At 33.1% G+C, this 141,467-nt stretch overlaps 1 protein-coding gene across 1 annotated transcript; it reads right to left on the reverse strand.

Annotated features, from left to right (window-relative positions):
* Window positions 1-16,436: 16,436 nt before the first annotated feature.
* LOC126884288 (prostaglandin reductase 1-like) lies at window positions 16,437-101,118 on the reverse strand. Its single transcript, XM_050650222.1, has 6 exons — window positions 100,905-101,118; window positions 74,691-74,796; window positions 66,951-67,130; window positions 46,729-47,002; window positions 39,599-39,704; window positions 16,437-16,685 (listed from the first exon to the last, which is right to left on the reverse strand). The coding sequence occupies exons 1-6, from the start codon at window positions 101,008-101,010 to the stop codon at window positions 16,456-16,458; spliced, it is 1,002 nt and encodes a 333-aa protein (XP_050506179.1). The 5' UTR covers window positions 101,011-101,118; the 3' UTR covers window positions 16,437-16,455.
* Window positions 101,119-141,467: the final 40,349 nt, after the last annotated feature.

Genomic DNA, 141,467 nt, shown 5'->3' on the forward strand with positions numbered 1-141,467 from the left:
GAAGCTATTACAGGAATTATTGGGCTTGAGAAACGGTTTTCCCCGTAGAAAATAGATTTGGTCATTATTATGAAGCCTATAACTTAAAATTTGAATTTGCCCGGATATGACGTATACACCGTTAGATTTGTCTAGAGTCCTTCTACAAACTCTCAGTTATTGGCGCAATTAGTAGGTTGAAATTTTGAGTAATTGTCGAAAAACCAAAATTTTCAAAGTATAGTTTTTCAGTTTTTCGGCTATACTGAGATGTGTGTACGTCTGATCCTGACGGCTTAGACACCAATGGAAAGCTTAACTCAACGCTATTGATACGGTGTATTTACAGTTCTCCTGTCTCTTCTTAATCCGAAGATATATGCCCCCAAAAAATATGCCGCTTTGTACCTACCAAGTCCTCTAGCTGGCTTATGGGTGGTCAAAAGTCACAAACTACACCGGTTCAAACACAGAAAACAATTCAAATCGGCTTAACTTTTATACACACATACATACTTATACAATATACACAAACATTTCCCCTTTTTTAAATAAAAATTGAGTCATATTTCTGAGCTCGGTAACTTTTGAATGGTATAACCGATTTCCAAAATTAGACATTCGTTGGAAAGGTAATGATCAGTAATATTAGAAGGTCGGACTAAAATTTTTGTTTTGTAAAAGTTTTTGGGAGTTTTGGGGACGAGAACGAAAAACAGACCCTAATTAGAAAGGGCCGTAAAATCCACACCCTTAGAGCAAAATGGATGGTTGACATATGAATGGGTGAGTCGTTTCCTGAACTTTAAGATGGGACTAGGCCCATCTTTCAAATCAGTCAGATTTAGAAAATCGAAAATTTCGTGTATAGTGTCGCGTGTAGGGGGGTGTTGGTGTGCGCCACTGGCGAGAACTGCAGTTCTCTGGTAATAAATTGTAATAAAACCAATATTCCACAATGTATAAAAACGTTAATTTTAATTCAAAATTTCGAGCTAAACATTTAGTCATACAAATTTTAGTCTAGAGCGGACAAACTTTTAGTCATACAAATATTCTAGCTACAATTTTATAAAAATATTCGTAGATTAAATTATATAGATTAGTAATAAAAGAAAATCCACCCCACTTGCGTCCTTTATTTCTGCGTCTCTGATTATAGTTAAATAAAATTTCTCGCCAATGTCTCTTTAAGGACCGTACCATCAAGAAAGATCCAATCTAAATGTTGAATTTGACGATATTTTGAGACTCTACAGGCGATAGGCTTTTATGGAATAATCAACGAGTCTCGGGGTGGCTTTATATATAACATTTTGATGCGCAACCCCATAAAAAGCAAATGGTTTATGGGCAATTTGTTACAAGCAGTTCTAATAACATTAAAGTTATCTCTGAAATGAGAAGATAGCTCTAATGACAACAGATATTTGGATTGCAATGTTGATGGCTACAAAGAAGAGACAAAATTGTGCAAATTAAATTTAAGAGCGGAATGTAAAGGGAAATTTGACCTTATTTTGTTATATTAAGGGTTCAAGATTGTTAAATTAATTTCAAAAGTGGTAAATATTGATAGTTCTAGTACATATAATCAAACATAAATAATTTTTATAGACAGGTACATATCGGTCTCTAGAAATGTAGTATAGTGCGGCAGATTCGTGCAAATATAAGAATTGTGTATTTAATGATAGAAGCCAGAATTTGGGCCACATACACCACACATATAAAGGTTCAAATTTAGATATGAGGCCATCTCACATTTTACCTTTTACAAAAATGTCGAGCATTCAAAATGGCGACGATACATATGTTACTAATAGCACGATAACTTTAAGTCCGACTTCAACCAAATTTGGTGGGTTCTTTTTTTGATGTATAAGATCAAGTTCCTGAACCGGAAAAATCGGTTTACCAGAAGTTCAGTTTTTTCTGATTTTTTATGTAAAAATATGTTGTTTTATTTTTAATTCTTTTACCCTGTATATATTAATTTTTCAAAAAGATAATCGGCATTGAAAAGAGCGCAAAAATATTTTTTAGGAAATATTTTGAACTTTTTAGTTATGTTAATTGTTACCGTGTAATAAATGCATAACTTATCTTCACATGTACCTGATGTGCGGCAGATTCGTGCAAATATTATAAGAATTATTGTGCATTTAATGGTAGAAGCATATAATTTGGACCACATATACTACACATACACAGGTTCAAATTTAGATATGAGGCCATCTCAGATTTTGCCTTTTACAAAAAGGGCGGGAATTCAAAATGGCAACTATACAGGGTGTAACAAAAATACAGGTCATAAATTTAATCGCGTATTCTGGGACCAAAAATAGTTCGATTGAACCTAACTTACCTTAGTACAAATGTGCACGGAAAAAAAGTTACAGCCCTTTGAATTTACAAAATGAAAATCGATTTTTTCCAATATATCGAAAACTTTTAGTGATTTTTTATTAAAAATGGACATGTGGTATTGTTATGGCAGTATTATTTTACGAAAAAATTATAATGAAATTTGGACACCCCATAAAAATTTTAAGGGGGTTTGTTTCCTTTAAACCCCCCCAAACTTTTGTTTATGTTTCAATTTAATTATTATTGTAGCGCCATTAGTTAAACACAAGTTTTTAAAAACTTTTTTGTCTCTTAGTACTTTTTCCGAAAGTCAGTTTTTATCGAGATATTTGAATATTTGTCAAATCCACCTCACCGAATGATTGCCGGTATAAGCAATCCCCCACTTACTGACCAACGGCTTCGGGCGGATGAGTTGGTAAGTGGTAGGGCACTCTTTTGTCCTAGGGTCAAGAAATTGGCCCTAAAGGCGGATGAACCAATGAAGTGGTCAACGGCATAAGGATACGGAAGGGAACGGAAAACCACTGTATTAAAGGTCTAAAATGGCATTCCTAGACAATCATAATGGCATTTGAGAAAGCCCAAAGACACCTTACTGATCATGGAAGTCGGAAACCAAGATCCGGCAGGAGAGGTACACTTGAAGAATATGAGGCCTCTCAGGTCGTCAGCAAACGAAACCCTCATAATCAGAAGGAAACCAAGAAAACCATTGGTTCAGAAAAAATAGAAAAAGGAAGAACCCTAAGACTGGCCACATGGAACGTGAAGAGTTTGTATCAACCAGGTAAGCTCGATAACCTAACAGCTGAAATGGATCGCCTTAAGATAAATATACTCGGTATCAGCGACGTTCAATGGCCCGATTCAGGAAAACTAACCACAAACAACGGTATAATGTATTATGTTGGTAACAATGATCCAAGACATCGATATGGAGTTGCCATACTTGTAGACAAAGAGACAAATAAATCTGTCGTTGGTTTTACCCCCTACTCAGAAAGATTGATGATGATTCAGTTACAAACATTCTCTAAAAAGATAAACGTTGTCCAAATATATGCACCTACTGCCGACAAAGATGAGGTCGAGATAGAAAGGTTCTACATGCAATTGAACGAAATCATAAGATCCACAAAAAAAGATGACATATTGTTGGTGATGGGAGATTTCAACGCCAAGATTGGAAAAGGAAAAGTGGATGGATGTGTGGGAGAATTTGGCTTGGGAGAAAGAAATGAAAGGGGGGACAGACTTGTCGAATTCTGCCAAAGCGAGGAGATGGTAGTAATGAATACCTTATTTAAATTACCTAAAAGAAGACTTTATACCTGGATATCACCGGCGGATTCGGAAGATCACATTGTAAGGAACCAGATAGATTACATTTTAATCAAATCCAGATATAAAAACACTATAAAGTCTGTGAGAACATACCCCGGAGCTGACATAAATTCAGATCATAATCCATTAGTAGGCGTAATGAAGATAAAACTGAAAAAGATCCAAAAACAAACAAATATACAACGATTTGATGTCTCAAATATAAAAGAAGAACCTGTACGTCAGAGGCTAAAAGCAGAAATAAATGATAACTTAAAGAAAATCAAACAAGAAGTGATAAAGACAACAGATGTAAATGACAAATGGAACGTAATACAAGAAACGTTAGTAGAGACAGGAAAGAAGATATTATCCACAAAAATAATAAAAAAACAGAGATGGATGACTTCAGAAATCCTAGAGCTAATGGAGGAAAGAAGGAAACATAAAGGCAGGAGTAAGGCAAAATACAAGGAAATCCAGAGATTAATAAGAAAGAAAATAAAAGAGGCCAAATCCACCTGGCTGGCAAATCAATGTAGTGAAATAGAAGAATATTCTAAAAAGTATGATAGCTTTAACATGCACAAGAAAATTAAGGAAATCACAAATACACAGCGAAAAAAGAGAGATGGCCTTCTTAAAGATATAAATGGAAAAATTATTATAGAAGTCAAAGAGAAATTAAAAAAGTGGAAGACATACATAACAGATCTGTTTGAGGATAATAGACAAGAACCGGAAGAAATCGACAGCGAAACGGGACCAGAGATTATAATGGAGGAAATCGAACAAGCAATACGAAACGCAAAAAACGGAAAAACTGTAGGTCCAGACGAAATACCTGCGGAATTACTGAAATGTCTAGACGATGAAACTCTACCGGTACTACTGGATCTGTTTAATGAAGTATATAAAACCGGAAAAATCCCTCAGAAATGGTTGGTGTCCACCTTTGTAACAATACCAAAAACAATATACGCCAAAGATTGTTCGGACTACAGGACAATATCACTAATAAGCCATACCCTCAAAATATTTCTAAAGGTGATTCATGGAAGATTATACAGAAAGCTAGAATATGATATGGATGATACCCAATTTGGGTTCCGCAAAGGACTTGGAACAAGAGAGGCATTGTTTGCGTTTAATGTCCTCTCTCAAAGATGCTTAGATATGAACCTGGATATTTACTCCTGTTTCATCGACTTCGAAAAAGCGTTCGACAGGGTCCGACATGAAAAACTAATAGAATTATTGAAAAACAGAGATATAGACAGACGAGATTTACGAATTATCATCAATCTGTATTGGAATCAAAAGGCCAATATAAAGATAGAAGAGCAGGAGTCCGAGAATATTGATATAAAGAGAGGAGTAAGACAGGGTTGTGTTCTGTCGCCGCTACTGTTTAACCTGTACAGTGAAGCCATATTTCAGGAAGCGATAGCGGAGCTAAGTGATGGAATCTCTATAAACGGAACAATAGTAAATAACATAAGATTCGCTGATGACACCGTTATAATGGCAGATACCCTGGAATCACTACAAGAATTGCTAAATAGAATTAACGATTATTGCATTCGATACGGACTAAAAATAAACAAGAAAAAAACTAAATTTATGATTGTCTCAAAAACAGAACATGGAAATGAAAGGTTAATGATAGAGCAAACCCAAATAGAAAAAGTTAAGACATACAAATATCTGGGAACCTGGGTTGATGACAAAAATGACCAAAGCAAAGAAATTAAAGTCCGAATTGAAACTGCAAGGCAAGCATTTATAAAAATGAAGACACTGCTTACAAACAAAGACCTTCAGTTGCCTCTCAGATTGAGGGCTCTAAGATGCTACATATTTTCTATATTGCTATACGGAATGGAAGCTTGGACATTGAAGAGACAACACATAAGAAGAATAGAAGCGTTCGAAATGTGGTGTTACAGAAGAATATTGAAAATTCAGTGGGTTCAAAGGATTACCAATGTTGAAGTGCTACGACGTTTAAATAAGGAGTTAGAAATTATGAAAAGTATAAAAACTAGAAAACTGGAATATTTGGGTCACATTACCAGAGGAGAAAAATATGAGTTGCTGAGAATTATTATGCAAGGAAGGATCCAAGGAAGAAGAGGCATAGGAAGAAGACGCATCTCCTGGCTGAGGAACCTTAGAGAATGGTTTAACTGTAGTTCATTACAACTATTCAGAGCAGCAGCCAACAAAGTGACCATAGCCATTATGATATCCAACCTCCGATAGGAGAGGGAACTTTAAGAAGAAGAATCCACCACATATTTGTATATGGTAAAGTACGATTATGGAGACTTGGTAATAATATGAAAATTTATTTATGATTTACATTTTTAGGTATATTTTGAACCATATTAAAAAACAAGCCACATCTCGATAAAAGATGCTTTATCAAAAAAATACAGAGACAAAAAAGTTTTAAAAACACTGTGTTTAACTAATGGTACCACAGTAATAGTTTAATTGGAACGTATACAAACATTTGGGGGGTTTAAAGGAACAAAACCCTCATAAAATTTTTATGTAAACATATTAAAAAGAAGCCGCAACTCGATAAAAACTGCCTTATCGAAAAAATAATAAGAGGCAAAAAAGTTTTAAAAATATTTAATTTAACTAATGGCACCAGAATAATAATTTATTTGAAACGGACACAAAAGTTTGGGGGGGGGGGGTTTAAGGGAACAAAACCCCCATAAAATTTTTATGGGGTGCACAAATTTCACTATAATTTCTCTTTAAGATATTCTTGCCATAAGAATGCCACATGTCCATTTTCAACAAAAAATCTCTAATAGTTTTCGACAGATTCGAAAAAGTCTGTTTTCATTTTGTAACTTCAAAGGGCTGTAACTTTTTGTGTGTGCATATTTGTACTAAGGTAAGTTAGGTTCATTCGAACTATTTTTGGTTCCAGAATATGTAGTTTAATTTATGACCTGTATTTTTGTTACACCTTTTACATATGTGACTAATAGCACGATAACTTTTAAACGAGAAGTCAGATTTCAACAAAATTTGGTACATAGGTTGTTTTTTTATGTATAAGATCGAACTCTTGAACCGGAAGAATAGGTTTACCAGAAGTTGTGTTTTTTCTTATTTTTTTGTAAAAACATATTGTTTATTTTTTCAATTTTATGTTTATTTTTTCCCCCTGATTTATCAATTTTTGAAAAAGGTAATACCGGCGTTGAAAAGAGCGTAAAAATATTAGCGTAAAAATATTTTTTAGGAAATATTTTAAACCCTTTAGTAATATTAATTATACCATTTAATAAATGCATAACGTATCTTCACATGTAGTTACCTATGTGCGGCAGATTCGTGTAAATAATAATATAAGAATTATTATGCATTTAATGATAGAAGCATATAATTTGGACCACACATGCTACACATACAAATATTCAAATTTAGATAGGACCCATCTCATATTTTTTCTTTTACAAAAATGGCGGCATTCAAAATTAATCTGCCGCCCATAGGTACATGTGAACATACGTTATGCATTTATTAAATTGTTATTAACATAACTAAAAAGTTCAAAACATTTCCTAAAAAAAATTTTTACACTCTTTTCAATTGCGGTACTACCTTTTTGAAAAATTTATATATACAGGGTGAAAGAAAAGAAAAAGAGACAACATATTTTTACATAAAAAAAAACAGTAAAAGCACAACTTCTGGTAAACCGATTCTTCCGGTTCAAGACCTCGATCTTATACATTAAAAAAGGAACCTATATACCAAATATGGTTAAAATCTGACGTCTCGTTCAAAAGTTATCGTGCTGTTAGTCACATCTGTATAGTCGTCATTTTGAATGCCAGCCATTTTTGTAAAAGGAAAAAAACTGAGATGGCCTCATATCTAAGTTTGAACCTTTATATGTGTCGTATATGTCTTCCAAATTATATGCTGCTACCATTAAATGCACAATAATTCTTATACTATTTGCGCGAATCTGCCGCACATAGGTACATGTGAAGATACGTTATGCATTTATTAAATGGTAATTAACATAACTAAAAAGTTCAAAACATTTCCAAAAAAATATTTTTATGCTCTTTTCAATGGAGGTATTAACTTTTTGAAAAATTAATACATACAGGATGAAAGAATGGAAAAAACAACATATTTTTACATAAAAACCAGAAGCAATACAACTTCTGGTAAACCGATTCTTCCGGTTTAACACCTCGATCTTATTCATCAAAAAAGGATCCTATATACCAAAGGTTGCAATCTGACGTCTCGTTAAAAAGTTATCGTGCTATTAGTCACATCTGTATAGTCGTCATTTTGAATGCCAGCCATTTTTGTAAAAGGAAAAAAACTGAGATGGCCTCATATCTAAGTTTAAATCTTTATATGTGTCGTATATGTGTTCCAAATTATATGCTGCTACCATTAAATGCACAATAATTCTTATACTATTTGCGCGAATCTGCCGCACATAGGTACATGTGAAGATACGTTATGCATTTATTAAATGGTAATTAACATAACTAAAAAGTTCAAAACATTTCCAAAAAAATATTTTTATGCTCTTTTCAATGGAGGTATTAACTTTTTGAAAAATTAATACACACAGGATGAAAGAATTGAAAAAAAAACAACATATTTTTACATAAAAACCAGAAAAAATACGACTTCTGGTAAACCGATTCTTCCGGTTCAACACCTCGATCTTATTCATCAAAAAAGGATCCTATATACCAAAGGTTGCAATCTGACGTCTCGTTCAAAAGTTATCGTGCTATTAGTCAAATATGTATAGTCGCCATTTTGAATGCCCGTCATTTTTGTAAAAGGCAAAATCTGAGATGACCTCATATCTAAATTTGAACCTTTATATGTGTAGTATATGTGGTCCAAATTATATACTTCTATCATTAAATACACAATTGTTTCACATATCGGCTGCACTACTATTACGTGTTCCTTATTTATTATTAGTTAACGTTTATATTTTTGAATTTAAAACTTGATTGTTGTTTTTAAGTTTTTTCTCTCTTTTCTTCTAGTTCCATGACAGTTATCGATCGCTGGATATCATGTTAGCTACCATATTTGCAGTCGTGACTTTATTGACAGCAACTCTGAATAATGATGTAGTCGATTTTCCATATCATTGCCATAGATTTTTCAGACATGATGCTCTTCTTCTACCAGGACCACGTTTACCTTGGATTTTTCCCTGAATGATCAGATGTAAAATATTTTTCAGGGTGTCTCATAATGTGACCTAAGTATTCCAGTTCGCGAAGTTTCAGTTATTTTAGTTATTTTAAATAACAAATAATTGTTTTATTCACTGATAATGTGATGCAATTTAAATATAATACATTTCCTTCTTCCTCCTTTTTATGGTGCCCTATTTAATTAATGAATCTTGGCCATTCTATCTATCTAATCAGCCCTAAACATCCATCCTTGGATATAGGCCTCCTCTTCCTTCTTCCATGCCTCTCTATCTTGGGCAATTTGCATCCATTTTAACACAGTGTGTTTCTTCAGGTCATCTGACCATCGCATCTGTGACTTTCCCCTTTTTCGTTTGTGGTTCCATGGTCTCCAATGTATTACCATCTTAGTCCATCTTTCATCCTTCTCCCGTAGGGTGTGTCCGGCGAACTTCCATTTAAGCTTTGCTACTTGGGTAGAGACATCTTTCACTTTTGTTTTGTTACGGATCCATTCGTTTCTTTTCCTGTCTGATAATTTAATGTTCAGCATTTGTCTTTCCATGGCTCTTTCTGTCTTTGCTATTTTTTCCATATTCTCTTTTGTAAATGTCCATGTCTGAGAGCCATATATTAAAACAGGGAGTATACATTGATTGAAGACTTTTGTTTTTAGGTATTGCGGGTATTTTCTGTTCTTTAGAATATAAGACAGTTTTCCGAATGATGCCCAGGCCAACCTTATTCTTCTCTTTATTTCTTCGGTCTGATTTTCTCTATTTAATCTAGTGATTTGTCCTAGATATATATATTCTTTTACTTGTTCTATTCTTGTTTGTGCCACTGTAATTACTAGTTCTTCTTGTTGATTGTTCATGGTTTTTGTTTTACTGTAATTCATCTTCAGTCCTATCTTTGTCGATTCTCTATCTAGTTCTTCCATCATTCTTTGTAATTCTTCACTTCTTTCTGCTATTAATACAATATCATCAGCATATCGTAAGTGATTCAGATATTGCCCGTTTATGTTTATACCCAAACCATCCCAGTGCAGTTGTTTGAACACATCTTCTAGCGCTTGGTTGAATAGCTTGGGCGAGATAGTATCTCCTTGTCTTACTCCTCGGTTTATTTTAATAGGCTCCGTTTGTTTCATTAGCTTGATAGTTGTTGTTGCCTTATCATATATATTTGTAATTAAGTCGGTATATCTGTAGTCTATTCTGCTGTTTTGTAGGGAATTCTTTACTGCCCAGTGTTCCACACTATTAAATGCTTTCTCGAAGTCAATAAATGCCATATATAGCGGGATATGATATACGTTAGCTTTTTCGATTAATATCTTCATCGTTAAAAGGTGGTCACTTGTACTGAAGCTTTTTCTAAATCCGGCTTGTTCTCTTGCCTGGTATCCATCTAATTTAGTTGTTAATCTGTTTGTTAATATATTGGTTAATAGTTTGTTGTACATCACATTTAGTAAAGTTATGGGTCTGTAATTCTTTAGATCCTTTTTATCTCCTTTCTTAAATAGTAACAATGTTACTGCTTCGTTCCAAGTGTTGGGTATTTGTTTTGTCATTAATATTTTATTCATAAGTGTGTACAATACTTCTCTAGTTGTTTTCCCACCATTTTTTAGCATTTCTACAGTTATCCCGTCTTTTCCTGGCGATTTATTATTCTTCATCTCCTTGAGTGCTCTTTTTATCTCATTCTTACTGATTTCTGGTTGTAAGTCGGAATTGACATTTTTTATTTTTATTTGTAATTGCTTAAGGATTTCTTGTGTTGGTTTCTGTTTTGTATTGTAGAGGTTTTTATAATATTCTTGTGTTATTTGTATAATTTTTTCTATATTATTGGTCTCTATGCCTTCTTTGTTCTTTATACTATTAATCTGTATGCTTCCAAGCTGTGGTTTTAAGCACTTCATATTTTTATTTTGTTCAATGGTTTTTTCTATTTTTTCTTCCTGTACTCTCCTTTGACTTTCCTTGATGTTCCTTCTGATAGCTTTGTTTACCTCTTTGTAATCTACTGTGTTTCTCTTATCTTGTTCTATTATTGGTTTTCTTTTGCTCATGAGGTTTTTTGTTTCCTGGGATATATAGTTTTCCTTTTTTATTCTTGTTTGTGCTACCTCTTTTCCCGCCTTTGCTAATGTATCGGTTAATAGCTGATTTATTTCATCGATATTTTTGTCTTGGCCATTACTTTGGTAAAATTACTCCTATGCTTTGCTGTTCTTGTTAATTGTTCATAAATTAAACCTGTGAAATGTCAATAAATTTGGGATTCGAGAGAGTTTTTCCTCCAGACTACGTGTTTTGCTTAAATTTTGCATCTTATTACGAGTTGGGAGAGAAAATATATCTGATTTTTTAAGTGTCCAAGGTATGATATTTTCTGGACTTTGATGTAGTAAAATAGTCTTCTTTCTTTTTTCTATTTGGCCACACCAAATTAGAGGTTTTAAAATTTTAATATGACATATTTAATGTTAAGAAAGTTTAAAAAAAAAATAGAAAAATGTTTAAGACCGTTACAGTAACTCTTCAGGAACCATCTTCTGCCAATCATGATCACTATCTCGACAACCCTTTCTGGAACTTGGTCTATTTCAGGATTTTTTCCCATTCTGATATTGTCTTATATTTCTATCTGTCTATCTTTTCATTTCGTGGCACTTGTTTTGCATTATATTGTTTGGTATTTCTACTCTTTTCATTTTTACACATGGTCCAGCCCATCTATCTAAATGAATTTCATGATATCCGCAACCTGATATATTTTACATATCTAGTTTATGTATCTTCGTCAAACATTTTCTTTTGTGTCGCTATACTAGGGCGGTCCGATAAGTACTTAGCCTTCAAAAGAAAAACGGAAATTTTGGGAAAGTGGTGATTTACTTCTGAATGTAGTCTCCTTTTAGCTCGATACACTTACCCAGCGATGCTCCAACTTTTTTAACTCGTTTGAAAAATACGCCTTTCGAGCTCTGCAAAGTAGGCTATGGCGGCGACAGGGGGGCAAATGCCCCCTGACCCTATCAAATGACGCCCCTGGGCGGCGATCAACTCCTCATTCGACTTTCTGTCTAGAGAGTAGCTTTGTCAAGTTTGAAACGAAAAAGAAGTCATACGGGTAAAATCTGGAGAATATGTTGGATGAGACAGCAGTTCGTAGCCTAGTTCGACCAGTTTGTTCATGACGACGGCAGAGGTGCAAGCCGGTGCGTTGGAAGATCATTTTTTCCTCCCCAATAGGGAACTTGCACATTTTTTTTTATTACATAATAATGTTCAGTTTTGTATAAAAATGAGATTTCCAAAATTTCACGCTTCAAAAACTCATAATAAATTAGAAGTACAAATTTAAAGTCTTCTTTATTTTGGAATAGTTCAAACGACCCGTAACGTTACAGAGTTTAACTATGTGGTTCCGTTTATGGTTACATTTACGTATATTCTTATTCTTCTTCTCTTTTAGTTTATTGGCCAGCTCGTCGTCGAGGAATAAAGGAAAAATATTTATATTCTAATGACATTTATCGTATGTCGTTGTAATAATATATACCAGTTTGTTGAGATTGGAGTTCAATACAGTTGTTGAAGGTAAGGAAAGAAGGTTTACTACTGAAAATAAAACCATTTTGTAAAAGTACAAATTTTCTATAAATAGTTCAAATAATCAAAAACACTTTTAACGTCACATACCTGTATTCTTTACTGACGTTTATAATGTCTAATTTAAAATTATATATACAATTGGTGTAGAATGTAAACCTACAACCTCGTGACGTCACGACGCTTTTTGGGGTGGCTGGTATAAGTTGAATTTTTAGTCGTCTTTAGGGGCCAAACGAAAGACAAACAAAACTTTTTTACCTTTGATACAGGTTCTAAATTATGTTCTGTTGTGATTTATACCATTTTTTCGAATTTAAAATTTTATGCAAGTTCCCTATTGGGGCTGTTTTTTCTGCAATTCGGCGTTAAAATCAGCCCAATAATGTGGCAGAGTAAATTCCTGTAATCGTTTTGCCTTTTTCCAGGAATCCAGATTTAAGGCAGTGGGCACCCTGGGCAGAATTAGTGTCGGGCCCTATCTTCTATCATTGTTGTTATAACTATGGTATACAGCCAACTAAATACAGGGTTTTCCCTTTTAGAAATTAAAAAAATGTTGATCTACATTTATAAATATATTTTTAAATAATAAAAAATACAAGAACTGTATCTTGTGACAGTACAATATTAAAAATAAACATAGTAATATGTATGGTTAAAGTCCGTATACTTTTCGAGATTTTTTAATTGAAAATTCCTTGATTATATCGGGCATGTCTAGTTGCTTTAAGACATCGTGTTCAATGCTTATTATAGAGCGATGGTTTAAACGCTCCTGCTCCTGGCCCATCATAGACCAAGGTCGATTTTTAATTAACTTAAGTTTTGAGAATGTGAGAATGATCTCTCTCCAATGCAATTAGTTAGCATCAGAACTAACTATAAACAAAGTATCACCTCAACGTTTAGAAACGCATCTTTCACATTTTTTTCTTTTAGCAGTCGGTACATTTGAAGTTCTTCACTTATATTTGATTAGTCGATTTCCTCGTTGAATGAATTGAAACATTCTACAAATTGTACCAGTTCGACACCTAGGTTTTCATCTAAATCATTGCTATAAAAACGTCAGTAAGCTTCAGTGAGTTTCACCTTCATTGGGAATTAAATTTTCCAAATGATGTGAAAACCCAAGATTGGACTGAATGGATTCATATACAGAAAGAATGACTTAAAGAAGAACTGAACTGATCTATAATAGTAAAAATTTGAGTTCTAAATTTTGCTGATGTTGTCATTAAGTCTTTGGAGATGTTTCATAATTCAGTGAAGTCAGTCGAATATTCATTAAAAGAATATAAATTAATGAAGTGATCGTGCCGCCGACTCGTGCTGTGTGTCCTCTCTGAGATTTTAAAATATTGCAAATATTCCTGTTTCTAGTAAACATATTCGATTATACAAACATTTGCATCGCTACGGGTTTTATATTGTTGCCCATCGCCTTCTGAAATTTTAGATAAGGCTCCTTTAATCTGATTATAACTTTTAACTAGTTCTTTTGCTGCATCACATCTAGATGACCATCTAAGTGTATTTACTTTTAGGAACAATAATATTACTGCCACGGTCGGCGTTGCTCTCGCTTAAAGATGCTGATTTTAAATATTTGATTAACAAGTTGTATTTATATTATGTAGAAGAGGTGAAAAATACCTAGAGTTCGTATAGTTCTTCTAAGAAATCAAGGAATGGTATGGCAGCAGGACAACACTCAGCTGCAGGTTTTGCAACTAAATTTAGAGAGTGGGCGGCACAAGAATTCACAACAACTAGATATTATGTTCTCTCATTTTAGCCTGACAACCATTGTATTTCCCACTTATACTGACGCGTTGTCTTAGGACTTTCCTCTGCAGTCTTTCAAATCGATATCATGTGTTTGCAAGAATGTCGTTAGAGAATTAAATATACCTTCTGCTTTATGACGGTGATTTGACAAAAATATGAGAGACCTTTCACCAGGAGTAAAACCTCCCATGTAACGAAATATCACAGTTAATTGATTGACAATATATTCTATGTGAATAATGTGCTGATTGTTTACGTTTGCAGCTATGTGGGGGCCCCGGGCAGCTGCCCAGCGTGCCCCCCTTAAATCCGGCCCTGAAGTGGATATAAATCACACCTTGTGAATCCCAGAAAATGGTGGCCATCACCTTTTTGGCCGATAGGACTGCCTTCACCTCCTTCAGAGCACGTTGCGGCGGAGCTACGCCCACTGTGTCGACTGTTACTTGGTCTCTGGTGAGTATCGATGGATCCATGTTTCGTCGACGGTTATTAAGCAACGTAATCCGTAAGTACCTATTTATTTTTTAACTAACTATTTTAGTAAACCACTACTAAGGGCGATGCCACATTATGCGTTTTGACCGGATGCGTTTCCACCGCATCCAGTCAAAACGCATAGTGTGACAGGTCGGTCCGGTTGCGTTGGAAACGGATGCGTTTTGAGACATCGGTACGAGCTTACAACTGCACGAGACTAAACGCATAGTGTGACAGGTCGGTCCGGTAGCGTTGGAAACGGATGCGTCTCCACCGCATCCGATCAAAACGCATAATGTGGCATCGCCCTAAGGTAGCCACTTGAGAACACTTTGACCTTTGACCCCTGACGACATGCCTTGACACACAAATAAACGTCAAAACATGACAGGGTAGTAGCTGAACTACATATTTACGGTAAAACTTTGTCTACTTGCCAACAGGTGGCACTACTACTGTTAATTTTCGAGATAACTGTTTAACTTTTTTTTTTTTTAATTTCGTAATTATTACCACTGACAGTAGGTATCAATGGTGTGCTGTGTGACAGGAAAATTCCAATGAAGTTGAAGGGAAAATTCTATAAAACAGCCATAAGGCCGGCTATGATGTACGGAACAGAATGTTGGGCAGTGAAAAAAAAAAAAGAGGAATAACGAATGCATGTGGCGGAAATGAGAATTCTTAGATGGATGAGTGGAGTGACAAAAAAGGATAACATTAAAAATGAGTATATAGGGGAAATCTAGGTGCGGCACCAATTGATACCAAAATGAGAGAGCATAGGTTGAGATGGTTTGGTCATGTTCAACGTCGAGACGTTAATCACCCAATACGAAGAATTTCTGAAGTGCAGATTCCTGGAAGGAGTAGGAAAGGAAGATCAAAAAAGACGTGGGGGAGACGATTAGGCAGGACATGTTGGTAAAGGGGATTAATATTGATATGACATAAGATAGAATTGTGTGCATAAATGCAATTAGGGACACATCGACGTACGATTCACTTTATCTTTTGATTTACTTATTTGAAAATTAATCATGACGCATGGGAAAAGATAAAATGGAACAACTATAATATTTGCCTAATTAAGCCATGGTAATATTTATTGGCAATGAATATTCGCCTCTTCACTTCCTCTGCCCGTTGTTGTCAGACGTAATTAGAGATCATATTATGATCTCTTATATATATGATAATACTTCATATAATACGTTCATATTATGATAATACTTATTAAGTATTGTACGGCACTATTCAAATTTTATCGACCACTTCGTATCCAACAATATTTTCAGTGTGTATGGTTAATTTGATAGTAATTATCTTTGTCTTGGTTCCAATAATTTTTAATCTATATCTTTGCTGATTTTCTTTTGTATGTTAAACATCAAACGTAGGTGGTCTAGAATTATTGCTCCATGTTTCATATCATTGGTAACTCAGCCAGTGTTGAAATGATTCACACATTTCAAAACGGGGTAGATAACTTTATTTATTGGAATTACTATTTCTCAAAAGATTTAAAAATACAATTCACATTTCAAATGTAATACCACAATTATATTGAATTTGCTTTTTAAAGGCCTTAAATAGTAATCCTTACATATCTCAAATAAATGAAAACATAAATAATTAACTATATTTTATTATACTTTTACAATGGCTTTTCCGGTGTTTTCTCCTTTCAACATGCCAGTGAAAGCTTTGAACATATTTTCGAAACCTTCAGTGACAGTCTCATGGTATTTGACTTTACCCTGTTTGATCCATTCCAAATTTTGTTTAATACCTTCCATCCATCGGTTTTCCCATCGCCATACGACGAATCCTTTCATTATAAGTTGTTTAAATGCAATTGAAGGTTGGACAACCGGAGCTAAAATACAACATATGTCATCAAAAAGTAAAATTAATATAAAAATACATAATAGTATTTGTGTTTTCTGACAGAATTCCCCTGCCCGAACATGTTCGAACCATAAAAATTGAATTAACAAATGTTTAATTTGAATAAACTAAAACAACATAGCCCTTATACAGTATGTCCCTGTAAGTTGTATCCATATGGAAAACTTTTTTATTATTAATTTTTCGAAAAAAAATTTTTCTTCATAAAAAGCTCTGCATGGTCCAAAACCTAAGATTTAACCATCAAATATCAAATTTTTTGAATATTATACGAGGTATGTCAAAAAGTTTGAATTTCACTCAAGAGTAAAGTATCTGTATTTTTCACAATATTGAAAATTGCTATTATGAAAAGTTGTTTGGAATTAAAAACTATATTTTAATATGCAATTACATCCTTCTAAGTGAAAAAATTTTTTTTTTGAAAATTATGGATAACACATTATTTTCAGTTATTTCAATTCTGATAACTCTTTTATTATTAATTTTACGAAAAAAAGTGATTCTTAATAAAAAGTTCTGGATGGTCTAAAACCTAAAATACAACCATCTAATATCAAATTTTATCAATTTTATACGAGGTATGATCAAAAAAGATAAATTTAGATCAAAAGTACCTTTATAGTTCAGAATATTTCAATTAGAAGGATGTAATTACATACTGAAACATGTTTTTTAATTCTAAATAACTTTTCATAATAGCAATTTTCAATATTGTGAAAAATAAAGCTACTTTACTCTTGAGTGAAATTCAGACTTTTTGACATACCTCGTATAATATTCAAAAAATTTGATATTTGATGGTTAAACCTTAGGTTTTGGACCATGCAGAGCTTTTTATGAAGAATAATTTTTTTAGTAAAATTAATAATAAACAAGGGTGCCGGAGCCGTTAGTACTCATCCGCTATGAGAGAAATTTTTTGGAAAATACGAAAATATACATTATTTTAAGCTATTTTCAAAAAAAAAAATTGCGGATTATCCATTAGTTTAAATAATAAAAGACTTTGAAAATTGGATTTTATACACTTTTTTAGACCGCCATATTGATAATTACATGTGACGTTGCTGGATGTTGCCAAATCTATAAAAAAGTTTTACAAGTAACAAATATAGACGCATTTTTAACATTTTAAGTGGGAAAATGGACCTAACCTAACCAAACCTGGACCGTACGGGCATCGGTACAGGAGGGATTTTTTTCGATTTATCTTTGAAATTTAGGGATTTCAAAGTATAATTTTTATATTTATTACTAGTGCCACCTACTATGTAGTTAATTTATTTATTAATTATATTTATTAATAATAAAATTATTTTTTTCATTTTAATTGTGGCTTATTTCCCATATAAATAATTAATCATAAAAATGCCACAAGGAAATAGCTTCAGAACAATACTATGTAGTAATTAAAAAATTCAAATTTAACAATACAGTTTTCTTCAACTTTGTTGGCGTTTAATGTTGTGTTACAAATTGACAGCTGACAATGACATTTTCTTCTTTTTTTTGTTAATATTGACAGCTGACAATGACATTTTCTTCTTTTTTTTTGTTAGGACACAGCTGACAAATGGTAATGGCAGTTTCTTCGTTTTCTGTTGACATTGACAGCTGACAAATGGAAATGACAGTTTTTCTTTTTTTTGTTGACGTCGACAGCTGACAGTGACATTTTCTTCTTTTTTTGTTGACATTGACAGCTGACAATGACAGTTTTTTTTTGTTGACATTGACAGCTGACAAAGGGTAATGACAGTTTCTTCTTTCTACTTTTTTGTTGACATTGACAGTTTCTCCTTTTTTTGTTGACATTGACAGCTGACAATGACAGTTTTTTTTTGTTGACATTAACAGCTGACAATGACATTTTCTTCTTTTTTTGTTGACATTGGCAGCTGACAAATGGTAGCCGGTAATGGCAGTTTCTTCTTTTTTTTGTTGACATTGACAGCTGACAGTGACATTTTCTATTTTTTTTGTTGACATTGACAGCTGACAAGGACAGGTTTTTTTGTTGACATTGACAGCTGACAAATGGTAATGACAGTTTCTTCTTTTTTGTTGACATTGACAGTTGACAGTGACATTTTCTACTTTTTTTGTTGACATTGACAGCTGACAATGACAGTTTTTTTTGTTGACATTGACAGCTGACAATGACATTTTCTTCATTTTTTGTTGACATTGACAGCTGACTAATGGTAATGGCAGTTTCTTCGTTTTTTGTTGACATTGACAGCTGACAAATGGTAATGACAGTTTCTTCTTTTTTTGTTGACATTGACAGCTGATAATGACATTTTCTTCTTTTTTGTTGTTATTGACAGCTGACAATGACATTTTCTTCTTTTTTGTTGAGATTGACAGCTGACAATGACAATTTCTTCTTTTTTTGTTAACATTGACAGATGACAATGTCAATTTCTTCTTGTTTCTGTTCTCTCATACACGGAATAGTAAACAATTATATGTTTATAATATTAAAATAATTAAAATCAGCTAATCATTTTCGTCACAACAAAATGCCATCATCAGAGCTTCGTCTCATAGACATAAAAACCACATAGAAGATTGGGCATTTTACAGTCCGAGAAGACAACCTATTGTAATCAAAATTTATTCTAATCAAAGCTTAATCTAAACAAAACTTAATCTAACCTAACATGAACAAAACTAATTAAGATGAAACATAATAGTGGGTGTACTTCTCCTACGGAGGAATACACATAGACATCCTACGAACGTCTGTAGGTAACAATACATAGACCCCAGGTCTGGGGTCGTGCAGACCCCAGATTCTGGATCCTTGAAATACTTGCTGTGATCCACAGTTTTGTGAATGTAGCCACAGTTTTTCAAATTGGAATAACCTTTCCACTGGTCAGTCCAAATCTCACTACCTTCCCGGACGTGTTTTTTTTATAATTCCCACTAATACCTCGCCTGTTCTATTCTCTACATATGTAACATACCCCCTTTATTAATTAAAAAACAAATTTTCAAATTTCAAAGATATTTTGATTTAAAAATGAATAACCATTTTCAATTTCGTTGCAAAACGAAAATACAGCCGAACCATATTCCAGTCCAATCAGAGAGTGCTGCAAGCACCTCTACCGGTTTCGAAACTTATTAGTCTCTCATCAGGAGGCACATATGCTGCTCTCCCTGATCCAACCAAAACAAACCCCAGCGTGCAGTCCCGAATTGCAACGAACGAAATGGCATAGATGCCCTAGCGGCAACTGCTAGCAAAAGACTAAGTTTTCACTCTAATGGCATATAACATATCCCACCAGAATGAAAACAATTTATTTAAATTACATCAATATTTGAAACAGAAAACCCTACGATAAAAATTGGCAACCTAGCACAGTCGCTGTCGAATGTCGATCTAAATGTCATAAACATTTTGTGATTTTGTGTTTGTGAACTTGATTGCAAAAATGTTGACAGAGAGAATTTAAAATTTTGTTGGATTATAATATTTTCAATATAATCCAGTATTCTAATAAAAAATAATGAACTATACCGCACTAATATGGATTAATAAGGTATAAATAAAAGGTCAGTACCTACAAATATAAAATATACACTTCTATTTATTTGATATATACACAAAATTTATTTACATGAACTTCAAAACACCGCTCTCTATATACAATATTCTAAGTTCCTTAACGGAAGAATCAGTCAATGTAATTATGCGTTTTCTTGCAATTAACCAAATAAGCTTATAAACTGCAATGCGTTTTCTAGCAATTAACAAAATAAGCTTACAAATTGCAAGGCTCAACTGTTTATATGTATCCGTGTTATATTATGTTGCTATTTGTCATTTAATTTATGATTTAATTTTTAATCATACTTAACCTGACCCAATTAATCTCATTTAATTATAATCATCACACCTCATCAAAAGCTTCCTTACAAGAACATAGTCAGCGATTTTGGTATGGCTTAGAGCCAGACTACGTCAAGATCGCTTATAAATCGTGCTGGTAATCGCCTTGCAGCGAAACCAAAAACAAAAAAGAAGAAGAAGTACACTTCTATTTGGTGAAAATATGTCTGAAATTAGTAAGGTTATGTATGGAAAAAACCAATTTTCAAAGTTGATTTTTATTTAAATGAATGGGTAATCCGCAAATTTTTTTTGGGAAAATAGCTTAAAACAATGTATATTTTCATATTTTCCAAAAAATTTTTCCCGATGCGAAATAGTACTAACGGCTCCGGCACCCACAACTGATTCATATACTGCATAGAATCGATCATATTCCAGAGGATAATGAAGAGCCGAAGAGCGACCGATTTTGCGTAGCAGAGCGTTTTCTCTTTTGAAAGATCTTGAAAAAGAAACAGAAGATTTTGTGGATCCCACTACTGTTCCTGCTCAGCTTAGTATGATACAGCAGTCATGTTTTGATGGAAATATGAGTGCGTCGACAAGTATTTCTGTAGCACCCACTCGTGGACAAATACCCATATCTGGAGTTCCAACACCCATATCTGGTAATTTTCAATTTTTCATCCTATCTTGCCGAATAAGTGGGATTGTAAGTTTTCGGGTAATAAGAAAGGTTTATCAATAAATGCATTTTTAGAACGTGTGGAAGAACTTAGAATAGCGCGTCATGTATCTAAACAAGTTCTTTTAGAATCTGGTATTGGTTTGTTTACAGATAAAGCTTATCAATTTTATTAAGCATATCGCAATGAAGTAAGTACGTGGGACGAGTTCGTCTCTTTATTAAAAGAAGAATATATTCCTCCTTATTTTATTGAAAAGCTCTTAGAAGAAATCTGCAAGAGAACTCAAGGTCCAGATAAGTCAATTGGTGTTTATATTGTTATTATGTTAGGTTATTTTGGTGGACCAACTTGACCAATCTCTGAAGAAGCTAAACTTCAAATTTTGCTTAGGAATATTCTGTCATTTTATGAAACCCAACTGGCCTTGGTAGACGTCACTTCTATCTCTCAAATGCGTTCTTTAGGTAGGAAATTAGAGGTAAGAAAAGCAGCAGTAGAAAATTTCGTTCCTTCTTCCACAAAATGTAGCAGTTTCGAACCTGATTTGGCATAAGCAGAGGTAGTTTATAAGGTGGATTTATGTTCAGTATCTGCTGGTTGTGACGGTTCTTCATCTGTAACCCAGCCGAATCAATTAGTTTGCTATAGGTGTAATTTACCAGGACATTATGCCAGAGGATGTACGATTAAAGTTGAGAACTTTTGCTATAGATGTAAGAAAGCTGGTGTAACTGTCATAACTTGCCCTAATTGTAGTAAAAAGGGAAACCGGTTAATAATTTTAAGATTTTATTAGATTTTGTGTTAGAGCATGCTGTAGGTGATGAACGTCCTTATGTTAGTGTAGAAGTCTTAGGTAAGTCTCTTTTAGGATTATTGGATTCAGGAGCATCGAGGACTATTATAGGTAGTAAAGGATTATCTGTTATTAGAGATTTAGGTCTTTCTGTAGATAGTAGTCGTAGAATAACTTGTGTAGTAGCTAATGGAACCCGTTGTGAATCTGTTGGGGTAGTAGAGCTACCAATCAAGTTGAAAGATAGGTTTAGTTTAATCGAAGCCCTTGTTATTCCTGATGTACCTCATTTATTAATACTTGGTGTAGAATTTTGGTGTGGAATGGGTATAGTTCCCGATCTTAGGCAAAGTGGTTTGGTCATTCACTAATGAACCGATAATTGTTAATGCTGTGAGTCAAGTGAGTAGTCAAAGTGTTTTGAGTCCTTTGGAGAAGTCCCGTCTTCAAGCTGTGCTTGATAGAAATATATATTTACTAGGTAAGGAGCTTGATTGTGCAAAAACCACTGAGCATGTAATTGTAACAACTGGTGCTCCTATCCAGCAGCGTTATTATAGGGTAAACCCAGTAGACCAAAAACATATAGATAACGAGTTAGACGAAATGTTGTGACTTGGAATTGTGGAGGCATCAAAAAGTCCTTGGTCTTCCCCAATATTATTGATTAAAAAGAAAGATGGTGGATAGTTATCCATTGCCACTTATATCGGATATCCTTGCCAAATTGCGTGATGCTAAATATATTTCTAGTATGGATGTAAAGTCGGCTTACTGGCAAGTAAAAGTGGCTGATGACTCGAAACAGTACACTTCTTTCACTGTTCCAAATAGAGGACTGTTTCAGTTTCTTCGCATGCTGTTTGGACTACACAATGTCCCGGCTACGTGGCAAAGATTGATAGACAACATATTAGGTCATGATTTGGAACCCTATGTGTTCGTGTATCTAGACGACATTGTGACAGTAACTCAAACATTTGAGGATCATCTAAGAATATTGGATAAAGTGTTCAAACGTCTTAGGGAAGCAGGCATCACTATTGGTGTTGAGAAGTGTCAGTTTTGTAGACCTGAGTTGAAGTATCTGGGGTATTTTGTCGATAGAAATGGTCTACATGTTGATCCTGACAAAGTTAAAGCCATGCTTGATCTTCCTGTTCCTTGTAATGTATCAGAAATACGTAGGGTTATCGGCACGTTCTCTTGGTATAGACGTTTTATTCCGGATTTTTCTTCTGTTTTGGCTCCGATAACTGCTCTTCTCAGAAATAATTCTAAAGTTCAATGGACAGATAATTGTGATCGATCGTTTAAAAAGATTAAGGAATGTTTAGTTCGCGCCCCTATTTTAAGTTGTCCGGATTATGGGAAGCCTTTTGTTGTACAGACAGATGCCTCTGGTTTTGGAATAGGCGCTTACCTTACTCAACTTCATCCTGATGGCGAACGAGTGATTGCTTATTTCAGTCGCTCACTTACAAGACAGGAGCGAAATTATTCCACGACTGAAAGAGAGTGTCTTGCGGTATTATGGGCAATTGAGAAATTGAGACCTTATTTGGAAGGCGTTTCTTTTACAGTGATTACAGATCACTACAGTTTATTGTGGCTTCAGAATTTACAAAGTTTGAAAGGTCGTTTGGCTCGCTGGTCGGTACGGCTACAGCAATATGATTTCAAGGTATTGAATCGCAAGGGTAAATATTTGGTGGTTCCGGACGCATTAAGTAGATCTGTTCCGGTAATTGATGTTGTGGGTTTACAGGACAATGTTATCGAACCCGTGGATAATTTATTTGAATAAATGGAAGGTAGCAGCGGGAGATGATAGTTGGTACATGACGATGATAGGTAGGGTAGAACGGGATCCTCGTCAACTAAGTAGATGGAGAGTAACATCTGATTTATTGTGGAAACACACACCTTCTGCCTACTCTGAATTAGAACCTGCGTCGGATTCATGGAGATTAGTAGTACCAAAGAAATATCGAATGGAAGTTATGCCCAATTGTCATGAACCTGCCACCTCGGGACATTTTGGTTTATATAAGACTTGTGCTAGAGTTAGTGAAAAGTATTATTGGCCTAAGATGAGGTCAGATATTGTTAAGTATGTTGGTCGTTGCAGAGTGTGTATCCAACATAAAGTATCTCAAAAGCCTCCTTGTGATAAGATGGTGTCACATTCAGAAGCTCACAGGCCATGGGAACTTATCTCTGTGGATTTTCCGGGTCCCTTCCCAAGCTCGACTAGTGGAAATAGTTTTTTGTTGGTAGTGACAGATTATCTTAGTATATTTTGCCTTTTATCTCCGTTGAGGTCTTCCAAAGCTAGTAAGTTGGTTGAGAAATTAGAGCACGAAGTATTTCTTATATTTGGTGTCCCCAAAACAATTATTTGTGATAATGGCTCGCAGTTACATGGTAAGGAGTTTTCTAAATTGGTTGATAAGTATAAATGTAAGATTAAGTTTACTGCTAATTACAACTCTAGGGAGAATCCCACTAAACGCAAAACCCAGTTATTAAGACCATGATTGCCATGTATGTGTCGGATAATCATCGGACTTGGGATGCACATATTAGTGAGCTCAGTTGTGCTAATCGTACGGGAAAACATAAAGGAACTAAGCTTACTCCATATTTTATCAACTTTGGTCGAAACATGATGTTAAGTGGTGAAGACTATACAAATAAAGAACTACTTGCTGTGGAAGATGGTATACAGTTGGGTGACAGTAGCCGCAATGAATACTTTAAAAGGATGTTCGCAGATGTTAGAGAGCATTTAGAAGTAGCTGGCTGAAAAAGTTGTAATAGGTACAATCTTAGGAAGCGAGATGTGGAGTATCTGTCAAACCAGCTAGTGTGGCGTCGTAATTTTGTTTTATCAGAAGCTAGCCAGTATTTTCCTAAAAAGTTGGCACCGAAGTTTGTTGGGCCTTACTATCTTAAAAAAAGAATCTCACCATGGACTTAGGGTCAAGGGGACAATAGGAGCTTAGGGATGCTAATTATAAATTTTCAGGTGTCTGGAACCTTAGAGACTTGAAACCAGAACCAGGTGACGACGAGAAGTAAGTTACAGTTGAGTCCGCGACTCTTTACCCGTGCGTCATTAATACCTGGCGAGATAAAACACATACTTTTTATCTAGCATCATTCTCTTCCACGCATCAAACTCATGACAAACCAGCTGCCGTTTGTTATTAAGTAAAAACACATGTTATTTTTATGAACCATCTAGACTCAGTGCATTGAAAAGAGATAGGTACAAAAAAAGACGATTCGGTATGTTTTCATATTTTAAGCACAATTTGTTTGACGTTTCTGCTTTGTTTACTTTTGTGGCTGTCAGTCAATAGAATTTTTTGCGGTTTTTGTCGAATTTTTGCGTTTTGAAGTTGCTTTATATTACACAAACAGTTGTTTTCACAACTAATTTTATATTGGGCTTTGAAATTTTAAGGTAAATAATTATATTTTGGCAATTAATATTTAAAATATACAAAGCTAACTTCATTCACACAGTAAAGAAATGATTGTGTTTAGATTTCCGTCAAAGTGAATAAATTAACAAAAATAAAATATATTATTGAATTTTTTATAAATTGTTTATTTATTTATTAATCAATAATAATAAAAGAATTGATTAAGCTACTTCAAATGTAGCTGTAATTCTGCATAAAAATTTTGAAGCAAAACTTACATTTGACATTCTATATATTTGATAACGTCAAATTTTATAATAAAACCCGTAATAGGAACAGTAGCCACTTTCTGTCAGTTGTTGTTGCTTAAATGCTTATTTCGTATGCTTTAAATGATGACGCACGGGTAAAGACTCGCGGACTCAACTGTATACAGGTGCAAGAGAGATTTTCGGGGAAAACCTCTTGTAGAAAGGGGGGAGTTGTTACGTTTTAAAAATTCAATCATCTATATATTATTTTCATTAATAAGATTATTCTACTTTCCCATATCGTTTCCCACATTTCTCCTATTTCCTTAAATAAATATGCCAATAGATAGCAGACGTTGAATTTGGCAAGGGTTGTCATGGATACGTTACGGTACGTCACCTTGACAGTCGTCAATTCTAAAATTGGGGTGCTACTTGGAACATAAGTTTTCAGGCAATTGATCTCGGATATGTCACCCTCATTGGGGATATCGGCCTGAACTTTTGTTAATTGAACTTCGCATATTGTAGTGTTGCTGTAGGTACATTTTGTCTAGTTGTTAAGTTCACACTGTATAATACGAAACCTATTTCCAAGGCACCATTTTAGATAGATGCCGTGACGATTCCTGAAGCCATTCTAAAGGAAAAGAACATCAGGTATATCTAATTCGATTTCTTAAGCACTGCAATACGTGCATTGTTGATTTTCGAGCTTTTTATTTATGAGTGTCTCTGAGAGTTGTTATTTTTTTTTTATTGCATTTATTAGGCCTTAAACCATATAATAGATAGGGGTAGAGTTATTGGTGGCAAATACTCTGTTGTGTAAAGTAGAAGAGTGTATATTTGTATCTGTACCCCCTTGAAAACCCTTCTGGCCAAAGGTTAGTATAAGATCTTCTATTGTTTTCTTATTTATTAGTTGATATAGAATTTGAATCGTTGCTCTGACGTCATTTTGAAGAAATCTACAATAATTTACTGTTTTAATTTTTTTTTTCTTATTTGACATTGATACTAAAATAGTGATACTAAAATGAATTATTTCTCTGACGTCATTTTCAGTCAGTTTTTAGTTTTTATTTTAATTAATTTATTAGTTGCTGTAGTAGTAGACGTCATTTTGACAGTTTAGGTTAACTTAAACTGTCAAAGTTAAATACAAAGTTTAACACCTTAAACTTAAATACAAGGAGATATTCTAATACTATTTTTCTCTTTTTAGGTTCTCCATTTACTTTCAATTTCTTCTTGCAATTTTTAGTTTCGTTGTGTTTGCAATTGTTTGATCACGTAGTTAATTCGTTACTGGTTACTCTTTTTATTGGATACATCGCTGGATACCTCACCACAGATTTAGGATAAGGATTTTTTGAATTTTTTTATGCGTTCATGTTCATTAGGCTTTATTAATTTTAGTTTATTTGTGAGTAGCACCTAGTGCGTTTTCGGTTTGTTATACTGGTTTGTGTTTTACAGCGGTTCCGCCTGAGCTCACGCGACACTTTAAGTTTCGGTTAATTTTGAGGGCTGAAGCCCTATTTGCTTCGTCGCAACTAGTTACTTGGTAGGTTATCGTTGTGGTTGTTCAATATTGTTATGTTTTCTTCAGTTTATTCTATTATTAATTATTTCATATTTATTTACAGACTTAATTTATTGTTTTTTTATTTATTTATTATTAATAGATAATTTTTACGTGAGGTATCGTCTAATTTCATTTGTTCCATACACCACATGATTGCTACTGAAACAATTTGGTAGGTTTGGAGTTGCACAGTTGCAGTCTCCTTTAAGGTTGAAAGAGAAGTCTCAACGAACCCCGCCATCTCCACTTGAGTATAGCGGGCTACGCCTTTGTTTTCATCCGACAGCCGGTGTAGTAAGCATGCACTGTTATCTTTAATGGCAATTACGGTTCATTCTCTTTAATTCTTGACTAAACTGGAAAGGTGGCGCCACTAAAGACTTTTCCAAATGCGCATGTCATCGCATCTGCTGAAACTGCAACAGCGTTGCCACATTTAGTAGATTTCTACTTTTTTGGTAGATTTTTGATATTGTTTAAAAAATTCTAGTATATAGGCAATATTTTTTAGTAAATTTTTGGTATATTTCAACATTTTGTTACGACTGACATAAAATTTGATTTTTATAGTATTTACCCCATTCCTAAATTAGTTTTCAGACATTTTGTTATAATTTCCCAATGTCATTACCGAAAATAAGATTCAGGACGTAGATGATGAATTTAAAAGCCGCGTCTCACCATCAAATAATTTGATCAAACAGTTTGAGCAAACTCCGGAAGTACGTCAAAGTGAAGGCCGCGTCCCACCATCAAATAAGTTGATCAAACTGGTTTGAGCAAACTGAAAGTGACAGTTAGTGACGTCACATCCTGAGTGTTCATTGTGGATAATAATGAAAAATTTTAATTTTAAATAAAGTACAAACAAGTTAGACAACTCAATACAAAAAATTTGATCAAACTAGACTGATAGTGAGAGCACAGATTTTTAGAATTTCAAAAAAACTGCAATTGTGACGTCACTTTGACGTACTTCCGGAGTTTGCTCAAACTGTTTGATCAAATTATTTGATGGTGAGACGCGGCCTTGACGTCACAATTGCAGTTTTTTTGAAATTCTCAAAATCTGTGCTCTTACTATCAAGGCCGCGTCCCACCATCAAATAATTTGATCAAACTGGTTTGAGCAAACTGAAAGTGACAGTTAGTGACGTCACATCCTGAGTGTTCATTGTGGATAATAATGAAAAATTTAAATTTTAAATAAAGTACAAACAAGTTAGACAACTCAATACAAAAAATTTGATCAAACTAGACTGATAGTGAGAGCACAGATTTTTAGAATTTCAAAAAAACTGCAATTGTGACGTCACTTTGACGTACTTCCGGAGTTTGCTCAAACTGTTGGATCAAATTATTTGATGGTGAGACTAGTTTGAGTCTAGTTCAGTCTAGTTTGATCAAATTTTTTGAATTGAGTTGTCTAACTTGTTTGTACTTTATTTAAAATTAAAATTTTTCATTATTATCCACAATGAACACTCAGGATGTGACGTCACTAACTGTCACTTTCAGTTTGCTCAAACCAGTTTGATCAAATTATTTGATGGTGGGACGCGGCCTTTACAGAGAAATGAAACTGGATTCTGGTGCAGTTTCAACAAACTTGCAGATTTCAAGTAGCAGTGCAAGCAGTATATCAGGTGTTATTGAAGAGTTATGGCATTCGGTGAGCCTATTAGAAGCTAACGATGGAAAACTAAAATATCTTAGCATATGTAACTTTGCAAAACAAAAAATGTTGTGTTTACGTGTTTCCAATGTAAAATGCGAAAGAATTGTGTGAAGAATTTGATCCCGACATGCAGAAATCAGTGGATGACAAAATATTATATACAAATAATAAATATGAAACTGACAAAAATTAATTATAGTTTTTTCCCAATTAAAATCTAAAAAAGTTTGGTTTTTTTACAAATATTCATATTATATTAATTTCTAGTTAGTCAGCTGTTGTTTTTATTATAAAAAGTCCTAAATTATATACAAATACGTTAATAAAGTTTTATAGTATATTTTAGTTTTTGATTTAGTAGATTTTAGCTAAACTTACAGACTTACAGTAGATTTTCTAAATAAAATGTGGCAACGCTGTGAAGAAATGTCATTTTATTTTGTCTTGTCAATGGCATCTGATGACTTCGTTGTTTGTTTACATACGTGTTTGGATTTATTTTATTGAATAGTTTTTTTAGTTTGTTTGCAAATGTTTGCAAATCAATGGTGTTTAAATGCTGTGTACCAAACAGGACTGAGAAGTAAGGAATATTCTTTTGGGTTACTTTGCATCCATGTAATTTAAAAATTTTGTGTTTATTTCGGCGCTGCCTAATGTCAGGATTGATGTGTTTATAAACTCGGCAATGTTACAAAAAGATACTGGAAATATTTTAATTTTATTATGAGCTTTAATTTTGGTACTTTCCTGTAAATTGTGCCGTTAATTTTTTAAATAAATATTTTAATTTTTGAATTTTGTTTTTCTACCTTTCGTATTGTATGAACTATATTTATAATTGCAGTAAAAGACTCCATAATGTAATGCAAATTACAAAAAATAATCGCTATTGTAAGAAGCAAATGTCGATTATTTTTATAATTTGCATTATGTTATAGAATCTTGTTTTACTACAATAATTAGCAACAAAGCTTATTTGAACGTTTAAAATTCCCGCCATTGTCGATCTAGTTCATGACTAAACCGGACAGAGGGCGCTGTATACATTGCAATTTTAGGTATTAAAGAGTTGCCTATCTATTCTACTTATTTATACCTTATCTATGGTAGTAAGGTAGCGTCCGTGCACGAGCGGCGAGGCGTTGCACATTTACTTATTATAATAATCCTGTTATTATCTTACAAAAGTGCGCCGACTTTAATTTTTTTAACGAAAGTAATTATTGTGATTCAAGGACTTTCAATTGACACGGACAATCCTAATATACTAAAGAATAAAGTAGAAAGTTTCATAGACAAAGAAATGGGAGTTAAAGTAAGGGTAAACGATGCAAGAAAGCTGGGAGGCACAACATGTCTAGTAGAGTTGGATAATAAATACGAAAAGTCAAAAGTAATGCAAAATAAAATGAAGCTTAACCAGCTAAGGGACAAAATATATGTAAATGATGATCTAACAAAAGACGAAAGGGAAATACAAGCCAAAATTAGAATAATGGCTAGAGAGCAGTGAAACAAAGGAAAAATCACAAAAATAGGGTACCAGAGATTAATAGTAAACAATGAACTATGGAAATGGAACAAGGAAAGCGGGCAATTGGAAAAAATAAAAGAAGACATCTCAAAAAACTAAAATTAGATGCAGACGAAAATGAATCAACAAAGACGACACCGCAAGGAACACGGACACAAAAAAAGGAAATCAAAAAACAAATTAATAAAATAACAGAAGAAATGGTAAAAGCAGCAACTTGGAATATAAGAGGATCCTATCAGGAAGGAAAGCTGAAGCATTTAATAAACGAAGTTAAGAAATGTAAGTTGGATCTAGTAGCTCTACAAGAGACTAAACAATTTGGGCAGGGTAGCCAGGAAATAGACGACTATATATTTTTCAATAGCGAAGGCACTAACAGACTGCTGGGTACAGGTTTTATAATAAGTAAAAAATTGAAAGAATTTGTTTCAGACTTTAAAGCAATTTCGGACAGGATGTGCACTCTCAGATTAAAAGGTAAATACCAAAAAATAACATTTGTTAATATACATGTACCCTCGGAGGAAAAAGAAATGGATCTGAGAGAGCAATTTTAGAGCAAATTAGATGAAGTATATGAGGCTATACCCAGGTATGATATGAAAATCATTCTAGGAGACGCTAATGCCAAAATAGACAGAGAAGAAATATTAATGCCCACTATAGGCAAGCACAGGTTACATCCAGAGACTAACGAAAATGGATATTTCCTGGTAGATTTTGCCAAAGAAAAGGGACTTATAATAAAAAGTACGTACCATCAACGAAAGGACATTTATAAAGGAACATGGAAATCTCCAGAAGGCCGTACAGTCAACCAGATCGACCATGTTTTAATTGAGAAAAACGAAGAACACTGCATAACAAAGGTGATAACATATAGAGGACCTGATATGGACTCAGACCACTATTTGGTCGGAATATGGATGAAACAATTAGTACCAACTCTTCGAAACAAAAAGAGATTAAAATACGAAAGAAACAAACCAATCAGATTACAGACAGAATGTGAGCAAACGTTGTATGGACAAATTATTAACAGCAAATTAGAGAGCATAGTGGAGGAAATGAATGTAGAATGCATGTGGGGAACATTAAAAGATGTAATTAAAGAAGCAGCAAATATTTCCAGCACCATTGACAACACAAAGAAAAAACAAAAAGAATGGTTTGATGAAGAATGTGAACAATCATTGGAAGAACGGGCCAAGCTACGATTAAAAATGATAACTCAAGGAACAAGAGAAGCGCAGCAAAATTACACTAAACAAAGAAATAGAACCAAAATAATACTACGAGAAAAAAAAAGGAAACATTATGAAGCTAAACTGAAAAATATAGAGGAAAGCTACAAAAATAATTAAATAAGGAACCTGTGCCAAGAAATAAAAAATGAGAAACGAGGGAACCAACCGAAAACTGTATATTATAAAGACAAAAATGGAGAAATGATTATTGGTGAACCAGAGATATTAGAACGCTGGAATCAGTACTTTGATGAGCTCCTAAATGGACCTGAAAAGACAGACGATAATAACGAGGAAACAGAGGATCTAGTAAATGAAATACAAAATCAACAGGGTGAAGAGCAGGCTCCGACTATAAGCGAAATTCAGAATATCATCGATAAATTAAAAATGAACAAAAGCCCAGGAAGCGACGGCATAACGGCTGAAATGATTAAATTTGGAGGAAATCAGTTAGTAGAGAAAATCCATAAACTAATTAATAATATATGGGAACAAGAAATACTACCTGAGGAATGGACAGAAGCAATACTGTGTCTTATTCACAAAAAAGGAGATATGGCTGATTGTCAGAATTATCAAGGCATAGCGCTACTAAACATAACGTATAAAATATTTGCTATGCATATTAAAAACAGATTAACAACGAAGGTTGATAAAAGCATAGGAGAATTTCAAAGTGGGTTCAGAAAAGGCAGAAGTACTGTGGATCAGGTCTTCACACTACGGGAAATACAGGCTGAAAATTACGAATGTAATAAAGACACCATGGTTCTTTTCATTGACTTTAAACAGGCTTTCGATCGAGTGAAAAGAAGCGAGTTATTTACAGCATTGCAAGACATGGACGTTTCTCCAAAGTTTATTAGAATTATAAAATTAACTCTCCAAAAACAATGAATAAAGTCAAGATAAACAATACTATAACAGAAAGCTTTGAGGTCAAATAAGGAGTGCGGCAGGGTGATACATTATCGTCTATAATGTTTAGCATATTACTAGAAAAGGTTATACAGGAAGCAAACGTTAATAGAACAAGTCTGATCTACCACAAAAAACATCAGTGCTTGGCATTCGCAGACGATTTGGTAATCTTGGCTAGGAGCAAAATAGAACTTATAGAAACAGTCATGAAATTCGAGGAGAGGGCAGCAACCAAAGGATTGTATATAAATGAAGCAAAAACAAAATATATGAAATGGACAAATAAGCAATTCGTTCGGGGGCAATACATAACAATGACAACAGCGAAGGGAACACAGTATAAATTCGAAGAAGTTGAGAGATTTGAGTACTTAGGAACTGTCTTCACAAGAGATCCTAACTGTGAAGAAAAAATACAAAAGAGAATTATGTCGGGCAACCGCGCTATATTTGCTCTTAATGGGTTGTTAAGAAGTAAAAATATATCACGAAGAGCAAAACTAAGAACTTACAAGACCATAATAAGGCCGAGAGTAACGTATGCTTCTGAAACATGGGCCACAACAAAAAAGCATCAAGAGTTGTTATTAGTTTGGGAAAGGAAAATACTGCGCAAAATCTTCGGTGGGAAAAACTTAAATGGACAATGGGTAAGAAGAACAAATAAGGAACTAACTGAGCTCTATCAAGATCCTAACATACTAGCAGTAATTAAGGCGCAAAGACTTAGATGATTGGACCATGTGCAGAGGATGATTCCATCTAGAATTCCCAGAATGGTACTATCTAGTGCATTGGCAGGGAAAAGACGAAGAGGAAGACCGAGGTCACGATGGAGTAATAGAGTTAGAGAAGATATGAGAAGAATTAACGTAAGGAACTGGGAAAGAAAAGCGACTGACAAAAGGGAGTCGAAAAGAATAGTACAACAAGCCATGGGCCTACTAGACTCGTAGTGCTTACATATTATTAATTATTAAAAAAAGATACAAAAATAACAAATAGAAGAAGAAAGACCAAATAGACAATAATGTAAATTGAAAATTGACGTTAAAGACCGGGCGTCGTGAATATCCATTTTCCTTCGCAGTGGCGTAGCTGAAGATTTGGGGGCCTCCCCGCGACAATTTTTGTGGGCCCCCGTATTATAAACATAACAACTAATAAAAGTATAATTACTAAAATATGTATAAATGGCAATCTTTGGCATTTCTTTCATAAGTATTCATAAGTTAGTGTTCATAGATTTTTTGGGAATAGACATAAAAACCTATTATACATGTGTTTTAATCCGACAAACGTATTAAGTAAGTTGTTGCAATATTATATCTTTTACATTGAAAACATTAACTTCAAAACTCTTTTGTTACAATTTATTTTTTCGTCGCAGCTTAGCTCATCGTAACATTTTTTATACGTTTTATCCGTTTATTTTTAAATTCCGGTATAATACCCAACTATTCTGCTATTCCTGCTGCTTTTGCTAAAGTTTCGGAAAACGAATTTCTCATTTCTCGAACATTATCACCAGTTTTTCCAAAAAGTTGAAAGGCGACCTTTAACTCTGCCGTTTCAGATTGCAAAAGTTTTGATGTTAGATTAATAAAGTTAAGTATCTTAGATTAAATGGTAATGTTAACGATAAATTCAAAATTATTCATAAATACGCTGTAATAATGCATAGCTTCTATTTTTTCATCGTTTTTTTAGATAGCAATGAAATTTTCGTTAAAGATTTATTACTTGTCGGAAAGCTCGACGCAAAGCCATTACAGCGTCATGTCTGGATGGGCACAGGGTTTCACAGAACTTTTTAAGTGTTGGCAAACGCGATGAATCCACATATTACATCCCATCTTTTAATACTTGCACTAAGAAATACATAATATTTTAATTATATCCTAAAAAAACAACTCCTGGACACCAGCAACGGCATCATTCAACACTAGGTTCAGATTATGGGATGCACAATGATCATATTGAAAGCTGTTTTTCAATGTCAGAAGCTTGCCCCATCATACCCTTTTCCTCTGCAGTTGTGTACGGAAAGGTGCTTTGATTGTATAAATTTTAGAATTTCATTTACAAGACCTTCTGCACTTTGGTCTAATATGCGAATAAATCTTAAAAAACTTTCAACAACTTCTGCTTTGGAAGGTAAATTAATTATTTTCATCGCAGGTTATTTTTACATATTGGAAAATAAATCTAAGCTGATCGTGTTTCGAAATATCTTGAGTAGTATCAAGAATTATTGAACAAAAACAACTTTTTTAACTCAATTAAGTAATCAATCCGTTTTCAGTTTCTTGAGCTAGCAAATTTATAACTTCGTTTTGTATTTGGGGGCTCAAGTAATTTGTTTTTTTTTTTTGTATTTTGCTCAAGTAAGTTATTGTTCTTATCGATTAATTTAGCTAAAACAGAATCATATTTAGCTAGTGAACGAACCGCCGACAAAAAATTGCCTTTTTGGGATTCACTTTCATCTAAACTACCAACATGTCCACGAAATGCTAAATTGCACCCGGAAAGAGTAAGAATTACGTCGATTGCCCGTTTCATTACTTCCTTCGAAATTCCCTATTTTGATGCTTATTAGAAAAATATGTTTTGGTCCCCAATTTAAAGAAAGTAGAAGTATTAAGATTGATGGCTTAAAGGGGCCCCTCCTACCGTCGCCCCCCCCCGCCTTGCGGGCCTGTCAGCTACGCCACTGTTCCTTGGTTAGTAACGACAATACCCGGCCTTCAACGACAATATACAAGCTATTGGCCAATTTTGTAAAAAAATATCTTAAAATTAGGGTTTTCATCAATAACCGGTCAATAACGACAGTGGCCAGAAGCAAATGACAAATAATGATAAATAAATAAAATTATCCATGTTGTATTATTTTTAATTTAAAACAACTTTTGAACCACCTTTGCATTGGCAACGCTTGTTTGTAACCTTGACTCCCTAAAATGCTATTTTCCGCCGCAGACTTATTCGCCCCCCCTTTTTTTACTGAATCAGTTATATTTTCCAATCAAAATGAAAACTGAACCAGGCAACCAGGTACCTTGGAGACCATCGCCGACTTGAAATTCGTGCTCAGCGACCCCCAAAACCCTCGACTACCCAGGCAACCAAATAACGTTTCCAAAACATTGAAAAAACGTCATAATTATCACCAAACCACGTCAGTTTATCACGTTTTTTCGACGTCGAAAGTCACGTGAATATGTCCCACCATAACTGACGTCATTTTTATCACATTTTAGATACGTGATATCAAAATCGTAGTTTTTATGTCGCTTTTTTAGATTATTTTTCATTTTATGTTTATAAAAATACACAATAATAATTATTCCTATGGACATTGTTGGTATTGCAATTTTTCATTTAACTGTTTTAAATTTAGCTTATAGGCTAAAAGTAAAACCAAGAAACACTTTATAAAATGCATAGAATTACAATCAAATTAAAATACCCTCAATGCAACCTTATATAATTTTCACTTTTTATATAGGTAGATATACTTACTGTGTCAAAACTGAAACAGCATCATATAAACTAATAAATAATTTATTAACAAATTATCCAGCATAATCGTGAACAACACATAATAATTAGTTCATTAACAGAAAATAAACACCAAAACACCAAGTCTTATTTTGCCCCACAAAGCATGTCAATTGTCAATGCACAAAGCACATAAACAATAAATGAAGTTTGGAGTCAATGTCAAATGTCAATATACAACATTATCAGGGTTGCCAGGTCAGTTTTTACTTTTTCAGTAGTTTTGCTTTAAAAAATCAGTAGAAATCAATATTCTTTTTAGGCCATGTAAATACCTGTGTTATCGGTCACCTGTCAAAATCGGCCACTTGTACTAACGGCCAGTTTCAAAATTCTCCAAACCAATTATATGAAGATTCTCTTATTTAAATAATCCAATAATACCATTCTTCTTCTTAACGGGCCCTATCAAGTCCCCTTGACGTTGGCGATTAACATGGAGAAACTGTCTCTGTCTCGAGCTATTCTAAATAGGTGTTCTGCTTTCTTTATTCCTGTCCACTCCCGGATATTCTTCAACCAAGAGGCCTGCTTTCTAGCAATTCCTCTGCGTCCTTCGATTTTACCCATCATAATAAGTTGAAGAATATTATATCGGTCTCCCCTTATTACGTGTCCAAAATAGGCCATAGGTCACAATAATTATGACGTATTTACGGCCATCTTTATAATACGGACGCGGCCAAATAATCTCGTATTTTTAAAGCCAATTTCATAGAAATTTACCTGTTAATAACGGCCAACATATTATTGTGTTTGCATTTTATCAATCAAAAGCAAAATAAAAATTAAATTAAATTTTTTTTAATAACGCGGGCACATAAATTTGATAGACCCTGTATATTGAGCTGTTTTAAAATTTATTAGAATTTAGTTAGGATGTAAATAGATTTCTCTTTTAACGAGCTTTCCGCGGAACCATTAAAGACTTTTGTGAATAATTAAAGTGAAAAGAACTATGTATTTAGATTTAAAATGGAAAAAAAATGTTTACTGTATAGGTAATTATCAATATTTCTCGAAATTGATAATTGAAAAGAAAGTTGGAATTTTAATATCTTCATTTCAATACGAGTATATGTGGGAGAGTTTCTCCGAAAGTAATTAGGTTTGTCGGAACAAATTTGAGGGTGACTGTTGTTTATCAAATGGAAAAGTCAATGTTTTGATTCTTGGAATGTGGAAGGGGAAAAGATGGATTGGATGATTGAGAGAGATTGAAGAATTATTCACTATGTTGTTGGCAGCGAGAAGAAGCGGTTTTGGACGTGTTAAGTGGAGTAGATAGTTAGCATATATCAGTGGCTGGTTGATAGTGGAGAATAGTGTTGAAAAGTGGAACGAGCGACAGATCAAATCGAGACGAAATACCTCTTTGATTCTGTAGTATTGTGAGAAGGAGAGCAGAGAATTTTTGGAATTTTGTTTGAATCGAGAACGTGTCAAAGAAACACGCTTTGTTGGAGAATTAGTGCTGGTATGCTGACAGTTTTGAAGCTGGACAACGGAGAGAGGCTTTGATGAGTAGCGCCTTTAACATAATCAACGAGGGAGAGCTGTTTGTGGTCACGAGAAGACATCCGAGTGAGGGAAGCAAAAGGTCAGTCAATTTATGTAAAAGAGATTTTTATGTTCGGGAAATAAATTTTTGAGTAAAAAAGCATATGAATTAAAGTTCCAATATTTCAAAATATAAATAGTAAATATAGGTCACCTTGCGAAGACATAAATTTGTTTGGTTTAGTTTGTTTTACCAAAGTCATCGGGAACAAACTGATAAATTGTTATTTTGTAAAGATAATAATTTTAAGTGGTATAAATTTCATTCGGACATCTGTGTCCACAGGTTTTTTAGATTCGATAGTTTTCAGAGTATTAATTTGATAAATAAAAGACAATCCTGTATTTTTATTTTAATAGTTTGCTTTATTTCTTTTCCCTATTTTATCCCGATTAGGATCAACTCAGAGATACTGAACCCACGAGAGAAGATAAATATAACGTAAGATAATTTGTTTTTTTTTATATATTAAAAGGCACCCTGAGATTTTTTATTCAATTTTGATATATGATTTGCGACAATTAAATGATTAATTAAATAAATAATAATCAATATAAAATTGATAAGAAGCAGATCACAACAATATGTTGATAGATTTCCGTAGTTTTTCAGTAGGTCAGTAATTGGAGTTAAAATCAGTAGCTCTACTGAAAAAACTCTACTGAAAAAACCCTGAACATGATAAGCATTAACTCTTTAAACTCCTCCCATTTTTGTGGCGTGAGACTTGTGTTGTCTGAAATGAAAACGTAATTTTAAAGGTATTTTAACGTCATTAATCTTACGTATTTAAAATCACCTACAAAAGACGTTTATACGACGTAATGTTGAAGCACGTGTATATATTCAACCAAAAACTGACGTTTGCTCGACGTTATTGACGTCATTTGGTTACCTGGGTTATAGTTATTGACTGATTTTGAATGACTTTAACATAAAACTTCAAGCGACGTGTTCCACCCTGGGCACCTTGTACCTTGGACACCATTGCCGACATGAAATCCGTGTTCAGCCGCCCCCAAAACCATCGAGTATAAAAATTGAACTTGAAAGAATTGTTGGTACTACTGAGAGGTTTGGGCTGGAGGGAACTGGTTGAATATGCAAGGGATTCATGGAAGTACAGATAAAATCTAGTGTTGGAATATAACTATTGGCCTAATGACATTTTCTTTTTCTTCTTCTTCTTCGTATATTGTGCCTCTTTACCAGTTCTTAACCGATTTTGAGCATGTATTCATCACATTATAATAGGTATAATAGGTAAAATTTAATCTATATTTTGTTTACTGCAGTTAATACTTATCAATTTAATTAGTGACCTTTTCTTCGTTATTAAATCTTAATTAATATTTAATTGAATTATGTTATATATTTATTTTAGTACCTAATACTATATAAAATTTCATTATGTATTTTGGTGCCTGGTATAAGCTTATCCCAGCTAGGGAATTTCACTGGAAACTATAGTTATCATTTTTTTTCATATTCATTAGTTATATTTTTTGTTAGTTATTGATAATTTTATTGCTATTTATAGAAAAAAATTTTGATTTTTATTTTGGTCAACCGACCAATGGTCAGGGGAAATGTTTTATTAGGAGTGCTATTACTTTAAGCATTACTGTATTTAAAAGCAATAAATATTTCCCGAATCTAATAAATCAATTAAACAGTGATTCCTATTTCGCATATTATTTATAAAAAATAAAAAATGAAGAGTAAAAATAAATTAAATTATTAAATTTACCAAGTGATCTTGTAGTATCGTTGTAGCTAGAAATTGACCCACATACTGAGATTCTACCATACGAATTCATTTGATGTATTACTTCTGAACTAATTTCTCTACCAACCTAAAATATTATTGTATTTTTATTAAACAGAGATGAAAAATTCTAAAACTAGATGTTAGACTGTACAGTTGGTGTATTGAATGGCTCGCTCTTTGATATTAGAGACTTAGGTTGATTTATAGATTGTTTGATTATTTTTATCCTGATGATCCAAATTTATGAATATGGTTTTTAAGAAGATATAACTTCTTCCTTTTACAAAAGTTATTATAATTATTTATTTTGCTCAACAGGCCATGTAGGCCCTGGGCGTGAAATACACAATTACTTTTATTATTTTTTTTACTATATACAATATACAATATTAATTTGTCTATTAAAAATAAATTATATTTATAAATATATACATATACAGGGTGTTTCATTAATAATTGTCCATATAGTAACTGGAGAAACCTGATCACAAAATACGAAGATTTAACCGAAAACACTTAAATAAAATGTGGTTCCTTACTGAGTTACAGGGTGTTTAATCTAAAAATTTAAAAATTATTTTTGCTCAGAATTTTAAAACTATTCGACGTATCCTTTTCATACTTGGCAGAAAGTGCAACTACTAGACACTCTATGAAATTATGATAAACAAACGTTTCTAACTACTACCAGAGGTGTACGACAGGGGATGGTGAATGGTTGGCCCTTCTCAAATTCTACGCCACTGGAGAAATTACTATTTTATTGCCATTTTTAGATTCTACAATACTTTCTACGTAAATAATGTACTCTTCATTGGTAACGATAAAGTCATTAGTTTTCGAGATATTTGAAGTTAAATATGAAACGGCACAGTTATTTTGATTAATTTATGATATGATTCATATGATTAAAATATAAAAATTATTTGTACCCAGAACTTTAAAACTATTTGGCATATCCTTCTCATACTTGTCAGAAAGTGTAGATACTGTACACCCTACTAAATTAAGATAAATAAACGTTTCTAGCTACTACCAGAGGCGTACGACAGGGGATAGTGGCTGGTTGACACTTCCCAAATTCTACGCCACTGACGAAATTGTTACTTTAGTGTAATTTTTTGATTTTGCAATAGTTTTTATGTAAATAATGTACTCTTCAGTCGTAACGATAAAATGATTAGTTTTCGAGATATTTGAAATTAAAAATAAAGCGACACAATACACTGATCAAAATAACCGTGTCATTTCATTTATAACTTCAAATATCTCGAAAACTAATGACTTTATCGTTACGAATGAAGAGTACATTATTTTCCTGGCAAGTATTGGAGAATCCAAAAATTGAACTAAAATAGCAATTTTGCCAGTGGCGTAGAATTTGGAAAGGGTCAACCATTCAATTTCAAAACGTTTGTTTAACATAATTTAGTAGATTGTATAGTACGTATACTTCCTTCCAAGTATGAAAAGGATACGTCGAATAGTTTTAAATTGCTGAGCAAAAATAATTTTTAAATTTTTAGGTAAAACACCCTGTAGCTCAGTAAGAAACCACATTTTATTTAAGTGTTTTAGGTTAAATCTTCGTATTTTGTGCTAAAGTTTCTCCAGTTACTATATGGACAATTATTAATGAAACACCCTGTATAGCTCTCATCTTATAGTTCATGGCACATTCTTGTGTTACAATTTATCTTGCGCTCTTCTTACCACTTCTCTCCATTCTCTTCTGTCTAATACCTTGTTTCTCCAGTTATATATTTTTAATTCACGTAAATCTGCTTGGACGCTGTCAAACCATCTTTTACGGGGTGGTCCTTTCCTTTTTTACTGACTGGTTTCCTGTTCAATGTCATCCTGGTCATTCTGTGATTTTCCAAACTTTGCACATGTCCCAGCCATCTCATTCTATGCGCCTTTATTATTGCCGTGAATTTTGGTTCCGTATACAGCTCTTCCAACTCTTTATCTGTCCTTATTCTCCATCCCATTTGTGTATTTAAGTATGCCTCCGTAAATTGATCGGAGAATTTTCCTCTCCCAGCTTTCTTCATCTGCCTTTCTCAAAACCCATAATTCAGCTCCATATACAACTGTAGCTCTAATCACTGTCTTGTAAATTCTTTCTTTTGTATTTCTTGAAACAAACTTAGACTTCATTAGGGATTTCAGCATTCCTTATTTGTGGTTGCCTTTTGTAATTCTGGATTCTATTTCTTTATCTTCATGTCCATTTTCCTTTACTTTCACACCAAGTTACCCAAGTAGCACCGAACGGGTTTATTAAGTCTTTTAAGGATGCTTTAAAACTGTAGAATAAAACTAAAATTAAAACCATTTGGTTTTTAAGTAAACCTTAAGGTTGCAATGAAACCGCTTTCAGCATAAAAGGGCCCACTCTGAAAGAGGTCAATAAAACCAAAAATAAAAACCTTTTTAAAACTTTGTTTTCTTAAGCAACTGGTTTTAACGCTGCTGTGAAGGTGCTTTTAAAACCATGTTAAAAGACAAGTGCAGAGAGTTTGATAGCAAACTTAAAAAGGTTTTTAAATGGAGACTTTCAAAGTCAATTTACCATATTAAATGATTCTTTAAACCCATATATTCCATATAGGCCAACACATTTTTACATGTGTTATGATAGGTAGATACGTATTTGTAACCATAAAATAATAAAAAGTAATTGGTTATTTCTGACTTTCAAGGTAGAAAAACACTTGCGCACCCAACTTTATTGATAATGTTAAAAAAAAAAACAGGTCTAAATAACTCACGCCCCCTAAAATTTTTGACTTTTGGCGATTAAAAAATAAAATAAATTAAATCCGAAAAATATTAATTTGTTTATAATTTTTATGTAAGCCTTATATTGTAATCTATCATGGCTTTCAGCATCTACAGAAAGCAATATGGCCGAAATCCAAAAAAACTATTTCGGCTATCGACAAAGAATTGTTAAGATCAAATGGTTTTATTTTATACCTTTCCAAGAGTATGTATATATCCTACATAAAAGCAAGGTTACTTTGGAATTAAAACCGTTTAGTTTTAATGCTGATGTCAATAATTCCACTCGGTTTTAATGTGAATCTAACCTAAAATCGAGGTGTCGTAGTGCTGTGTGTGTTGTATTTTTCTTTTAAAATGACCAGTTCGTTTATATTTTAAGTACTTGCGACTTATTTCTTCCATACTAACTGTACATCCACTTCTGTTTCGCTCTAAAACAAATAGCCGACCATTTTGGATATGAAAGAAGAGGGGACGACTTTAGTTTTATTGTTTCTAACAAGAAGCATAGTTTAGTATTTACGGTAACCAAATTGATTCAGTTAAGTGCGTTTGGTTTTATTATAGCCTACTAATTGCTTTTATTAAAGCAACTTTAAAGAAAACTAAAAAAATATTTTTAAGGCATATGTTTTACTGACATAATAGTCTTGAGATCAAGTAGTTTTAATAATAGGTTTTATTAGTCATATTAGGAGAATCTTTAAAACTGCAATAAAACTAAAAGTTAACAAACTAGTATCTAATAAAACCAAACAGTCCGGAAGTTTTTCATAAAACTGATTAGTTTTAAAGTGAACTGAGAATAAACCATTTTAAAATTACAATAAGAAAATTATCTATTAAAATTAATTAGTCTTATTTGATACTCTTATTATATACCTACTTTAAAACTAGCGACAAATGCTTAACAGTTTTAAAGTTCTGGCAGTATATCTACAAGGTAACTTTAAAACCATTATCTTTTTATTTACCACAATAAAACCTTTATAAACCTTAAATAAAACTAAAATGTGTTTATTGTGCTACTTGGGTTGGTAAACTCTTTCACTCTGTCAAAACTGTATAAGTAATATTTCTCCCCTTGTATTTTAATAAAGTCTTCAATGTCTTGCTGTGTATCCCCCATTACCATGTACTTAGTTTTCTTTTCATTTATCTTTAGGCCAAACCTATTTGCTTCCTTTTCTATCTTTTTCACAATTCTTTTCAATTTTTTCTTTGATTTTGCTAATATTGTTAGATCATCCTCGAAAGCTATACATTGACGTTCATTTTTAAATATGGGTTCTTCCATTTCTATGCTGCAATTACCCATTATTACTTCAAGAACAAGATTGAATAACGTCACCTTGCCTGAGTCCTTGTTAGATTTCGAAGTCCTCTGAGACGTCTTTCCACACTACTTCACTATTCCTTTTTGTCAACGTCATTTCAATCAAGCTTATTAATTTTTTGGGAATTTTTAATTCTTTAAGAGCACGGTACATTTATTTTCTATTTATACTATCATACGCCTGCTTGAAATCTATGAACAGCGCATACAGGGTAGTTGTTTACTCATAGCAATTTGCTTTTAATTCTTTTAGCGTGAAAATCTGGTCTGTTACCGAACGGTTGGGTCGAAAGCCTGCCTGGTACTCCCCCACAGCATCCTCCATGAATTCGTTCAGCCTTCCACGTAGCATTGTGCTAATATCTTATACCCTGTCTCTAGGACTGCTACTCCCCTATAATTTTCACATGTTTGTTTATCTCCTTTTTTATATATGGGGCAGATTCTAGCCAGCCTCCAGTAATTTGGTATTTTTTCCTCTTCCAATATCTTTTTCACCAGTCCATATAGTTGCTCGTAAAGTTGTTCACCCCTGCCTTTAACATTTCAACTGTTATTTCTGTTGCTCCTGGACTTTTGTTGTTTTTAAGTTGGCTGATTATATTCATTACCTCTTGTTTTGTTGGCGTCTCCACTATCGTATCGTTTTCATCCATGTTCTGTATTATGTCCATCTCCTCATCTTCAACATTATTTAATAGCTCTTCGAAATAATTTTTCCACCTTTCTAGCACCTGCGCTGTTTCATTAGGTTTGTTCGTAGAACGATCAGCAACCGTTGCCAACCATCAGACGCATGCGCGTTCGTAGTCTACGAACGCTAACTGTTAACTGCGCAACGCTAACTGTTCACTGCGCATGCGTTTGATGGTTGGCAACGGTTGCTGATCGATTGGATCGTACTGCGAACAAACCTATTTATTAGTAATCCTTCTTCATTCTTAATATAGATGCTTCGGCTTTGATATCTTTTGTCCATTCTTTTAACCTCTTGGTTTAAATTTTTCGTTTTAGTTTGAAATTTTTCTTCAATTTTGTTTAGCTTATTTTATTTGGATATTCTCTTCTTTCTCCTACATTGTCTTTTTATTTCCTTTCTTGCGCCCCTATACACATTTCCGTTATTCCCTATTTTTTAATAACATTATTTGTCTAGCTCTCCTCACTGCTTCCGCTGCTTTTTCATATTCTTCATCATACCAGTAATTTACTTTGCCTTTTATCACTGTACTGTTTAGAACTGCCTCATTTGCCTTCCTTATTGATGCTTTTATTTTCTCCCATCTTTCTTCGATTTCCATGTCTTGTGCGCATGTTGCCAGTTCTATTTCTATTTTTTCTTTATATTTATTTTTTACTTCTTCACTTTTCAATAGGGTCGAATTGTATTTTCTCTTACCTGCCGTTCTTTTCCTTAATTATACTTCTAGAATTATAATTTGTAGTAATATTTTTAATAGTTGCTCATAGTTTATCCCATATTATTTATTAGGTATGTGGAGATTAGACGAGGTATGCGATAGGGGTGTGTCCTATGACACACACAAAAAGAATGTGTGTGTACTTTGTACGCACCTAAGAAGTTATAATTCTATTATATGATTTCTTAAAAATAAATATACTTCAAACAGTTTGTTTTAATTTTTTTAAACATCAAACTAATTTTGTGCTTACCGCTTTTAAAAAAATAAAAAAAAGTATAGGATTGCTCCGAATTCGAACTCAAGACCTCTCGATCTCTGGCCGAATGCTATACCAAATACGCTCCGAGGACTGTGTCTGTATCGGTTCGGACGTACCTAATGACAATTCACGGTAACAAACAGACAAGGTGAAGTATAATAAATATGTAATAAAATATTTTAATAATACTCATCTTACTCCTGAGGAAGACAAATCCAAAGACACAAAAATTATAATAAATATATTTACTAAAAACACTAATACATTCTTTTCACACCTTTTCTTGCACTGATATATTTATATACTTCGTCTAATTTACTAACCATTGCACGTCATCCGCGTCATAGCCTGTGACGTCGCATGATACCAACACGAAATATTTGGCAGTAGGTGTGTTCTTTTTTAGAATCATTTTGCCGAGTACACTGGAATTACAGCCATTAGACATATTTTATTATATAGGCGTAGAAATAATATTTGAAGATTTCTATTAATGTTAACCTAAAGAAATACACAATAATAAGTTTCATTTAATTTGTATAAATGGATTATAAAGCGTTTTGTTGAAGCACATTTGTTCGGAACACACTGTAACTGTAATCGAACGAAGGTGACATTTTAGAATAAATTGGTAACATTTATTTGACAGTTGCGGTGATGACACTTCATATTTGTTTAGATTCTTTAAGTATCTGTTGTATTATATTTACTCTTTTTATTATTTACTTTACTATAAAAAGATCCTCTACTATAAAAATATAAATTTCACCTAATTTTATCACGACTTGGAAAAATTGAGGTATCCGACAACTTTTTTAGTTGTTATTGTAGACATATACAAAGAAACCTGCCGGCTTCATGCCAAGAATTCGGAGCCGTTTTTTAATAATTATTAACAATGCAGTGCAAAAACGCTTGCAATGTAAATCTTAAATGATTATAACTTAATTCTTGTTCTCTATTTCTTAAGTTTTTATTTATTTACATTGAATATTAATTTGATTTGTTGTATAATCCACGTTTACAACTATTATGTGATCTATTTGACTTAAAATGGATTCAGGATTTTTTTATACTTTGGCAACTATGTCTTATGTACATAACTTGAAAGATTTAGAAATTAACGCCATACTGTCTGTGTGCGCATGTGCGCAGTATTATGAAATTTTACTCTCAGTCGCGCCTTAAGAAGGATAACTTCAAAAATTACCTAAGAAACAAATGATTTGTGATTTTTTCAACTAACCTTGTAGTCAATAATTAATAAGTACACACCCAGGTGCATGATAATACTTACATTGTCAAAATAACAGTCAATGCCCTTTGGAGCAGCTTTCTTCAATTCCTCCGGTATGTTGGCGGTTTTATAATTGATGAAATGGTCGAATCCAAGTTCTTCTGTCAACCATTTTCCTTTTTCATCTGACCCTGCAATTCCTATAACTGTGCATCCTTTAATTTTTGCAATTTGTCCGACATGGCTGCCAACAGCTCCCGCAGCACCGGAAACGACAACGGTTTCACCCTCTTTTGGTTGACACAATTCAAGTAAACCAAAATATGACGAGTTTCTAAAAACAAAAATAGTTTTAATCAGTACCAATATAACTAGCACTTAGTAATAGTTGTAAATAAAAAAAAATGAATTAAGTAAAAATTAATTTATGTCAACAGCCCACCACCGATCACAGTTGTTGTTTTGTATCTTATATTTTGTCTTAATATTTTCTTATATCCATTAGTAATAATAATTGTCCTTCACATTACATTTAGAACATTTGTACTTTGGTAATGGTGTTTTCGGGCCGCTGATCACAGTTTAAAGAAGCAGGAGAAAAAAAAGAAGATTATCAAGCTTCTTGACATGTGACGTGCGCGCATCACTGGTTTTTTTTCTGTGCGTGACTGACCACAAGTAATTCCAAATAGTTTTATAAAAATTATTAGAAAGTGTTTAAAATACCAAAAAAGGCATCAGAGAATAATTATGTATCCCGAAAGAGACGGAAATATGAAAAGTTGCAACAGAAACTGATAAAGTTAAGGTATTTATATGATATTGTTGGGTTTTATCCAAAAAGACCAAGGTGTTTATAAGATATTTTTGAATTATTTTATGTTAGATAAATTAAATTATGTGTGAATAGATCGAACTATAAATATTTAGTATTTACGAAATGACAATTTTAATCAAATTCAAAAGTGGAGTCCTTTTTTGTTGTTATCAATATATTTCTCTGTTGTCATAGTTACATCTCGCCACCTTTCCTATTTTCGAAATACTCAAAACACAACAGAGATGTAACAGGCGCTATCTTGCCACACTGCACTGGTTTTCCTATTAATGTTTATTTTGTATCAAAATGTCCGACAGACATGATATTATGCAATAATTTATATTATATGTGTCAATAAGGGTACCTTAGGGTAGCCCAAAGTAATGCAGACTAAATTATTAGGGGCTTAACAGCAAAAGTAGAGCAGGGAGTACTTTTTAGTAGCCCAAAAAGTCTTTATCATTATTTGACCTGCTTCTATTTCTCCGAGGTTCTCTATAGTAGCCCAAAAGTTTAAATAGAATAAAATAAAGGGTTTAACAATAAAATTAGAGCATGGGGTGCTTTTAAGTAGCCCAAAAAATTTTTGTGATTATTTGACTTGCTTCTATTTTTCAGAGGTACTCTACAGTGGTCCAGAAGTAACAAGCAAGTTTACTTGCACTAAATCATTTGTTTGGTTTTGTCTTCAAACAATAAAACTAGAGCAGAGGTACTTTTTAGTAGCCTAGACAATCTTTATGATCATTTGATCTACTTCTATTTCTCAGAGGTACTTTACAGTAGCCCAGAAGTTTAGAATACAATAGAGTTATATTTATTTTACGACTTTTGTAAATTCTACTTCGATTTAAGGTTACAAGCAAGTTTAATTACACTAAGTTTTTTGTTTGGTTTGTCTTCAAACAATAAAACTACAGCAGAGGGTAATTTTTACTAGCCCAGACAATCTTTATGATTATTTAATCTGCTTCTATTTCTCCGAGGTACTTTAATGTAACCCAGAAGTTTAGAATACAATAAAATATATTTATTTAACTACTTTTTGCACATTTTGCCTTAATTTCATATTACGAGGGTAGTAAGTTTACTAATTACACTACATTTTTTTTGGTTTGTCCTCAAACTATAACACTAGAAGAGGGTCCTTTTTAGTAGCCCAGAAAATCTTTATTTTGAGCTGCTCCTATTTCACAGAGTTACTTATAGTAGCCCAGAAGTTTAGAATAGAATAGAATATATTTAACTACTTTTTGCACATTCTACCTTGATTTTTATCATCTACCTTGATATTACAAAGTTAGTAAGTGTACTTAAAATAAATTTTTGTTTGGTTTGGTCAAAAATATTAAACAAAGATACAAAATCATCCGAGGCTACAAAAATTACCATCAAGCTGAAAATTGGCAGGATTGTTAAAAAAAACCATCATAAATGAAATCTAAAAAGTCCTCATAAATCCGACCCGTGCTAAAAATTTTACGCGGGGTCAAAGGGCACCAAATATGGTTTTTAGCGATTTTCAGCGAAACGGTAAGTTTTATCGTAAAATTAGTTCTAACAAAAAATGTAGACTAGATAAGTGTCTATAAAAAATGCCTTATTACTTTTTTGCTGAGAGCCACCGTTTTTGAGATGTAACGATTCAAAAAGTGGTAATCGTCATAATATGCGCACACGTTCCCACACCACTTTTGAGGTAGTGTACTTAGCGCGTTTTTTTAACGTGGTTTCCCCAGTAGGCATATTCCACGGATCTGTTATGATTCTGTTTAATTTAAAGCTACTTAATTATTGATATTGGCAAGGGTTAAAAATGATAAAAGTTATATAAAGCGGTATAAATTAAAAAAAAGGGAAATTTATCAAACTGGTTCATAATTTTCTAATACTTTTGCTTCCCTTCTTCTTCTTTTCATTGTTCTTCTTCCTCTTCTTCATCTTCTAGTTCTTCTTCTTCTTGTTCTTCTTCTTCTTCTTCTTGTTCATCCTGGGTGCAAGTAAATTGTCCCAATAATGACACATCGCATGGCTCCTCGATAGAAATCCACGACCGGTTTTGACAATTAGTGCATGCTACCGAAAAAAACAGTCCAACTTTTTTGCAACCACATTTAGCGGTACATCCCTTTTTACAATTGCAAAAAATTGTGTTCAGGAGTTTTACCGGCGCAGGGGGGAGTAAAGCTTGAATTTGTTCTAATGAACTGTCGACTAATTTCCATCCCCAGTCTTTTGGATCTAGCTGATAACCAAGTCACACTTGAACTTGGTAATATATCCGAAAAAGATGTTGATGAGCAGCCGCTGAGTTTGGAGGAAGACAAGATAACTGCACTTGTTTTTTGTTTCGAGTACTTTTAAAAAAACATGCATATCGAAACTTATCTAAGCAGGTAGTTTTCTTAGACGCTCCATACATAGAGAGAAGAAAGCTAATTCTGTTGGAAATAACTTCTTGTGGAGTTGAATTATTTTTTTTTAAACTTCAGCACATTCAATAAATCTTGTTTTTCACACATTTTAAAAACAGTCGTTTTACCCCTCCTGAAAAATGCAGATGTCGTATCACAGCCAGTTATTGCGTGTAAAAATAGTATGTGATTTTGACATTTTGCAAAAGTAGATAAACTTTTTGATGAATATATTTCCGATTGGTGTTGAGCTTTTCCAGGTTTAAAAAAAGATAGTTTTTTCGATTGGAGTTCTACCAGTGAGTAATACGAGCAAGTCTACATCTTCACATACAACAATAGTTGTATTTGTTAAATTGAATTGCTCTATAGCTGTTTCAATTATCATTACGTCAGCATCATTATTAGCTTGTTTTACCGATATATTTTTAGCAATAAACTTATCTTTCAGCATTGAAATGAACCGAGATTTGTTGTGAGTATTTGCAAGAAATTTCTGTTGAGTGGTAGATACTGTCATAGATTGATAAAATAAAATATTAGAAGATGAAGATGTTGCTGAAGTTCTACGACGTTCTTCTGCAGTTTAAATATTTCTCGTAAAATCATTGTAGCCATCAAATAAAATTGTCTTTCATTATTATGTTCAAACCCTTCTGTGAAAAGGATAGGTAGGGTGATTAGATTACCCGACGAACGTGTTTATTCCGACAAAACCCATCTTTACAAATTGAACTAAGGCGCATAAATAAAAAGAATTATTATAAGTTAATACTTTGTCATATCAATTTACTATTTTTGTTGGTATTAAGCCGTAAAATTCAAATAATTATTATTATTTTCGCGTTACATTCACTTTGTAAAGATTTTTTTGTTGGCATTGTAATATAATACAGCTTATACATTGCATCCCTCGGTAGACCGCAAGCTGTATAGTAGAAACATTATCATATTTATAATCTTATATTATTATGTGTAATATAAGTTAAGTTGACCGATAAAATATTATGTTTACTTGTATTACAGCTTCATTGATGTATATACCTGGTGTACTAATACATATAGGTATTATGACGATTAGAAGTCTTTCAACTCTTTAAATCGTTGTATCTCAAAAACAGTGGCTCTTAGGAAAAAAACTATAAAGATATTTTTTATAGATCATTATCTAACCTACATTTTTTTTAGAACTAATTTTACGATAAAACTTACCGTTTCGCTGAAAATCGCTAAAAACCTTATTTGGTGACCTTTGAGCCCGCGTAAATTTTTTAGCACGGGTCGGATTTATGAGGACTTTTTAGATTTCATTTGTGATGGTATTCTAAACAATCCTGCCAATTTTCAGCTTGATGGTAGTTATTGTAGCCTCACTCCTGTTTTTGAGTCTAACTAGACCGGTCTATTACTAAGTCATTTCTATTACGAAGCCACAAAAAACGACTGTTTATCCAAAGACTGTACCACCCAAGCTGCTGTTTCCACTCAGCATCCATCAATTTCAGAATCTAGCAACTTTAAACAGCAGCGTTTAAACTTCAATCTAACATTGAGCAGACCAAGATTTGGACAAAGTCAGTACTCAAATCACCCTCAACTAGCATCGATATACAAACAATCGAACAGACATCAGTACCAAAACCAAATGAGAACAACCAGGATGTCATACTAAAGGTAAATAAAAAATTAATAGGGTAATATGGCTAACTGTATTAAAACCTGGAAAGAGAATACTTCAAACAAAAAAGTTTTAAGTTGGGTCTAAGGTTTTAATATTTTATTTAAAACAACGCCCTCTGAAGAGAGAGCACCAAATGTTCTCATAGACCCAAACTGGTCGTATGACTTATAAAAAAAATTACTTGAAAAGGGAGCTATTTCTCCTTCTTCACATACAAAGGACAGTTTTTTTTTCGTAGTTTTTTTGCCCAAAAAGGACGGAAATCATGGATTTTGTTTTGAATTTAAAACAAATAAATTGCTTTATAGAAGCCAGCTTTAAGAGAAATTACAGGCAAATGTAAAAACAGAAGAATAAGTAAACTTGTTAATGACAATGGAGAGATAATCGTGGACAAAGAGAGTATCAATAATACCTGGAAAATGACATACGAAATTTATTTTTTGATGAGAGGGAGAACCAGTCCCCAATACCTACGGAAACAGGACCACCTATACTAGTGGCAGAAATAAAAGCAGCCATAATATCACTAAAAGAAGGTAGAGCTCCAGGACTAGACGGAGTACAATCTGAATTTCTTAAACTTCTTGATGATGAATCTTTACGAATACTATGTAAAATCTTCAATAATATATATATATATATATATATATATATATATATATATATATATATATGACACAGGCAATCAACAATAGTGCAGTCACTGAAGGTTTTCACCTCCGATTTCGTTGAACCTCCATCGATTTTTTTGAAAATTGGTCAGTATTTAGAAGATACGTCCAGAAACAAAAGTAACATGGTGCCAACTTGCGCTTTTATGCCACCACTTCTCGAGGGTGAAAACTATTTAATTAAAAATATCCCCAGAAATCGGTAGAGGGACAAATTCTAACTAAAATTTGTTATATAAAGTTATTCAAACAAATCAATAGTTTTTGAGTTATTATGGATCAAAGATTTTGATTTTTCGTGAAAAAATGCATGTTTTCAAGCGGTTCAAAAATGAAACTAATAAAAAATTGAATAAACTCTTATTTGAAAAACCTTTTAATCTTAATTCAAAGTAGGTTATAGGTAATTGAATGTATACTGTTTTTCGGCGAGTACTCAAACCTAGGTATTCAAGCTTACATAACTGAAAAACGATGCATTTTATGAAATATATATATTTAACATCTTTTCAAGCATGCAGAAATACCTATCAAAGAAGCTATAGAAGAAGTCGATATCATCAAAATTAAGCAAGTTATGATGAAAATAAAAGGACCCTTTCGAATTTTTTAGGAAAAAGTGAAAACTAAAACAAACGTGATTTCCACAAAAATTAATATTATAGTAATCCCCATAAAAATTTCTTTATTTTAATAAAAGTAATGACCCTAAAAATTTTGACCGTTATTTTGAAAAAAAAAATAATTTAAAAAATCAAAATTTTTGACTCCAAAAATATTCGATGCACGTAAAAAATTATACAGAATAAAATTCTTTTTAGCGGAGCCTTTACTGTTTTTTTATTTTTGTATGATAAAAAATAACCGAGATAGAAACGTTTAAAGCCTAAATTTTACTGCGTAAACCATGAAACAAGGACCCTATTACCCTTTGTCTTTTAAAAAATAAGGGATTTAGAAGATTAAATTTAATACGGTGTTATATCTCTTACAATTATTATCTTTGAAATGGTTGCCAGATAAACCTGATATCATAAAAATCAACGAAGTTATTGTTACAAAACCAATAGCATTTTTTTGAAAAAATGTTTGTAGCATAGGTCATAGGTTTTGTATGTATACAGGGTGCGGGGAGTCCCATTACACATTTGTAGTGAGTGATAAAAGAATTATTTAGGCAAGATTGTGGCGTAGATAGGATCAGAATTTTAAAAATATTTCCTAATATACAGGGTCACCTGTATTGAAAGGGTGAAACAAACTTATTTTGTTTAATGGAACACCTTGTATATTTTTTCATTTTTGGAGTCTGCTCAAAGTTTTTTTTCTTAAAATAATTGGTTTTGAAATGTTATACAAAACAGTTTAAAATATAATTACCTTTTTTTTTTATTAATTTCATAGCAATATTCACGCTCTTTATAATTGTAGCGATTTGACAACAAAAAATCTATTTATTTTCAAATAAGCCCTTTAAACTAATGAAACACCTTCCCCATCCTTTTTGTCAAATCCTAAAAAGCTATATTTCCAACCGACATTTCCTATTTAAGGAGGATAATGAATACACAAGCGTAAGACCAATAAAAGCCGGTGTACCACAAGGAAGTGTCATGGGACCAATATGCTACTTGCTCTACACTGCTGACCTACCAACAAGTAACAGAACAACGTGTGCAACTTTTGCTGATGACACTGCTGTACTAGCCTCTCACCATGATCCAATCACAGCATCCAGAACCCTTTAAAAATACCTTAATAATATCCAAATATGGCTTAAAAAATGGAAGATAAAGGAGAATGAGAGTAAATCCACCCATGTTACATTCACCATGAAAAAACAAACACGTCCATCTGTAACTTTGAATGAAACACAACTCCCACAAACCGATACTGTAAAGTACCTAGGAATCCACCTTGATAGGAGATTAACTTGGCAAAAGAAAATTGTCACAAATACTCTGGGCTAATTAGTAAAATCCAAAGAAAAGTTATTTACCAGCAATTTTATTGCTGGAATCGAATCTTATTATTGTATGTATTATTAATATAGATATGCAAATTCCGCAGATAGTGTGCTACTTTTTTATAAACAAAATGGCGCCCGAGAATCGTGTTTTTTTTCAATTTTTGCTCTATAACTCCAAAGATTTTAAAGTTAGACGAAAAACACCCAAATAAAAATTCACTGCAATTAAATTCTCCATAGAGACGTCTTTTTTCCGATTTACTTCGACGAAAACTTTCCCCGGAAAAAGCGGGTTTTTCCAACAAAATCTTTAATTTTCAACTAAACTTTTAGATAAGTAGTTGTTAATCAATAATTAAATAACTTGGTAACGTAAAAGCCCTTTTAGTATATATTATAATTCCAGAAGTATATGGAAATTGAATGAACAGTTTAGCAACAATTAAAATGTTAATTAAAAATTTTTCGGTCGCTATAATAACGACAATAATTGCGATGCATAAGAATAACTATGATTTTTTCATAAAAAGACACTATACCTACCTAATGTACTTTACAGAATTGAAATTGAACTATTTAAGCGGCCTCAGGAATATTTTAAAATTATAAACAATTTTTTGGTTTATAAACAAATAGAATATCTCGGGAAATATTAAACTAAATTAAACTGAAAAAGGTATTCGAAAGACAGCGGCAGGACGCTTCTTTTAAAAGAAAAAACGTTTAATTATGACGAGTGGTTCCTGAGATACAACCGGTCAAAGTTGACCAGAATTTACGGCAAAGATATAAACAATAGGATCATAATTTTCAAACCATCACCTTTTTATTTTTGTAATGTTTCTCCACACCAATTTTCATATCTTTAAAATCCTCATAACATATATTATTATAATAAAAACTATCGATAATACGTGTGAAAATTGTCAAAAATAGCAAAATTCCAATCAAAAATTAGGTTGGAGAAAATGTAACCCTCAAAGTTCAAAATCGGTATACGGTAACAAAATGCATTTTCTCGGCTTCCCATGGAGCAATTTCCTTCATTCTTTTTTTGTTCCCTAATAACTCGAGTAGAGCCATCGAACTAACATATTATTAAATGTCAAACTTGCTTTTGTTTTGTTAGAATAGATTAATTTATTTATAAGAACAGAAAATTACATATTTTTTCCAGTTGTAGGCTTTTTTTTAGATAAACTTACTACAAGTGTACCTTTTAAAGTTAAAAACATAAATATTCTCATTTGAAAGCTGTATAATTATTTAAACAATTTTTATTTAAACAAATTAAAATTTTGTGTTATAATAAAAAATTTAATTTATTATAACAAACCAAAAGCAAGTTTGACATTTAATAATGCGTTAGTTCGATGGCTCTACTCGAGTTACTTGGAAACAAAAAAGAATGAAGGAAATTGCTCCGTGGGAAGCCGAGAAAATGCATTTTTTTAACGTATACCGATTTTGAACTTTGAGGGTTACATTTTCTCCAATCTAATTTTTGATTGGAATTTTGCTATTTTTGGCAATTTTCACACGTATTATCGATAGTTTTTATTATAATAATATATGTTATGAGGATTTTAAAGATATGAAAATTGGTGAGGAGAAAGAGGACAAAAATAAAAAGGTGATGGTTTGAAAATTATGATCCTATTGTTTATATCTTTGCCGTAAATTTCGGTCAAATTTGACCGGTTGTATCTCAGGAACCACTCGTCATAATTAAACATTTTTTCTTTTAAAAGAAGCGTCCTGCCGCTGCCTTTCGAATACCGTTTTCACAATTTAATTTAGTTTCATATTTCCCGAGATATTCTATGTTTATAATTTTAAAATATCCCCGAGGCCGCTTAAATAGTCCAATTTCAATTCTGTAAAGTACATTAGATAGGTACAGTGTATTTTTATGAAAAAATCATAGTTATTTTTATGTATCATAATTATTGTCGTTATTATAGCGACCGTAAATTTTTAATTAAAATTTCAATTGTTGCTAAACTGTTAATTAAATTTCCATCGGCTTCTGGAATTATAATTTATACGGAAAGGGCTTTTACGTTACCAAGTTATTTAATTATTAATTAACAACTACTTATCTAAAAGTTTAGTTGAAAATTAAAGATTTTGTTGGAAAAACCCGCTTTTTCCGGGGAAAGTTTTCGTCGAAGTAAATCGGAAAAAACACGTTTCTATGCAAAATTTAATTGCGGTGAATTTTTATTTGAGTGTTTTTGGTCTAAAGTTAAAATCTTTGGAGTTATAGAGCAAAAACTGAAAAAACACGATTTTCGGGTGCCATTTTGTTTATAAAAAAAGTAGCACACTATATTTATAATTTTTAAAACATTAATTGTCATTAATGTCACTGAATGTATTTTTTCATAGCAACGAATACGGGCATCTGACGTAATATACTTGACGACGGGAAATTATCAGTACTAATTGCACAAGAGCTCTAAAATTACTGAATTTTTCCCGAGTGACACTTTGACAGTTTTAATTTCACGAGCCGAAGGCGAGTGAAATTATGTCAAAGTGTCACGAGGACAAAAATAAAACTGTTAAAAACCAAAATTTTATTGTAATTTATTTATGTAAGTACAAATTAGTACAATTAAACACACAGTTGTTATAAATATTTTACGGTTGAAAGTCATCACTTTTATAATTTTTTAAACATTAATTGTCATTAATGTAACTGAATGTATTATTTCATAGCAAAAAGGTCATCTGACGTAATATACTTGACGACGGGAAATTATCAAAAATTATCGATTTAATTTAGATTTCTGTAGCTTTCTATTGGTCAGAATCTCCTATGAATGAAATAATCAGTAGTAATTGCACACGAGCTCTAAAATTCTATATTAATTTTAGAGATCGAGTGCAATTTGTTGCGATTATTTCATGAATAAAACTGTTCAACAACAAAATTTTATTGTAATTTATTTATATAAGTACAAATTAGTACCTACAATTAAACACACAGTTGTTATAAATATTAATTTGACGGTTGAAAGTCATCACTTTTATAATTTTTAAAACATTAATTGTCATTAATGTCACTGAATGTATTGTTTCACAGCAACGAAGGGCATCTGACGTAATATACTTGACGACGGGAAATTATCAAAAATTATTGATTTAATTTAGATTTATGTAGCTTTCTATTGGTCAGAATCTCCTATGAATGAAATAATCAGTAGTAATTGCACAAGCGCTCTAAAATTATTGAATTTTTCCGGAGTGTCACTTTGACAGTTTTAATTTCCGGAGCAGAAGGCGAGTGAAATTATTTCGAAGTGTCACGAGGGCAAAAATTCAATATTAATTTTAGAGATCGAGTGCAATTTGTTGCGATTATTTCATGAATAAAACTGTTTCTAAACCAAAAGGTTATTGTAATTTATTTCGGTGCCGCCCAAAATCCCGACAGCCAAAATCCCAAAAGCCAAAATCCCGACGGCCAAAACACCGACACGCCAGAATCCCGACACGCAACAATCCTCGCATAAGTAAAAAATTCGACTTTTGCTTAATACTTTTGATACAAAATACTTTTGTTTAGTAACAAAAAATAAAAAACAGATGTCCATAAACAAAAAACAAGAAATAAATGTAATTATATGTTAAAAAGAAACTTATCAAACCTGTCGGGATTCTGGCATGTCGAGATTTTGGCCTGTCGGGATTCTGGCGTGTCGGGATTTTGGCCGTCGAGATTTTGGGGTAAACCAAATTTATTTATGTAAGTACAAATTAGTACAATTAAACACACAGTTGTTATAAATATATTACGGTTGAAAGTCATCACTTTTATAATTTGTAAAACATTAATTGTCATTAATGTCACTGAATGTATTTTTTCGTAGCAACGAAGGGCATCTGACGTAATATACTTGACGACGGAAAATTATCAAAAATTATTGATTTAATTTAGATTTCTGTAGCTTTCTATTGGTCAGAATCTCTTATGAATGAAATAATCAATTTAATTTAGATATCTGTAGCTCTCTATTGTTCAGAATCTCCTATGAATGAAATAATCATACAAATCGATGGAGATTGAACGAAATCGGAGGTCGTAGCTCAAATCCACCTTCAGTGACTGCACTACAACGTCGGTTCACAGGTTTTCATTTCGGCAAAAAACAAGTTGTCAGAAGAATTCGACTATAATTTCCAGCAAAAAATACAATATTTATTTGTCATTACTTTATTTCAGTTTTGACAGCGACTTGCGAATTGGCAGTGGAAACATCACATAAAGTATAAACTTTTAATAAAAATTAATGTGAATTACTTCCAGAAGAAATAAAGGAGTCAATTGATATTGTATACGTGATATTTCTTTAGGGTGTAATAGAAAAGTATTTCACAGTTAACGATACAATAACTTTTGAAGTCTAATAAAAAAAACAACGCCTGAAACACTGTAGACGACAACGCCTGCAACTATACGCTCTGAGCTTCGCTGGTGGCGCTCCTAGCGGTTACTAATTCAACTTTCACGGGTAATTTTTAAATCTATTATTTAATTGTTATCGCTTAATATTTACAACGCTAAAAAGTAATTAAATTGTAATAGATTTTTTTAAGATTTTGATAATCATTTTGACGTTCTATTGACGAAATTTTAATTTCTTACTTCGGATACTTTCACAATTATCGTGTAGATGGCGCCAAGATTAATAGATTAATTTATAATTACATATTACAGAACATTAAAAAAACGTAAATTCAGTACTTAAAACGTAAGTATATTTAAGGTAAAAATATATACCACAGCTTTGATCAACTAATATTTTTTATAAAATTAATGTTTTTAATTTTAATTTTAAATTAATCACTTTGGCATTTATGTCAAATTTCCGGTAAACGTTTACAGACTTGCCACTACTGGCGCTCGCGAATTTGTAAATATCCCCTCTACGTACGGGCTCACAGCGTATAGACTAATAAGTCTTACAAGCCAAACCTTATAGATATTCCTACGAAGTATAAATAATACATAGAATAAGGAACAAATGTGGAAAATATCAACGCAGATTGGTTTTAAAAACTGGTTGAGAACTGGATAAGCAGTTTTGTACTGAATGTGTTGCTACAGAAACGCACATATGCCTTTGTCGTTTTTATTAGTTATTTATGAAAATGCATTCAGTCAAGTACAACATAACAAGTTAGAAAGAAAAATAAAGACGAGTCGAGAGTGATAGAAAAATTATACAGACGTCAAGCAACATCCATTCTAATTAATGAAAAGTTGACAGAGCAAAGTATGATCTTAAAAGGATTTTTTACTGTCCCCACTTTTGTTTGTTCTATAATTTGATAAAATCTTTTAGCAAACTCTCCATATGGCTTAGAATATCATGTAAAAATCTCCAATGGTATAAACGTCGCATGTTTATTCTTCTTCAAATAAATATTTTATTCTATACTAAATTTAAAATCAAGATGCAGTAGAAATAAACAAACCAAGACACGTTAAGTGCTACTAGGAGCAATCCCGGATCATAATTTACAATGTATTGTTATGCTGTACTTTATCTCTTTTATTACATTGATTAGCAAATTCTTAATTTAATTAATCACTCAATTAATTTAATACCTGCCTATGTAAGCAAAACCAAATTCAAATTAAATTTTCAAATAAACTTTATTCTCAGGGCTAATTTTGTATTCTATCCAATACCTTTATTTCGTGGCTTCCAGTAATTCTAGTTGCTTACTCCTTCCAGGATAAGACAGGGAAATTAAACACATTCAATATCATATAAATGTAATCTATTATTTATTTATCCAATATGCCGTATAGATAAGATTTAACAAAAATACTAAAATCTATATTTGTTGCAACAATTTCTTACTTAATAAATCAAGTTTTAAATCTGATGTCTCCTTGTTTTAACAGAAAAGAATTTTAACAGAAAAGAAAAGAATTATTTAAAAAAATTTCATTCATTGATACTAAATTTAATAACATTTACTTTTTTTTTAATTGATTACTTTAAGTTAGAATGACTAACTGAGTTATAGAACTGTTCAATACAAAAAAAAATAGCATATATGGTGTGGATAAAAACAAAATCTCTCAGTTTCAACAAATGATTTGACTAACCTTTCTGTTTCTTCACTCCTTCTTCTCCCAGATTGCGTCGTCCTTGATTCTTCCTCACGTACTCTTGGGATGTTGCGACAAAGTCCCTCTCGTCTAAACTGATTCAAAAACAAACAAACCCAGGACTCGCTCGAATTCTCCTCAGTTTCTCCTTCCTCGATATCTTGTACAAATAGATACCAATCATCTACTCGTTCTAGACAGAACAAAGCAATCTTCCTCGGACACAGGAAAATTTTACTTCTCAACCGGTCAACCATTTCGTTTCAAATTGATTCTGCTCGCAAAGGCCGATTTCACCACTTTACACTGACTTCTCTCTTTTCAAAAACTGGACTGCCCTCTCCCAATATTAATCATACAGTGACTTTCTCTCTCAAATTCAGACTCCACATTCTCATCCCTTCCATCGATCTTTTTCTACCCAAAACGTTCATACTTTCCTTTCCTAAGAAACCAACGTAATTTGTATCAAACTTTCCACTTTGTTAAAATTTTAGGAGACATCAAATTAATATCGTTTTTTCACAGAACTAAACAAAAGGCTTCTAGAGCATTCTAAACTCAATAAAATGTGTTTACATTTTAAATCTTCTACGAATTGTATACAAAAATCCTATTGATGCACTTTCCAATTTTTTTTTTGACCCATTGTCTGTAAATCCTTTTCAAAAAACCCATTAACGAAAACCACATTAACGATTTCAGCTTCCTCGAAAAGCACTGTTTATTAACTAAATTAGACTCTATACAATTTTTTTTCATATACAGGGTGAAGAAAATCTCTGATCTCGTGATCTTTGATATAACTTTATTTTCTGAATTTTTCCAAAAAAACAATTCTACAACAAATCCCCGCCTTTTGAATTCGATAAAATTCTTTGCATCTGCAACCGATTTTCTCGAGGCAAACAATTTTCCGGTATACCTATTTCATTTTCCTAATTTATTTCCTATTTCCTACCTTAAACTATTTTCTATGTGTCCTTCCTTCCGTTACTCATGATATTTGTACACATCGTGAAAATTACATATCCTTCTGATCTTTTCCGAATTTTCCTCTTCTATTTCCTTCATTCTCTTTTTCTTCCAAACACCATGAGCCTGTTTTTGGGGCAACTTTATGTTCTTCATTTCTGAAATTTTCATAGTCTCTTAAATTCAAATGCATCTCCTTTTCTTTTCTTTCTCTTTCATTTGTTAATCTCATTTTTTCTTCGTCTTCTGGGCTCAACTCTTCTTTTGAGGAATCCCATGTTTCATTTTCTCTTGTTACTCCCAAATTTTCTTTTTCTGGACTCAACTCTTCTTTTGAGGAGTCCCGGGTTTCATTTTATTTTATTTTCTTGTCCGTTTATTTGTGCCCACTGAGTTCACCCTAGGCATTTTGTAAATTAAATTGGTTAAATTAATTTCTTCTATTAATTTTCTGTTGACTAGTGTTAATTCCGAGCCAGTATCTATCATTATTTCAATTGGTTTCTCGTTGATAAAGCCATCCACAAATTTTAAATTTATTCCATTTCTTTTTTCATTGTTTCCTGCCAGTTTTATAAATTCTTTCGGGTGACAAAAAATTCCTGTTTGGTTCTTTGTTTCTAGTGAGCGCCTTCGTGAAAAGACGCCGCTTGCTCCTCATTGTTTATATTTTCGTCGTAGTGTCTCTCTTCGTCATATTCTTCTGTCTGGGTATTATTTACCTCTCTTCTATTGTCTCTTGGTCTGTCGGATCTGTTTCGGTTTTCTCGATATCCCTGTTCATTTTGCCTACCATTACTTCTGTTTTCTTGATTTGTGCGTGTGGTGTTTCTATTCTGGTTTTCTCGATTTCTGTCCTCATTCCATTGCCTATTTCTTTGTTCATAATTTCCTCTTCCGTTGTCTCTATTTTCGTTTTCCCTCCTGGGATTAAAATCTCGTCTTGTATAGTCCCTCCTATAATTTTGTCTTCTATCTCTGTAATCCTGTGTTTCTTGGTGTCTGTAATCTTCTTGACTTTCTTTCTCTTAGACGCGATTCTCTTATTTGAAGGAATTGGCACAAACTATCTATGTCTTTGTAATTTTGCAAGGTGATATGGTCTTCTAGCGTTTCTTCAAAATGTCTTGCAATCAGTTCGACTAATTATTGTATATTTGTAATGCATATGTTCTTTCTGAGATACCCATCCTATCATTGTATTTCCCATTTTGTAATTCCTTGTAGATTTCAAATTGTTGGACTTTTCCCCAGAAATAATTTAAAAATTTTTGTTAAAACTGTTGCCAACTGTCAAATTCTTCCTCCTTGCTGTCAAACCATAGACCTGCGTCATACTTAAGATGGTTTCTGATCGTTTCTTTAGCTGTTTCAAAATTTCCGATGTGTTGTACTTTCTTTTTCAGGCTATTTATGAAGGGCACTGAGTGTAATCTTCTTACATCCCTGCCAAACCGTATTTTCACGTCATCTTTACTATGGATAAACATTTCTCTTCTCTCTCCGACATTTTGTTGAGTCTTGATTTCCGCAATTTATCTTTCATTTTGCTTAACTTTTTCTTCTATCTCTCGCTTGTCTTCTTGTAACGCGTTTTCAAATTTGATTTCCAAATTCTCTAGTTCCTTTTTCTGGCAATTTGTTAACTCCTTCATTTTATTTTGAATTTTCTTTTCTTGTTCCTTCATTTAGTTCTTCATCATTGTCAAACATCCTTTTATTTCCTCTTCATACTTTTCTATGCGTTATTCTATTTTCTTGTTGTTCTCTTTTATTGCTTGTTTTGTTTCCTCCTGATTTTCTTGCATTTTCTGTTGTGCTTCTTCCATAATTCTTTTTGTTTCACGTTGATTTTCATCCATTTTATCCGTTTTCCTTTTCGTTTCATCCATTTTCTTTAATGCTCCTTTCATAGCTTGTTTTGTTTCTTCCTAATTTTTATCCATTGTTCTTTTTGCCTCATCCATTTTTTGTGATTCTGACAATTCCTTTTTTCCTGTTGCCATGATTGTTGTGTCTAAAATGTCTTCTTGTTCTAAATGTTCTTCTTGTTCTAAATGTTCTTCTTGATCTGAGTGCTCCTCTTTTTCCAAATGTTCTACTTCTTTTTTGTTTTCTTTGCTTTGTTTTCTTTTCCCATACATTTCCTTTCACGAAATACTATCCCCGCCAAATAGGAAACTTTAAAATACCGCCTGGAATACCGGTATTAAATTTTTATTTTAAATACATTACTTAAAAATGAAAGTTACTGATTCACCGGTAGTTAGTGGGTTATCGAAGAATTACCTGCGCGCCAGAGTTACGAGTTGGCCTGTAATTAGGATGGGGGATTAAAATAGTTACGAATTCACCAAGACCCCTGAAATTTACCTTTAAGAGGGTTGCTGTGATTGCGCGCAACGGAAGGATTAAGGCAGGTAAACAAAACGGTATATTGTGATTGCGCGCAGCGGTATATATCAGCAGCTCTAATACCCGAAAGTTAGGTTTGGACCGAAGGGTTAGGTCTTCCTCCTTTGAAAATTGTACTGTATAATATATAATATATATAATATATTAATTTTTTAATTAATTATGTGCAATTAAATAGCTTACATTTACAAAAAAAATTAAAAATATTAATTATGAAAGAAAATTAAAATATGTAACAAATTTGATAGAGAAATTTAAAAATAAAGAAATATCCAGAATTGAATTTGTTAAAACTATATGTTATAAGGCATGTTCAAATTAAATGTCTAATGTACATTATTTAATACAATAAATATTAATTATAAAAGAAACACTATTTAGTTTTTTCATCACAACTATTTCAATGTAGTATTCACTTGTTATTATCTTAATTTTTTTAAATTAGTAAAATTTTCGTTCAAAACGAATAAGAAGTAAATAAAACTTCCGTTTACTATAATTTACGACTTGCGCGCAATCACAGCATACCTTTTTAAAGACGTGCGCGCAATTGCACCATTGGCTTAGACACCCTGTTGAGAACCCTGACCGCTGCGCGCAATTGCAATCTGCCCCGAACAATACATACTGTTTCAAATATTCAAAGATAAAGCGATTACAAAAATTGCAAATCGGTATTCTTCAATATACATTATACAATAACTCACACACAGCCAACGGAATTGACAATGAGAGGTACCTTGAAAACAATAAAGCTCTATTCTTATGGGGCAGAGAATAGATAATCAATATATATGATTTATATAGGTATAATATAAAGAATCCACTACACCAAAATGTTGATATCCAAACAACCTACACTGTTTCAAAGCGTTTTAAAAGTGAAATAATTGTGGAATATTTAGTTCAGTCTTTGTAAATGGAATTTTGTTTCGACATGCCGCGATGGGGCCCTTGCATGTCGGGGGCCCCGTATAATTGATACGGCGGTAGCTACGCCCTTGGTTCTCCATATTCTAAATGACCAGCACCGAGAGTTTTTCCCACCCATTGCAACCGAAGTGAAGGTATTAGGTTACTAGCGTCATCCGACAATTGAAAGATGAAGTAGTTTTCAATCCTAATAGCAAAATTAATAATATTAAAAATATTAAAAACATTACTAAAAATTTTTAAATTGAAAACTTATTGGTGCACTTTCCTGGTGACAACTCCAAGGCTTTTACAATTTGCAAGCACATGGAAACTGCAGTGAAGACAAAGGGAAGAAATTCTACACTATGCAATTCACATTCCCCGTTTGCCGCTTGGTAAAGTTCCAACGGAAAATGCACCTGGTTACTCTACGGAGTAATACGACTATAAAATAAAAATGTATACCATTTTTATTCAGTTGCAATGCGAAGGCAAAACAATCTTACTTTTCAATTAGAATACGGAGCGCAGTCCAGTCCTCTGAATCCCGATTTTCGGCTCTTATTGGAGCCTCATCGGAGAGAAAGTAGGCACTGTTCCCCATATCCTAAATGACCAGCACCGAGAGTTTTTCCCACCCATTGCAACCGAAGTGAAGGTATTAGGTGACTAGCGTCATCTGGCAATTGAAAGATGAAGTAGTTTTTAATCCTAATAGCAAAATTATTAATATTAAAAATATTAAAACCATCACTAAAAGATTTTTAAATTGAAAACTTATTGGTACAATTTCCTGGTTACACCTCCAAGGCTTCTACAATTTGCAAGCACATGGAAACTGCAGTGAAGACAAAGGGAAGGAATTCTATACTATGCAATCCACATCCCCCGCCTGCCGCTTGGTAAAGTTCCAACGGAAAATGCACCTGGTTACTCTACGGAGTAATACGACTATAAAATAAAAATGTATACCATTTGTATTCAGTTGTTGCAATGCGAAGGCAAAACAATCTTACTTTTCAATTAGAATACGGAGCGCAGTCCAGTCCTCTGAATCGCGATTTTCGGCTCTTATTGGATCCTAATCGGAGAGAACGTAGGCACTGTTCTCCATATCCTAAATGACCAGCACCGAGAGTTTTTCCCACCCATTGCGAAGGTATAAGGTGACTAGCGTCATCTGGTAATTGAAAGATCAAGTAGTTTTCAATCCTAATAGCAAAATTAATAATATTGAAAATATTACAAACATTACTAAAAGATTTTTAAATTGAAAACTTAGTGCCTACGTTCTCTCCGATGAGGCTCCAATAAGAGCCAAATATCGCGATTTAGAGAACTGGACTGCGCTCCGTATTCTAATTGAAAAGTTAAATTGTTCTGCCTTCGCATTGCAACTGAATAAAACTGGTATACATTTTAATTTTATAGTCGTATTAGTCCGTAGAGTAACCAGGTGCATTTTCCGTTGTAACTTTACCAAGCGGCAGACGGGGGATGTGGATTGCATAGTGTAGAATTCCTTCCCTATGTCTTCACTGCAGCATCCATGTGATTGCAAATTGTAGAAGCCTTGGAGGTGTCACCAGGAAAGTGTACCAATAAGTTTTCAATTTAAAAATCTTTTAGTAATGTTTTTAACATTTTCAATATTATTAATTTTGCTATTAGGATTGAAAACTACTTCATCTTTCAATTGCCAGATGACGCTAGTCACCTAATACCTTCACTTCACTTCACTGCAATGGGTGGGAAAAACTCTCGGTGCTGGTCATTTAGGATATGGAGAACAGTGCCTACGTTCTCTCCGATGAGGCTCCAATTAGAGCCGAAAATCGCGATTCAGAGGACTGGACTGCGCTCCGTATTCTAATTGAAAAGTAAGATTGTTTTGCGTTCGCATTGCAACCGAATAAAAATGATATACATTTTTATTTTATAGTCGTATTACTCCGTAGAGTAACCAGGTGCATTTTCCGTTGGAACTTTACCAAGCGGCAGACGGGGGATGTGAATTGCATAGTGTAGAATTCCTTCCCTTTGTCTTCACTGTAGCAATCATGTGCTGGCAAATTGTAGAAGCCTTGGAGGTGTCCCCAGGAAAGTGTACCAATAATTTTTCAATTTAAAAATCTTTTAGTAATGCGTTTAATATTTTCAATATCATTAATTTTGCTATTAGGATTGAAAACTACTTCATCTTTTAATTTTTTTATTTATTTACCTTTGATCTAATACAAATGTCGCTGCATTATATACTAGCCTTAATCAAACCCATTTACTTACCCTGGCATTCCAAGAACTCCAAGAGCAAGTGATATTGGCAGCTCTCCAAAATCTGGGATCAAAAATGGAGGAAATGATTTACCAACCCGTTCACCAGCTGAAACTGTGTGAGTTTGCCAACCAAAATAGCCCACAATGTATTTACCTGGAGGAAACTTTGGATTTTTGCTTTCCACGATTCTGAAACATAAAATAATGATTATAAGCTATAAACCAACCTTATCTTTAGAGCAAAAACTTAATAGCACCGCTATAGCGATCCGCTTCAATTACTATTTTTGCTAATTTTAATTTTAATAATTTTTTTCACATCGAAATAATATGGGCCATATAAAAGTCACAGTTAATATACAAACCAGATGCTAAGAAGGACATGGTTTTACGAAACGAAATGCATCCCTAACCATATGTTTTTGGTGTGTTCAGCGTAACAAACTGAATTCCCCATAAATTAATTATCATATCAGACCATTACATCAACAACTCACTTTAGACATGCAATCGTTTTAAAACTGCAGAAATGTTTCTGTTTTTATACGCTAGATCTAAATAATTTATTGTCCATCTGGTCAGAGAGTAGAAACACAAACAGATTAGCATCTGTGGCTTTCTTAACAATCTCTTCACAGCATGCGAACAACACGGACACCCGTCTCTCGCTAACAATCGACCCTCTTCCGAGACCTAAGCAAAACACCTTTTTGTTACCAAAATAAATAAATATTTTACTGTTCGTCGTTAACTTATTTTTATTATTTTTTAATTAATTCCGTCAACTGACACCTACCGGAATATTGGTGACCCCGAGATCATTTAAAACGCCGCGAACAATTAACAAATTAGTGCTAATAATATACTTTTGCCGGTTTTTTAAATACAGTGAGCATCGAAAATGACGGACAGTACCAGTGCAAACAACAGTGCTTCAGGATAACAGTGCTTCAGTTGATCGGATTTCAGTGAAAATCCCACGCTATTACCAGGGGCGTACGACAGGGGACATAAATGGTTGACCCTTCCCAAATTCTACGTCACTGGTGAAATTGCCATTTTAGCACAATTTTTAGATTCTCCAATACTCTTTATGCAAATAACATCCTCTTCACTCGTAACGATAAAGTCATTAGTTATCGAGATATTTGAAGTTAAACATGTAACGGCACAGTTATTTAGCTATTTTGATTAATGTATTTTGCGGCTTAATTTTCAGTTTCAAATTTCATAAAAACTAATAATTTTATCGTTAAGAATGATTAATATATTCTTTATTCTTAACGATAAAATCATTAGCTTTCGAGATATTTGAAAATAAAAATTAAGCGGCACAAAACATTAATCAAAATATCTGTGCCGTTACATATTTAGCTTCAAATATCTCGAAAACTAATGCCTTTATCGGTACGAGTGAAGAGCATGTTATTTACATAGAGAGTATAGGAGAATCTAAAAATTGTGCTAAAATGACAATTTCGCCAGTAACGTAGAATTTGGGAAGGGTCAACCATTTGCTTTCCCCTGTCGTACGCCTTTGGCAATAGCCGGAAACCTGTATTTAACATAACTTCATAGGGTGTATAGTACCTACACTTTCTACCAAGTATGAAAAGGATACGCCAAATAGTTTTAAAATACTGAGTAAAAACAATTTTTAAATTTTTAAATAAAACACCCTATAACTCAATAAGGTACCATATTTTATTGAAGTGATTTTGGTTAAATCTTAATATTTTGAAATCTATAATCGGTAACTAAGAGGTTGGATATTCTTAATGAAACCCTTCTAGAAGCAAAACTATATCTTTTACTATAAGGAAAAAAAGAAGAAAAAAAAACGACAAAAAAATTTGTTCATTAGTGAAAAATTCCCAGAAACCCGATTATCGGAACAGAATTTCAAAATGTTTAATCCCCCTGACGTTATTAAAAACACTAGTTAGGACAATCTTCAAATGCCATTTTAGAGGGGAGTTAAATTGAAATTTGAATTTATCAATACATTTATCAAAAACATACATAAAAGTAAAAGTAGTGAGATTTTACACAGATTTATATTATTTTGGTAACAACCGCGTTTTTGCAATTAAAAATATTAGACCAGTAAGGATCTGTGAAAAAACGTCTAGTTTTGGATGTGAGAGGTGGCATTCGGATTTTTGCAGATAAAGTTAGGTGACACCTTTAGTAATAATAATTGACTTATGCTCCTTCTCAAATATGCCCGGAACATTAATAAAAGAATTAAAATATTTAAAAATTTCGAAAAACATCGATTTTTTCCGCTTTCTTTGCTTATAACTTTAAAACGATTCGTTTTGGAACAAAGTCGTAGAGAAATAAAATAAAGATAATTGAATTTTGTATAATATACGACTGGTAAAAAAGTCTTAATGTATTACCTTTTCTGCAATATAGCAATAAATACAAAATAAGGGGGCAAAATACGCCTGTTGTTATTCAATGTTTTTTAACCATTTTGCTGGCACATAGAACCTTAGTAATTCACTTAGGAAATTCTTTGTGACATACTTAAACCGTGTACCAAATTTCATTAAAATCGACCTAATAGATTTTGCATAATAAATTTGCAATCTAAATGTTTTTAAAAAAGTTCAAATTTTAAAAAATCTTTCTGAACAAAAAGTAGACCATTTAGAAGTTGTCTAATTTTTTTACATATAAAGAGGTGCTCTACCTATCTAATACACTTTACAGAATTAAAATTGGATTATTTAAGGGGCCTCAGCAATGTTTTAAAATTATAAAAAAAAATTTGGCTTATAAACAAATAGCTTGGTTTAATAATAAAAAAAATAATTTTTAGCAATACAAATAATTAAAACCGGTATAATTTGACTTAAACTTTCAAATGCTGTCAGCAGAATTGCTATTTTATTTTGCTAGTCAAAAGTTATTCGCGTTAAAAAATTGCAATTTTTCGATTTTTTGACAGTTCCACCGCGTTTATCTCGAAAACTATGCATTCTACGAAAAAACTTGTAAGAATATTTTTTGCTTAGAATTACCCAAAAAATACAAAAAAAATGTTTTGTTTTGCGAAAATCGATGTTATGTAATTCCTCAAGTTCTTTGTTTATAACAATCTTATCGACAACCGGATCAACTGTTACCCAAAAAATTCGTGTTCTACGGGTCAAAATACATACAAAACTTGGGTAATCCCATCTAAATAAAGGAGCCCGTAGCACCCCCTCCTGGCCACAGCACTAATTTGTTTATAAGTCAAAAAATTGTTTATAACTTTAAAACACTACTGAGGCTGCTTAAATAATCCGATTTCCATTCTGTAAAGTGCGTTAGATAGGTGGAGTGCTTCTTTATATGTAAAAAAATTGACAAAACTTTGTATGTTCTAGTTTTTGTTGTGCAAGATTTTAAAAAATTTTAATTTTTTAAAAAATGTTTAGATTGCAAAATTATTATTCAAGTCAATTTTAATGAAATTTGGTGTACGGTTTTAGCACATTACAAAAATTTTCTAAGCGAATTAGGAAAGTTCCAAGTGTAACCTAAGTGATGGAAAATCATTGAATAAGGACAGGCTTGTTTTGCCCCCTTATTTTATATTTATTGCTATTTTGCAGCAAGGGTGGTAAATTAAGACATTTTTAACCAATCGCATCTGATAGAAAATTTAATTATTTTTGTTTTATTCCTATACGACTTTGTTCCAAAATGAATCGTTTTAAAGTCATAAGCAAAAAAATTAGAAAAAAAAACGGAATTTTTTGAAATTTTTAAATATTTTATTTTTTTTATTAATGTTCCGGGCATATTTGAGAAGGAGCATAAATCAATTATTATTAACGAAGTTATCACCTAAGTTTATCCGCAAAAATCTGAATTCCACCTCTCACATCCACCTAAAAACAGGTCCTTACTGGTCTATATACTAACATTTAATAAACAAATTAAATATCTCATAAATTATTAAATATTTTTTAACCAATTTTCTTGCTCCATACTGGTAACATAGCGCAACTTATCCTATTAAATAAAATAATTCATAGTGCTTATTTAAAACGCAAATAATATTTATTTGCAAATTTGATTTTTAAATTTTATATATAATTATTTAAATAAATAGGGGGTAAACAAATTACCTCAGCAGTTAAAAAAAGTAAATATTGTGCAAAATTGAGCCCTTTTTATTATTTAAACAATGATTCCCTTATATGATTTTATACTTTCTTGAAAATATCTTTTGTACTCACCTAAACTTTTATATAAAATTTGTTTCATCCTGTACGAATTTACATTTTGATTTACATGTAGTGTAATCTTATTTTACTAGACTAAAAGGGTTAAAAAAATATCAATAGCTTCTTATCCTGTACCTCCAGTGTTCCATCTTATTCTATTTTTTATCTCTAAATCTTTATTAAATTGAATAAGCACCAGTGGCGGCTCGTCAGGGTCGGCAGGGTCGGCAGTGCCGACCCACACATTTATGGAGACATTATAGATTTTTTAAATATTTAGTTTATTCGGAGTTGATGATATTCGTTTCTGTGAAATAAAAATATATCTGTGAGATAATACAGACTAAATTTTATTCATTGTTTTTAAAAGACGTCGATCTCGATACGTTAGTTAAGTGATCCCTGTGCGCTGTGCGTAAGAGACTTTTCAAATTAATGATCCTATAGCCATGCACCCGCACCCGATTGCGATTGTGTGAATTCTTATTATAAAGCCCGGCACGGCATGCCGTCCCCAGATCGAGGATTTGCTATATAATAAGAAGCCATGGAATATTAGCCGATAAGCAACCAATTATACATTCTGCGTACTTATTTGAATGCAAAGTACGGCAGCGGGTACCTCTGCCGAGGCCGAGCGGTGATCTGCAAACGGCAGAAACTCACGTACATAGACACGTATTGCCTTGCTGGCGCGCCCGGGATAATAGGGAACTTGCAAAAATTTTTAAATATTAAAATGATATTAAAAAACATAAGGTACCATGATCTTAAAACGCTTGCATGCGAAAAAAACAAATATTTTTAACCCGTACGCTAATTACGACGTTTTGAAAATGCTATAAAATTCAAATATCTTAGGAGGCTCTTGAACGTCCTTCTATTGGTTCGACGTCACCGGCCACGGTGAACCGGCGGAAACAACGCGATTAAGGTAGGTATCACGGGTATATTACATTTTAATCGTCTTTAATGAAAAATTACTAGGTATTATTTATGTTCATCTTATATATTGTAATAAGTAGTTCCCCAATCAGCTTAGTTTTAAACTGAAATTTATAAAGTTGAGTGCTACCTTGTAAAGAGTTTAAAACGCATAATATGACGGACGAGGGTTTTTCAAAAGGTCAATCTGACTAACTTACCTACCGTTGATGTCTTCATCGTGGCAACTTTTATAAAAAGTAGTAAAAACTATTCTATTGGAGAAATGCGATTTGTCAAGGCAAATAAGTAAGAGTTATTAATAAGCATGTTTAAACCGTTTATAACAATAGTTTGGTACCATTATATTATAGTACTTATACGGTTTACCCCGTGGGTTTGATCTACCTACCTCTAATCGAAGGATTTCGTATATCCTGGAAAAGATTACGGTGTAATTTGCATTATAATAAAGATTATATTTTATTGTAATGTTTATTAGTACCTACTGGAGCCTTTCATTATTGTGTTCAAAGCCTTCTGAGAAAAGATTATGGTGATTAGCAGCAACAAAATCCTTCTTTACAAAGTTAATAATACGCATAAATAAGAAGAATCATTATTGTAATTTTACAAGTTAATATCTTTATCATCTCAGCTTATACTTACACCGCGTCCCTCGGTAGACCGCAAGCTATAGTAGAAACCCGACTGTAGACCGCATACTATAGTAGCACTAATACTTTTTAGTTACTCTTACTTTTATTACTAAAAGTTTTGTTTATTTTTAAGTTACTTGTTTCTTCTTTGTTCTTCAACACAAGGAACGAACAAAGTAATTTCATAAAAAAGAACTTTTTGATACATGTCAACAGAGATAAAATGGTAATATTTTGCCTGTCACAGAAAAAATCATTTTTGCCACAGAGTGAAACAAGATATTTCAATTATATTATTTATCTATGGGCAAACTGCATTAAATGCAATGGCACCCCGAACGGACAAACGATACGAGTGGCCTGTGACGTCAGACCCCAGGTCTAGCTTTTGAAGTTGTTTAAAACGGAAAGTTTAGGCGCGGAACTTTGATTAGATGTTGTACGTACACTATTCATTGTTAAGACGTAATATTTTGAATATAACACTTTTAAAACATAAATTAACAATTTTATGCAAAAAAAAATTTTAGTGCAAGTTCCCTATTATGAAATAGGTAAGTAGTTTTACGTCGTTTAATTATTACATAATATTATTATTGATATTGTAATTCTTTTAAGTTGTTAGGAATTACCATTTAGGGGACAGGATGTATCGAAGCATTCGTTAAATCAAGTTAATTATAGTGAACAAATAGAATTGTTTAACAAATACGATCTGGAATTTTCTAATTTATTTTCTGACTCGAAGAATATACCGGCGTACCTAAAACAGCACATAATGAAAGAATCAATTAGTAGTTACATTTTGATCCTTTTCGGTAGAAGTAGACGAAACTACTGATAGAGGTAACATGTCATTCACAAGTATCAATAATTGTTCTTCGATACTCGTTACGTCTAAATTTATGAGAGGTTGTTAGGTTTTCAGACGTGAGTAGAAGCCATAAGACATAATATATTTTTGGTGTTTTAATTTAAAGGATAGATTAAATTTTTTGATATCAAAAATAAATTGGTAAGGCAAATTTATGACGGGGCTGTCTTGATGTCCAGTGAATTGTATGGTCTCCAGACAAAAGTTAAAACAATTGCACCAGGCAAAACTATTATTTACTCACTGTTATAAGTCATTGACCTCTTTGACTACTCAAAATTTAAAAGTTACGCCAAAGAATTTTCAAAATATCTATTAGACAAGTTCATTAAAAATTATCCATCATTTTTTAATCAAATAAAATAAGAAAATGAATTAACAGTTTTATATTCTGATCCAAATATTTTCGGAAGGTGGGATAAGTTACAGACTATGTATAATTTTATATACTGCAATTCATTAGATACAACAAACTGTTCCCGAAATTAATAAATTATTGTGCTCAAATGTGGGCAAATTCTGTCTCAAATGAACGGGATTTCTCTTGTCTCAAAAGAGTCAAAACGTATTGTCGAAACACTATGAAACAGGAGAGAATGTCAAACTTGTCTCAAATGTCGATAGAAAAAAACTTTTAAAATCCCTCCAAAACAATAATAAATTTTACAATTACATACATACATTATAACCCATTTTGCTACTTCGAAACAACATAGACTAGAGTTAATTTATAAACAGGTATAGTTTCTAAATTTATAGGAAAAAAACAAAAAAAAAAAAAATAAAAAAAAAACCAAAGATCTCCTATGAAATTGAAGCCTTTGGAGACAAAACCTTGCCGACCCTGTGCCTAAAGCCAAGAGCCGCCACTGATAAGTACATAATATTTAATGTGAACATTTAATATTTAATGATACGTACACTTTTATACTACACATAAGGATATTCAATTTACGGGTGCACATATTACAAATGTCTTTCAATTAAGTTAAGTAAATTCAGTACTTCTATGGTTAAAAATTATAAATAATATATGTATATAATATAAAACATATTTACTAACTTGGCAACTTGAGATCCCAACATTGTTGTCCCAATCATAGATGAGTCAGTTACATACGCCCTCATATAGGGGTCGACGCTGAGGTAAAGAGCTTCTGCCAAGAACTCTGAAAAGAAAATTTTAAACATTATGATTAAAGATTACATTTAAGAAACATTATGATAAATACATATCTTACGATTAAAGACCGGATTATATGTTTTTACATATCGATAACCACCAAAGATACAATCAAACGCTTCAGGATGTAGACTAATTATGATAATTAAAGTCGTTTGACATTAATTTAATTTTACATATTTAGAATATTTTCGTTTTTTTAACATATTTGGATGGTTTGAACATATTTTCGACCGTTTGACATATTTTGGCATATTTTGGCATATTTTTAACAAATTTTAGCGAAATTTTTGTTGATGTCACAAGAATCGTCGCAGACGCAGGCAATGCGTATCATAGTTCCATTTATTTTACGACTAAATAATTTATGTTATGCCGGTTATTCAAGCTTCAAGAAATATTTCCCATTCAAAAATTGTCATTATGTATTCAGAGACATACAACACAAATGAGGTGCTAGTTGTATTATCGAGTGATTCTTATTCTTAAGTGAAAAACTATTTGGTGGCCTTTTGGATCAAAACCGTTCCAGAATTAGTTTTGAACGAAGAAAAAGTGTTCTGCAAAGCATGTGTTAAATAATAGTAAGTTGATAATGATAATTTTACAATTATATTTTTACAAAAAAGCTATTTAAATTGCTATAGTTTATTTGGCACATATTATTTTTATCGTCAATGAATAAGATGCTGAATTAATATTAAGGTTAAAAACCTTATTTATCTACAGTAAAAATCATATTTTGTGGCGGATAAAGTTTACATTATATGGCTTTCTTTTGTAGATTCCATGTGAGAAAAAAATCCCAATTAATATTTTCTAACTGACTTCATAAAGGAAGATGGCAAATAATGAAACAGTCAAATTTGGTGCAAATGTCTTTAGGTCAGGCACTAATGGCAACATCTTCATCTACAAAAGTCAGGGTGAACAACAAGTATTCAATTCCGATTTAACCAAAGCTTTGCTTGCTGCTAATATTCCACTTAATAAATTACAAAATCCGTGTTTTAAAACGTTTTTGCAAACATATTGCAAACACACTATACCTGACGAAAGTACTTTAAGAAAAATTTACGTTACTGATGTTTATGTGGACATAATTAAAGAAATTAGGCAAACTATAAATAACAATTATACATATTTTATAGTAGTGAATATAAAATAAAAATGTATTCACGTCAGTTGCAATGGGGACTAATAAATATCGAAAAATTCGTTTTTACTATAAATACAACTGTAAGCAGACAAACTTAAGATATAAACAAGAAATACAATTTACATTTCATCGATCTACTTAATCTAAACTTGAATATTGCCTTACGCAAATAGTTAAGCAATAAGTGGTACCTACAGTAGTGCGGTTAATATTATTATAATGGATTTAAATTGTCAGGCATGCCGTAAAATTAAAACACTGACAGATTGTAGCAAACTGGAATGTTCTGGATGTAAAACAACATGGTACGGTGTTTGTGCTCAACCCCAACCCTTAAATTTTTCACCTGCAACCTTGTTGATATGGCAGTGTCAAAATTGTACCACAGAGGCAGATCACAATGCACTTCAACGCAATTATGGCTCAGCTTTCTAATTTGAGTAACGCTATTGCTACATGTAACACTCAAATGCCTCATTTGACAAAAATTGACGCTTGCATCTCAGAAATAGCAGTTCTAAGAAGAGAAAACGAACAACTAAAAATTAAAATCCAAAAATGGAATGTACTCCTCCCAAAAATATCCTTATAGAGCTGGCTGATAGGAAACAAAGGGAAAAAATGTTTTGCTGATGCTTGTTTCAGAAAATAATACAGAATCCGATGAAGTTAATGCACAACAAATATTAAAGCAGGTAGCTCCTAACTTACAAATAGCTTCGCATCGCCGGCTTGGCTATCCTCGCCAAGATATGAAACCAAGGCCGCTGAAAATCACTATGATGTCCAGTGAAGATGTCCTTTTTGTTCTTAAAAATAAATCTAAACTAAATCAAAACTCAAACTCCAACATATATATAAAACAAGATTTGACAACCTGCCAGTCAAAATATAGGGCTGAATTACGAACAGAGCTACAAAGTCGTACAGATAATGGGAAGAAAAACTTAACGATTAGATACATAAACAAAATACCAAGAATTACTACCAGAGGAACAACCAAACGTGGTAGAGAGGAACAGGAATCACCTAGACGTGAAATGGGACTCAAGACTTCAAAGCCTGCTGTATATGGCGCAAACTCATCTGTACCTGGATAACAATCATTCAAAATTATTTTTCAAGGAATTGGAATTCAAAATTTTGGAGCTGTCAAGGATGTGCCATCTTCAATTTCATGGTTTGTTTGCTTTTGTACTTTGCTCTTATTTAGCAGTTCTGTGAAATAGTTTTGCCAGTTTTTCATTATTTTTTTCTGCTCATTTAGCAGTATCCTCATGCATGGGTTGTTTCTCTGATATCCTCTTTCCATTTTTTTTGCTTCTTGGTAGAATGATCTTAGTTCATTTTTTTTGAATTTTTTTTTTCTATTTCTTTCGGTTTGTTCTCGTTTTGCTTCTTTTCGTGCTTTTTTCAATTCTCTGTATTCTTCTCTACTGCTATCTTCGTTATTAGTGAGATTTTTGAATCTTATCTTCCTTATTGCCTTTGATACTTCTTGACATTATTCATCGTACCAATATGGCATGTTTTAGAATATCTAGAGCATTTGTATCTATGTCCAAACTTGTATAACTATTTTTTTCATTTTCCAAACTTTCCAGCAGTTCCTCTATTTGAAAAAGTCCCTGTTTAAGTTTTGTGTTTTCTTGTTTTAATGTTATATTCTCTTGTCTTAACTCTCTTATTTCTTCTCTATATTATTTCTGTTTTCTGCGAATCTCGCTGAGTTCTCTTGATTGTTCTTCGATCTTTAACTTACTCCTGCCATCATTTCCGTAATTTTTTGTACATTTTCTTCCATTTTCTCCCTTCTGCAGGTAGGAGATCTGCCTATTTTTCCACTTTTGTTGAAAGCCCGTTGCAATTTTTTCTCTTGGTCTCCTTTTCTCTCCTTGTCGTTTTCGTCTGTCGTAGCACTGTCACTTTATATTCGAAATATATCTTCGTAATTCAGTGCTCAATTTCAGTTAGTGATAGCGCATAACTTTTTGTTAAATTTATTATTACTTATGTACTATTATTATTACTTATGTATTAGACTAGTTATTATAACATATACTTACTAAACTCATTGTTATAAAACTGTAGTTTTTAAAAACAATAAATGGCTGTCTATCTATCTATCTATCTATCTATCTATCTATCTATCTATCTATCTATCTATCTATCTATCTATCTATCTATCTATCTATCTATCTATATATCTATCTATCTATCTATCTATCTATCTATCTATCTACCTATCTATCTATCTATCTATCTATCTATCTATCTATCTATCTATCTATCTATCTATCTATCTATCTATCTATCTATCTATCTATCTATCTATCTATCTATCTATCTATCTATCTATCTATCTATCTATCTATCTATCTATCTATCTATCTATCTATCTAATTTAAAAATAAAAATCGACTTGTTTCAGTATTTTTCCTTAAAATCGCCGGCTTATAAAATAACGAATTTATTCCAAACATAATGTATGTAGTCAAGAGCAATGATAAGCGTGCTGACGTAATCGATGATTTTTAAATGAGAATATGAGTTCCATTCTAGCTCATTTGATAGATTGTTCAATTTTCTAGTAAATCTTAGTAATATAGATTAAAATACACACACCCAAATTTATATGGAATCACCATGTATTTCAAAGTAATATTTATTTCTTTTGAAAAAACTTGTTATTGTTGCGAAGATTAAAGGTTTTTATTAAAAATAAAAAATAAATATGTCCAATGGCCCGACTCAGGAAAGATGAAAATCAACAATAAAACAATATACTATTCAGGAAGTCAAGACGGTTCACACAGATATGGTGTCGGGATAATACTAAACAAACACATGGATAAAGCTGTAGTAAATTTCATTCCATACTCCAACAGAATTATCCTCTTACATATAAATCAGAATAAACCCAAATTAAACATAATACAAGTTTATGCTCCGACTGCGGACAAACCAGAGAGCGATATTGAAACTTTCTACGAAGACCTAGACAATATTTTAAAATCCATTAAAACGCAGGATGTTACAATTATAATGGGAGATTTTAACGCAAAGGTTGGAGACGAAAAAGTAGAAGAATGTACAGGAGGATATGGTCTGGGCAACAGAAACGAAAGAGGTGACAGGCTTATCGAATTTTGCCAAAACAATAATTTTGTCATAACTAATACATTGTTTAAAATGCCAAAGAGAAGACTATATACCTGGAAGTCACCAGCAGATCAAGAAGGGAGAATTGTAAGAAACCAAATAGATTATGTATTGATTAGACAAAGATACAAGAACGCAATTATATCTTCAAAAACCTATCCAGGTGCCGACATAGGATCAGATCACAACCCAGTAGTGACCAAAATTAGGCTCAAAATGAAAATAATAAAACGCAGAACAACAGATGTAAAAATCGATACAAGTAAACTAAGAAACCCACTCATAAAACAACGCCTGACAGATGAAATTAATAACCGTTTAATGAATGTTAAAGAACAAATCCAGCAAAATACTGAAACAGAGACAAAATGGTTATTAATAAAGACAGAAATAGATAAATGTCAAAAAGAAATCCTTACACCAACCAGATACAAAAAGAAACAATGGATGACGGAGGAAATCTTAGATTTAATGGAAGAAAGACGTCAGCATAAAAACAAAGATAATCAGATGTACAAAAATGTGGATAAACAAATAAAATCCAAAATTAAACAGGCTAAAGAACAGTGGTTAAAAGAACAATGCGCAGAAATAGAAGAACACCAGAAAAGACATGATAATTTTAACACACATAAAAAAATTAAGGAATTAACGCAGATCAACAGAAAAAGAAAACCGGGAATACTAAAAGATACAGATGGGAAACTTGTGTTGAGTACTAACGAAAAATTAAAGAGATGGACAGAATACATAAATGAATTGTTCAAAGACAATAGAACAGAGCAGATGGAAGTCGAAGTAGAAGATGATACAGTTTTGAAGATATTAAAAGAAGAAATTAAATCGGCATTAAAAAACAGCAAAAATGGTAAAGCAGTAGGTCCAGACCAAATCCCAGTAGAAAGCTTAAAATGTATAAATGATGAAACCTTAGACATTATCGTAGACTTGTTTAACACAGTGTACAAAACAGGAAACATACCAAAACAATGGTTACTCTCAACCTTTTGTGCTATCCCTAAAAATACAAACGCTAAAGATTGCAGTGAATACAGAACAATATCATTAATAAGTCACATTCTCAAATTATTCTTGAAAATAATACATGGTCGTATAAACAAAAAACTAGAAGAAGGAATAGATGATAGTCAGTTTGGGTTCAGAAACGGACTAGGAACCAGAGAGGCGTTATTTGCTTTTAATGTGTTAGCTCAAAGATGCATGGACATGAATGTGGATGTGCATGTTTGTTACGTTGATTTTGAGAAGGCTTTTGACAAAGTGAGACATGAAAAATTAGTCCAAATTCTAAAGACAAAAAACATAGACAAAAGGGACTTACGAATAATAACAAACCTTTACTGGAATCAAAGAGCACAAATTGTAATAGATAACGAACCCAGTCCAGAAATTGAAATCAGGAGAGGAGTTCGGCAGGGATGTATTATGTCTCCATTACTCTTTAATGCATATAGTGAAGCCATTTTTGAAGAAGCATTGCTATCTCAAAGTGAAGGAATAATAATTAACGGAAGATCTATTAAAAACATAAGTTATGCAGATGACACCGTGATTATAGCAAGCTCTGCTGAACAACTCCAACTACTACTGAACAAAACAAACAATTTCTGTAAAGAATATGGACTAAAAATGAATATAAAAAAGACCAAATACATGATAATAACTAAGAAAACAAACATACAAACAAGCATACATTTGGGAAATGTACCGATAGAAAGGGTTGATAAATACAAATACCTAGGAACCTGGATTTCAGAGAAAAATGATCAAACAACAGAAATAAGGACCAGGATAGAAATAGCAAGAAATGCGTTTGTAAAAATGAAAACAGTTCTCTGCAACAAAGACCTTAGCTTAGCACTGAGAGCAAGAGCTTTGAGATGCTACGCGTTCTCGATACTACAATATGGACTTGAAAGCTGGACATTAAAGCAAGAACACATAAATAAGCTACAGTCATTTGAAATGTGGTGTTACAGAAGAATGCTTAGAATAGCATGGACACAGAGGAAAACGAACACGGAAGTACTGCGAGAAATGGGTAAAGAATGCGAAATAATAAACACAATAAAAATAAGAAAGTTACAATATCTGGGACACGATATGAGGGGACCGCGATATGAAATGCTAAGACTGATAATACAGGGAAAGATAAGAGGCGGAAGGAGTATAGGAAGAAGGAGAGTGTCATGGTTAAAGAATTTAAGGGACTGGTTTAGATGCAGTTCTATAGAACTCTTTAGAGCAGCGGTGGATAGAGTAAAGATAGTGATGATGATATCCAACCTCCGACTAGGAGACGGCACTTGAAGAAGAAGAAGATAAGACAATTGGATAGTACAGCCCGGTACGGTATAGATTATTTGCTTGAGTTGCAGGTTGAACGAAAATAAGTAAACTAACTTTTGCGTCCAAAAACGAAAATATGCCTCACGTGGGGTTATAAAACTTACAACGAGGAAACATTATTGGTCTTGTGGAGAAAGTAATGTTCTCAGATGGACATAGCTGCAGAGCTAGGCGTAATACAGGGCGTTCTGTCCAAAACATATGCTAGGTAAAAGGAACTAGGAAAGCTCAAAAATAAAGCAAGGGAAAGTCGTCAAAAGTAATAACGGCTCTCCACGATCATTTAATTGTCCAATCAGCTGGAAGACACCCAACCATTTCTCACCTGCAGCTCCAAAGGCAGCTTTTGGAAGCTACAGGTGTAACTGTTTCAGTTGAAACGATAAGAAGAAGAGCTCGTACCAAGAAGTATACAGCAGGAGACAGTTATAGGTTCCCGAGTTATCCAGGCAGCACAAGATTGATCGCATAAATTGGTGTCTTCACTACCAAAACTCGAACATTGGAAATTGACAAAATGTGCTATTTTCAAAAACAGTCAGGATTTAATGTAATCAGATGGAAAATCAGATGACCCACGAAATCGTGTACTTAGAGGTCGAGGAAGACAAACAAGATCGAAAACTGTCAGATCTGTTCACAAATATACAAGGGGATGTGTAATGTTCAGGAGAGGAATTGTGATCCGTAAAAAAACTCCTTTACTTTTCATCCAATAAACTTTAACTGCTCACAGATATGTTGATAACCTGTAGTTAGGCTCTGGAGAGGTGCAACAGGAGAAAATTTAATTTTATTGCATGATAATAAACCTCTACATACCATTAGAGTGACTACAGACATCATTGAAGCAGAAGGTATTCCTTGTTTGGAGTGGCCTGCTTGCTCACTTGAGCTTAATAATATAGAGTATTTGTGGGATATGCTTAAAAGAAAAATCAGAGCTCGCCGGAATAATCCACAAAACACCGCACGCCTAGTACAAGCTGCTTTTAAAGGATGGAACAACCTACCACAACAAAATGTTGATAATTTGATTAGGAGCATTCCCACGCAAACTGAAGCTTGCATAAGGACTAGAGGTAATAACACTGACTACCACAAAATTCAAAAAAAAAAATAAATAAAAACAAGTTAAACATTATTCGTTTTACATTGAAATTTTGTATGCTATTGACTTTAAAACAATTACTTTCAATTTGTTTGTTAAATACTTTATTGTTTTATTTAATTGTTATGTACTTGTTATTAAATTGCTTCAAAATAAATATTGTTTAACTTCATGTGATCGTTTTTTTTAATTCTCACGGAATAGTAAGAAATATCAGATCATTCCATATAAGTTTGGGTGTGTGTAATTATTTATAGAGAGTAAACCATTTTTTTATTAAATTAATTGACACTAATTTCAAACTTCTTTATTATGAATCAGTTCTCATTAATTTTGTCCCTAGTTAATGTAACTTAGTTCCTCATAAACATCAAGAAGAGAAAAACATAATACTTCGGCCATATAATTATATGGCCTAAATACCATCTCCATCCATCCAATGGCACTACAGCCCAAATCGAGCCTTGGCCTCCTTCAACAAGCTTCTCCAATCATTTCGATTTACCGCTGTTCTTTTCCATGAACGCGTTCCCAGGAAGTTCCTGGCATCCTCATCGACTTCGTCTTCCCATTTTCCATCTCTTTTTAGGTCTTCCAACAGGTCTTCTTCCCTGCATTCTTGCATTCAGCAATTTTCTGGGGATTCTATTCTCATGCATGCGGACCACGTGCCCTGCCCACCGTAATCTCTGCAGTTTAGTGTATTGTGCTAGAGTTGGTTCGCTATATTACTCGTATATTTCTCTATTATACCTAATTCGCCAGTTGTTATTTTCATTTATTGGGCCCAGTATCCTACGTAATACTTTTCCTTCAAACACATCTAATGCATTGACAGATTTCTGTGTCACCACCCATGTTTCGCAGCCATAACTTACTATGGGCCTGATTATTGTTTTATATACCCGGAGTTTTGTTTTCCGGTGTACGTCTCGCGATTTGAATATGTGGCCCATCGCGAAATAGGCTTTATTTGCCAGCACAAGCCTTCTATTTATTTCCGGTCCTTCTTCATTGCTTGCAACCAGATCCATTCCTAGTATAGGTAGGTGAATCTATTCACATGTTCTATATCGTCAATAAAGTGTTGTTGCGCCGGTATATTTGATCTGGTTTGTATGAGTAGTTTTGTTTTATTTGTATTTATTGCTTGCTCTACTGCTTCTGCACTCTGTTTCAACTCAACTCAAGGTTTCTTCCGCTGCATTCATTGTTCTGCTCATTATGTTTATATCATCTGCGTATGCTGCTAATTGGGTAGATTTGTTTGTAAGTATGTTATTTCCACTCACCGTCAACCGTCTAATTACATATTCAAGAACAAGATTAAAAGCGTTGGAGCCAGTCCGTCGCCTTGTTTCAGTCCTCGCGTTATCGTAAACGCATCAGTGATCTGTCCTTGAATACATACCTGTGCTTCTGTTTCTGTCATTGTCATTTGCACTAGTCGTATTAATTTTGATGGTATGCCAAATTCTTCCAACATATTAGGTAGAATTGTTCTATCTATTGAATCATAGGCTTGTTTAAAATCTACAAAGAGATTGTAAACGTCCATGTCATATTCCCATGCTTTGGCTAGTATTTGTTTAACTGTAAATAGTTGGTCAATGGTAGATCTATTTTGCCTAAACCCTGCTTGATATTCCCCGATGATTTTTTCCGTGAGAGGTTGAAGTCTTCGATTAAGGATGTTTGTCAATATTTTGTATCTCGAACAAAGTAAAGAGATGCCTCTATAATTCTGACACAACAGTTTGTCTCCTTTTTTTTTATGAATATGGCAGATTATACTTTTCTTCCATTGTTGGGGGATTTCTTGTTCTATCCATATCTCTCGTATTAGCTGGTACATCTGTTGTGTCAAATTTCTTCCTCCTTGAGTAGTTCTGCCGGTATTTTATCTGTTCCCGGTAATTTATGGCTTTTTTGTATGTGGATTGCCGTTTGGACCTCCTCTAGCGTTGGGGGTCTAGTTAATTCATTTTCTTCTCCATCTTCCCCCAGCTCTTGTTGTTGTATCTCCTGCCGCGCCTGCTGCTGCCTCTGTTGTTATAATGGTGGTTGTGCCCCTTTGTTTAATACTTTCTTAAAATATGTCATCTAGGTTATCTTAATTTCATCCATATCGCTAAATACCATCTACTTCGCCTTATAATACAAGGAAAAGTGGAGGGAAAGAGATGGATTGGTCGAAAAAAACTTTCTTGGTTGCGTAGTATTAGACAATGGTGTGGTTCCACGGTAGAAGAATTATTTCGCGCAGCAGCAATAGATAGAGGTTTCAGGAACTTGTAATGATGACGGCCAACGTCTGAATACGGACACGGCACCTGAAGAAGAAGAAGAAGTTCCTAATTTTGTCTGTTACCTAAACACTTGAAGAAGTTTATTACAAAATGTTCAGTACCGATGTTATTATTTTGTACTAGTACGAGAAGATAAAAATAAATTCCCATATTAACCATTTAATAAGCCTCTCGATACCGTAAAGAGGACGGCTTAAGTAAGTAAAAATCGATTTGGCTGGGTCAGATTTATGTCAGTTCTTTGCATTTTTTTACAAGGACTAGTTTATTGCATGAAATAAATAATATAAACACAAAGAATGGAAGCGTTAGTTATAGTTGGATATGGGTATAGAACCACAACATATCAAGAAGTACCAATGTAAGAAATTTATTTGATAAAAAAATCTAATACGCCTATTATAATGTACAGTCTACTGTTCGTAAAATTGAGAAGAAATTTAGAGACGCTGAAACATGCTGGATATGCAGACCATGTACCAATAAATTTTAATAATAAACATTGATCTAGGAAGTGTGGCAGATAATCCTCAAATTACTTCAAGGCAAATTGCAGCTGATACAAACATTTCTATAACGTCTGTTTTACGTGTACAAAAAAAAAGGGAAATAAGGATGATTCAAAAATGTCCGAATGCAGTCTTGCGAAATAATTCAAGATTTATATACCTAATCAATCAAAATCCATGTTTCATTCGCCAAATTTTTTTTTCTGATGAAGCAAACTTCTATTTACATGGAACAGTAAATCGCCAAAACTGCAAATACACTCTGGACCAAAATTAACCGGCCACCTTAAAAATGGGTCATTTTTGATGTCTTGTATCTCCTAAACCTGTTATCCGATTAAATGATTTTTTTAATATGCTATAGCCTTATTCCTTGACAATATCGTTATAATAATATTGTTGCTAAACAGATAAATTTTCATTGTATACCGGGTGTACGAATCAAACTGTGTTTTTTTCTTAAAGTTTGCATCACCCTGTGGAATATTCTAGCATTTGTAGAATACTGAAATTAAAACCTAACTATAGCCTCATGTTTTCTCAATATTTTGTTGTTTGATTGATTCGCTTATGTTGGATAATAAAAAGTAACAACCAGACATGTTTTTATCAATACAGGGTGTTTTTAAAAAAATTTGGCAAAGTTTAAGGGGTAATTCTGCATGAAAAAATAATGACACTTTGTTTAATAAACTTGGGTCCGCAAATGCTTTCTTTCCGAGATAGGGGTGTTGAAATTTTTCTGACGAACTGACGATTTATTAATTGCTTTAAAACCGGTTGAGATATGCAAATGCAATGTGGTGGGTTTTATGACGTAGTTATTGCATATTTTTTGACATACAATTAAGAAATTAATATTCAGCATTGGCGCGCATACGGGTAATATGAGCAATCATATTACCCGTATGCGCTCCAATAGTGAATATTAAATTTTAGTTTAATTTCAAAAAAGCGAACTGGGAAAAATATACTGATGAATTGGAAACACAAGTGAAAAATATAGTCCCGATCCCCAAAAACTATGTTGACTTAATCAAACTTGTAAAACGAACCTCATGTAAACACATACCCAGAGGATGTCAACAACATTACATATATGGTCTGAACGATGAAGCAAAAGACATTATGACAAAGTACACCGAAGAATATAGTAAATACCCATTTAGCGAAGTTACGGCAGAGATAGGGGAGAGACTGCAGCAAATACTAAGCGCCTCCAGACAAGAACGGTGGAGCGAGACTTTAAGTAAAATGGATATGACGCACAGTAGTAAGCAGGCTTGGAATATGATCAAAAAACTTAATGGTAATCCCACAGAGGTGAAAGAGCCATGTGCAATAACGCCAAATCAGATAGCCCACCAACTGCTTCTGAATGGCAAAACAAACAATCGTTGCAAAACGCCAAAGATTATAAGAACTCAAGACCAGGAAACAACTCTCTTGCGAAACCCATTTACCATCGAAGAGCTTAAAAATGGTATTGACTATATGAAAAATGGAAAATCCCCTGGAGTGGACGAAATCCTAACAGAGCAGATAAAACACTTCCGGCAAAAAGCGAGGCAATGGGTGCTCGATCTTTTTAACATCTGTCGCTCTACCTAGCAGATTCCACAAGTGTGGCGTAAATCAAAAGTAGTAGCCCTTCTGAAACCTGGTAAAGACCCTGAACTACCGAGTAGCTACCGTCCGATATCTCTTCTATGTCATTTATATAAATTGTATGAACGCCTCATTTTGAACCGCATCCAGGAGACATTAGATGCAAAACTAATCCCACACCAAGCAGGCTTCAGACCAGGTAAATCATGCACAGGCTAAGTGCTGAATCTAGCAGGGCACACAGAGGGAGATAGTGGGAGTAGCCTTGATAGATCTCACAGCGGCCTACGATACGATAAACCACACAGAACCTTGCTAACTAAGATCTATAACACTGTGCTTGACTATGACCTGGTAAATATCATTAGATCACTGTTGTGTAATAGACGCTTCTACGTTGTGCAAAATAGAAAGAAGAGCAGATGGAGAACCCAACAAATGGCCTACCTCAAGGAAGCGTTCTGGCGCCGTCCCTATTTAACATCTACACCAATGACCAACCAATGCACCCTCAGACTGAAAGTTTTGTGTACGCTGACGACCTTGGCATCGCCGTAAAGGGGAAAACACTCACACAAGTAGAGTCGACAATGGAAGAGGCTTTAAACATAATGTCAACTTACTATAATCAAAACTCATTAAAGCCAAACCCTACTAAAACCCAAGTATGTGCATTCCACCTCAACGACCATCTGGCGCATGTAAAACTGAATATTTCCTGGGAGGGACAACGCTTGGAACATACTGATAGGCCCAAATATCTTGGAGTGATACTAGACCGTTCACTAACGTATAAATTCCACTGTCAGAGAACAAGACAAAAGGTTTCTATGAGAAACAACCTTCTCCGGAAACTCGTAGGGAGCAAGTGGGGTGCAAACCCCCAGGTCTTAAAGACAACAGCTGAGGCCTTATGTTTCTCAACAGGGGAATATGCTTGCCCCGTCTGGGATAGATCTAGACACGCCCAACAAGTCACACCGGCGTTAAATGAAACATGTAGAATAATTACCGGTTGTATGAAGCCTACCCCTCTACCATTACTGTACCGGGCAACTGGTTTCGCATCACCAGACGACCGTAGATGCGCCTCACAATATGTGGAGAAGTTCTTGCAAACTTTCGATGAAAGGCACCAATTATACGGGTTTGATGAACCGCCAGGAATCAGCCGACTTAAATCAAGGAAAAGGTTTATGAGAAATGTCAGCGTCGAACCACCCGAACTGTTCCCCCTACATCCAGAACGACCTAATGGAATGAACCTGGCTGACACTCAACCGAATACGCACATGTGTTGCCCCTGTAAAACAGAACCTTATTAAATGGGGCATCAAGACAGATAACGACGCACTTTTTGAGTGTGGGGAAATACAGAGCGTGGAGCATCTGAGAGTATGCAGAATTTGCCCATCACAGTGTACCCTCGATGATTTATGGCTCGCAAATACAAAGAGTGTAGACGTAGCCCGATATTGGGCAAAAAAACTGTAGTCGGATCCAGACACGAAAAAGTAAGTAAAGTAAGTGGGCATCAAAGTCCGGCTAGTTATTGGCTTTTATGGAAACAGAAATTTAGAATTTACCTTACGGTCAGTGGAAAAAGTGCTTGCACTGAAGCAGTGAAAATTGCAAATCTGTTAAATTTCATAGGAGATGAGGGTGTTGATATTTACAATACATTTACAGAAGATCAACAGGCAACTCTTAACAAATTAGTAAGTGCATTTGACGAATATTTTTTACCAAAAAATATAGTTCCAATGGAAATATTTAAGTTTCATAATCTTGTCCAGAACAAGACTTAAAGAAACAAGCAAGATTATGTGAATTTAAATGCACTAAAACAACCTGTGGTCAGTCTTATGAAGACAGGATGATCCGTGATCAGGTAATAATTGGGGTAAAATGTAAGGAAAGTCAACTCCGACTCCTTAGAGAACAGACTCTTACTACCAAAAAAATCCTTGAATATTGGAAGAGTATTGAGCGAAGCAAAGAGCATTTAAAAGTTCTTACAAAAGAAGAAGATGACAACTTTGTCAAGCAGTACAAATCATTGAAAAAGTTATTGTGTAAGAAGTGTCATTATGAACATTTTCCTAACAGATGTCCTGCGTTTAACAAGACTTGTGTTATTTGTTAAGTTAAGGACCATTTTGCAAAAGCCTGTCCTGGTAGAAGTGAAGAAATATTTGAAGGTATTAGTAACAAGAACTCTTATTCACCTAGAGGAGAAAGAGCTGTTAATGTAGTCCAGGAGGAAGAAAAAGACAATTTGATATAAGTATATGAGTGTCATTCTAAAAGTAAAAATTCATGGTATGAAACATTTATGGTAACTGGAAAAGAGGTAAAGTTTAAGTTGGATTCAGGTGCTGATGTCAGTATTTTTCCTAAGTATATTTTTGATTCTCTATCAAGTAAGTTGCTTTTTAATAAATCAATAACGACTCTTGTTTCTTATGGTAATTTTAAGTTTAAACCAGTAGGTGAAGTTTTTTTGGAATGTCAGTTTAAAAATAGTTACTCTAAAGTGAAGTTTCTGATTGTTGATTTTAATGCTGAAACAATATTAGGTCTCAGTGACTGCATTAAATTTGACTTAATAAAAAGAGTAAATGCCATAGAAATCACCCTGCCAACTAAAAAAGATGATATTTTGATAATGTTTAAAAATGTATTTCAAGGGTTAGGTAGACTGCCAGGATATTGTAATATTGTACTTTCAGAGGATGCCAAGCCAGTTATTCAGTATAGTAGGAAAATTCCATTATCAATGCACGGTAAACTAAAGGAGACACTAGATAGTTTGGAGGAAGAAAAAGTTGTTGAGAAAGTAGATTATCCAACTGAATGGGTAAATAATTTGTTGATAGTAGAGAAAAACCTTCAAATAAACTAAGGTTATGCATTGATCCCAAGCCACTTAACAAATTTATTCGTTGAGAACATTTTGCTATACCAACTTGTAATGATATAGTAAGTAGACTTTCAGGAAAAAACATATTTAGTGTTATAGATATGAGAAATGGGTTTTGGCAAATTGAATTAAATAAAAAATCTCAGATTTATGTACTTTCAGCACACCTTTTGGAAGATACAAATTCAATCGCCTTCCGTTTGGAATTTGCTCTGCACCAGAGATTTTCCAACGTAAAAACTATGAAATGTTTGGTGTCATTGAAAATGTTGATATATATTTTGATGATATTATTATATCGGGTAGAAATGAACTTGAACATGACATTACTCTTAAAAAAGTATTTCAAACTGCTGTTGATAATAACATAAAATTTAACTGAGAAAAATTTCAATACAAATTAGTTGAGGTGTCATTTATGGGGCATATTTTATCAGGAAAAGGTGTTATCGATTTTAAAAATATAGAAGCAGTAATGTCTTTAGAATCACCTAAAAATAGGTCAGATGTTCTTAGAATATTTGGTATGGTCAATTTTTTTTTAAAGTTTATTCCTAATTTATCAGCTATAACCTCAAATTTGAGAAATTTAACCAGAGAAGTTGTTCATTTTCTTGGAATGGTGATCATGAATCTGAATTGAATTAATTGAAGTTTCTTATAACTAGGTCACCGACTTTGAGGATATTTGACCCTACAAAAGAAATAATAATACAGTGTGATACATCTGGGGAAGGACTAGGGTGTTGTCTTATTCAAGAAGGGCATCCAGTTGCTTTTGCATCCCGTTGTCTTACTCGTGCTGAAAAAGGTATGCACAGATAGAAAAGGAGTTACTCGCAGTTGTTTTTTCAGTAGAAAAATTTTATTATTTTATTTATGGGTATAAAACGGTAGTTCAGAGTGATCACAAACCTTTGATGGCAATTATTGAGAAGGATCTTAATAAAGTCAGTGCTAGATTGCAAAGAATGTTACTTAAATTATTAAAGTATGATATCAACCATGTTTATTTGCCAAGTAGGGACATGGTAATTGCAGACACATTATCTAGGTCATATTTAAAAACAGAAGTTGAGGATGATCCAGAAATGGAATATGCCATTCATGTCATATCTAAGGATATTCCTATGAGTGCGTGCGAATAAAAAAATAATATTTCAAATTGAGATTGATGACGACGACACATTAAGAAAAGTAAAAGGATACTGCATTGAATCTTGGCCTGTTAGTGACAAAAATTTGAACAAGGAATTAAAGTTTTACTATAAATTAAGAGAAAAAATTTATTTATCTAATAATTTATTATTTTTGGAATATAAAGTTATTGTTCCAAATTCACTAAGGAAAGAAATGTTGGAATTGGTTCATAAAGCACATTTTGGTATTTCAAAAACTAAAGCCAAAGCTAGACAATTATTACTGTATTGGCCTTATTTAGGTAAATAGATATATTGAGGATATGATTTCAAAATGTGAAAAATGTCAAATATTTCAAAGATCTAATCAAAAAGAGCCATTAATTAATCATTTAATACCTTGTAGACCATGGTAATATTTATTTTCAGATTTTTTTCAATATGATAATAAGAACTATTGATTGATTGTGTATTCCTATTCTAAGTGGTTGGAAGTAACTGAAACTAAAGGTAAAACATCTCAGGAGGTAATTAATTTTTGCAAAGAAAAATTTGTTCAATTCGGTATCACTGAAAAATTTTATGCAGATAATATGCCATACAATTCTGAGAATTTTAAGAAGTTTGCTCAAGATTGGCATTTTGAAGTTATTTTTAGCAGTCCGTATCATTCCCAATCAAATGGACTTGCAGATAATGTGGGAATAACTAAACAAATGTTACAAAAGTCTGAATCTACTAATCTACTAAAGATTTGACTATTCTATTTATGGAATACCGGAATACCCCATTAACAAATTTAGACTATTCTCCATCCCAACTATTTTTACACACAATGTTAAAAAGTTGGATACCTACGTTTAATGAAAATTTAATTCCAAAAGTTTTAGATTCCAGTGTTATACAGGAAAAATTGAAAAATAATCAAAATATTCAAAAACAATATTTTGACCTAAATGCAAAAGATTTAGAGAAACTTGATAAAGGGGATAACATTTTAATTCAGAAAGGAAAAGTATGGGAAAAGGGACTAATAAGAGACATAGTTAATAGGGTGGGCCGAAAATTTTTTTTATTTTTTTTTAAGTTGTAATACCGCGGAAAACTTGCGAATTATAATTAGAAACAAAATAAAAAAAAATTCAAAATCGGTTAATATCTTCCGGTCCCGCATTAGCCTTAAAGTTTGACTACTTTTTAAAAAAACTTCAATTTTCTTATTCTGTGAAAAAATTTTTTTATATTTATTTTTTAACGTAATAGTTATTTGTGCGTTGAGATAGCCCCTAAAAACATTGTGTTTTAATTTGATTGTGATTACTGGATATCTTCCGGTCCCGCATAAGCTCCAAAATATGCCAAAATATTGGAAATTTACAGTTTATACAAATTTTTTTTCTTATGTTTAATTAGTTTTAAATCGTTGCAGTTACGATTTTTTTTAAAAAACACTTCTGGTTGCTAAATAGGCCTAATTATACAAGCAGAATTTTTTTAGTTATGACTGAGTGACATAATAGGGATTATAAATAACAACGAACATAGAACCTTTCAACTTATATCTCTATTATTATAAAAAAAGTACAATATACAATTATTAGTTAATTGTCTGCATTATTGCCTCTATTTTGTAGCTAAAGAAGGTACTTTGAAATCTGATTTACTGGCGAAGTCTGGCATGGCTGATCGCGACAGTAGAGTACTTCTGATAAATCCGTCTCTAGCTTCAGCGCCACAAACTCTGCCCGAAGCTTCCGTCACTAGTTTCACACAACGCTCAACTGCCTGTGTGTGAACTGGGAATTTCTTGTAATTAATGTTCCAGTTAGGGATGGAGTCACCGTTGATGCACGATTTTATCTCTTCATCACTGACCTTGGCCAACAGTGGGGGAGAAGATAAGTCGCAGTTCATCCAGTTGACAATATCTGAGTACTCTTGAGCATTAAAGTTGATTTTCGGCGGTGTGAATGTCCTCACTTTCTTCCTTTTTGAATCTATTTGCCTTGCCTTTAGAATTCGACGAAGTCCGAGCTGTTTTATCAGTTTATTGTCGTCCTCAATCATTGCCAACATCAAATTTTCGGGGTGGGAAAAATAACCATTTCGCTCAATCACTCGGTTTATAACAGCAAAAGGCTCGGGCAAATATCTCGTTGATTCAATTGCTTGGTAAACAAGCTTTGGACCATCTGTAAAGTTTTTGCTTTTTTTGATAGCAAACCACATTGGCATATACGATTTCAAGATAAACAAAACTAGCTCTTGAAGTTCAGGTGAGGGGTTTTCTTCACTTATGTAAAGTCGCAAAGTTCTATTTGCTTTGGTCAACCACCTCGAGTGTGATAAGTGTCCGGGATCTCGTACACACAAATCCCCTTTACATGTCCCAGATTTTATCGCAGTGGAGATATCAAGTAGGCACTGTTGATCCTTGCTGAGAACCTTTCTGTCTACCTCCGGTATCTGACAATCTATAGACTGGAAGTTAATTACCGGCAGTTTTTGACAGGCAACAAGTTTTTCACCGATTGGTTCTCTTGAAGTACTAGGCCCGGTTGTTTTGCCATCTAGATGTTCAAAGAGGTGCCGGAACGGCAACTCATTAAAGTGGAGCAGGCAAATTGCCCATTGGACGGGCCTCCTTAAATATAATTCAATTACCAATCAATTACCAATCACCGTCCGCCCGGTAGCTGCTCTAATCTCTCTGGCACGTTAGTTTTATTAATCTGTTACGCAACCGGGAAATGATGACTGAACTTGGCAGTATTCCTAAATTCCGTACAATAGGTTTGTGTGAATATAAACGATTACTACTACTTTTAAAAAACAATTAATTATCAAATTCCAAAAATACGAAAAAATGTTGAAATTTCAATATTTCGGCATATTTTAAAGCTTATGCGGGACCGGAAGATATCCAGTAATCACAATCAAATTAAAACACAATGTTCTTAGGGTCTATCTCAATGCATAAATAACTATTACGTTAAAAACATTTTCACAAAATAAGAAAAATGAAGTTTTTTTAAAAAATAGTCAAACTTTAAGGCTAATGCGGGACCGGAAGACATTAACCGATTTTGAAATTTTTTTTTTATTTTGTTTCTAATTATAATTCGCAAGTTTTCCGCGGTATTACAACTTAAAAAAAAATAAAAGTTTTTTTCTTCCCACCCTAATAGTTAATGATAGGTCTTATATTGTACAGGATTCAAATGGTACAGAATGTAGACGGAATAGAAAGTTTTTAAATAAAACTAATTTATCGTGTAACAAAGACTTTTTATTATATGATTTTCATTTGAATTTATTCAAAAATGAAAATATCTTGGTTGACAATAATGATGTACACAATGTTAGTATCCCAATTGATCATGGTAAAGCTGATATCCCAACTGAATCTAATATAAAATTGTGAGTCAGAGTGATATCTATAAAAATCATATTGACCATGAAGGTCTTACTGATATTGAGTTTGAGATGTTTGAAAATGTTAATTTAAATGGGGTTAGATTAGATTAGATTTAGAGAGGTGGCTTTCTGGCCTATTCCACTGAGACTTTTTTAGATCTATTGTGGCCCTCTAGTCGTAGATAACATTCTCTAGCCTGACCCTTTTTAAAAAGTCTAGTAGCTTCGAGACTGAACCTTCCATGTAGCTATTTGCCGTTGGATTTTGTTCTCCTAATGCAAACAACCGCACATTTGCTAGACTGTCACAATGACATAAAATGTGCTCTGCTGTTTCATCTTCGAGGTGACATAATCTGCACAGGTCATCATCTGTCAATCCCATCAGCTTTAAGTGCCTATTCAGCTTACAGTGCCCTGTTAGCAGACCTACTACGGCTTTGACTGTTTTCCTGTCTTTGCTTATTAGGTCTGCCGTAAATTTTGGCGAACGTTCTGTAATGAACTGTTTCGCCTGTCTTTGACCTGGTGAATTTCTCCACCATTCCAAAGATTTGTGAGCTACCCACTTTCCTGTAGCCGTTTTGTAACTGCCTTTGCAACGCCGCAGAAGGGTTCCGGTCCAACGAATGTCCTTGATGAGCCTTCTTTGACCATTTCATCTGCTTTTTCATTGCCCTTATGATCCTCGTGCCCCGGTACCCAGGCACCGTAACCTTGCTACGATATCCTAGTTTATTTAGGGCACTCAGACAATCCCATACTAGTTTAGATTTGACCTCTACAGAATTGAGCGCCTTAAGCGCTGCCTGACTATCTGTAAAGATGGCAACTGAACGGAACGTTCTTTGCTTGCCTTTCTATTTCTTCCACGCAGTGATGGATTGCCGTTATTTCCGCCTGGAAAACTGTGACATCTTTTGATAGACTAACCGGGAACTGAATTCCTTGATTTGTCCCTACTATGCCGGCTGCCACACCTTCCGATATTTTTGAGCCATCAGTGTACCAGGAAAATAATGGGGTTATTGTCGATAACCTGTTGAGTGTAAGAGATGAGGAGAAAGGTAACACTATCATTAAAAATAGTAAGAGATCTCACAAGCCTCCTACATATTTAAAGGACTACATGTAGGTCTGGATCCCGCGTATGAAAAAAAAGTTGATTAAAAGAAAGCTGAAAATTTGTTAATAACTTAAGGGTGTCTAGTAGAATAAACTTTAGTATATGGGAACACTGGAATAGGGGCAGTTTCATTTGTGGAACAGGTTAAAAATTTGGAACGGTCACACCACGAAAACGGCAGATATATTTTGTGCGACAGAACAGACTTAAACTCTCCGAACAGAGATTAAACTCTCGTGCAAAAATCAGACTGCTATTTATCACCTGTCATAATTCCTGTCATTTGACATATTCTACATCTTCCACTCATTAAAACGCCCATTTGGTGATACATAGCAGTCTGATTTTTACATGAGAGTTTAATCTCTGTTCGAAGAGTTTAAGTCTGTTCTGTCGGACAAAATACATGTGCCGTTTTCGTGGACTGACCGTTCCAAATTTTTAACTTGTTCCACAATTAAAACTGCCGCTGTTCCAGTGTTCCCATATATCAAAGTTTGTCCGACTCGACACCCTTAAGCTATTAACAAATTTTCAGCTTCCTATTAATCAACTTTTTTTTCATACGCGGGATCCAGACCTATAATATTAATGATAATTTGTTAGCAAATACATTTATTTAGATTTTCTACTATTCATCAAGGGAAAAGCAACTGCGCTGCGAAGGCTACACTTCATAAACAATAACGTAACTATTAAGGGTATTTTTAATTTTTGGTATTTTATTTTAAGTGTTAAAATTGGTTTAATATATAAATAAAAATACGATTAAACTGTTTGAATTATATTTATTTCGTTGAAATTATAATAAGAGAAATATAACGTCTTACATGCGTACCAAGTACACACACTCTTTTTTCATTAGGTTGTAATTAAGTAAGTGTTAATGTTTTTTATGATTGGCGATAAAATTTTGTATGCACCACGTCAGTAAAGACTCTTTATCAAACTCATCTGTTATTCGCCTCGCCCGCTAACGCTCGATCTGTTCATAATATCAGACTCGTGACTCGTTCGATAAAGAGTATCTAACTTTACTTACTTGGTACATAAATAATTATTATTTGGGAGGGAGGTTAAGCGAACACAATCCCTATAAAATTTTTCTGAGGTGCACACATTTCACTGTTATGTTTTTAAGTGGTTCCTGCCTTAAGGTGATACAGTAGCGATCAACAGGTAGCCAAAACGCGTTCCAAGATTGCGGCAGTAATTTTGAATATTTTTTTGAGATATTTGGCACACGTATTCGTAATAAAATAAAGAATGGCGGTACAGAACCCAATTTGAAAAATATATTAATATGTGGAAAAAAATACACTTTCTTCAAATAAACTTTTTTATCCGATGCCTAGATTTTGTGTCATTTTGGAACTACTAATGAAATAAAAAATTTTAGTAGTTCCAAAATGACACAAAATCTAGTCGGATAAAAAAGTTTATTTGAAGAAAGTGTATTTTTTTGTTCTTCTTAATGGCGGTACAGGCTCGTTTTTTTAATATTGCATTTAATTACAGAGTAATTTACACAAATGAATATATTTTTAAATTGGGCTCTGTAAGGCCATTCTTTATTATATTACTAATACGTGTGTAAAATATCTCGAAAAAATATTCAAAATTACAGCCGCAATCTTGGAACGCGTTTTCGGTACCTGTTGATCGCTACTGTTTCCTCTTAAGAATATGACATGTACATTTTCAATAAAAAATCTCTAATAGTTTTAAAAAAAAATTATTTTGTAATTTCAAAGGGCTGTAACTTTTTTTTGTGTATATTATTTGTACGAAGGTAAGTTAGGTTCAATCGATCTATTTTTTCTCCCACAATGTGTGATTTAATTCAGTACCATTTGGTCAGACGGTGCTAACTGCATTTTTAGTCATTTTGTGATTAGTGCACACAAATAATCAAAACAACATTCTTTATCGTTTAGGCAGACGCTGCTAAATGCACAACGGATATAATTTGATTGTCACCATTGGTTATTCAATGATAAGTGCACATTTTTTTGTTTATGCGTGATCAGATTATCATAAGTATTGTTATCACACAATGATCAAAATACATTTTTCATTTTTTATGGTCAAATAGTGATAAGTGGTACAAGTCACTTGTGCATAAGTCACAAATTGGTATTTTTGTGGAATCAAGTTGTATTAATTCATTGTTAAATGCATTCAATAACATGAAACAAATATTTTGTAGTAGAGACCCCAGCCTTAATCTTAGAAAACGAGTAATAAATTATTGTTATGCATTTTCTATTCTTGTGTATGTTGTGAAGACATGGACTATTATTAAACAATGTAATAATAGATTGGAACCATTTGAACTCTGGACATATCGAAGATTGCTGAGAATCTCCTGGACAAACAGAATAACCAATGAAAAGTACTAAGAAAAATAGAGCACAACAGGGAGATATAGGATTCCACCAAAATAAAGAAACCACAGTATCTGGATCATATGACACGTGGTGACAGTTATGAATTCTTTAAACTAATAATGCAAGAAAGGATTCAAGGAAGGCGCAGCATAGGTAGAAGAAAAATATCTTGGTGTGTCTGCAGCTCAAATGAACTCTTTTGAGCTGTAGTGTCAAAAGTTAGAATAGCAGTGATGATTGCCAACCTTCATCGCAGATGAAGACATAGTGAAGACATAAAGATGATATACAGAAGAAGAGGAAGAATAAATTCCACAAAAAAGTCAAATAATTCCAGAATAGGAAGATAATAAGTGATATTCTTTAACAATAATCATTTGGTCATAACATGATAATTTGCAATTTTTTCAAATTTCTTTTTTATTTTCAAACTCTTGTTCCACTTTTTCGAGTCCGTAAAATAAATTGTAACATATCGCATAAATTCACATATCTATTTATTCTGAAAATTGCTAATTCCTAGGTAAAACCTTAAACAAAAACTCCCATAAACGGTTTTTTGTCTCTCCTATAAAGTAGTAAAAATGGTCACAACATCATCTGATCAAATGGTACAGAATTTATGAACTGCCGTTTTGTTACACCCTGTATATTTGTTCAGATTAGATATATTATAAAAATATTTAGTTTTATCGCGGTAAATAATGCATTGCGCAACTTCCAATCGGTTTTATTAACTTATGGGAAATACATATAGTCTAAGAGCTAGTGAACCCTCCGACTAACGGTCGTCCTGTAAGGCTAGACATTTTTTGTCTAGTGATAATTCACAGCACACCAAGGCTAAGAACCATGACCCGGCAGGCATCAGCGGTGCACGTGTATCTACCAGGTGAATCGAAAAGTGCAAATTTAGGAGGTAAAATAAACTTTCTCCTGTAAGGTTTAAATTGAAGTATGTGTTTGAGTAAGTCATTTAGAAGAAATGTGTACAATGACAGGCGATTCTGAAGAGCATAAGACCTTGCCAGGCGAGGGGAAAGATTAGGGGTTTTTCCTAAAATTATTTTTTTTGCATCTAAAAATTTTTTTTTAGGTTTTTTGAATCATTCCAAACAGAAAAGGTCTTTAGTCATTTTTCTCTTAAGTTAACAGTTTTTGTTATATAAGCGATTGAAAATTTTGAAAATTGCGAAATCGGCCATTTTTAGCCCTAAATCGGACATTTATCTAAAAATTTCAAAGTTGTCAAGGTAGGTAGATATTCGTTAAACATTGATTGATGAAATCATAAAGAGTTTTTTGCAATACAATATCGGAAACTCCTTTGTTTTTTAATTGCTATTCAAGCGGGTACGACACTGTAGTATAAGTGAGGACGTTTGGATTTGCATAAATTCATTATCTCGAGAATGGGCAAATTTCAAGAGAAATCCTCAGACAGGTCGATTTTTATTTTTAAATTAGGACTTTTGGCATATATATAATACTAGTGACGTCATCCATCTGAGCGTGATGACGTAATCAATGATTTTTTTTAAATGAAAGTAGGGGTTGTGTGATAGCTCATTTGAAAGGATATTTAATTCTCTATTCAGTAATATAAACATTAACATAATTATTTATACAGGGTGTACAAAAAAATTTTTTCTTCTATTCGCCAAATTTAATCAAAGTTAATTTATTAAAAAAATTTTTTTTGTACACCCTGTATAAATAAATATGTTAATGTTTATATTACTGAATAGAGAATTAAATAACCTTTCAAATGAGCTATCACACAACCCCTACTTTCATTAAAAAAAATCATCGATTACGTCATCACGCTCAGATGGATGACGTCACTAGTATTATATATATGCCAAAAAGTCCTAATTTAAAAATAAAAATCGACCAGTCTGAGGATTTCTCTTGAAATTTGCCCATTCTCGAGATAATGAATTTATGCCAACTCAAACGTCCTCACTTATACTACGGTGTCGCGCCCGCTTGGTCAGCAATTAAAAAACAAAGGGGTTTCCGACATTGTCTTGCAAAAAACTCTTTGAGATTTTATCAATCAATGTTTAAAGAATATCTACATACCTTGGCAACTTTGAAATTTTTAGATAAATGTCCGATTTAGGGTTAAAAATGGCCGATTTCGCAAAATTCAAAATTTTCAATCGCTGATATAACAAAAACTATTTTAACTTAAGAGAAAAATCACTAAAGACCTTTTCTGTTTGGAATGATTCAAAAAACCTAAAAAAAATTGTTCGATGCAAAAAAAAATAATTTTAGGAAAAACCCCTAATCTTATGGCAAGGCCTTATGCTCTTCAGAATCGCCTGTCATTGTACACATTTCTTTTAAATGACTTACTCAAACACATACTTAAATTTAAACCTTACACGAGAAAGTTTATTTTACCCCCTAAATTTGCACTTTTCGATTCACCTGGTAGATACACGTGCACCGCTGATGCCTGCCAGGTCATGGTTTTTAGCCTTGGTGTGCTATGAATTATCACTAGACAAATTTCTAGCCTTACAGGACGACCGTTAGTCGGAGGGTTCACTAGCTCTTAGACTAATATAATAATATATTGATTTTTTTGCACCTGGATATAGTCTATGCACCTGAATATTATCTATATAATATAGATAATAAGTAGCTCTAAAAGAAAATAACGTGAACGTTTTTGGGGTGAATATATGAATAAGTTTTAATTAGCTCTCGTTGATTAGCTTACAAAGTGTGTAGACGTATAATTTGGAAATCCAATAGCAAAATTAAATAACGTAGGACACGCGGGCAACAAAGTTAAATTTAAGTATTAAATTAGATTTAAAGATCATATATTATATTACTAATAATATTTCGACTTACCTCCATTTTTAACTGGTGGTAACTCATATTCCTCAACTTTAACGTCACTTTCCTTGGGAAATCCTTCGAAGACTTTCTGCAAAACGAATCGCTTGCCTTTTACCATTTTTAAAAAAATAATTTACTTTTTAACAAATTTTAATATGATGTTTCCGCCGAACCTTTTATATTTATTTAGTTGTTATGATGACTACGTGTTTTTGTCGGAGAAAGAAATGTTTTGACCTTTGAGATAATATATGATATAATTGAAAATATTATTTCCACCTTCGAAATGTTTCTGAAAATACACATTAATAAAATAGAAATTAAGCAAAAACAATTTGTAATAATAACGTCTGTTCAATTGTGATTTAGGTATTCCCACTAATTAGATAATAAGAAATTAGTCTCAAGAAATATCTCGTTCGCACTTTCGAACAACAGTAGTAAACACGTTATCACTCATAACAATTAATGATAATCGATATCGAGAAAGCAGGTTTGTGGTAATTACTTCTTCTTCTTCTTCTTTCTCGAAACTCCTTATGTCCCTTAGGGGCGTCGGAGGTTTTATTCATCTTCTATCCATCTCTTCCATTTCTTGCGGTCCTTTGCTAACTCTTTCATTTGTTGATGTGTTTTTCCTTTTTCCTGTCCAATTTCTATAATCTGATAGATCCATCTCTTCCTTGGCCTCCCTTTCCTTCTTTTACCATATCTTTTCGATTCCATCACCTGCTTTGGTAGTCTTCCCTGGTCCCTTCTCTTAATGTGTCCATACCATTTTAATTTTATTTTTTGTATCTTGGTTATTATCGATTCCTGTTTCAGTCTTTGTCTGATATCTTCATTTCTTATTCTGTCCAATTTCGTTTTTCCTGCTATTTTTCTTAGCTGCTTCATCTCCCCTGCGTTTATTGTACTGTCTATTTTTGCATTGTTTACCCATGTCTCACTTGCATATATTAAAGTTGGCAGAGAGATTGCGTTGTATACCTTCAGTTTTATTCCAAATATTGTTTCATTTAGTGCATAGTAGATCTTATTTGCTTTTTTCGCTCTATATGAGATTTCTTGATCTATCTTTCCATCCTCTGATATTATTACTCCAAGGTATTCAAACGTCGAGACTGTTTCTATTATTTCGTTTTTGCACCTAAATATCGTTTGGTTTATTTCTTCCCTTTTCTTTTGGGTTACTATCATGGTCTTCGTTTTCATTACATTTACCTCCATTTTCAAATTTTCTATTTCCTCCACCCATATATTGATTAATTTTTGCATTTTCTCTTTATTGTCTGCTATTATTACTAAGACATCTGCATATAGTAATCCCTCCATTCTCACTGGTACTAAATTCCTGTACCCTATTATTGACTGTAATTGCCTTGACCTTCTTTTAGCGCTCTTCATTACTCTATCCATTACTAATATAAACAAAACTAGGCTGAGACTGTCCCCTTGTTTTATTCCTCTCCTTAGGTTTATTATTGGCGATCTGTTTCCATTTATTTGTACTTTAGCAAGTACGTTTCTATACGTACTTTTTGCCACGCTTACTATCTTTTGCAGGATTTGCAGATCTTCCATTACTGACCATATTACTTCTCTATTTATAGAATCAAAAGCAGCTTTAATATCTATAAACGTAATATATAAGTCTTCTCCTATTTCGTTTTTCCTTTCAATTATATTTCTCAGTATGTATACATAATCTGTTGTTCCTCTTTCCTTCCTAAAAGCCGCTTGTTCTTCTTCTAGTTTTCCTTCCAGTTTTTTTATGAGCTTCCTTTCTATTATCCCGGTGTAGACTTTATATGCCACTGATGATAAGCATATAGCCCTATAGTTATCACATTCCGCTTTATCTCCTTTCTTGTGTATTGGTATCAATAAATTTTCTTCCCAGTCTTCCGGTATCTTTTCTGTTCTCCATGCTTCCCTCATTATTTCCAGCAGCCAAAGCTTGCCTCGTTCTCCCACGTATTTCATCATCTCCGGATCTATGTCATCGGCACCTCCCGCTTTTCCAAACTTTATTCTTGCCAATCCTTCTTCAATATCTTTGATATGAATTTTGTCTACTCGATTGTCTCTATCCACTTCTCTTGCCTGCTGTCCTCTCTCCTCATCTTGTTGGTTATTTGCCTCATTTCGCTCATTTCTAATTCCTCTTATTTGTTTCCTTTTTGTTCCTTTCATGCTTCTTATTTTATTCCAAAACTGTTTATTGTTATTCCCAAAACCTTCGTTCAATTCTTCACCGAATTCCTTCCAGCTCTTCTTCTTCGCATCTTTTACTAGTTCTTTCACTATATTTCTCTGTCTTCTCTATTCGTCTCTGTCTTGCTCTTCATTTGTGTTTATGTATCGCTTCCACATTTCTTTCTTCCTTTTTACAGCTTGCTTTATTTCCTTATTCCACCATCCAGTTCTTTTATTATTCTTACCATTCTTTCTTATTCCACATACTTCTTTTGCAGTGTTCCATATCGCGTCTCTCAATTTTTTCCATCTCTCTTCCATATTCCATATTCCCTCATTGTTTTCATAGTGTTCCAGTATTTTATCTGTTTCTCTTTGGTATAACTCTCATTTCCATATTTTTCATCTGATGAATTGCTATTCTTGTATATTGAGGAATCTCTATTATTTCCATTAGTTTCATGTTTATCTCTGCTGTCACTAGTTTGTGTTGGGTACCGAGTTCTGCTTCGTTCTCTGTTTTTATATTTTGTATCGTTAGTTCTGCGTCTCGAGGATATACTATGTAGTCAATTATGCTTCTCGCATTTCTTTCTTCTGCTACGTATGTATATTTCTCGTTTTTCAGTTGATACCAGAAAGAATTACCTATTAACAAGTCATTTATTTGGCAGAAACTTATCATTCTTCTACCATTTATATTTATCGTCTCTTCTCCATACCTTCCCAAGCAGCCTAATGCCATGGTAATTACTTAATGATAAAAACATAAGCCTATAGCCTGGTAAACATTATTTTTATATCTATTGAAAATATCCAGGGAAATAAGGCAAAAATATACCATGACCAGCCAGATTGCAAATGGGTTTTTTGGGTACTATAAATCTAATAATATATTAAATAATAAAATGCCCGTCACAGTTTGGAGGCATCTAATAGTTATTAACAAATAAGGGTCAAAATGGCAGATTTTTCTGTAAGTCGCTACAGGTAAAAATAGGGTAATTTAATATATGTATTAGAGTATTTATCTTTTAGTAGATAGGCAAATGTTTAAAATGGCAGTTTTTAAATTTTGGTCCGATCATTTGTTGCTTCGAAAATTTCAAAAAGGCTAAAATTTCGAAAATCAAAAATTTTCTATTACTTTTGCAAAAATGAACCTGGGTCTTTAATATTGCATGAAAAATTGAGTAAAGTAGTTCTTATAATGCACAAAAAACTCCAAGATAGTTTAAATTCAGTTAGTTTAAATTTTATTCAATTTGTTTATCCCACAGACTTTTTTTTGCAAAGTTACTGCTCAGAAAATAATAATGATACAGCCACTTTACGGGTATCATATTATTATGCAAGAAGAAGACCTATATTTTCAATAGATATGCTTAATAAAAATCAACAAAAGTCATTTTTATCACTGCAAAACATCTTACTAAGGTAGAGTCATTGATGGCTTATAAATAATTTGAATAACGTAATATGGGGTGAATTCGAACGGGTTTTTGGGGCTTTTTGAATATTGTGACGGCGTTTGAGATTAAAATTTTACCAAAATCCAAATATATTATTATTAAACCTTTGTGAAAATGTACAAAACAAAATGATCAACTAAAATAATAATATTCATAATAATTTTTATGATTAAATATTGTTCGAATTCGCCCCGGTGTGTGGGGTAAATTCGAACAAAGGTTTAAAATAGAGAGAAATGTGAATTTAGACCCCAGTTGGGCAAATTCGAACAAATTAAAGACAAAAAATAATGTTCCCTTACTCAGAGTAACAGAGTAAGATAATAGCTATATGGAAGGGGGGTGAGGGTGTGAGGGTAATAGTTGCTGGGGGCAAAAAACACACATTTTGAAATAAAACAGTTTACTTTAAAGTAAAAAATAAATTGCGTACTTTTAGTTAATTGATGGATTCGACCGTTACTTGATGGAAGTTCATTTTATCTCACAATAAAACACTGAAAAACGTTTGTTTTCTATACTTCCACAAAATTTATTACAACTATGTTATTACTACAGCTGTTTCGGCAAAGTGCCTTTCTCAAGTGATATATTTTACAATGTGTTTGCCTTTTTAAGTCTTTAACTGAAGAGGTTGAGGAGTGGGGAGCTGTTTGTCTCAAGTTGGTCATTCAGAATTATATCTGTATTTTTCAATTTATTAATTTCCATTGATTCTAAAAGTGATAGCTTAAGGCCTTTATTTTGAATATGTAGAATTTGAAACTCTTCATTGAAAGAATGATTATGATCTAGAAGGTGAAGTGCGTATGTAGAAGTGTCTGTTTTTCTATTGTTGAAAGCCCTTTTGTGTTCTGCTATCCGTTTGTCAAAAGTTCTGCCAGTTTGACCGATGTAAGTTTTCGGACAGTCATCACAAGTTAGTTTGTACACACCACTCTGTAGTTGCTTTCTCTTTCGGCTTTTATTGTTTTTAATATGTTTGCTTAAGTTGTTGTTAGTTCTGAAAGCTGGTGTTATTCCTTTCTTTTTTATGTATCTGGCTATTTTTGTTGTTATTTTGTGAGTATATGTGAGAGAGCAGAAGGTACTGGGTTCTTTCTGTGGTGGTGGATACACTAATTTCAAGGCTTTCTTATGGAGTTTTTGGTTTAAAATGTTGTTAACTGTTTGTTCGTTATAGCCATTGTTTACTGCTATTTGTCTAATGATATTTAGTTCTGTCTCGAAGTTATTTTTTGTCATAGGAATTTCTGTCAGTCTATGTATCAAATTCACCGTAAAAAATACACTAGAACTAGTTAATAAAATACAACATTTTCAATTGCCCAACAACTCCAGACTAATTTCATTTGACGTAAAAAATCTTTTTCCTAGTGTTCCTCCTACAGAAACGTTTGTTTTAGTTAAAAACCTTTTAGAACATAATAGTACAAATCCGATCATTGCATCTGAAATTTTACACCTTCTTGAAATTTGCATAAATCAAGACTATTTTGAATTCAATAATCAAATTTACACAAACAACAGTGTAGGACTTATTATGGGTAATCCTCTAAGCCCATTACTATCAGATATATTTATGAACCAACTTGAAACAACAATTTCTAAACACCCCGTATTTATACAGTTTTTATATTGGTGGAGATACGTGGATGACATACTAGTCTGCTTTACAGGAACTAACAGACAACTTGACCATTTTCTATCATATATTAATATTGAGTTCACAATAGAAACAGAACAGAATAATTCCATAAACTTTCTAGATGTAACGATTACCAGACTACACAACAAACATGAGTTCTCCGTATATCATAAACCTACCCATACTGACACAACTATACACAATTCATCATCCCATCCTACACAACACAAATTAGCAGCCTACCATAGCATGATACATAGACTGACAGAAATTCCTATGACAAAAAATAACTTCGAGACAGAACTAAATATCATTAGACAAATAGCAGTAAATAATGGCTATAACGAACAAACAGTTAACAACATTTTAAACCAAAAACTCCATAAGAAAGCCTTGAAATTAGTGTATCCACCACCACAGAAAGAACCCAGTACCTTCTGCTCTCTCACATATACTGGCAAAATAACAACAAAAATAGCCAGATACATAAAAAAGAAAGGAATAACACCAGCTTTCAGAACTAACAACAACTTAAGCAAACATATTAAAAACAATAAAAGCAGAAAGAGAAAGCAACTACAGAGTGGTGTGTACAAACTAACTTGTGGTGACTGTCCGAAAACTTACATCGGTCAAACTGGCAGAACTTTTGACAAACGGATAGCAGAACACAAAAGGGCTTTCAACAATAGAAAAACAGACACTTCTACATACGCACTTCACCTTCTAGATCATAATCATTCTTTCAATGAAGAGTTTCAAATTCTACATATTCAAAATAAAGGCCTTAAGCTATCACTTTTAGAATCAATGGAAATTAATAAATTGAAAAATACAGATATAATTCTGAATGACCAACTTGAGACAAACAGCTCCCCACTCCTCAACCTCTTCAGTTAGAGACTTAAAAAGGCAAACACATTGTAAAATATATCACTTGAGAAAGGCACTTTGCCGAAACAGCTGTAGTAATAACATAGTTGTAATAAATTTTGTGGAAGTATAGAAAACAAACGTTTTTCAGTGTACTTTTAGTTATTTAATTAAAATTATAAATGTAAAAAAAGAGGAACAAAAGAACTTATTCTACGACATATTCTTTCGGTAAATTTTTAAATGCCCATCGGCTCCTTCTGAGGTCTTTTGGTGATGGTAATTTTATTATTATGTCACCTCGGTTTACTAGGGACTCATCTTTTACTCCTGGATAATAAAAATAATTGTCTAGCTTTTCAGATATCTTCTGTCTCAAAAAATTAATCAGAAAGAGTTCAGGCTCATTTTCAAAGACCTCCGTGATTTTGCCAATAAAGAACCTATCTTTTCTTTAGGGCATTTAAACTTTACTAAAACAAAGTCGTTAGCATTAAAATTATGGTCATTCACGTGTTCACAATTATACTCTGGATCAAGGTTGTCTTTCTCCATATCTTACTGATCACTGTCCGGTTCTTCTTCACTGACACTTTGTTCCATTGAAGTTGAAGGCTGATTGAAGTCAAGTGTAGTGATTCCTTTTCCTAGTGCAACATTAATTTTTTTTCCTCGATGAACAGTCTGTTGGTTTTCCAGTGTCCTTGATTCTTTGATAAAATTGACAAATGTTGTGGACCAACGTTGATCAATTGCCATACGAATTTCTTCCTCCGCTAACTGATCGTCGGTAAGTTTTGGAAGTTTGTTTAAAACACTGCTTCTGTCACATGGAATTATTCCGCAGGTTCCGAACACAGAAAGAACATTTTTTTAGCATTTAATCCTACATCTTCTAAAAGTCTTTTTAACAGTCTTGGAAATTCTGACTTCGGAATTACGCCTCTGTTTCGTTGTTTCCATTCTGTCAAAATTTACGCCATGTCCTTTTGAAAGGACGAAAGAACGCTATATCTAGTGGTTGTAATAGATGCGTTGCGTTTGGTGGTAGAAGAATAAATTCGATGTTGTTTTCTGCGCATAGTTGTATTACACGTATTGAAAGGTGACTGGATAAATTGTCTTCTATTAAAATTTTTTTACCCTCGCACCTTCGAAAATACAATAAAACAACTTTCTCGAACCAGTCTTCATATACAGGACCTTCAAACCAACCACTTTTGGAACGATTATAAACAGCATCAGTGGGACCATTTTCTATCCATGTTGGGTACAGATGTTGTGCTCTATAAACAATATACGGTGATAACATTTCTCCTGATCCAGTGACCGCAACCATTAGTGATGTGCTTGATTTACTAGAATCCAATATTATTCTATTTATGTATTTCGTGCCTCTTTTGCAAACTACTTTGGCTTTACCGGGGTCATCAGACAGGTTTGTTTCGTCATAGTTTATGATATTACACGGTGGTACGTCTTGTAAAGTGTTTGATAAATTATCAAAATAATTATTGATAACGTCAGGACTTAGATCTGCTCGACAACGTTTTATATTCTGACATATACGTTCGGTTAAAGTTCGGTGTCTTTTTAAAGATGTATAGAAAGAACCAGTCAACGCCAGGCATGTTATTTTTGAAGCGTTTTATAGTTTTACCTTCAGTATCCAGGAACTGATTGACCAATATACGGATATCAAATCTGGTTAGGGGAAACCCCCACTCAGCAGCTTTTTTAATTCCAACAGAAAGACTAACTTCTTCTTCTTTAGTTAAAGCTGTACAACCTCCTGCAGGCAAGGGATGTTTTTGTTTTACTTTATTGCAGAGTGTTGTTATGGGAATATTGTATACCTCTGAAGCTCGCCTATACGTCATTTTTCTTTCTGTAATCGCTTTTAGCGCCTTTTCCAATGATGACTCTGTATAATTCCCATAATGCGTGGCACCTAGCCGCTTTTTATACGTCCTTACCATGTTCGAATTCGCCCCACTGAAATGAAATATATTCTATAAAAATCTTTGTAAATTACAGTGTTATTATTTTAGCAATAGAACTTATACAATGTCTTCAAGAGACACAAAAGAATGTATGTACAAATTTTCAACCTAATTGAACCTGAGAAACCGAAGTTACAATTGTTTGTTTGTAGCACATGGCCAAATTGATAATATATCGCGTACGACAATAAAATTAACCAAAAATTTACCTACCAGTGAAAAAGCGTTCTGTTACAACCGATGCACTCGATTGACTGTGACATTCAATCACGTACTACAGGCAGTCGGCTAAACTTGATAATATTCGTTTGTTTCAAATAAATATGGAATAAAGGCGGGGCGTTCGAATTTATACAACACGTTCGAATTCACCCCACATTACGGAACTTTGTTAATATTCATTTGCTGATATTTTTGCACAAATTTCCACAAAAAAGTTTCGCCTAAATCAATTATTAAGGTCAAAGTTGGCCACTTTTTTTAATTTACAGCTACTTTGTTTCTAACAATAATAAAGCAACCTAACTAGCGCGATTTTGAAGGTCAAGGTACCTATATAGTTTATACGTAAAAGATTGAGTAGATTTTGAACTTTAACCGAGAGGTTAATAAAGCTTTAAAAATGAACTCTTAACGAAATCATCACGGGGCCGATGGAGGAGGATTATAAAATCAGTGCACTCAAAAAATGAAATTTGAAATAAATTTCAAATATATGTTGCGATTAATATCTCAGGAATTTGATGTATTTTGATCATTGTGTTTTTAATTTGTATGTACTCGTAGTCTCGTAGAGTACATTATGTACATAATATGTATATTGTAACGGTTAACAGTTACCCTTCAGAAATTTGGCTTCGATTCGCCTATGGCGACTGTGCAACAGACAAAGAGGTCGCCACTCGAGCTTGCTTTGCATAATGCGAAAAGCGTAAGCACAGAATAGGGATGATACAAATGAGTATTTTTCGGTAACAGTTACGTTAGGTTCCCGTTCCATATTCATACTTGTTCCAAATAAGTACTAGTTACTTTTTAACCTAGTATTTTCATATTTTCCTGTCACAAGTCACAGAGTCGCAGTCGGTTGTGATGCCACAGCTACCGATTTTTCGGTAGATTTACCGAATCCCTGTTAAATCTACCGTTCTACCGAAGTTTCTTTTTTTTCTACCGAAAAATCAAAATTCTTAATTTTTCCTATTATCCTGTTATTTTTTAATTCATTATAAACAAACTAATAAATATTTGTTTTTTGTTTTGATATTGATTGCAGTTTATTATTAGAAATTTTTTTGGCAGTTGCCCTGATAGATTAGCGGATAGATTTGGCAATAGAGTTTTGTCAATTTTCAAGAATCCTTGCATTGCCCTGACTTCGGCTTTTGGGTTCAGGAACTCCACACCACCCATAAAAATAAATAAATGGCATTAATAAGTATGGCTTACATTGTTATATAGGTCTTACTATCCCATTTTGAATGTAATCTTTATTTGCGTTTTTATTTTTTAATAAACTAAATAGTTATTTGCACATACAGACAATTTATACACCCTTTTATTTTAGTTTCATTGAAAATATGTGTTCCATTCAAACAAAATAAAACTAAAATACTTCTAGACTAGAATAATATAGTAAAAAGAAGGAACAAATATGATATGTTTAATTTCACATCTGGCATACCCCACCGTATTCCGAACACGTCGGGCCCGAAAAACCTCAGTAAAACTACCTACAAAGTAATATCCTACACCTACCCTACCCACAAAATGTAACTGAAACTGTTCCCAGTGCGTATCAGGTAGTGTTGGCTCGTGAGTCGATGTTTCGAATCAATGAGTCGAGTCACAGAACTGTTTCAATGATTCGATACATTAAAAGTCTACTGTTTCGAACAGTGGCGGCTTGTGATTTTTTCAATAGGGGAGGCTATACCTAACTGTAAATTACCTAAACAAATTTGCACTAGCAAAAAAGTCCGCCAAAAAATCTAATTTAAGGCCCCATTTTTTTGACCATTCTTTATTTACATTTTGTAATATCATCATAATTCATAATTATTTCATAATAATATCATATTATTTTAAAAATAGTTAGTATAATTGTAAAAATGTATTACCAAAGTTTGTGTCGTTTAACAGTTCTATCTCTGTAAGTAGATATGCATATCAAAATAAATACAGATTTGAAGTTTTGCAGTCCATAGAGGTTGAAGGTTTACATTGTTTAAGATACTTAACTGAATTTTTTTAATTCTAAAAGCGGCTTACTCTGCGAATGCAAAACCACGGTAAATTACCGATATTTTGCTTTGCATTACAGATATCGGAAAAAGTTATTTGAACAAGTTGTTCCAAATATTATTCTAAACCCACATACCAAATGTCATCACAAAATTCGCACTTTTAGGTTTTTCATTATTTGTAGTCAGGATCCTAAAATCCGCAGAGGAGGCTGCTGGCCGAAAAATCTCACTTGCCCGATCTCCGGGCAGCGTGTGCGTTAAGCGATGTGCAGCTCTAAGGAGACCAAGTCTCGTTTTAAACTATCCTTAAACGCTGCTGGGCTACGCGGGTGAGATTTTCCGGCCAGCAGCCTCCTCTGCGATTTTAGGATCCCGACAACAAAATAATGAAAAAACTAAAAGTGCGAATTTTTGTGCTGAAATTTGGTATGTGGGGTTAGAATATTATTTGGAACAACTTGTTCAAATAACTTTTTGCGATATCTCTAACGCGAAACAAAATAGCAAAGTAAACAAAACAGTGTAGCGTGTGTAAAAAATTTATGGGGAGGCTAAGCCTCCCTTGCCTCCTCTGACCAGTCGCCACTGGTTTCGAAACATCGACACATCAAGTCAGTAGGATTCTGTCGATTCACTCGTTGCTCGGTGTATTAAGTTTGAAACAGAGTCAAGAGCAGTGATGTGGGAGGGAGTACATCACTGGTCAAGAGTCTGAGTTTGAGACTTTGCAAACGTAGATTTGGAATCTTTTATTTTGACAAATGACATTAAATAATATTTTTGTAAATGTAAAATATAAAAATAACCTATAAAATTCTATTTGTCAATTATTACAAATACTATTATTGTAGGAGTGGTTAAATAATACTTTTGCATATTATATGTATCTAAAATGGGGAATTTATGGAGAATGTATTATTAGGGAGTAGTAGATATCCAGTCTTCAACTATTGCAGAATTTTCAAACAGAAGTTGGAAGTGCAGTAAAACCAATCACAAATTGCTTCAAGAATTGTTATTGTAATAACATTTGGTATTTTGAAGAGATTACCCATTTTACCATATGGAATGAGATGCAAGTTACCTTTTGTTCGAAGAATAATATCAGCTTATTCAGTTTTACATAATATTGCAGTAGTTAATAGAGAGAGCATTGAAATACTGGCAAATGAGGGAGCTGTTGATACTGATAAATATAGAAGCTCTGGCAGTACATTTTCAACCAGGAGCTAATCTATATCGTGCAACTAAATTTTGTGTGTGTATTTGTTTAAAAATATTATTCGCCCTTTAAGGCAAGCTTAAACTAATTTTATTTTTATGGACTTCAGTTTGTTAATAAATTTATAAATAAATATATTATATTGGTGGCTGATTTTAAGTATTTTATTACCATTAGCAGTTTTTAAATAAATTTATAAATACATATATTGGTGTTTGATTTTAAGTATCGTTTATTTAGAATATGTTATATCTCATTGCAATAAACGGAGTTTATTGCAACTAGCAAACATGTATGAACCAACTAATTGTTTTAAGTAACAAAAATATAATATCAGAATTAGCCTTATGTGTTCTTTTGTGTACTGGCGAAGCGTCCATGTAACCACTGTTACCATTGGTAACAGTTAAAAATCTTGCAAGTAAATATTTTATGACGATGAATAATTCTATTTACCAGTATTTTTACCAATAGAAATATATTATTATATTATGTGGTAATAGTACCTAACTCAGTAACTAACTCACTAAATAGCCAACTACTCGTAGACACGAAAATATTGGCGAGTTTATGTGACTCCGTTGCACTTTATTATATTCTGTTACCAGACTCATTTCTGGTGACAATGGTTATATACGCACGGTGGCGCTCGGGACCGGCTAGTGACTGAAAATTTTGAAGAAGCGACGGCATAAGCGCGCTGTTTATCAGTAGGGCTGTTACCAAATTTAAAATTGGTGACAGTACCTATAAAAAGTGTGCGTGCAGTTAACCATAGATCAGTGTCGCTTCTTAATCGATCAACTACTTGAAAAGTACTTCTCCTTGTATAATTTTGAAGAAAAAAATGAGATTATTAAAAATGAAAGACCTATTTTAAACAATTTAAAAAAGGAATCAACAAAAGTAGTTCGATATTTTAAATTTAGTTGGTACAGTGAAAATCCTTGGTTATATTAATTATCGTTGCAAGAAAAATATACTGAATTGTTGGCCATGTCCTCTGGTTTCTACAGAAAAATAGGTGGACCAGGTTCACGATTTAAAATGTGTTAGATTTTTAAAAAGGAGACATCAAATTTCTCCGTTACCTACATGTAAGATGTATACCCAATTTGATTCAGTTTGGCAAAAAAATCAAAAGTTCTCTTAACCAAGCTTTTAAAGCAAATATTGCTAAACATAATGAGTTTGTTCAAAAATAGATAGGTATATGGTATATCCTTAGCACATTTATAAGAGATACTGTATGTTTTTGGGCCAAACAAGAACTAGCGTTTCGTGATCATTTTGATTGCGTCGACTCTGAAAATCGAGGCAATTACGGGGAACTGTTAACATTAATTGCCAAAAAAGATCAAAAATTTTGTCAACATCTAGAAACATCTGTTTTTTCGAGAGTTTCAAGTCATATACAAAATGATATTATTGAAGCTACACTAACCGGCACAAAATTCCGCCACCCAAAATTTTTGATTAAGTTTGACAATTTATAACTTTATTATTTTTGTGCTCCGATTTTCAAGATTCTTGCACCAGTTTGTAGGCACATGTATTCATATTGTTTGGTATTATTCCGGTAACAAAAATTTTTGCTTGCATGTCATTGTACAGGGGTGAAAGGAAGCGTTGTATTTTCTCCTAATTTTAAAAAATTCTGTGGAAAAATGGAATAGCTGATTGTGTTTCATAGTCCTGTCATATTTTCCCGGAGGCATCACCAACATTTTATTTTTTGAATTATCCGAATATCTTTTTTCTTGTAAGAGCTGTACCATTTTGTGTAAATAAAAACACTGATTGACTCATACAATTGAGGTTGGATTGATAAGATTAGAATGGCCCGCATGCAGCCCAGATCTCAATCATATTGAGCATTTATGGGATAAATAAAAAAAGCTATTTGCCGTCATCCTAGGCCTCCAAAAAAGTTGGTACATTTATGGCCCTAGTAGAGGAATATCGGGCTATTCCCCAGGCAAGGAAAACATATCTTTATTAGATGCTAAACAGATTGCGAGCAGTCGTTGCTGCAAGAGGTGGACGTAACCGCTATTGAATTGTTTTGTTTTCTTATTAAATTTGTTTTGTTTTGTTAATTTTAGTGCGTTTGATATTTTTAATTAAATAAACCTTCAAAGCATTGCTTTTAATTACAGCTCTTACAAGAAAAGAGATATTCAGATAATTCAAAAAACAAGACCTTAGTGATACCTCCAGGATAATACAAAAAGGGTATGAAACAAAATCAGCCTTCCAATTTTTCCACAGAATTTTTTAAAGTTAGGAGAAGAAACAACGCTTATATTCACTCCCGTATAATGCCATCTAAGCAAAAAATTTTTGTTACCAGAATAATAGCAATTGACATCAATACATGTACCTACAAACTCGTGCAAGAATCTTGAAAATCGAAGTACAAATAATAAAGTTATAGATTGTCAAACTTAATCAAAAATTTTGGGTGGCGGAATTTTGTGCCGGTGAGTGTATATATACATTTAGCCATATCTTCATTTTTTTAAATAAGATTTTTTGCATCTGGTTTTGGTAACACTTCAGAAAAAGTCACGCGTCGCCACTGTTTTTGTGTGAGAGTGGGAATCTTCTAAAGACCGTACCAGGTGAATCGTACCTGGCGTGTGCTGGATTCAGAGTAAATGGGGTACATCTGAACGCAGTTGCCTCCACAGATCACTTAACTCTCTTTAGATGTTTCACGCAGGTATCTCAAGGTCATCCTAAACTAAATGTCATTTTTAGTAATGATACGTTTTTTGAGATGTCGCCATGCACCTGGAGTGAAGATTTCTTATATACCAATGAGTCTGAGTGTCATTATAATTTGTCAATTGTCATCATTGTCAGTATGCCTTTATCTTTATGTTTATGTCAGTAAATGTTTATCTGATAATCTGATTGTTAGGAATAATAAAAAATCCTGATTTAGATAAAATGGATTCAAATACAGTTTTTGAAACAAAACGAATGTGATTTGAAGATCCCGAGGAAGATCAAATTCCTAGCTTACATTTGCATGGCGAGTTCAACACGTATTTGTTATTAGAGAACAAGTAACACAGTTAGTGGTGTAGGGAAACAAACGAATGTAACACCAAGTAAGTAACCCCTACTGAAAATATATAATTAATAAAAATTATTTTACGTGAAATGAATATGGTTATTATCAAATCAATTATATTAATTTTTTGTTTTAGTTGAAAGTCCTTCAACAAGTAGAGATGCACACATGTTTCAATAATTTGAGATACCCTTTTGTAGAAGTATTTGGAACTCAATTTGGAAGATAACTATTAAAGTGATACAGTAGCGATCAACAGGTAGCAAAAACGCGTTCCAAGATTGCGGCTGTAATTTTGAATATTTTTTCGAGATATCTGGCACACGTATTCGTAATATAATAAAGAATGGCGGTACAGAGCCCAATTTGAAAAATATATTAATATGTGGAAATTACTCTGTAATTAAATACAATATTAAGAAAACGAGCCTGTACCGCCATTAAGAAGAACAAAAAAATACACTTTCTTCAAATAAACTTTTTTATCCGATGCCTAGATTTTCTGTCATTTTGGAACTACTAAAATTTGTTATTTCATTAGTAGTTCCAAAATGACACAAAATCTAGGCATCGGATAAAAAAGTTTATTTGAAGAAAGTGTATTTTTTTGTTCTTCTTAATGGCGGTACAGGCTCGTTTTTTTAATATTGTATTTAATTACAGAGTAATTTCCACATATTAATATATTTTTCAAATTGGGCTCTGTACCGCCATTCTTTATTATATTACGAATACGTATGCCAAATATCTCGAAAAAATATTCAAAATTACAGCCGCAATTTTTGAACGCGTTTTCGCTACCTGTTGATCGCTACTGTTTCCTCTTAATAATTCCATTTGTTAAGATACGATTTGTAAAAAAGTATATACAAAGTGGTTTTGCTGGTATTAAATAAATAAATAAAAATACGTTGGCATGTCTTATTTTTCCCAAATGGTATTTTGTGTATTTGAAATTAAAAATAATTTGCATATTTTAAAACCAAATTATTTTTTTTTCAACTATAAAAATATTTTAAGCTAACATTTTCTTCCCAACAAAATTACATTTTGAAATTCCCGCTTGCATTAGTTCCGATACAAGCGGCATGGAGCGCTGTTTTTCATATTTAACCAAAGCGTTATCGTGAAACATCTAGAGGAGGTAGGTGATCTGAGGTTGCCTCTCTGAAGGTCTTGGCTCCGGTGAAGGTTATAATATACGACCAGAAGGTAATATATGTATGTCAAATGCTCTCAGTTCGTCAATTCAATTTAAATAATTGCTTTTGGTCAACGAGACAATGTTAAAAATTTTTCTTCTGATAATTGAAAATTATAATATCTACATATATCTCTAATTTCTAGTAAGTCTAGTCTTAATCTCCGTCTATAATGTAGTAATTAAATAAAATGTAATTTTTATTTCAAAGTATGTTTTCAATATAAATAAACAGCACAATGTAAAGTTTACCCATTTTAAATGAAGTAAAGAAAAACAGACTTACTCACAATCATTTAATTTACTTCGACGACCGGTTTCGATCTCTACAATATACAGATCATCTTCAGGTCGGCATTACAAGTGATTAAATGCTACAATTAAAGAAAGCCAGAGTTAGAACATTGTCTGGTTGTATCAAAATGTAAATAGAAAGCCAAAAATTTTGATAGGTATGTAACTGTTGACATTTCAGAACAACAAACTGATACATACGTATGCACACATATGAGAACAGGTACTCATAAGCACGCATACGCGCATATATGTATGCGGTTTATTACTATTTGTTAAATTAAGTTATATTTTATAAAATTTAAAAACCTTTATAATTTTGATCTACTTACATGCGGTTACAAGGGATGATTTGTAAGTTCTTCGAGAACATGTTTAAACGTCCAGATTATGCTAATAGAATAGCTAGGTAAGGGACTGGATAAGTGCACATGCTTCATAGTTCAAAACACAGTGAATTGGAATGGATCTTGAAGGAAGATATGTGATGTGAACCAGAGATAGATGTATTAGTAATGAGAAAGACATTGTCTTCCAATGTCTTTATCATTACTAATACATCTATCTCTGTTTTCGTTGTCTCTCAATGTCTTTTTCATTACTAATACATCTATCTCTGTTTCACATCACACATCTGCCTTCAGAATCCATTCCAATTCACTGTGTTTTGACCTACGAAGCATGTCCGCTTACCCAGTCCCTCACCTAGCTAACCTATTAGCATAATCTGGACGTTGAAACATGTTCTCGAAGAACTTACAAAGCATCCCTTGTAACGGCATGTAAGTAGATCAAAATTGAGCGTATGCGTGCTTATGAGTATCTGTTCTCATATGTGTGCATACGTGTGTATCAGTTTGTTGTTCTGAAATGTCAACAGTTACATACCTATCAAAATTTTTGGCGTTCTATTTGCATTTTTATACAACCAGACAATGTTCTAACTCTGGCTTTCTTTAATTGTAGCATTTAATCACTTGTAACGCCGATCTGAAGATGATCTGTATATTGTAGAGATCGAAACCGATCGTCGAAGTAAATTAAATGATTGTGAGTAAGTCTGTGTTTCTTTACTTCATTTAAAATGAACTCACATATGCACCCATTCAACATTTACCCATTTTCATTCTGATCCATACTATTGAGAAAAAAACCTAATTAAATCAGTACATATTCAACGAGGAGCTAATCGATATATAGTGCAACTAAATTTTGTGTATGTGTTTGTTAAAAATATTATTCCCCCTTTAAGGCAAGCTTAAATTAATATTATTTTTATTGGACTTCAGTTTGTTAATAAGTTTATAATAGTTATTTATGTATTAAGAGTGAAAAGTGATACATCATTGCTTGAGAGTAAAAGTTGAATTAATTAATAAATTCAAAAATAAGATTTCTACATCTTCCAAATTTTCAGCATCTATTAACTCTTCCTTTCCTCACAATCTTTCTTTCAAACAAGCACAATCTCATCTAAAGACTCTTAAATCAATTAAACTCAAAATCACTAGTCACAATTTAGTTTTTCTAAGGCTGATAAAGGTAATTGTTTAGTTATTCTAGACCGTGATTCATACAACAATAAAGTTTCATCTTTTTTAGACGACAATAACTTCACTCTTATACCATCTGATCCTTCTAAATGATTCATAACCAAACTAAAAGATAATATCAAAAAACCCTCTTATTCCAAGACTATACGGTTTGCCAAAGGTACATAAAGTTGGAATTCTCATTCGTCCCGTCGTCAGTTTTATCAATACTCCAGTGTCTATTTTATCTAAATTCATACTTACTACCTTAAAAAACTTAATCAGTTTCACTCCCCAATTTACTGTACTAAATTCATGCCAATTAGTTGAGAAACTTCAACTCATTAATCTTAATCCTGACATTACTGTTATTTTCTTTTGACGTTAGCAACTTATTCACTTCAGTGCCCAAAATTGAAACTCTAAGTCTGGTAAAAACACTCTTAGTCAACAAGTCTATTCAGCCCAACGTCATTTCTCCGATATTAGATATCCTTGAATTATGTCTATCTCAAGATTTCTTCCAATTTAACAACAAATTTTACAAACAACCCGATGGCCTAGCTATGGGTAGTTGCTTGTCCCCGTTCCTAGCTGATGTCTTTATGGATCATTTAGAGTCCAACTATATCATGAAAAATCCAGAAATTTTTCACTGGTTCCGTTATGTAGATGACTGTTTAATTTTCATTTCTGCTGATCATAACTCAGCTCAACAATTACTTCTTAAAATTAATCAAATTCACCCAAACATCAAATCAACCATAGAACTAGAATCATCTCAGGCCATCAATTTTCTTGATTTATCTATCACCAGACTTAATGACCGATTCAACTTTGGTATCTTTCGTAAACCAACCCAAACTGACCATGCCATTAATTTCTCTTCCAATCACCCTCAATCACACAAATTAGCCGCTTTTAGAAGTTTCATACATATACTATATTCCATACCTATGTCACATGACTCTTTCAATAAAAAACTTAACATTATAAAACAAATAGCTGTCAATAACGGTTATGATCCTTATATAATAGATAAACTCATCCGTAAACGAGAATTTAGATTGCTACACAACTCTGCTTATCATCAGGCCTCTTCTTCTTCTCCAGTTTATAGGTCACTACCATTTCACAACCCCACCTTATCCCAAAAGATTAAACGCATTATATCCAACTCTTCTGATAACATACATATTTCTTTCAAAGTCAGTAATACTCTTAATCACTTTTTAACTAATACTAAAGATACAGTACACTATATGAACCGTAGTGGAGTTTACAGGCTGACTTGTTCTGATTGTGATGCTTTCTATATAGGTAGGACTTAGGTATAGATCACTTTCAACCAGATCTGCCGAACATTCAAAAAGAGATAATACATCAGCTTTCTCCCACCACCTTAAAGTTAACCAACACCACCTTAACATCCCTGATGGTGTCAAATTAATTCACAATATTCAGGATAGGAACTCTTTACGGTTAGATTTGTACGAGGACCTGGAAATCTCTAGAGACATGAGGATAGTCCCAATTGCGTTAACCGCCAGACTACTTTAAATCGACCTTTTACTCCTATCCACCGGCAATTATTCCCTTAACAATATTTTGATCTAATTCTCCATTCTTTTCTTTTTCTTTCAATCCTTTTCTTTACTTTGTTTTCCTCTTTCCATTCACCCACTTACATTAACATTTATTATTTCCTTACTAATCACCCATTAACACATATTCAAATATGCCCTTGGTTTTCTTTTCTTTCTCTTCCCCCTTTTTAACTATCCCACTCCTAACATAGCTTACCTCCTTTCGTTTCCAATCTTCCTTCACACATTTTCCTTAAATCAAAGTTAGATTACCATCCACAACACAGTTTACCTTCTTTCATTTCCAATCCTCTCTCATACATTTTCCCAACCCACATAGTTACATTGCCATACCTCGTGTCTAGGATTTTTTCGGGTCCCCATGCATTTCTTGATCTGGTTGTTCTTCTTCTATTTTTTAACATTATTCACTAATTTCACTAAACAATATATCAACCTGTTTATTCTATTACCAACTATACAATTTCAAATTTTCAGTTAACCCACTCAATGAATTAGTTCATCAAGATCTTTGATTCATATTTACAATAACCCCAACTTTCAACCTGTATTATATAAATATCATTCCAATGGACACTCACACCCTAACTAATTCCTATGGTTGCCTCTTATGATATAACTCATTAACTTCATCTATTCAGTTGCAAAATAACAATTGTTCGACACATAATTCACTTTACATTTCTGATATTATCATTCAGGTTTTTCCCTCTGTGGCTGGATTCTTTAAATCATAATTTTAAATTTTCTGACAACATCTTTTAGGTCATTATCAATAAACAACTAATATTTTTTCAGTATTTTTAATTGATATTATAATTTCAACCTATCATATCAGGCAACCACCATCACTCGTTCTCAACTTGATTTTGCTAAACAATCTTCTCTCCTATATGGAAAGTTTTACAATAATATACATTACTTTCACATCAGTCTGTTTACTCCATTACCTTCTCTAGATTTCAAATTGTTAGTTCACTAATTCAGACAACCAATTAAATTAAAATATTTTCAATTTGTCAATATCCATTACAACCACAAGAATAGTCAACCAACATTACTCTTGTTATTTTTACAACATTAATATACATCTTATTTTGGTACCTATATAAGTTGTGCACATATAATTAATTTTCTCCTCTTTTATTTCAAACTAAATCAAATTTTCGTCTTCTTTCTCAAAATTGTCACCAATGACGTCATTGACCCTTCTATGACTAGTATTTTACCAACCTAACGCTAACAACAGTTCTTTCTGTAACAGAGAGTAGAGAGTTGCCTTTTAGACTTTTACAATAAAATCTAATTTATTATAATTTAAATTTCACTTTTATACAGTTACTAATATACAGGCTGTCCCGAAATGATTGGTCATAAATTTTACCACACATTCTGGGGTCAAAAATAGTTCGATTGAACCTAATAACATTCCTTATAACTTACCATATAACTTACCTTAGTACAAATGTGCTCATAAAAAAAGTTACAGCCCTTTGAAGTTACAAAATGAAAATCGATTGTTTTCAATATATCGAAAACTATTAGAGGACATGGACATGTATCATTCTTATGGCAGGAACATCTTAAAACAAAATTATAGTGAAATTTGTCCACCCCGTAAAAAAATTATGGGGATTTTGTTCCCTTAAACACCCCCAAACTTTTGTGTACGTTCCAATTAATTCAGTACTGTGGTACCATTAGTTAAACACAACGTTTTTAAAACTTTTTTGCCTCCTAGTATTTTTTCGATAAGCCAGTTTTTATCGAGATGCGGCTTCTTTTTCAATATATTTAAGTAAATATTTTATGGGGGTTTTGTTCCTTTAAACCCCCCAAATGTTTGTGTACGTTTCAATTAAACTATTATTGTGGTACCATTAGTTAAACACAGTGTTTTTAAGACTTTTGCCTCTTAGTATTTTTTTATAAGTCACCTTTTATCGAGATGTAGCTTCTTTTTCAAAATATACCTAAAAATGTAAATCTTAAATAAATTTTCAGATTATTAACAGGTCTCTATAACCGTACTTAACCATATACAAACATGTGGTGGATTCGACAAATATTCAAAATATCTTGATAAATACTGACTTATCGAAAAAGTACCAAGAGGCAAAAAAGTTTTATAAACATTGTGTTTAACTAATGGTGCCACAATAATAATTCAATTGGAACGTACACAAAAGTTTGGGGGTTTAAGGGAACAAAACTCCATAAAATTTTTATGGGGTGCACAAATTTCACTTTAATTTTTTTTAAGATGTTGCTGCTATAAAAATGCCACATGCCCATTTTCAATAAAAAATATCTGTGAGTTTTCGATATATGAAAAAAAAATCGATTTTCATTTTGTTACTTCAAAGGGCTCTATCTTTTTTTGTGTGCACTATTGTATATAGGTAAGTGAGGTTCAATCAATCTATTTTGGACCCCAGAATCTGTGGTATAATTTATGACCAATCTTTTCGGGACACCCTGTATAATCCAAATTTTAAACAACACTAATAATCTGAAATTCATAACCAAAAATTGACTACCTGTCTTGTCATGTTACTTCGGTCTGATAATTAGATTGTCATCTCCTTCACTTTTGTTGGTCTGTGTCCATTGAACTGGCAAGAACCACAAGTTCTTATCGAGCAGAGAACCATGTTGCCCTTTGAGCACTCCTAGCACATTTAATCTTGAAACATCGACTTGGAATCGCTATAAATACCATATAATTATTATGTAAACCATAATACTCGATGTAACCTATTTCAAAAAGTTGCTAGTTTCTTGTACTAAGTAGAACGTAAGTATTACCACATTTTTCTTTAACCTAGTCACAATTTTAACCTTTTGCATTCATTCTAACGTGGAAATACTTCGTTCTAGGCACTGAGGATGATCTGATCCAGATTGAAAACGTTTTGTAAATCCTTTTGAATGACTTTTAATGTTTTTTAATAAAACTTTTTTATACCATTATAAAAAGGAAGTTTTTACTTCTGTATGGTTTTTTTAAATTATCTTAGGTTATACTTATCCTTTCTCGTGGTTTCAGTACCTCTTTGTTGATCCTTATCGGGAAAAAATAGGAAAAGGAAATAAATAGAAATACCATAAATAAGCACATACAAATATCTTTTATTATCAAAAGCAATACTCTGAAAGTTTATCAATTAAATCCTGTGGGCATAACTGTTCCAATTAAACTTTTACCACATAAATTAACTTTAATTCAACAAATATTTATCGGTTTGTTGTTGGTACCATTGATAAAACAAGCTAAACAAACAAATTTAGGTATTCGCAAAACTACTTATATTTCCTATTAAATTTTTGAAATGTTGGAATCTTAGTTCATATGATTTTACGCAAAAAGTTAACTTCTGAATATAAAGAAAATCTATCACATAAGTTATTGACCGACCTTTTTATTCACATACAATGATGTTTCCTCTTGACCCAAACAGTTCTTCCTTGTTGATTATGTTAGGCTACCCATCAAAGCCCTCTCCGTTCTCAGCATCAATCCAGCAGCATACCAGCAACTAATTCTCCAAAACACGAGCCAGGCCTCTTTTAACCAGTACTCGTTAAAAAACTCCAAAATTCTCTGCTGTCTTTCTCACAATAATATTCTCTCCCTTGGACTTTACAGAATCAAAGAAGTATTTCTTCTCAATTTGATCTGTCTCTCGTTCCACTTTTCAGCTACACTATCTAACAATCACTGATACTTGCTTCTGAACTATTCACGAAAACTTTAACTGCTCTTCTCGGATACCGGTCACATAATAAATCTCCTTTTTTCAAACTATCTGATATTCAACCTTCTCTCATTCCCATTCCACTTTTTTCATTCAAATAAACCCATGCACTTTCCAAACAAATACTTCTACTCATGATATTTACTTTTCAGGAATTCTACAAATTGACTTGGGGCTTAAACAAAGGACTTAAAATTCCAACTTTCTCTACATTATTTTTCTAAATATAATAATTACCTGTGGCTTTTGGCCTCGCACATAACAAAGCAAACGTTTAAAAATGATCATCCCGAAACAAATTGTCTAAGTCTATTCATATAATTTTATTTACTAATGTCTTTAATTCTTCAGGGAAAAACTCATTAAGGATAAACCCACTGCTTAAAAACTAACGCATAATAAATAGTTACAAATCAATATACAGGGTGTATCAAATTTATGTGCCCGCGTTATATTAAAAAAAAATAAAATTTTTATTCTATCTTTATTTTAAAATGATACATACACATAATATATAGCATAAGCGATGACGGTCGCAATGACGGTCGCGATGACGGTCGCGATGACGGTCGCGATGACGGTCGCGGTGACGGTCGCTAATTCAATGCTTTTTCCCCTATCCAAAAAGTGCACAACGTACCTAAAGAAGTTTTCACTTCAAAAATCCTAAGTATTACAGAAGTCACAAATATATCCTTCTGGACTATCCTGTCGTATACACATGGCATGAGACCTTTGATAATATATCGAACACTTGCACCATACCTCGTCTTTTTTGCTACCATCACCACAATACACAGAAGTCATTTTGCTCTGACACGAGATCGTCCACCTCATCATTATGGCACAGTTCACTTTCTTAAATAACTTCGGAGCTGTTTTGTTCAAAAATTTTCTTTTTTGTACCTTTTTTCAATTTCGTGGTTTTCTCTTTGCCCCTTTCTCTACTTTGACGGTTGTTTAACGCTTGTTTACGGTCTATGACGCAGTCACAAAACGAAAAAATGCCTTTATATACCTTGGCGGCGAATGGTGCGCAATGCGCACACGACGTTATACTTCACCACATAATACAAAATTTGATAAAAATAAAAAATAATCGAGCAAAACTAACTATATCAGTGTTTAAAATGATAAATAAATAAAGGATATAAGTACTATTTAAACAATATTTCTGCCAAGAAAAAAAAATCGCTTATTTTTTCACATACACAAACAATATCAAATCATGCGAAAATATGTAAACGATAACTGCCCTCCGGTAAAGTATCTCCAGAGGTTCGCTTGTGTAGGATAGATATGGCAGTTGCTACTAGATGGCCCGACAATATAGTTTTGTAATTTTATTAAATAGGAGATTAGAAACATTGATGCGCAAAATTACTCGACGCGCGCCATTAGCCGACTCTCTCCTATCGGTGGATCCATGTTTCGTCGACGGTTATGAAGCAACCTAATCCGTAAGTACCTATTTATTAAAGTTATACTTCTTTACGATCGAGAGTGAAATTTTTATAAGACCGGGCGCATCCGCACACAGACAGTATGCAGTTCGTTGCTAATCTCTCAAGATATGTATGTATCAGCGCTGTCAGCGCAAATAAGTCATTAAAAGGATATATTAGTGTCTCTATTAGTACAGTTCACCAAATATAGCTGAAAAAGTGACATTCCCATTGCCTGAGCTAACAATGAAGTGAGAACGCACATACAAACGGTCTGGACCGTCGGTGCGAGTGCGAGGTCCGTCGTTTGAAGAATGCGCGTCATGATCGTCACGCGTTTTCAAACTTTCAGCTAAACTATAAATGTAGGTATTATTTATTATAATTTTTGTGTCTTTGGATTTGTCTTCCTCGGGAATAAGATATTTTATAATAATCGTAAGTATGTTTAAAGTTTTTTTTTATACTTCACTTTTGGTCTATTAAATTTGTCAGTATGTATGAGAAATCTTGTAACCTGTCAAAGCAAAGGGTATATAGCTCAGTGGTCGAACCTGTGACCTGAGATCGAGAGGTCCCGGGTTCAAATCCCAGATGATTCATATTCGTCTTTTTTTTTAATTTTTGGTATCGTTTTAATAAAAAAAATTTTAAAGTGGTAGGTAAGAAAGTTAGTTTAATATTTAAATAAAATACAAATAACCTGTTAAGTATATTTATTTCTTTGAAATTATAATATAATAGAAATAACTTCTTATGTGCGTACAAAGTACACACACATTCTTTTTTTTAACTAACTTATTTGTTTATTTTCGAGATAACTGTTAACCTTTTTGTTTTTTTTTAAATTCATTTATTACCATTCTATTTTTATCTTTATACTTGTAACAGTCGGTATGATGACACATCACATCGCTGTAATACAAGTAAACATAATATTCTATCGGTCAACTTAACTTATATTACACATAATAATATAAGATTATAAATATGATAATGTTTCTATTATACAGCTTGCGGTCTACCGAGGGATACAATGTATAAGCTGTATTATATTACAGTGCCAACAAAAAAATGTTTACAAAGTGAATGTAACGCGAAAATAATAAGAATTATTTGAATTTTACGGCTTAATCCCAACAAAAATAGTGAATTGATATGACAAAGTATTAACTTATAATAAATCTTTTTATTTATGCCCTTAGTTCAATTTGTAAAGATGGGTTTTGTCGGAATAAACACGTTCGTCGGCTAATCTAATCACCCCACCTATTCTTTTCTCAGAAGGGTTTGAACATAATAATGAAAGACAAGTTTCTACGCAAAATGTTTATTGCTAAGTACTAATAAATACTTATGCAAATTATACCGTAATCTTAATCACCATAAAGTAGTCCCTCTTTTAGCTATGAATAGTACCATAAAAGTTCGCGATAAAAAAGTACCTGTTGACCCTGTATTATTGTTTCAACGAATGAGTATTACTGCGGCATTTCAAGATGAAATTGAAGAATATTTTGGCTATGAATTGGCTCCATACCCTTTATCATTGTTTGTCGACATTGGAATGCGTAAAACACAAAAGTCTGCCATTTGTGATTGTTTTCAGAAGGTAAATATTATTAATATTAACAACATAAAAGCGACATACATCATTGATGGAGGATATCTATTACATCGCATTGTGTGGGATAGCGAAGAAACATTCAATGTTATCTTAGATAAATACGTTCAGTATGTACGGCGTCATTTTGGTCCCAGAGTTGCTGTCGTGTTTGATGGCTATAATGATTTTACGAGAAATATTAAAGCTGCAGAACAACGTCGTAGAACTTCAGCAACATCTTCATCTTATAATATTTTATTTGATCAATCTATGACAGTATCTACCACTCAACAGAAATTTCTTGCAAATATTCACAACAAACCTCGGTTCATTTCAATGCTGAAAGATAAGTTTATTGCTGAAAATATATCGGTAAAACAAGCTAATAATGATGCTGACGTAATGATACCTAATTGAAACAGCCATAGAGCAATTCAATTTAACAAATACAGCTATTGTTGTAGGTGAAGATGTAGACTTGCTCGTATTACTCACTGGTAGAACTCCAATCGAAAAAATTATCTTTTTTTAAAACCTGGAAAAGCTCAACACCAATCGGAAATATATTCATCGAAAAGTTTATCTGCTTTTGCAAAATGTCAAAATCATATACTATTTTTACACGCAATAACTGGCTGTGATACGAGATCTGCATTTTTCAGGAGGGGTAAAACGACTGTTTTAAAATGTTTGAAAACCAAGATTTACTTGAATGTGCTGAAGCTTTTAAAAAAACTAATTCAACTCCACAAGAAGTTATTTCCAACGGAATTAGTTTTCTTCTCTCTATGTAGGGAGCGCCTAAGAAAACTACGTGATTAGATAAGTTTCGATATGCATGTTTTTTAAAAAGTACTCGAAACAAAAAACAAGTGCAGTTACCTTGTCTCTCTCCAACCTCAGCGGCTGCTCATCAACATCTTTTTCGGGTATATTACCAAGTTCAAGTGTGGCTTGTTATCAGCTAGATCCAAAAGACTGGGAATGGAAACTAGTCGACAGTTCATTAGAACCAATTCAAGCTTTACTCCCCCCTGCGCCGGAAAAACTCCTGATCACAATTTTTTCAACTGTAAAAAGGGATGTAGCGCTAAATGTGGTTGCAAAAAAGTTGGACTGTTTTGTTCGGTAGCATGCACTAATTGTCAAAACCGGTCGTGCTCCATTGCTGAATCACCAACAATTTAGGATTCATTTGATTCTATCGAGGAGCCATGCGATGTGTCATTATTGGCACAATTTACTTGCACCCAGGATAAACAAGAAGAAAAAGAAGAAGAAGAAGAATAAGAAGAAGAAGAAAAAGAAGAAGAAGAAGAACTAGAAGATCAAGAAGAGGAAGCAGAAGTATTAGAAAATTATGAACCAGTTTGATAAATTTACCTTTTTTTAATTTATACCGCTTTATAATAACTTTTATCATTTTTAACCCTTGCCAATATCAATTATTAAATAGCTTTAAATTAAACAGAATCATAACAGATCCGTGGAATAGGCCTACTGGGGAAACCACGTTAAAAAACGCGCTAAGTACACTACCTCAAAGGTGGTGTGGAAACGTGTGCGCATAATATGACGATTACCACTTTTTGAATCGTTATATCTCAAAAACGGTGGTTCTCATGAAAAAAAGTAATAAGACATTTTTTATAGATAATTATCTAATCTACATTTTTGTGTTAGAACTAATTTTACGATAAAACTTACCGTTTCGCTGAAAATCGCTAAAAACCATATTTGGTGACCTTTGACCCCGCGTAAAATTTTTAGCACGGGTCGGATTTATGAGGACTTTTTAGATTTCATTTATGATGGTATTTGGAACAATCCTGCCAATTTTCAGCTTGATGGTAATTTTTGTAGCCTCGGATGCGTAAGTTGACCGGAGTAATATTGAGAAAATACGAGAATATAGTTGAGTTTTAATTTAAGTATTTTACAAATACTAGAATATTCCACAAGGTGATGCGAACTTTGAGAAAAAAACACAGTTGATTCGTACACCCGGTATACAATGAAAATTTACCTGTTTAGCAACAAAGTTATTACATCGATATTGCTAAAGGGACACGCGCCAACTCGTAACTTTTAAAGATAAAAATTTTCAAATCAAAATGTACACCGGCCAATTCGTAACTTTTTTTATTACCTGACCTGCCAACTCGAAAACTTCTTCAGGTGAATTCGAAACCATTGATTAAATCTAATACCTTAAATCTAAACCGAATGTTTCTTGGTTTGCAAAAACATTATATTTGTATTATATGTACTGATGTGATCTTGATTATTGATATGAGATAATATTCTTATATGTCACTTAATTTAATCAATGTATTAATACTAATCTAATTAATTAACCAGATCACATATCAATATGTTTTCAATCTCAGGGCGAATTATAAATTAATTACTTACTTTCGTGGCTTCAAATATTTCTTAATGGTTCCTAATCGGGATAGAAAAGAAAAGAGTAAAAAAAAATACACATATGGGTTACAATTATAATCAAAATATTTTTTATTTTATTTAAAAGGCAATCAGTGCTTAATATTTGCTATTTCTTATTATTCTTAAACATAACATTTACAAATGGGAATCTTATTTCCTTTTGGTTTTCAATTGAAAGTTTTTATTAACATTTAACTATTAGGAGTTATTAGGAACAACTCTATTTAAGTTTGATGAAGATTTTCTGATATTATTGATTATGTTATTCAATTTTTTATGTGGAATTTAATACGAAAAACCCATACATTCATGTCCAAACAAATGAGACTGACCTTTTCCTGGTGAACTGAAAATGTCCTCACACAAGACCCGTTTCCTGCTATCCTTGGCTGCGATCAAACCTCGTCCTGGCTTCCAGTAATGTTCTCCTTTGAAAAACTAGCTCGAATAGCTCTCGTTCCTGCGTCTGTCGTGATGCTGTGTTCTACCTTTCTCGAAACTGCTATCAGCTACCGGGACACTCTTGGCTCAAGGAGATTCTTTTACTCTCGACCTGGCCTACTTCTCGTTCCACGATAGATACTCCACACTCACGGAACTACACCGGCTTTCTCACTCTCCGTACACTACCGTCTACTACTCGACTTCACTTCTCGACAGCTCAAAACATTCTGCTCTCACTTTGTCATTCATTCCCCTACTTTCTAAATATCCCTTCCAAATTCACAAATCAATCTTCCACCACCAACTCTCATTCGTAATATTCCTCAAAACCAATTTTTAATCTTTCTAAATATGCTTAATGGATTTCAAAAGAAAATATTTAATTCCCATTCTAAAATACTTTCTAACTATTTACAAATTTTAATGACCTATTCTCTCTTTCAAATGAGTCTTATTTAGCATAGGCTAATGATCGAAACCTTCCGCGAAAAACGATAATGAACTATCATCTATTTCACTGAGTTTTATTTAGCATAGGCTAATGATCGACCTTCCGAGAAGAACGATAATGGTACGCGTCATTCACTTTGTTTATCTAAGCACATTGTTCCGAGTTTCGTACGCTTATTCTAATCACTTCTTAAAATTAAATATAACAATTTGTTGTATACAGGTTGTTCTAAATTTATATGCCCGAGGTTGAGAAAATTAAAAATATTTTATATTAAAGTGAATTTTGTTTATAATTATCAAATTTTAATTTTTATATCAAATAGAAATATAACAAATCCCCGCCTTGTATTCGATAAAATTTATCTGCATTTTTAAATAAATTTTCTCGAGGCAAAACCAACTCCCTGTATATTTCCTTACTTTAATCTACGTCTTATATCCTAACTTACTATCTACTTCATGTAATTCTGTCTTTTATTCGTGATATTTGTATACATCGTGAATATTATAAATTCCTCGGATCTTTTCCGAGTTCCTGTGCCTCAACTCATAACTATTTATCCCATTTTCATTATTCACGATGTACGGGCCTTCGAAAACAGGCATCAACTTTGCGCAAATGCCGCCAGGAAGATTTGATACTCGTAATGCCCTCACGAGTACTTTTTCACCCTTTTGGAAAGTCACTGGTCTTCTTTTTCTATTTTGTTCCTGTCTTTGGATATATTTTTCGTTGCTTCGCCGTAATCTTCTCTGTACGGTTTCAATCACCTGTTGATATTCTTTTGGCTCTTGGTCTTCCCATGGCCTTATCGGCAGTACACCCTTCATGATGTATTCTGGGGTCTCCTTTGTTACTGTGCTCGGAATTGTATTTAGATACCTTTCTATTTCCGCCATTTTCCTGTCCCAGTGGCGATGTTGACCATCTGTTGCAATGCGAAGAAATTTCGTCACTTCCTGTATGAATCGTTCCGAAGGATTACTCTGTGGATGCCTGATGCTGACAAAATTTGTCTCTATTCCTCGTTCTCGAAGTTGTCCCTTGAAACGATCATTTCGGAAATACGTTGCATTGTCCAGTAGAATCTTTTTTGGTGTTCCTACTATGGCTATAAAATTGTCGATTTTTCTTAATATTTCCTCCCCCTTTGTGGTGCGGCAACTATATACTTTTACGTATTTTGAAAACACATCCACCATTACCAGAATATGTTTGTTCCTTTTAGTGGTCATAATTAGATCGCTTAACATATCTATTGCTACAATGTCTAGTTTGTTTCGGGCTTCAATATTTTTGGCAACATTTTCGTTTTTGAAATTCCGACTCTTATATTTTTGACATACATCGCACTTCTGGGTAATTTCCTTTGCAATGCGGTAATCCTGTCGGCTGATGTAATTTTCCCTAAAAACGAGCCAAACTTTTCTGCTACCGATATGCCCATTGTCCTCATGTAATTTCTTTATTATCTTTTCGGCCAATGTCTGTGTCACTAAATATAGTTCCTTTCCGTCTATTCTCTTAAAATATATGTCATTTTCTACTTCCGCTCTTCTTTTCTCTCTTTCCTCTAGGTCTTCTTGGTTTGTCCTTATCTCATTTAACGAATATATCCCTTCTTCTTGTATTAATCTATTTAGTCCCACCTGTAGAGTAATTGTTTCCTTTTTTCCCGTGTCCTCATCCCGTGTTAGAGCGTCGGCTATTATGTTGTCTTTTCCTTTTATATATCGGAACTCAAAATCATACTCCTGTAATAATAGAATGCGTCTATGTATTCTATTATTTACTAATCTATTCTTCATGATATGTACTAAAGCTGCATGGTCTGTTTCGATTGTGAATTTTGCTCCCAATAAGTAAAACCTCAATTTGTTTACGCAATATAGTACACTGGCAAACTCCAATTCTGTAACACTATATTTTCTCTCATGTGTTTTAGTCACTCGAGATATAAAACATATCGGCACTTCTTGGTCGTTTTGTATTTGAGACAAAACTCCTGCAAATTTTTGTATGGACGCATCAGTTCGGAGTATAAAAGGTAAATTGTAAATGGGGTGGTATATTTTCGTTCCTTTTGCGAATTCTCGTTTTAATGTTTTGAAAGCTTCCTCCTGTTCTTCTTTCCAATTCCATTTTATTCCTTTTTTAAGCAACTTTATCAGAGGGATTTCCTTTTGGCTCAAATCGGGAATCAGTTTTTTAAAATAATTAATCGTGCCAAGAAAACCTCTCAATGTTTTCAAATTCGTTGGTCTTGGGTATTCATCTATGAGCTTGACTCTGTCTTCGGCTAATCTTACTGTTTTGGTGTCCAATTGAAAACCCAAATAAATGACTTCTTTTTGAAAAAATTGACATTTTTCAATGTTTAATTTCAATCCCGCTGTGTCCAATTCTTCCAGAATTATTTCTATGTGTTTCAGATGACTCTGAGTATCTTGTGAAAAAATTAATAAATCATCGATATAATGAACTATGAAATCTTCGTGGCGATTCAAAATGGTATGTAGAGCTCGGACGAGTGCAGCACAAGCACTTTGCAATCCAAACGGCACTACCTTAAACCGGTAGACAATACCATCAATAGAAAAAGCGGTGTAGTTTCTACACTTTTCAGCTAACGGTATCAACCAAAAACTGTGTTTTAAGTCAATTTTCGAAAATATGTGTGACCCCGTGATTCTTCCAAAAATGGCCTCGATGTTTAGAGGTGATTCATATTGTGATACAGTGTGCTGGTTGATATTCCTGGCATCTAAACATAATCTCAATTCTCCACTGCTTTTCTTTACTATCACAATCGGGTTAACATACGGTGAATCACATCTTTCGATGATTTGATCTTCCAACATTTTATTTATTTCTTCTTTCACCTCTTGTCGATACTTGTATGGAATCGGGTAAGTCTTTGATCGAAAATTCCCCAAGTTTTTCACCTCAAATGAATGTTCGTACTTTTTAGCCACTCTGTTTTCCTCATTGATCAAATTTTCGTAGTTTCTTAACATCATCCGCAATTCTTTTTCTTTCCCTTCTCCACATATCAATTTTCTGTCTTTTTTCTCAGATTCTTCACACATGTTTACCGTGCATTCTGCATCCTCGTTTGCATATACCTCCTCTTCAAATACCACTGTTTCAATCATATTCTTTTCACTTTCATTTTTTAGCTTTATTTCTTCTTCTCCTGAGCCCGTCTCTTCTTTTGAGGAATCCCAGGTTTCCTTTGTTTCTGATACTCTCAAATTTTCTTCTTCTGGGCTCAACTCTTCTTTTGAGGAGCCACAGGTTTCATTTTCTTTTATCTTTTTCTGACCTTTTCTCCTTTTTTTTCTTTGTCCTTGCTTCGCTGCCAAATTCATTTCCACTGTTTGTTCTTTACCTGATTCGTCCGTATTTTGTTTCTCATGTTCCTTGTCCTGTTCTTTTTCTTCTTCTTCTGTTAGTTTCATCGTATTATTTTTAAAATCTATCACTACATGTTTTTCTGCCAATTCGTCCACTCCTACTATCATGTCATGTGACATGTTTGGCATTATTACACATTGTAGTGCATACATATTCTTGCCCAGTCGTACCATTACTCGTATGCCTTCATTTATAGTTGCCAATGTCCGTTTGTTTGCGCCCACTAAATTTACCCTAGGTATTTTATAAATTAAATTTGTTAAGTTAACTTCTTCTATTAGTTTTCTGTTGACCAATGTTATTTCAGATCCAGTGTCTATCATAATTTTAATTGGTTTCTCGTTGATAAATCCATCCACAAATTTTAAATTAACTCCATTTTTCTTTTCGTTGTTTCCTGCCAATTTAATAAACTCCTTGGGGTGACAAAAAATTCCTGTTTGATTTTTGGTTTTTAGTGAGCGCCGTCGTGAAAAGACGCCGGTTGCTCATCGTTGTTTATATTTTCGTCATAATGTCTCTCTCCGTCATATTCATCTGTCTGGGTATTATTTACTTCTCTTCTATTTTCTCTTGGTCTGTCGGATCTGTTTCGGTTTTCTCGATATCCCTGTTCATTTTGTCTACCATTATTTCTGTTTTCTTGATTTGAGCGTGTGGTGTTTCTATTCTGGTATTCTCGATTTCTGTCCTCATTCCATTGCCTATTTCTTTGTTCATAATTTCCTCTTCCGTTGTCTCTATTTTCGTTTTCCCTTCTGGGATTAAAATCTCGTCTTGTATAGTCCCTCCTATTTTGATTTCTATCTCTGTAATCTTGTGTTTCTCGGGGCCTGTAATCTTCTCGCGACCTTCTTGATTTTCTTTCTCTTAGACGTGATTTTCTTTTTTTGTAAGAATTGGCATAGACTATCTATGTCTTTGTAGTTTTGCAATGTGATATGGTCTTCCAGCGTTTCTTCGAAATGTCTTGCAATCAGTTCGACTAATTGTTCCGATGAGTAATTATATTGTAAATGTTTTGCATTACTGTAAATTTGTAAAGCATATGTCCTTTCTGATACCCCCATCCTATCATTGTATTTCCCATTTTGCAATTCCTTGTTAATTTCCAATTGTTGGACTTTTCCCCAGAAATAATTCAAAAATTTTTGTTCAAATTGTTGCCAATTGCCGAATTCTTCTTCTTTACTATCGAACCATAGGCTTGCTTCATATTTGAGATGGTTTCTGATAGTTTCTTTTGCTGTTTCGAAATTTCCGATGTGCTATATTTTCTTTTTTAGGCTATTTATGAACGGCACTGGGTGTAATCTTCTTACATCCCCGCCAAACCTTATCTTCACGTCATCTGTGCTATGTATAACCATTTCTCTTCTTTCTCCGACATTCTGTTGAGTATTGATTTCCGCAATCTTTCTTTCCACTTCTTCTATGTCTGCTTGAATAGCGTTTTGCAACTTGTTTTCCAAACTTTCCATTTCTTTTTTTTTGGCAATTCGTTAACTCCTTCATTTTATTTTGAATTTTCATTTCTTGTTCTTTCATGTGGTCCTTCATTCTCATTTCTTGTTTTTGCATGTGATCTTTAATTTTCATTTCATACTTTTCTATGCGTTCCTCTATTTTCTTATTGTTCTCTTCTATCGATTGTTTTGTTTCCTGTTGATTGTCATCCATTTTTTTCTCCACTTTATCCATTTTCTGTTCCATTTTTTGTTGTGATTCATCCATTTTTTTTGATGTTTCTTCCTGATTTTCTTGCATTTTATCCATTTTTTGTGACTGGAGTTGCATCAGTTGTAATAGTTTATCTATTCCTGATAATTCTTGCTGTTCTGATGCCATGATTGTCGTGTCTAAAATATCTTCTTGGTCTGAATGTTCTTTTTGTTTTTTGTTGTCTTTGCTTTGGCTTCTTGTCACAGACATTTGTTTTTAAGAAGTACTGTCCCCGCCAAATATGAAATTTTACTAGTATGTTACCAAGACGACTTTTTCTCACCCAAATATTATAAATTGTCAATAAATATATCAAATGTAAATATCGTAAAAATAAAATATTAAATCAGTTATGTAAAATTTGTACCTAAAGAGATCTAAAATTTTATGTTATCAAATGTAAGTATCTCACTTTTTACCACAGGCATATAAATTTTCAAATACCGGCTTTACTCTTTCTATCCTTCAAATTTGCCACTAGAAATACTTTACAATGCTTTCCACGTTGGACGACAGTTGATGTGATCTTGATTATTGATATGAGATAATATTCTTATATGTCACTTAATTTAATCAATGTATTAATACTAATCTAATTAATTAACCAGATCACATATCAATATGTTTTCAATCTCAGGGCGAATTATAAATTAATTACTTACTTTCGTGGCTTCAAATATTTCTTAATGGTTCCTAATCGGGATAGAAAAGAAAAGAGTAAAAAAAATACACATATGGGTTACAATTATAATCAAAATATTTTTTATTTTATTTAAAAGGCAATCAATGCTTAATATTTGCTATTTCTTATTATTCTTAAACATAACATTTACAAATGGGAATCTTATTTCCTTTTGGTTTTCAATTGAAAGTTTTTATTAACATTTAACTATTAGGAGTTATTAGGAACAACTCTATTTAAGTTTGATGAAGATTTTCTGATATTATTGATTATGTTATTCAATTTTTTATGTGGAATTTAATACGAAAAACCCATACATTCATGTCCAAACAAATGAGACTGACCTTTTCCTGGTGAACTGAAAATGTCCTCACACAAGACCCGTTTCCTGCTATCCTTGGCTGCGATCAAACCTCGTCCTGGCTTCCAGTAATGTTCTCCTTTGAAAAACTAGCTCGAATAGCTCTCGTTCCTGCGTCTGTCGTGATGCTGTGTTCTACCTTTCTCGAAACTGCTATCAGCTACCGGGACACTCTTGGCTCAAGGAGGTTCTTTTACTCTCGACCTGGCCTACTTCTCGTTCCACGATAGATACTCCACACTCACGGAACTACACCGGCTTTCTCACTCTCCGTACACTACCGTCTACTACTCGACTTCACTTCTCGACAGCTCAAAACATTCTGCTCTCACTTTGTCATTCATTCCCCTACTTTCTAAATATCCCTTCCAAATTCACAAATCAATCTTCCACCACCAACTCTCATTCGTAATATTCCTCAAAACCAATTTTTAATCTTTCTAAATATGCTTAATGGATTTCAAAAGAAAATATTTAATTCCCATTCTAAAATACTTTCTAACTATTTACAAATTTTAATGACCTATTCTCTCTTTCAAATGAGTCTTATTTAGCATAGGCTAATGATCGAAACCTTCCGCGAAAAACGATAATGAACTATCATCTATTTCACTGAGTTTTATTTAGCATAGGCTAATGATCGACCTTCCGAGAAGAACGATAATGGTACGCGTCATTCACTTTGTTTATCTAAGCACATTGTTCCGAGTTTCGTACGCTTATTCTAATCACTTCTTAAAATTAAATATAACAATTTGTTGTATACAGGTTGTTCTAAATTTATATGCCCGAGGTTGAGAAAATTAAAAATATTTTATATTAAAGTGAATTTTGTTTATAATTATCAAATTTTAATTTTTATATCAAATAGAAATATAACAGTACCTATAAAAAATAGCAAAAGTTGAAATATCCTAATAAAACAATTGAAACAATATTATAGTTATAGTGTTTCATTAACACGTGTTATAATTATTATTTCCATCAAGTATATATTATTTAGCACGAGCTTGGTTTTTATCAAGTAATTGTAAATTTTATATTTAGATGTTTAGCAATGATAAATTATTTAAATCCATCCGATAATTTAAAAGCAAAGAGATTTTCCGTATGTTTATTTCAAGTCTAAAAGAATATACCAGGGGTGGCCAAGCTCCTTGATAGTTGGAGCCATTTTTCAAAATTGGAAATTTTTCGCGAGCCGCAATTAAACAATTATCTAAAAAGTGTATAAAAGGTATTAACTTTTTCTCTTACCGTTTGGATTTCACGAATTTTAAAGTGAAATAAAATGGTTCACATCGTTGTTTCAAATATGCAAATAAATCTACAAGCAGCCTTTACTAATTCAGGATACCTCTATTCTTCATGATCCTTCCAACTTTTTCTGGGATAGCCTATTGATCTTCTATCGCCTCTCAAAAAACACCGTCTTTAACACTATGTCCTCCTCTGATCTACCACATGACCTGCCCATCTTATCTTAGCTTTTGTATGTCTGACGATGTTTTCAGTATCACTCTTCTGTCAATTCATCTCTTTGAGGACCAAATATCATTCTGAGGACTTTGCTTTCAAATACCAGCAGCTTATTTATTTACCAGCAGCTTCTTTATTTAATTTGTGACAACATAGCCGATCTTCAAAAACTTGTTACTATAATCGGAGAATACAGTAAGAGAATGGGATTAGAGATTAATACCAAGAAGACCAAATTCATGATCATTTCCAGAAACATGGGAGCACTTTAAAACTCCACCATAACAATGAATAGCAAGTCCATTGAAAAAGTGAGCAAATTTAAATACCTGGGAACGTGGCTTTTTGAAGACTGGGCATCGGACAGGGAAGTAATAGGTCGCATTGAACAAGCTCAACAAGCTTTCAAAAAATTTAGGAAGGTACTGACCTGAGAGTTCGATCTTCAACTGAGACTAAGGTTGAGTAAGTGCTACGTATGTTCGGTGCTACTGTATGGCGTAGAGGGCTGGACACTCAAAACGATTGATATAAACAGATTAGAAGCTTTCTAAATGTGGCTTTATTTCCATATCCTAAAGATACCATGGACAGCGAAAGTCACAAATATAGATGTCCTTAAAAGAACCCACGTAACAATGATGTTCGTATCATGTTCTAAGCATATACTACCAACATCCGTCAGAGTATATTCTTTTTAGTATATGCGTAGTACAAGCATAGCATGTACCTTAAAAAACATTCTAAATTTCATGTTCTTTGCACATACTTTAAAGTATATTCTCGTACCGAATATACTGAGTACATTCGTGTACGTAGTAACTCGGAATATTCGTAAAAGTTTATTCTTAGAATGTACCTTTACCGAATATTCTTAGCACATACTTATAAGTACATTCTTAACACATACTTATAAGTAGATACTATTCTCAGAATATACTTTTACCGAATATTCTTAGCACATACTTATAAGTACATTCTTAACACATACTTATAAGTAGATACTTTTAAAATATCTTAAAAATAATATATATGTATATATAGGAAGAATAATGTTAGCCTATAGATTATCAACTTCGTTAAGAATAATTAATGAAATTTAAAAATTTATGTATGTAGGTACTATTAATTAAACTACCGAATTCATTATTTAAAATTGTTTTAATTGTATGGTAAAAATGTTTAAGAATTAATTGTATTAACGAAAAAGGAGAAATTGTCGTTTCGCTTTCATAACTGAAATGCATTTACTATTTTGATTAAGTTTATTGAGTATTCTTATGAAGAATTTTATTTTTACATGGAATTGACATTCAGGTAAGCTGTGTGGCTGAGCCAAAATCCACAAACAAAGCGGAAACGACCGCTGCATACCTGCATAGGGGTTAGCGGGTAGGGGGTTGGGAACAAAGGAAAAATACAAAATATGAAATAGTTACTGAATAGGCATTTGGCATTTTGTGTCTACACTTAACACTAACAATGTCTATGCTGTGTTGTGAGGAAGACCAAGTATTTCAACCAGGAATAGGAACATGCATAATTAAACGTTTTATTTTGTTTGCGGTCAACTTACAAATAGAAAATTAATTTTGGTACTTCAATATTACTTAAATAGTAAGTATGTATATAGGTACATATAAGCAACATATAAATTTTAGTTATTTACATACATATGTTACATAATATTTATTTGGGTACGACAGGTATATGAATATATAAATTTATATATTCAGCATTTTTATTTTTATATGCACATAATAACTAAATATATATACCTACTTACCTATATAATATTGATATAACTAACTAAAATTTATATAATATTTTATATTTACTTTTTAAGTAATATTGTAGAATGTACTAACTACATTCTCATATGTAATATGTAAATTTAGTAGAAAGTAGAACCTAGGATGAGATTCGGTGATGCTGAAAACATGCTTCTGAGCAATATAGCACTTCCTTGTAATATTCTTCCCATATACTAAAAAGTACATTCTTCCTATATACTAAAAGATGTGATGTAGTACATTCTAAGTATATAAATAGAAGGTTTATAGCACCTTCTTAGAATATCCTAAAAAGTATATTCTTGGTATATACTGAGAAGAAGTGCGGTAGTACATTCTAAGTATATACATAGAACGTTTAAGTACTGTAATGTAGTATATACTCAGTATGTGCTCTGCACATTCGCAATGGTAATTACGCATATTCTTAGTATATACTTTTTCTGAAAAGTATGTTCTATGAATCTACTAAGAACATGAAATTGTTATGTGGGAATCAACCAAGAACGCAAACTTTTCGAAACCATCAAGAAAAGGAAAACTGTTTATCAAGGTCGCACCATGCGAAATGAAAAAGACCAGTTCCTCCAACTTATAATCGAGGGTAAAATTTAAGGCAAGAGAGAAATGGGACGCAAGAAAATGTCCTGGCTCTGAAACATAAGGCAATGGACAGGGATTAACTACAATCAATCTCTGATACATTTTGCAAAAAATAGAGAGTTAACGAAAAATGCGATCGCTAGCATCCATTACTGGATTTGAATCTGAAGAAGATTTATTTCCCACTGATGTAGAGTCCAAGTTTCACTGGGCAAATAAATTGGCTGTATAGTCTGAATTTAGATTGTTTTTTGGCAGCTTAGATCTTAGTAATGATGATATGGAGCATAATGCTCTATTCCACGCAGCTATCCTTGCTAAGACCTCTTTTTATAATGTAATTGTCATCTGTGATTACTTGATTACCGTTCCTAGATATTTAAATTCTTTTACTACTTCGAAATTGTGGTAATTAATAGTTAAGTTATGCCTAACTCTTGATCTTAGATTTTCGGTTACTAGCATGTATTTCGTGTTCCGTTCATTAATTTGAAGGCCCAGACTACCTGTTTCTTCCTCGAGTTGTGAAAACACCTCTCTCACGTCTCTTGTAGCATGATCGACTGCACCTATATCATCAGCAAAGGTCAACAATAGTTTTGATCCCCGATTTGAAAATCCTCCTGTCAGTTCAGATGATATTTCACTTATTGTATATTCTAAGCCAAACTGAATAGAAACAGTGATAAGGGGTCTCCTTGGCCAAGTCCTGATGTTACGCTTAGTCTTTTATATTTGTTGTGACATTTTGAAAAAAAATTAAAAGTAATTCAGGGACATTTATTGAGAGCCACATGTGGCTCGCGAGCCACATTTTGGCCACCCCTGGAATATACCTTTATTTAGTTACGAATTCACCGGTAGTTGATTGGTTACCGAAAAATTACCGGAGGGTCAGAGTTACCAATTGGCCTGTAAGTAGGATGGGGGATTAAAATAGTTACGAATTCACCGGGACCCTGCTAAAGAATAAGGCTATAACAT

Source organism: Diabrotica virgifera, chromosome 5 (genome assembly GCF_917563875.1).
Source record: "Diabrotica virgifera virgifera chromosome 5, PGI_DIABVI_V3a".
NCBI lineage: Eukaryota > Metazoa > Arthropoda > Insecta > Coleoptera > Chrysomelidae > Diabrotica > Diabrotica virgifera.

Coding starts and splice junctions, on each gene's coding strand:
- LOC126884288 (XM_050650222.1), bottom strand. CDS start 101,010: ATGGTAAAAGGCAAGCGATTCGTTTTGCAGAAAGTCTTCGAAGGATTT. Junction 74,797..100,904: donor ACCACCAGTTAAAAATGGAG/GTAAGTCGAAAT, acceptor TTTTCTTTTCAG/AGTTCTTGGCAGAAGCTCTT. Junction 16,686..39,598: donor CGATACTACAAGATCACTTG/GTAAATTTAATA, acceptor GTTGTATTTTAG/CTCCGGTTGTCCAACCTTCA.